The 144179-nt window shown below is 38.3% G+C and overlaps 1 protein-coding gene across 1 annotated transcript; it reads right to left on the reverse strand.

The window, feature by feature from the left end:
• Positions 1–12054: 12054 nt before the first annotated feature.
• On the reverse strand, positions 12055–90466 carry LOC125470949 (the record flags this gene model as incomplete). Its single annotated transcript, XM_048570794.1, has 2 exons — positions 90064–90466; positions 12055–12396 (listed from the first exon to the last, which is right to left on the reverse strand). Coding segments are annotated over exons 1-2 (564 nt in total), but the record flags the coding sequence as incomplete, so codon positions are not given.
• Between the last annotated feature and the right edge of the window lie 53713 nt (positions 90467–144179).

Genomic DNA, 144179 nt, shown 5'->3' on the forward strand with positions numbered 1-144179 from the left:
TGTGTTCGAACGAGGAGACGATGGAACTCTAGCTCCACAACCAGATTTGCGTTCCTAAACCCTACTCTTTATTGCTTTTACCTTGCCATGCTTGTCATGTGTTACTTGCGTTATTTGTTTATTTGCTTGTGAATCTATGCTTAAAACATTGAGCACAATGTTTGGTTTAAGTGTTGGGGGGGGGGGGGTAAACAAATTGCTTTTGCAGGAAAATTCGTTGGATTTTATCACCTATACTTCTAAAATTGTTTTTCACTGTTTTTAAGTGTTTTTAGTGTGTTTTGAAGTATTTTTATGTGTCTTAATAAGAAAATCCGAAAAATTTGAAAAAAAAAATCAAAAAAAGTGTTTGAAAAACCCAAAAAGAGTTGTTTTTGTTTTTATGTTTGTTTGTGTCTTAGGGTACCTTCCAACACAATGATGAGGATTTGGTTTTTAATTGCATGACTATTAAAGAAAGTTACAAACTGATAGGAGCATATTTATGCTACTTAGTTATGTTGTTTCCTTGCATTTAGTGAGTTAATTACAATTTATTTCAGTCTTTTAAGTTATTTTCGTATGTATTTAGGTCCTAATGGCAAAAGGAGCAAGAAAGTGCATTTTGAGGCTATTTGGAGCATTTTTGGGCATGGATTGGATAGCTTAACCATGGAGCAAAGAAGATGGATGAAATTGAAGTCAAGAAGGGCTAGGAAAGGCTACAAATCTGGTGGAAGAAGTCCAAATGCAAAGAAGATAAGGAAGAAGCAAGAAACAAGGAACCTTATCCAACCTTATCTTATCCTATCCTAGAAACCTTATCCTTTCCTAACTCTAACATTATCCTATCTTATCCTATCCAAATTAGGTTAGGACTTAAACCTAGCTAATTAGAGGGAATTAATTACATATTTGAACACCTATTTCAATTTCTAGAAGCATTATCCATGTGTATGCCGCATGAACACCATCCCTTGTAGGTTTAGGAATTGCAATCCTTCTCCTACACTTATATCATATGTTCTTGTCCCTTTAGGTTTAGGAATCTGCCCTAAACCATGCCTTCTAGAAACCTTATCTCATCCCTATAAACATGCCGCACCAAGCCTTCTAGAACTCCCTAAATCCTAGCCGTGCATTACCTAGTCCATTTCCATTTGGTTTCTGCCTTGAATTAACCCTTTTTGAATGGGATTGTGCAATCCTTTTCCTTCACTAAGTGTGCCTAATTAGCCTATATAAACAGCCCTATGCTGCACCATTCATTCATCCACTCACTCATTCATTCATTCATACTTTCATCCATCAAACACCACAATCCATTCTACACCACCCTAGTGCCGCAAGCAAGGAAGTAAGGAGAGGAGGACTTGTGCAATCTACCATCCAAGGGAGTACCGTGCATGCCATTGGAGTGTGGAGCGTTTTTCTTGGTTCTTTCTATCCTTAGTCTTAGTTCAATGTTTAAATTTAATTATCTTTGTTTTGCGAACATGAGCAACTAACTTCTTTTTAGTTAAAGAAGAATTTGAAGCCATGATTATATGTTTTATATGAATTGATTACGTCCGGTTATTATTTCTTAAGGCATGAATGTGATTTGCTTATCTAAGTTATCAAAACTGGTTTATGTATGTGGGTTGGGGGTTAACACTTAATTTGCATGCATAAACTTGATGCTAGAGTATAGGGGGGTTTCACGTAATTGTTATTCACTTATATTCACAAGTAGTGGAGGTTGCTAGTCACAATCGCGTTAAGTAAATCCTTGGTATGAGTCTCATGCGTTTCATAGTGATGAATGCCTTGTCAATGCTTATAGTTTTCACAAAACTTAATGACTTTTGATATGTATCTTTGTTATGCATCTCATATAAAGAACTTGAGAAAGATAATTTGGTTGTAATGCGTTTTCATTCAATCCAATGAAATAAGGAAAACTTGAGGGTTAGTTGGAGAATGACCCTCTAACTAGCCTTCCACCCATTTATTTTACTTAAATTCGTTGTTCAAAAGTGTTTTCTACAAAGTTTTTGTTTTGAGTCTAAAATTCGTCAAAAACAATCCCCATGTTATTTAGTCTTCATATTTGAGTCAAAACTTGTTTTCCTTGAGTCTTTTGAGTCAAGTCAAGTCCTATTTTCGTCCAAAACCCTTATTGAGTCTAAAATTGAGTCTTTTTGAGTATTGGTTGCCGTTTTAAGTGTCTAAAGTTAGTTTTGAGTCCATAGAGTCTAGTTTAGTGTTTTTGAGTCTTTTTTACATAGATTAGCATCCCTAGTTAATCCCCGGTCTAGAACGATCCCTACTTACATATCTACTACAATTGTCACAAATAGGGTTTAATTTGTGTGTCAAGTTAATTTTCACATCACAAACACAGATGGAAGTTTGATATGCTCTTTGGTTTATGCTTAGTTGTAGTTGACATTTACGAATTCACATGTAATCACAAAGAAAAAAATCAGTTTTTGTAACATGCTTGAAGGAAGAAACTCAAACTAACGCTACAACCCTGAGAGACTTGAGCCTAAATGTTCTTTGGAGAGTTATTAATCTTGATTTCTTGTTTTCTAAAGTCGTTGCATGATCTCATTATTCTTTGCTTGGTTTGCTACTTAGAATGCATTTTATCACTATAGTTCCAAATACTAGAACTCATACCCATTTCATTCAAAGCATGAAATTGATTAGCATAGCAAATAACAAGATGAAGTTGTTTAGTAGTCACCACCATAGCCAAATAGCCGAATCCACCCTTGTCATTTGTATTGTAGGATTATGATGTGATATATAATAGCCCTCAAATTAAACCCTCTTTTTGACAATTGTAGTATAGATATAAGTAGGGATCGTTCTAGGCCGGGGATTAGGAGGGATTGCTAATCTAATGAAAACTGACTCAAAGATACAAAAATATGCTTAAAAACACTTAAACAAACTCAAAGACTCTTAACTAAACCTATATGACTCAAAATAAACTCAAAAGACTCAAAACAACACAAAACAATCAAAAAGACTCAAACTAGACTCTAAGACTTACTTTGGACGAAAATTGAATTAGTTTTGACTCAAAAGACTTAAAAACACACAATAGCTCAGATTCTAACCTAATTGACACTTAAAACAAAGGGGGGTTTTGGTTTTGACGAATTTGAATTAAAACAAAATAGAAACTAAACTAGACAAAGTTTTGAACGAATTTGGGGAATATGGATGGGTGATTAGCTAGCTAGAGGGTCCTTCTCCACGCATGACACACTTGCATACAAATTGATTTCCAGTTGCTTTTCGATAAACCATGAACCTCAACACCCCAGATTAACCGTGACATCACTAATTAACCCTTAGATTTTCCTTAAGTTATTGGATTGGATGACATCATACGACAACCCAAAGCATTCTTCAAAAGTTCCCTACATGACATCATAATAGAGATACAATCAAAGATCATTACGTTCAATGAAAATCATAAGAATTGACAAAGCACTTGTAACTATGACATCATGATACTCATGCTAGGAATTTACTTAACATGATTGTGAAAACAACCTTAACTACTTGTGAATATAAGTTTGTAACGATTATGTGAAACTCCCTTATATTCTAGCACCAAATTCAAGCATGCAAATTAAGTGTGCACCCTTAATCAACAAACAAGAATAAGTTATCCATCAAACGGTTAAGTAAATTGCATTCACAATTTATGAAATCACAACTGGAATTAATCAATTCATATTGCAAATATAATCATGGTTTCAAAGTCTCCTCTAGCCAAAACAAAATTATTTCCTCATGTTTACAACACAACAAAGAGAATATAAATTAAACATTGAAAACAAAGATTGAATACACCTAGAAACGCTCCAACAATGAATGTAGAGAATGAGAGAAAATTCGTATGGATGTGTATGGCTGTCTAGAATCCCCCATAAGTGCGGCAGATTATGTATATATAGAGGAAGAAAGGTTAAGGCAATAAGTAATTAATTTGGGAAGGTTTTTAGCTCCAAATCCTCAAGGAAAAAGGGTAACAAATCAGAATTCTAATGGAAAAGGGAAGGAAAGTTGCGGCATTGACTAGAATAAAAGGGAAAGAAGATATATGGCAGATTTTGGAGGAAAAGGGTAAGGATATATGCGGCAAGGACTAGGATAGTGCAAGGGATCTTTGGTTTGTGTCCTAAAATACATAAGTGATGCGAAAATAGTTAAGCACACAAATTAACCCTCTTGTTGTCAAATTGTAGTAAGGATGCAAGTAGGGATTGTTCTGGACCGGGGATTAGGAGGGCTTGCTAAAACCTCTAAACTGACTCAAAAACATAAAAACAAAGTTGAAAACGTTCACAAAGACTCAAAGGTCTCGAAACAAGTTCAAAAGACTCAAAATTGCCTAAAAACACTAACTAGGCAGTTTCTGACTCTAAGCACAATTTTGGACGAATTTAAGATTATGGTTTGATTCAAAACACTTTAAAACACAAACTAAACAGATTCTAAACACTATAAAACAAGAAAGTAAAGGGGGGGTTTTGATTTGACGAAAATTGAAATAACAAAACAAGTTATAAAACTAGGCAGATTGTAAAACGAATTTTTTGGAAACAAGATGATGGATGGATTAGTTAGAGGTCCATTCTCCACACATGACACATTTGTATATGAATCGATTTTCCAATTGCTTTTCACTAACTATGATGCTCAACACCCCAAGTTAACCGTGATGCACTAATTAACCCTCAGATTTCCTTATGTCATTGAATTGGATGATGCATGCAACAATTCAAATTATTCTCCAACGGTCCTCAATATGAATGCATAGAAGAGATACAGTGAGAGATCATTATGCTCTATGAAAATCATAAGTGTTGACGAGGCAATTGTAACTATGAATGCATGATACTCTAGCCAAGAATTCAATTAACGCGGTTGTGACTAGCAACCTTCACTACTCATGTTTATAAACTTGTGACGATTAGGTGAAACTCATTTATAAACTAGCATCAAGTTCATGCATGAAAACTAAGTATGCATCCTTAATCAACATACAAGAACAAGTTTTGAATAAAACAGATAATTGAATTGCAATCACAACTTAACAAATCATAATTGGAAGAAATCAATTCATATCTCAAACATGTTCATGGCTTCAAACTTTCCCCTAACTAATTAGGGGTTTAGCCACTCATGATTACAGCAAACTCAGAAAGTAATAACAAAGTAAACATTGAAAACAAGAACGAAGTACACCTAAGAACGCCCCAATCTGCAAGCATGAAACGTTCAAGGCCTCCTTCCTCTTCTAATTGCTGCGGCACAAGGGTCTAAGGATGTGTATAGATGAGTGGTGGTGCGGCAAGGGGTTGTGAAAGGTCAGAAATTGTCAAGGGTTTAGAAGGAAGCTGCGGCAAGGTATACAATTGTGTCCAAGGGATGTCGAATGGTGAATCTCCCCTAATCTGACCCTCAAACCCTTTATTAAGGCACGGCAAGGCTTGCATAGGAAATAAGTAAGTGTTTAATTCCCCCAAATCAATTCTAAGAATCAGGAATTAAGTTAAATCCCTTTAGAATAGGTAATTGAAATAAGGAATTAAGGAAAAAGGCTAAGTCTTGCGGCAAAGGGAGGAAAAGAAGGGGAAAGTGCAATTAAACTTGCAGATTTTTGAGTGAAAGGGAATGTATAGGTGCGGCTAAAACTTTTAAGAAAGGGATCGTGACATAATCTTGCAGATTTTGGGAGAGAAAAGGAATTAAACTCACGGCAAGAAAGGGAAAAAGAAATCAGGAATATGCCTTTGACCAAGAATTAAAGGAAACAAGATTTGTGACTGATTTTGGGAAGAATGAGAAAGAATCTCACGGCAAGGAAAAGGGAAAGGATTTTAAAGCCAGAAATTTGGAGAGAAAAGGAAGGTAAGGTGCGGCACAATTTAGGACATGTCTAGGGCTTTTAGAACATGTGATTTAAGCAACCAACATTATTTGGAAACTTCAAAAATGGACACCTTCACAAATGGAAACTCCCAATAATGGAAACTGGTTTCCAATTCTTGATTCCTCCTTCTTCCTTCGATTCTAGGCTCACTTGGTCTTCAATTTCGTCCAACACTTTGGCTCCAAGCAGAAGCTATCCATCTTTAGCCCAAAAGTGCTCCAAAAGACTCCAAAATGCACTTCTTTGCTCCTTTAGCCCTTAGAACCTGAAAACATACGAAAATGGCTTAAAAGACTTAAAGAACTAAGAAATAACAACGTAAATGCACAAGAACAAGCCAACTAAGTCACCTAAATATGCTCCTATCAAATTCCCCCACACTTAGCTTTTGCTAGTCCTCGAGCAAAACAAAACAAACAAAGGAACACGAAACGAGACAAAACGAACAAAACACAACCTAAACCTTCCAACATTTGCCTCAGGGATTTCCAATGCACATGACATGTTAAAAATCATCATTCCCACAGATTTTGGTCATCTTTACACTTGAGCACATACTTAATCACAGTCACTACTTACTAGTTCACAATTGATCGATTAAAACAACATTTTGAATGTAGCAACATGCCTTAGAGAATTCCCTCAAGTCCTTACTAGATATGCACTCAATTTTTCACTCAGATTTTCTAACTACACTCCCTATACTAGTTATATGTGAGAAGATTAATGTAGATATGAAAGCTAATAATCACATATGTTTTAACAAAGAAAGCACTTTTCTGGAGTTATAAGTGAATGTATGAATATGATCTCATGAAAGGAATGCTACTACTTAGATGCAAGAACCATTGACACCATATGCTCATATCAATTCCAAACTCCACATTATTGAACACATAACGATCAAGATTGAAGCATAAGGGTTGAAACGGGGCTAAAGGTGTTTGGCTAACAAAGAAGGGATATGGAAAATAAAAGTTCTTAAAGAAATAGTGAGCAAAGCATTTGAATCAACTTAGAATTCACTTTTGAATGAAAACTCAACTTTTGAACAAAAAGGGAAAATTTAGACAATTTAGGGCCAGATTTGGTGTTTTGGACCCTTTTCTTCAACATTCAACACTTAATCACTCATTCTTACATCTTTTCAAGCTCTTTTTCCTTTCTTTCTTTCTTTTCTTTTTCTGTTTTTCTTTTTCATACGTTTTTCACAACTTCTTCTTTTCTTTTGAATCTCAAAACATACATATAAACTTAAGAACAAACATTCCCTCCCCCACATTCATTTTCTTGCATAATGTAACTCAAAAGGAATTCATTTAAGTCATGCTCACTCTCTTTTAAGAACAAGGGTGTGGACTGTCCTAAACTAGGCTAGGTGAGGATAATGTGGGTTAACAAAGAATAAAGGCTAAACAAGGCTCAACGGGGTTAAAACTTACAAAATATACGAAATATGGGAAGTAAGGCTATTTGGCTATGGTGGCAACTACACAACTTCATCTTGATATGTGTTATGCAATTCAATGTCATGCTTTGAATGAAACGGGTATAAGTTCTAGCATTTAGTTCTATCATGATACAATTGCATTCTATGTAGCAACCAAGCAAGGAATAATGAGATCATGCAACAACTTTAGAAAACAAAGAATCACATATTATAACTCTCCAAAGAAGGTAATGGCTCGAGTCTCACAGGGATGTAGCGTTATTATGAGTTCCTTCCTTCAAGCATGTTACAAAAACTGATTCTTCCTTTATGATTGCATGTGAATTCATAAATTATAACCACAATCAAGCATAACCCAAAGAGTAAATCAAACTTTCATCCATGTTTATAACTCTCTTTAACAGCAATGTAATTACAAACCGAATCCTCATCATTGTGTTGGAAGGTACCCTAAGACACAAACAAACACACAAAAACAACTCTTTTTGGGTTTTTCAAAACAATTTTTCAAATTTTTATCACATTTTCGGAGTTTTACTTCAAGACATCATAAAACACACTAAAACACTCTAAAAACACTTAAAACAGCAAGAAACAACATTATAAGTGATAGGTGAATAACTCCCACGAATTTCAAACAAAAACAGATTGTTCACCCCCCCACACTTAAATCAAACATTGTCCTCAATGTTTCAAGCATAAACTAACATGCAAACACATAAACAAACAAATCAACAAACTGAGCACAAATAACAGAATATAAATAACAAAGAGAAGAGTTGAGGAACACAAATCTGGATGTGAAGCGATGTTTAAGCTCTTCCTTTGTCGAACGCATGGGTTGCCTCCCAAGAAGCGCTTGCTTTAACGTCGTGCAGCCGGACGAACACCTCCATCAAGCTTCAGGGGAGGCCACGGCATGGAGGGGTGTTTCCTCCATGACATGCTCCTCAAACAGAGTGTAATAAGGCTTCAATCGATGCCCATTTACCTTGAACTCGTGGCCACTTTTTAAGCTTTGGACTTAGACTGCACCATGAGGAAAAACATTAGTAACAACAAGAGGTCCAATCCATTTGGAACGTAACTTACCAGGGAATAACCGAAGTCTTGAATCAAAAAGCAACACTTTCTGCCCTTTGGAGAACGTTTTGGTACGAAGCATCTTATCATGATAAGCCTTCGTCTTGTCTTTATAGATGCGAGCATTCTCGTAAGCCTCGTTCCTAATCTCCTCAAGTTCATCTAACTGGAGCTTCCTATGAACTCCAGCAGCATCTATGTCCATATTGAAGGTTTTCACAACCCAATGTGCCTTGTGCTCTAACTCAACGGGCAAATGACATGGCTTACCATAGATAAGCCGAAAATGTGACATGCCAAGGGGAGTTTTGTAAGCCGTACGATAGGCCCACAATGCATCGTCCAAGCGCAAACTCCAATCTCTTCTTGAGGGTCCCACGGTTTTCTCGAGGACTTGTTTGATCTCCCTATTTGAAACCTTAGCTTGCCCATTAGTTTGAGGGTGATAAGGTGTTGAAACCTTATGCGTAACGTTGTACTTCTTGAGCAAAGCTTCAATGGTGCGGTTACAAAAGTGAGAACCCCCATAACTGATTAAAAGTCGTGGCATCCCAAACCTTGCAAAAATATTAGATTTCACAAAATCTGCAACAACCTTAGAATCGTTAGTACGGGTGGCTTTGGCTTCCACCCATTTGGAAACATAATCGACAGCTAGCAAGATGTAAGTGAAACCAAAAGATGGAGGAAATGGGCCCATGAAATCGATACCCCAAACATCAAAAATTTCCACAAAGGAGAGAGATTGCTGCGGCATTTGGTCCTTAGGCCCTATGTTACCTGTTATTTGACACTTATCACATGTTAAACAAAACATTTTAGCATCTTTAAAGAGATTAGGCCAATAAAATCCAGATTGTAACACCTTTAGGGCTGTCCTTTGGGTGCCAAAATGTCCCCCACATGCATAAGTATGGCAGAATGTAAGAATGGAATTAAACTCAGATTCATGCACACATCTACGCACAATCTGATCTGGGCAGAATTTCCACAAATATGGATCATCCCAAACATAAAAACGTGCATCATGAACAAGTTTATCACGTTGGAACTTGCTTAGGGTACTAGGAACTTGCTTAGACACCAAGAAATTGACCAAATCGGCATACCAAGGGGTTCTTACCTCAATGGACAGAAGTTGCTCATCCGGAAATGTTTCTGAGATGGGAATGGACTCTTCTTTACCCACCATTCGGCTGAGGTGGTCAGCCACCACGTTTTCACATCCTTTCTTGTCCCGAATTTCAAGATCCAACTCTTGAAGTAGGAGCATCCAACGAATGAGCCTTGGCTTGGCCTCCTTTTTGGTGAGAAGATACTTCAAGGCTGCATGGTCAGTGAAAACAATTACTTTAGTACCAAGAAGATATGATCTAAACTTATCTAATGCAAATACAACAGCCAAGAGTTCTTTTTCGGTTGTGGAATAATTCAGTTGGGCATCATTCAATGTCTGTGAGGCATAGTAGATGACATGCGGCCTCTTGTCTTTCCTTTGCCCTAAAACAGCCCCTAGAGCATAATCAGATGCGTCACACATTAACTTAAAAGGGAGGCTCCAATCAGGTGGAACAATGATTGATGCGGTGGTCAACAACTCCTTGAGTTGATTGAATGAAGCCGTGCATTCCTTGGTGAATTCAAATGCCACTTCTTTTTGTAGGAGACGGCAAAGAGGTTGTGCAACTTTTGAGAAATCTTTGATAAACCTACGATAGAATCCTGCATGGCCAAGAAAAGAACGAACCTCTCTAACCGAAGTCGGAGAGGGTAAGTGACGTACAAGATCTATTTTGGATTTATCAACTTCAATGCCGTTTTCAGAGATGATATGACCTAAAACTATACCTTGTTTAACCATGAAATGACACTTTTCCCAATTAAGAACAAGGTTAGTTTCAACACAACGTTTTAGAATCAAACTAAGATTATGCAAGCAACCATCAAAAGAATCACCAAAGACGCTGAAATCATCCATAAAAACTTCAATGATTTTCTCAACATAATCAGAAAATATACTCATCATGCATCTTTGAAATGTGGCAGGTGCATTACATAAACCAAAAGGCATGCGACGATATGCAAATGTACCAAAAGGGCATGTGAAAGTTGTTTTTTCTTGGTCCTCGGGTGCTATGACAATTTGATTATAACCAGAGTAACCATCAAGAAAACAATAGAAAGTATAACCCGCTAACCTTTCAAGCATTTGGTCAATGAACGGCAATGGGAAGTGGTCCTTCCTTGTGGTGGCATTTAGCTTCCTATAGTTGATGCACACCCTCCAACCAGTTTGAATGCGCGTAGGAACAAGCTCATTCTTGACATTTGCAACCACGGTCACTCCGGATTTCTTTGGAACGCATTGCACGGGCGAAACCCACCTGCTATCAGAAATAGGATAAATCACTCCACAATCAAGTAATTTGATTACCTCTTTCTTCACTACTTCCATCATCGGAGGGTTGAGACGGCGTTGAGCCTCTCGAGATGTTTTGGACCTCTCCTCTAGAAGTATGCGATGCATGCACATAGTAGGGCTGATTCCCTTTATGTCGGCCAAAGTCCATCCAATTGCCGTTTTGTATTCTTTAAGCACTCGCACCAATTTGTTCTCCTCTTGTGCCGTGAGTGAGGATGAGATGATGACGGGCAATGTCTCATCCTCGCCCAAGAACACGTACTTCAAGTGACTAGGCAACGGCTTAAGTTCAAGTGTAGGTGGCTGGACAACTGAGGGAGGCATTTTATTAGCTGAAACAGAACTTAAAATAGGGTCCAAAAACTTACCTGATTGTGATGGCAATGACTCGAGGGCAGCCACCATCTCAATCATATCCTCACTAGGGGCCACGACCAAGGATTCCTCATGCATGCCGTGGGGTTCCTTGGTGGTTGTTTCGATGTTTTGCATGTCCCTTCCTTGTGCAATGACCAATTCAAGTGCATCGTCTTTCAAATTGTCCAAATGGTCCTGCGCCAAAGAGTCAATTATATCAATAGCAAAACACGAATGATTCTCACTAGGGTACTTCATAGAATCAGAAAGATTGAAATTAATAACTTCCCCATCAAATTCCATTGTCAAAGTGCCATTATATACGTCAATCCGCGTACGAGCAGTTTTCATGAATGGGCATCCAAGGAGGATGGGCAATGAAAGGGCATGGTTTGATTCATCCATTTCAAGCACATAGAAATCCGTCAGAAAGATTAAATGATTGACCTACACTAAAACATCTTCCAAAACTCCCTTTGGATAGGCATTAGATCTATCGGCCAATTGTATAATAACACCATCGTTTTTCAATGCTCCTAGATTCATAGATGCATAAATTGAATATGGCATGACGTTTATTGATGCACCTAAATCTAACATGGCAGATTCAAAACGAGTGTTACCAATGACACATGGAATTGTAAAACTACCCGAATCCTTGCATTTAGGGGGCAGTTTCCTTTGCAAGATGGCTGAGACGTTTTCACCCACTTTTACAACCTCCTTGGTCGAAATCTTCCTCTTATTAGTGCAAAGTTCCTTCAAGAACTTGGCGTACCTCGGGACTTGCTTGATTGCATCCAAGAGAGGGATATTGACTTGAACTTTCCGAAACGTCTCGAGAATGTCCTTTTCTGCTTCCTCTTTCTTGGTTTGCATGAACCTGCTAGGAAAAGGCACATTCGAAGGAAAAACATTAGTGGGAACTGAACTTGACACGTTTTTACCTTTAATGGACCGATTTGAGGTCTTAGAATCATTCAAGGCCTGCGGCAAAGGTGTTTCCACCTTTGCCGTGGGTAGGCTTTGTTCCTCTTCTTCGATTCTCAACTCTTCCTCCTCATTGGAACGTGGTTTGGATGGTCCATGGTCAGATCCAACTTGCTTCCCACTTCGCAAACTTATGGCTTTTGCAGATTCGAATCCACCTTTCGGATTCACCTGCGTTGAACTTGGTAACTTACCTTGTTCTCTACTAAATTGCCCCATGAATTCAGCCATTTGTCCCACTTGTCTCTTCAACTCAGTCACCTCTCGAGCTTGATTTTGCACCTCATTGGCGTAATTGTGCATGTCTTTTGTTTGTTTTTCTTGCCCCTGCGCCAATGTAGTTAGCAATTGAATAACTTGAGAATTATCAAAAGACGAACTTGAGTTGTTTTGGGACGATGGTGGCTGGTTGGATTGGTATGGCTGTGGAAACCCAGGGGGATTTTGTTGAAATCCCCTTTGTTGTGCAGATTGTTGGGGCTCTCTCCACTTGAAATTAGGGTGATCTCTCCACCCGGGGTTGTAGGTGTTGGAGTACGGATCATATTTGGGTTGGTTTTGGCCTTGGAAACCAATGGCATTGCCAGATTCCCATCCTCCATTCTCTATCAACTGAGGGCATGTCTCGGATGGATGCCCCTGCATTGAACACACGCCACACACTTGGTTTTCTTATGGTTTTGACCCCTTGACAACCTGAGACACAAGAGAAGTAAGATTAGCCAATTGTGATTGAATGTCAGAAATTGCACTTACCTCATTTACACTTTGTTGCCGTGGCCCCTCTCTTTGGCCAACACCTTCATATTGTTGAGCATTGTGTGCTCGGTTTGCAATTAGAGTTTTGGCATCCACCGGAGTCTTGTCCACTAATGCACCACCCGTCGAGGCATCTAGCATTTGACGTTCCATGGGAAGGAGTCCCTCGTAGAAATATTGAATGAGCAGCTCCTCCTTCATTTGATGTTGTGGACATGAAGCAACAAGTGATTTAAAACGTTCATAATAAGATGGAAACGACTCACCTTGATTTTGTTGGATGCCACTAATCCGTTTCCTTAAGAGAATGATCTTTGCAGTGGGAAAGAATTTCTCTAAGAATGCACGTTTCATACTTTCCCAAGAATTGACAGTTCCGGGGGCCAATTCATACAACCAATCTTTGGCCTTGTCCACGAGGGAGAATGGAAAGGCCTTCATCTTCAAAATACTCTCATCCACGTTGATGGGTGTCATACTTGAGCAAACTACTTCAAATTCCTTAAGATGTTTGTTAGGATCTTCCATGGACAGCCCATGGAATTTATGAATATGATGTAATAAACTAGACTTAAGTTTAAATTCATCCGTCTTACCTTGAGCTGCCGCGGGGTATTGTATGCATAAAGGAACGGCATTGTCCATACCTAAGGCAGAGAGCTCTTTGATGGTTCGATTGTCCACGACCATGGTTTGTACTTCCTCCACAAACTGTGTCGTGGCCTCTCCTTCCTCACCTCCTTCGTCAAACTCGGATGTAGAGCTAAAAGACGGTGGGTTAGGGTTTTGTTGATTCTTTTGCTTCCTCAAGGTCCGCTCAAAATCGTCGTCAAAGTCAAGGATGTGCTTACGAACAGGTTTTGAACTCCTAGTCATAAACTAGGACCTAGAAACAAGAACAAAAATAAGGTTAGTAACTAAAACGAAAATATATGAAAAAGAAATAAAAGAATTAACGAGGGATTAGCAAAGTTGCTAATCCCCGGCAACGGCGCAAAAATTTGATGCGAAAATAGTTAAGCACACAAATTAACCCTCTTGTTGTCAAATTGTAGTAAGGATGCAAGTAGGGATCGTTCTGGACCGGGGATTAGGAGGGCTTGCTAAAACCTCTAAACTGACTCAAAAACATAAAAACAAAGTTGAAAACGTTCACAAAGACTCAAGGGTCTCGAAACAAGTTCAAAAGACTCAAAACTGCCTAAAAACACTAACTAGGCAGTTTCTGACTCTAAGCACAATTTTGGACGAATTTAAGATTATGGTTTGATTCAAAACACTTTAAAACACAAACTAAACAGATTCTAAAGACTATAAAACAAGAAAGTAAAGGGGGGGGGGGGTTTTGATTTAACGAAAATTGAAATAACAAAACAAGTTATAAAACTAGGCAGATTGTAAAACGAATTTTTTGGAAACAAGATGATGGATGGATTAGTTAGAGGTCCATTCTCCACACATGACACATTTGTATATGAATCGATTTTCCAATTGCTTTTCACTAACTATGATGCTCAACACCCCAAGTTAACCGTGATGCACTAATTAACCCTCAGATTTCCTTATGTCATTGAATTGGATGATGCATGCAACAATTCAAATTATTCTCCAACGGTCCTCAACATGAATGCATAGAAGAGATACAGTGAGAGATCATTATGCTCTATGAAAATCATAAGTGTTGACGAGGCAATTGTAACTATGAATGCATGATACTCTTGCCAAGAATTCAATTAACGCGGTTGTGACTAGCAACCTTCACTACTCATGTTTATAAACTTGTGACGATTAGGTGAAACTCATTTATAAACTAGCATCAAGTTCATGCATGAAAACTAAGTATGCATCCTTAATCAACATACAAGAACAAGTTTTGAATAAAATAGATAATTGAATTGCAATCACAACTTAACAAATCACAATTGGAAGAAATCAATTCATATCTCAAACATGTTCATGGCTTCAAACTTTCCCCTAACTAATTAGGGGTTTAGCCACTCATGATTACAGCAAACTCAGAAAGTAATAACAAAGTAAACATTGAAAACAAGAACGAAGTACACCTAAGAACACCCCAATCTGCAAGCATGAAACGTTCAAGGCCTCCTTCCTCTTCTAATTGCTGCGGCACAAGGGTCTAAGGATGTGTATAGATGAGTGGTGGTGCGGCAAGGGGTTGTGAAAGGTCAGAAATTGTCAAGGGTTTAGAAGGAAGCTGCGGCAAGGTATAGAATTGTGTCCACGGGATGTCGAATGGTGAATCTCCCCTAATCTGACCCTCAAACCCTTTATTAAGGCACGACAAGGCTTGCATAGGAAATAAGTAAGTGTTTAATTCCCCCAAATCAATTCTAAGAATCAGGAATTAAGTTAAATCCCTTTAGAATAGGTAATTGAAATAAGGAATTAAGGAAAAAGGCTAAGTCTTGCGGCAAAGGGAGGAAAAGAAGGGGAAAGTGCAATTAAACTTGCAGATTTTTGAGTGAAAGGGAATGTATAGGTGCGGCTAAGACTTTTAAGAAAGGGATCGTGACATAATCTTGCAGATTTTGGGAGAGAAAAGGAATTAAACTCACGGCAAGAAAGGGAAAAAGAAATCAGGAATGTGCCTTTGACCAAGAATTAAAGGAAACAAGATTTGTGACTGATTTTGGGAAGAATGAGAAAGAATCTCACGGCAAGGAAAAGGGAAAGGATTTTAAAGCCAGAAATTTGGAGAGAAAATGAAGGTAAGGTGCGGCACAATTTAGGACATGTCTAGGGCTTCTAGAACATGTGATTTAAGCAACCAACATTATTTGGAAACTTCAAAAATGGACACCTTCACAAATGGAAACTCCCAATAATGGAAACTGGTTTCCAATTCTTGATTCATCCTTCTTCCTTCGATTCTAGGCTCACTTGGTCTTCAATTTCGTCCAACACTTTGGCTCCAAGCAGAAGCTATCCATCTTTAGCCCAAAAGTGCTCCAAAAGACTCCAAAATGCACTTCTTTGCTCCTTTAGCCCTTAGAACCCGAAAACATACGAAAATGGCTTAAAAGACTTAAAGAACTAAGAAATAACAACGTAAATGCACAAGAACAGGCCAACTAAGTCGCCTAAATATGCTCCTATCAATAAGGTACCTTCAAAGTTGCTGGAACTTAGGGATAGTTAGGATTAGGAAAGGTTAAATGATAGGAGCATATTCATGCGACTTAAATGGCTTGTTCTCGTGCATTTACGTTATGTTTCTCTCGTTATTTTAGTCCTTTATGCTTCTTTTGTGTGTTTTCAGGTTCTAAGGGCCTAGGGAGCAAGAAAGTGCATTTTGAGGCCATTTGGAGCATTTTTGGGCATGGATTGGATAGCTTATCCATGGAGCCAAGAGGATGGACGAATTTGAAGGCCTTGTATGCACTTGAAGACACAAAACAATGGCTCTAGCCCAATCAAACACATTATGCCATACAAACCAACCTATTTTAGGCCCATTCTATGTACTTAAACCCTAGCCCTTTAAACTAATTCATTTATCACTTATCAAACCATTCACTTATCACTCACCACATATCATTCACTTATCACTTAACATATCATTCATTTATTTCACTTCCATACTCCTGTTAATTCCACATGCATTCTCACACATGCACATCATTCACTCACATTTCCACCATTCATTCTTTATTCCTTTCCAAACATCTCACATGCATTTCCACCTTCCTACTTCATCATTTCACCACATTCTCCCTCTTTAACTCACATGCATTCATCATAATTCACAACACAAAACAACTTCATTGCCGTGGGTTCCCATTTCCTTTCCAAACATCTCACATGCATTTCTTCATTATTTCCTAACCCTACATGCATTATTTATTGCATCTTCACATGCATTCACACACACTTTACACATTCAAACCGTGAGCTCCCATTCCTATATGCCATTTTCAGATTTCCACCCACTAACCTAGTCATCAACACATGCACTTCCACCTTTCATCCACAATGATTCATGATTCATTCACTTTGCATCCTTTAAATCACATACTTTTCCATCATTAATTAGCCACTTGCATCTTAAACAAACAACCATATGTTCCCTCCACTACTCCTATAAATACCCTTGCATTCATTCATTCAAGATCATCTCATTTCATACACAACACACCACAAACACTTCCATTCCTTCTCTTTGCCGTGAGTCCCCTTAGAATCCAAAACCATCTTTCCATTTCCATCACTCCTCACTCCATTCCACATTTCCATAATCCCCCAAACCTCACCTTAGACCTTGTGCTACAACAACGAGGAAGAGAAGAGGACCTAAACGTTCATACAATTCAAGTTTGAGTTGTTGGAATGTTTAGGTGATTCTTTGATTTCAATGTTTCATTTTAATTCTCTTTGTTTTGTACGTATAAGGAATGGAAGAGAAGAGTGCCTAAACGTTCATACAATTCAAGTTTGAGTTGTTGGAATGTTTAGGTGTTTCTTTGATTTCAACGTAATGAGGAACTAAAACCCCCTTTAGCTAGGGGGTGATTCGAAATAAATGTTTATGCTTGCATTTTGATTTGATTACTTCTAATTGCGTTTCATAAGTTGTGGTTCAATTTGTTTAACCGTTTGATTGATAACTTATTTATGTATGTTTATTGAGAGTGTACACTTAATTTTCATGCATGAATATGACGCTAGAATATAAGTGAGTTTCACCTAATAGTTACGAACTTATATTCACAAGTAGTGGAGGTTGCTTATAAACAATCGCGTTAAATGAATTCTTGGCATAAGTTTCATGCGTATTCCATAGTAACGAATGCCTCGTCAACACTTAAAGTTTTCATGATGCTTAATGATTTTTGATTGTATCTTTATTGTGCTTTTCACGTAAAGGACTTTTGGAGAATGTTGTGAATTGCGTTGCGCTAACCCATCCAATTCATTAACTTAAGGAAAACTTGACGGTTAATTTAAGCGGACCTAATTGACCCGGGGCGTTGAGAATTAATGATTTGTTGAAATGCAATTGGAAATCTTTTTATTATGCAAGTGTAACATGTATGGAGATGAACCCCTTAGCTATTCTATCATCCATTCATTCCATTTCATCAATTCCATATTTACATTCTGTTTTAATTTGTTCATTTAATTTAATTTCGTATAAACTTAAATCCCCCTTTACTTTAATGTCAATTTAGTTAGAAATCATTTTAGTTTGTGTTTTTTAAAGCATTTTGAGTTTTTGGTTTGTCTTAGTGTTTTAAACTTTAATTTTGCATTCTTTGAGTCTAGTTTAGTGTTTTAAACTTTATTTTACGTTTTTGAGTCAGTTTCCAAGAGATTTGCATTCCCTCCTAATCCCCGGTCTAGAACGATCCCTCACTTATCCATTCTACTACAATTGTCAAAAAGAGGGTTTAATTTGTGTGCGTATAAATCTCGCATCATTAAACCAAAATAGGAAACCTTGGCTTAACCAATTTCGTCCATTCCTTTTGCTCCAAGCATAAGCTATCCATTCCAAGCCCAATTTTGCTCCAAAATGCTCCAAAATGCACCTTTTTGCTTCCTTAGCCATATGAACCTAAAAACACACGAAAATGGCTTAAACTACTAAAATAACTATGAACTAACAACATAAATGTACGAAAACAAGCTAACTAAGTCTCCTAAATGGCAAAAGGAGCATATTTATGCTACTTAGTTATGTTGTTTCCTTGCATTTATGAAGTTAATTCCTATTTATTTATTTTCGTATGGTTTTAGGTCCTAATGGCAAAAGGAGCAAGAAAGTGCATTTTGAGGCTATTTGGAGCATTTTTGGGCATGGATTGGATAGCTTAACCATGGAGCAAAGAGGATGGACGAAATTGAAGTCAAGAAGGGCTAGGAAAGGCTACAAATCTGGTGGAAGAAGTCCTAATGCAATGAAGATAAGGAAGAAGCAAGAAACAAGGAACCTTATCCATCCTTATCCAACCTTATCTTATCCTATCCTAGAAACCTTATCCTATCCTAACTCTAACATTATCCTATTCTATCCTATCCAAATCAGGTTAGGACTTGAACTTAGCTACTTAGAGGGAATTAATTACACATTTGAACACCTATTTCAGTTTCTAGAAGCCTTACCCATTTGAATGCCGCATAAACACCATTCCTTGTAGGTTTAGGAATTGCAATCCTCCTTCTACACAAATATCATGTGTCCTAGGCCCTTTAGGTTTAGGAATCTGCCCTAAACCATCCCTTCTAGAAACCTTATCTCATCCCTATAAACATGTCGCACCAAAACCTTCTAGAACTCCCTAAATCCTAGCCGCACTACCTATTCCAATTCCCATTTGATTTCTGCCTTGAATTAACCCTTTTTCAATGGGATTGTGCAATCCTTTTCCTTCACTAAGTGTGCCTAATTAACCTATATAAACAGCCCTATGCCGCACCATTCAATCATCCACTCACACATTCATTCATTCATACTTTCATCCATCAAACACCACAATCCATTCTACAACACCCTAGTGCCGCAAGCAAGGAAGCAAGGAGAGAAGGACTTGTGCAATCTGCCATCCAAGGGAGTGTTGTGCATGCCATTGGAGTGTGGAGCGTTTTTCTTGGTTCTTTCTATCCTTAGTCTTAGTTCAATGTTTAAATTAAATTATCTTTGTTTTGCGAACATGAGGAACTAACTTCTTTTTAGTTAGAGGAGAATTTGAAGCCATGATTATATGTTTTATATGAATTGATTACGTCCGGTTATTATTTCTTAAAGGCATGAATGTGATTTGCTTATATAAGTTATTAAAACTGGTTTATGTATGTGGGTTGGGGGTTAACACTTAATTTGCATGCATAAACTTGATGCTAGAGTATAGGGGGGTTTCACGTAATTGTTATTCACTTATATTCACAAGTAGTGAAGGTTGCTAGTCACAATCGCGTTAAGTAAATCCTTGGTACGAATCTCATGCATTTCATAGTGATGAGTGCCTTGTCAACGCTTATAGTTTTCACAAAGCTTAATGACTTTTGATATGTATCTTTGTTATGCATCTCATATAAAGAACTTGAAAAAGATAATTTGGTTGTAATGAGTTTTCATTCAATTCAATGAAATAAGGAAAACTTGAGGGTTAGTTGTGCGATGCAACTAATTTGGGGCGTTGTCATTCATAGTCTAAAGGAGTAATAACTGGACATTGGTTCGTATGCATATATCATGTGTGGAGAAGGACCCTCTAACTAGCCTTTTACCCATTTATTTTACCTAAATTCGTTTTTCAAAAGTGTTTTCTACTAAGTTTTTGTTTTGAGTCTAAAATTCGTCAAAAACAATCCCCATGTTATTTAGTCTTCATATTTGAGTCAAAACTTGTTTTCCTTGAGTCTTTTGAGTCAAGTCAAGTCCTATTTTCGTCCAAAACCTTTATTGAGTCTAAAATTGAGTCTTTTTGAGTATTGGTTGCTGTTTTAAGTGTCTAAAGTTCGTTTTGAGTCCATAGAGTCTAATTTAGTGTTTTTGAGTCTTATTTACATAGATTAGCATCCCTAGTTAATCCCCGGTCTAGAACGATCCCTACTTACATATCTACTACAATTGTCACAAATAGGGTTTAATTTGAGTGTCAAGTTAATTTTCACATCAACTATGAGCGTTTTAAAGCCCTTGTTGCATCATGTCCTCAACATCAAATGAAGGAGGAGCTTTTACTTCAATACTTCTATGAAGGTCTTCTTCCCATTGAAAGGCAAATGCTTGATGCCTCGGCGGGAGGTGCATTGGTGGATAAAACTCCCATGGCAGCCAAGAACCTAATTGCGAACCGGGCTCTCAATGCACAACAATACGAAGGAATTGGGCAAAGGGACCCCCCACGGCAACAAGTGCATAAGGTAAGTTCTCAATCCGACATTCAAACTCAATTAGCTAATCTTACTTCTATTGTGTCTCAAGGTCCAATTGTATGTGGCGTATGTTCTATCCAAGGACACCCTTCGGAAAAGTGCCCTCAATTGATTGAGAACGGGGGATGGGAGAGTGCAAACGCCATTGGATTTCCAAGCCAAAATCAGCCAAGGAATGATCCATATTCCAATACATACAATCCGGGTTGGAGAGATCATCCAAACTTCAAGTGGAGGGAGCCTCAACAACCTTAACAACAAGGAGGCTTTAGGCAGCAATGGTGCGGTTGCAAAAATGAGATCCACCATCCTTATGAGCACTCGAGGCATCCCAAATCTAGAGAAAATGTTAGATTTTACAAAATCTGCAACAACTCTAGAATCATTAGTTCGGGTGGCTTTAGCTTCCACCCACTTTGACACATAATCAACGGCAAGTAAAATGTAAGTATAACCAAATGACATAGGGAAAGGACCCATAAAATCAATACCCCAAACATCAAAGATTTCAACAACAAGGATTGGGGTTTGCGGCATTTGGTCTCTTTGGCCTAAACTTCCGGTCTTTTGACATCGATCACATGTTAAGCAAAAAGCCCTAGCATCTCTAAACAATGTAGGCCAATAAAAACCACTTTCAAGAACCTTAAACGCTGTGCGTTGTGTGCCAAAGTGTCCACCACATTGATGTGAAATATAATAGCACACAAATTAAACCCTCTTTTTGACAATTGTAGTATAGATATAAGTAGGGATCGTTCTAGGCCGGGGATTAGGAGGGATTGCTAATCTACTCTAAACTGACTCAAAAACATAAAACTAAACTTAAAAACACTTAAATAAACTCAAAAGACTCTTAACTAAACTTATATGACTCAAAACAAACTTAAAAGACTCAAAACAACACAAAACAATAAAAAAGACTCAAACTAGACTCTAGGACTCAATTTGGACGAAAATAGAATTGGTTTTGACTCAAAATACTCAAAAACACACAATAGCTCGTATTCTAACCTAATTGACACTTAAAACAAAGGGGGGGTTTTGGTTTTGACGAATTTGAATTAAAACAAAACAGAAACTAAACTTAGACAAAGTTATGAACGAATTTGGGTATATGGATGGGTGATTAGCTAGCTAGAGGGTTCTTCTCCACACATGACACACTTGCATACAAATTGATTTCCAGTTGCTTTTCGATAAACCATGAACCTCAACACCCCAGATTAACCGTGACATCACTAATTAACCCTCAGATTTTCCTTAAGTTATTGGATTGGATGACATCATACGACAACCCAAAGCATTCTTCAAAAGTCCCCTACATGACATCATAATAGAGATACAATCAAAGATCATTACGTTCTATGAAAATCATAAGTATTGACAAAGCACTTGTAACTATGACATCATGATACTCATGCTAGGAATTTACTTAACATGATTGTGAAAACAACCTTAACTACTTGTGAATATAAGTTTGTAACGATTATGTGAAACTCCCTTATATTCTAGCCCCAAATTCATGCATGCAAACTAAGTGTGCACCCTTAATCAACAAACATGAATAAGTTATCCATCAAACGGTTAAGTAAATTGCATTCACAATTTATGAAATAACAACTGGAATTAATCAATTCATATTGCAAATATAATCATGGTTTCAAAGTCTTCCCTAGCTAAAACAAGTTTAGCTCCTCATGTTTACAACAAAACAAAGAGAATATAAATTAAACATTGAAAACAAAGATTGAATACACCTAGAAACTCTCCAGGTGGCTCCTTCTTCCTTCCTTTCTGCCAACAATGGGGATTTGTGTGAATTTAGGCCCTTGAGGTATGGTGGATGGTGTGGTGTGAATTTGTGGTAGAGGGTGGTGGTTTTTGAGTGTTGTGGCATCAAGTATTTATAGGGTGAAGGGGAGGCACGAATTTGGGCTGAAAAGGAGAGGAATTAGGACTCCAAATCACCAAAGAACAAGGATACTTTCAATTAGATTCCAAGGAGGACAAGGAATGGTCCTTGTGGCACGAAAATAGGGCTTCTAGAACTTGATATCTAGGTGATTTAATGTGAAAATGAGTCCTCTTTGAAGTTGGAATTAAGGTAGGAAAAGATTAGGATAGGATAAGATAAGATAAGGTTGGATAAGGTTTGGATAAGACAAGGAAATTTGGATAAGGTTCCTTATATCTTGCTCTTTCCTTATCTTCTTTGCATTTGGACTTCTTTCTCCAGATTTTTAGCCTTTCCTAGCATCTCTTGACTTCAATTTCGTCCATCCACATTGCTCCATAGTTAAGCTATCCAATCCATGCCCAAAACTGCTCCAAATAGCCTCAAAATGCATTTTCTTGCTCTTTTTGCCATTAAGACCTAAAAACATACGAAAATAGCTTAAAAGACTAAAATAGATAGTAATTAGGTAACTAAATGCAAGGAAACAACATAACTAAGTAGCATAAATATGCTCCTATCACACATGCATATGTATGGCAAAAACTCAAAATAGAATTAAACTTAGATTCATGAACACAACGACGCACAATCTGATCCGGGCATATTTTCCACAAATAAGGGTCGTCCCAAACATAAAAACGTGCATCCTTTTTTAGTTTATCACGTTAGGCCTTGCTTAAGGTGTTAGGAACTTGCTTAGACACCAAAAAATTGACCAAATCGGCATACCAAGGGGTACTTACCTCAACGGACAGAAGTTGCTCATCCGGAAACGTTTATGAAATGGGGAGGGCCTCTTCTTCACGCACCATTCGACTTAGGTGGTCAGCCACCACGTTTTCACATCCCTTCTTGTCCCTAATTTCAATGTCGAATTCTTGAAGTAGGAGCATCCAACGAATGAGCCTTGGTTTGGCCTCCTTTTTGGTGAGAAGATACTTCAAGGCTGCATGGTCAGTGAAAACAATTACTTTAGTACCGATGAGATATGATCTAAACTTATCTAATGCAAATACAACCGCCAAAAGTTCTTTTTCGGTTGTAGAATAATTCAACTAAGCATCATTTAAAGTGCGTGAAGCATAATAAATAACATGTGGCTGTTAGTTTTTCCTTTGGCCCAAAACAGCTCCAAGGGCATAATCCGATGCATCACACATCAACTCAAAAGGAATGGACCAATCTGGTGGAGTGATGATTGGTGTCGTGGTGAGAGCCTCCTTTAAGTGCTTGAATGTCGTGGAGCATGCATCATCAAACTCGAAAACCACCTCTTTTTGAAGCAATCGGCATAGTGGCTGCGCAATCTTGGAGAAATCCTTTATGAAACGCCTATAAAAACCTGCATGACCAAGAAACGAACGAACCTCTCTAACCGAAGTTGGAGAGGGTAAGTGACGAACAAGGTCTACCTTAGATTTATCCACTTCAATGCCTTTTTCAAAAATAATATGTCCTAGAACAATACCTTGCTTAACCATGAAGTGACATTTTTCCCAATTAAGCACAAGATTTGTTTCAACACAACGTTTCAAAATTAAGGTCAGATTATTTAAACAATGATCAAAGGAATCACCAAACACACTAAAGTCATCCATGAATATCTCAATAATTCTTTCAACATAATCAGAAAATATGCTAACCATACACCTTTGAAACGTGGCAGGAGCATTGCACAAACCGAATGGCATGCGTCGATATGCAAACGTTCCAAAGGGACTAGTAAAAGTGGTCTTTTCTTGATCATCCGGGGCAATAACAATTTGATTATAACCAGAATATCCATCAAGAAAACAATAAAATGAATGACCCGCTAACCTCTCGAGCATTTGGTCTAGGAATGGCAATGGGAAGTGGTCCTTCCTTGTTGTGGCATTTATGTTCCTATAATCAATGCATACACGCCAACCGGTTATGATTCGGGTGGGCACAAGCTCATTCTCTGCATTCTCCACAACCGTCACTCCAGATTTCTTGGGAACACATTGGATAGGTGAAACCCATCGGCTATCGGAGATGGGGTAGATCACTCCACAATCAAGGAGTTTGATTATCTCCTTTTTCACTACTTCCATCATCGGAGGGTTGAGACGGCGTTGAGCCTCTCTAGTTGGTTTGGCCCCCTCCTCAAGAAATATGTGATGCATACATGTGGCGGGACTAATACCTTTGATATCGGCCAAGGTCCAACCTAGGGCAGATTTTTACTCCTTCAAAACACGCACTAGTTTCTCTTCTTCTTATGCCGTGAGTGATGAAGAAATAATGGCAGGTAAGGTCTCATCTTCCCCCAAGAAAATGTACTTCAAATGGCTAGGTAGTGGTTTGAGATCAAGGGTAGGTGCCTGAACTATGGATGGAAGCAACTTGTTAGTCGAAATGGGAATTGACTCAAAGTTAGAAGACTTACCATCGTGCTTAGGCAACGACTCAAGGGCAGCAACCAACTCAATGCATTCCTCACTAGGGGGCACGGCATGCAATAGATCATGTGTGCCGTGGGCTAGCACTTGTCCCTCTCCCTTGGTTTTGAGTTCCATGCTTCGTGTAATGACATTTTCGAGTGCATCGGTGTTCAATTCTTCAAGGTATCCCTGTGCCAACGAGTCAATTATGTCAATGGAGAAACATGAATGATCCTCACTAGGATACTTAATAGAATCAGAAAGACTAAAATTAACAACTTCCCCATCAAATTCCATGGACAAAATTCCATTAAACACATCAATCTTCGTCCGAGCCGTCTTCATGAATGGTCGTCCAAGGAGGATTGGCAAGGAAGGGGCATGGTCAGATTCATCCATCTCGAGCACATAGAAGTCCGTCGGAAAGATTAAATGATTTACCTGCACTAACACATCTTCCAAAACTCCCTTTGGATAGGCATTAGATCTATCGGCCAATTGTATGATTACACCATCATTTTTCAATACTCCTAGGTTCATAGATGCATAAATTGAATATGGCATGACATTTATAGAAGCACCTAAGTCTAGCATGGCAGATTCAAAACGAGTGTTACCTATGACATAAGGAATAGTAAAACTACCCGGATCTTTGCATTTGGGGGGTAGTTTGCGTTGCAAGATGGCGGAGACATTTTCACCCACCTTTACCACCTCTTTGGTCGACATCCTCTTCCTAGTGGTGCAAAGCTCCTTTAAGAACTTGGCGTACCTCGGGACTTGCTTGATTGCGTCCAAAAGGGGTATGTTTACTTGAACTTTCCGAAATGTCTCAAGGATGTCCTTCTCGGCTTCTTCTTTCTTTGTTTGCATGAACCTACTAGGAAAAGGCACATTCGAAGGAAAACATTAGTAGGAACCGAATTTGACACATTCTTACCCTTTTTGGACAAATTGGACAATTTGGGGTCACTTAAGGCTTGCGGCAAAGGTGTTTCCACCTTTGTCGTGGGTTGGCTTGATTCCTTCTCTTCAATTCTTATTTTTTCGTCCTCGTTAGGACCTGATGGTGATGGTGTAGGACCTGCCCCAACTTCTTTTCCACTTCTCAAGAGTATGGCCTTTGCACTTTCGAAGCCTCCCTCTGGGTTTGGAATGGTAGAACTAGGAAGTTGGCCTTGCTCACGAAACTTCCCTACAAAATCTGCAATCTGCCCAATTTGTTTCTCCAATTGCTCCACCCTCTTGTCTTGGTTTTGCATGGCTTTGGCTTGATTTTCTTGCCCCTGAGACAAATTAGTTAGTAACTTAAGAAGTGTATCATTGTCTAAAGTGTTACCTGAACTTGTTTGGGCAGATTGTGGAGGTGCTTGTGTGGGTGCGTATGGCTTGTTGTAGAAGCACGGGGGTTGTTTCCTAAAGCCTCCTTGTGATTGGGGTTGTTGTGGCTCCCTTCACTTGAAGTTTGGGTGGTCTCTCCAACCTGGATTATAGGTGTTAGAATACGGATCGTTCCTCGGTTGGTTTTAGCCTTGAAATCCAATTGCATTTGCGCTTTCCCATCCACCATTTTCAATGAGTTGTGGGCACTTCTCAGAAGCATGTCCTTGGATAGAACACACTCCGTATACAATTGGTCCTTGCATCCTCATTCCTTCGGCCATCTGAGACACAATGGACGTAAGATTAGCTAATTGTGAATGAATGTCGGGTGTGGAACTTACCTCATGAACTTGCTGCAGTGGGGGTCCTCTTTGGCCTACTCCTTCGTATTGTTGAGCGTTCAATGCTCGGTTAGCGATCAAGACCTTGGCAGCCATGGGTGTCTTGTCCACCAATGCTCCACCCGCCGAGGCATTTGACGTTCAATTGGTAGGAGCCCCTCGTAGAAGTATTGTAAAAGTAACTCCTCCTTCATCTGATGCTGTGGACAAGAAGCAACAAGGGATTTAAAACGTTCATAATACGTAGGAAAAGACTCACCTTTTTCTTGTTGAATTCCACTTATCCTTTTACGTAAAAGGATGATTCGAGAAGTTGGGAAAAACTTCTCCAGAAATGCCCTCTTCATACTCTCCCATGATGTGACGGTTCCGGGAGCTAATTCATACAACCAATCCTTGGCTTTGTCCATTAAAGAAAATGGAAAAGCCTTCATCTTCAATATACTTCCATCAACGTTGACGGGAGTCATGCTTGAACACACCACCTCGAATTCCTTCAGATGCTTGTTCGGATCCTCCATGGACAACCCATGGTACTTTGGAATGTGGTGGAGCAAACTTGACTTCAACTCGAACTCCTCGGTCTTACCTTGGGCAGGTGGGGGATATTGGAGGTGCGGCATTATCCAATCCCAAAGCCGAAAGCTCCTTGAGTGTCCGGTTGTCCATGGCCATGCCTTGTGGTTCTTCAAAAATCCTTGCCGTGGCCTCCTCTTCCTCTTCTAGGACTGGTTCTTCGAGGTCAGGTTCCGGGCTTTGTGGATTTGATTCGTGTTGCTTTCTCTTTCGTCTCAAAGTCCTCTCAAAATCGCTGTCAAAGTCCAAGATATGCTCACGAATCGATTGACAACTCCGAGTCATACACTAGTACCTAAAACAAGAAAAACAAAACAAGGTCAGAAACTTTAACAAACTAAAATAAACAGAAAATAACAATCCAAGGGATTAGCAAAGTTGCTAATCCCCGGCAACGGCGCCAAAATTTTGATGCGAAATATATAAGCACACAAATTAAAACCCTCTTTTGACAATTGTAGTATATGAATAAGTAGGGATTGTTCTACACCGGGGATTAGGAGGGATTGCTAAATCACTTGAAAACTGACTCAAAAACGTAAAACAAAGGTTAAAACACTAAACTAGACTCAAAGAATGCAAAACTAAACACTTAAAACACTAAAACAAACCAAAAGACTCAAAACATCACCAAAACACTCAAAACTGCCTTAAAACACAATCTGGGCAGTTTTGAGCACTTACACTAATTTGGACGAAATTGGGTGATAAATTGAATCAAAACACTTAGAAACACAAACTAAGACACTTTCTAACTAAATTGGACACTAAAGTAAAGGGGGATTTAGTTTTTGACAAAATTAAATAAAATGCACAGATTGTAATTAAAACAGATTGTAAAGATGAATTGGATGAAAATATGGATGGAATGCTAGCTAGAAGGTTCTTCTCCACACATGTCACACTAGCATACAAGATGATTTTCAGTTGTTCTTTCGATGAATCATGAAACTCGACACCCCGGGTTAATTAGGTTCGCTTAAATTAACCTTCAAGTTCTCCTTAAGTTAATGAATTGGATGGGACAGCGCATACGCAATTCAAAACATTCTCCAAAAGTCCTTTACGTGAAAAGCACAATAAAGATACAATCAAAGATCATTAAGCAACATGAAAACTATAAGTGTTGACGAGGCATTCGTTACTATGATGAGCATGAAACTAGTGCCAAGAATTCATTTAACGCGATCGTTTATAAGCGACCTCCACTACTTGTGAATATAAGTTTGTAACTATTAGGTGAAACTCACTTATATTCTAGCATCATATTCATGCATGAAAACTAAGCGTGCACTCTCAATAAACATACACAAATAAGTTATCAATCAAGCAGTTAAACAAATTGAATCCACAACTGATGAAATTCCAACCAAAGGTAATCAATTCATATTGCAAGCATAAACATGGTTTTGAATCCCCCTAGCTAACTAGGGATTTAGCCTCTCATGTTCACAGAAAGAGAAACAAAATTGAAATTAAACATAGAGAACAAAAGATTGATTACACCTAGAACGCCCAACGAATCCACTTGAATTTCTGCGCGTTTAAGCTCCTCTTTCTTCTTCTCCTTGCTGCGGCAAAAATGTTTTTGGATGATTTGGGATGATTTTCTAGGTTGTAGATGGGTTTATGGGGATATGGTGGTGCGGCAAGAGGTGTGAGTGGTGGAGGAAGGTTGGGAATAGTGGCTGGACTAGTGGAGAGGCTACGGATTGAAGGGGTTTTTTGGGTGATGGTGGCTGCGGCTTAGGGGGAATTAGGTTTATGGTGGCTGAATAATGAGAGAAAAGGGATGGGAGTTGCGGCTTAGAGGCCTTAGGGTGTATGATCAAGAGAATCAATGAATGAATAGGCTCTAGGGTGAAATAAAGGGTGCGGCTGAGATGGGAGGAGAAGAATGAATGAAGAATCTCCCTAGGGTGCGGCTAAGTGGTGGAATACCTAGGGTTTTCAGAAAATCCAACCCTAGCTTATTTTTATTCACTAAAATTAATTCAAAGGCTGCTAGAATTAGGAAATAAAATCAGAAATAAAAAAGGAATTGATTAATAGGTGCGGCTAGGGTTTATTTGAAAGGGAAATAGGTTTAAGTTCATAAATTAAATGGAGAGTGGCTGCAAGGTGCGGCTAGGGAAAAGGGTTAGGGTTTAGGTGCATAAAATGGGACAAAAATGCCCCCCTTTGCACGGCAAGGGAAGGGGAGAAGGGGAAAGGCCACGGCAAAGGTTGGAAAGTGGGCTAGGGCCTTTGTTTTGTGTCCTAAAGTGCCTACAAGGCCTTCAAAGTGGCTAGAAAATACGGACGTTTAAGATTAGGAAAGGTTACCAAAACGGGAAACCTAGGGTTAACTTTCCTACTTCAAGTAGGAATCCTTGTTGAAGTAGGAATCCTCGTTGAAGTAGGAATTCATCGTTGGAGTAGGAATTCATCGTTTCTTCAAGTCTTCAACTCATTCATTCCTCTTTTGCTCCAAAAAACTCCAATTTGCATCTTCTTGCACACTTTGGCTTTATAATCTGAAAATGCACAAAAGTGACTTTAAACACTAAAATAGCTAAGGAAACACAACATAAATGCACGAGAACAAGCTAATTAAGTCGCAATAATATGCTCCTATCACACAACAACCCCAACAACAAAGCACATTTAGGCAGCAACCTCCGGGATTCTACCAAAGGCCGTATGCGCCCACACCACCCCAAGCACAACCTACACAACCCAAATCAGGTTCGTCCATAGATAATGATCAAAATTTTCAATTACTAACTTCTATGGCGTAGGGAATGCAAAATAGGGACAAAAAGGTTAATGAATTAAAAAAGCAAGTAGGGCAGATTGCGGAGTTCATGGGCCAATTCAGAGAGCAAGGCAAGTTGCCTAGCTCGACCATCGTCAATCTAGAAGGAGGTTTTGAAACTGTTAAGGCTATCACCTTGAGAAGTGGCAAGGAAGTTGGAACTTTCCTCGAACCAACCAAATCAAGTCAAAAAGAGGATGAAAAGCTGCTGCTCGAAGAGGAGAAATTGGACAAAGCCATGGCAAGGGTGGAACAAACCTTGCCGCAGGCCCCTAGTGCACAAAAACCATCCCAAACCACCAAGGTAAGTCCAAATTCGTACATGTCTAGTTCTATTCCACTAAATGCGCCTTTTCCTAGCAGGTTTATGCAATCTAAGACAGAGGAGGATGAAAAAGACATCCTAGAGACGTTTAGGAAGGTGCATGTCAATATCCCGCTCCTTGATGCAATAAAGCAAATTCCGAAGTATGCTAAGTTTTTGAAGAAGATTTGTACAACAAGGAAACGGATTCGGGAGAAAGAGGTGGCACATTTAAGTGAGAATGTCTCTGCAATGTTGCAAAGAAAGCTGCCACCTAAATGCAAAGATCCAGGTAGTTTCACTATCCCTTGTGTAATTGGTAATACAAGGTTTGAACATGCTATGCAAGATTTAGGTGCATCAATTAATGTCATGCCATATTCTGTTTATGCATCTATGAATCTAGGAGAGCTTAAAAATGATGGTGTTATTATTCAATTAGCCGATCGATCTAATGCATACCCGAGAGGAGTTTTGGAAGATGTTTTGGTGCAGGTAGACCACTTGATTTTTCCTACAGATTTCTATGTGCTTGACATGGAGGATTCAACCCACTCTCCACCATCGCCACTCTTACTTGGACGACCTTGCATGAAAACAGCCCACTCCAAGATTGACGTGGCCAAGGGAGCCTTAACTATGGAATTTGGTGGTGATATGATTAACTTTAAAGTTTCTGAGTCCATTGAGAATCCTAATGATGTTCGTTCTTGTTTTGCCATTGGTATAATTGAAAATATAGGGCAGGAACATTCAGCACCAATCAAGAAGGATGCATCTAGAACCACCATCGAGGAAGGAATTGGAAGGGAGCACAAGGAGAACGCCACTACCCTAAAAACACCCAATTTGGCCGTGCCAAGTGATAAAATTGGCAAGATGGTGGCTGCCTTAGGGGCATTGCCACAACATCCTAGTAAGTCTTCAATCCCAATTCCGATTCCCATTTCAACTAATAGGTTGTTACTTTCTTTGGTGCAGGTACCCAGTCGATTTCAAGGTGGTGGGAGCATTTACATGGACTTTAGGAACCAAAACACCACAATCAGGGAGGATCACTATCCCCTTCCATTCATAGAGCCATACAATGAGAATTTTAGGGAGCATGTTGTGGATGATGTACCCCTCCATGCCGTGGGTACTAGTGAAGGTTAGCATGGCATATTCGTCCGGCTGGAAGACGTTAAAGCAAGCGCTTCTTGGGAGGCAACCCATGCATTCGACAAGGAGAAGATGGAACTTCCACTCCAAACCCAGATTTGCGTTTCTAAACCCTTCTCCTTGCTGCTTTATTTTATCATGCTTAGTTGTTTATTATTTGTTTGCTTTTATGTGAGTCTTTGTGTGAAACATTGAGGACAATGTTTGATTTAAGTGTGGGGGGGGGTGGTAAATAAGTGTTTCTATGCAAAATTCATGGGATTCTATCACCTATCACTTCTAATGTTGTTTCTCACTGTTTTTAAGTGTTTTTAATGCATTTTGAGCTGTTTTGGTGTGTGTCGAAATAAAAATCCGAAAATTTGAAAAAAAAATCGAAAAAAGTGTTTTGAAAAAGCAAAAAAAAGAGTTGTTTTTGTGTGTTTGTTTGTGTCTTAGGGTACCTTCCAACACAATGATGAGGATTTGGTTTTTAATGCATGGCTGTTAAAGAGACTTACAAACAATGATGGAAGTTTGATTTGCTCCTTGGTTTATGCTTGGTTGTAATTATAGTTTACGAATTCACATGTAATCACAAAGGATAAAATCAGTTTTTGTAACATGCTTGAAGGAAGGAACTCAAACAAACGCTACATCCCTGAGATACTTGAGCCTAAATGTTTATTTGGAGAGTTATTAATCTGTGCATTCTTGTTTTCTAAAGTCGTTGCATGATCTCATTATTCTTTGCTTGGTTGCTACTTAGAATGCGTCTCATCATTATAGTTCCAAATACTAGAACTCATACCCGTTTCATTCAAAGCATGAAATTGATTAGCATAACAAATAACAAGATGAAGTTGTGTAGTAGTCACCACCATAGCCAAATAGCCGAATCCACCCTTGTCATTTGTATTGTAGGTTTAAACCCCTTTGAGCCTTATTTAGCCTATTTTCTTGTTAACCACATCATCCTTACCTAGCCTAGAATAGGACTTTCCATACCCTTGTTCTTGAAGTATAGTGGAGCATAACTTAGAAGGAATTCCTTTTGAGTGACATTTGTGCAGAAAACAAGTGTGGGGGAGGGGATTTTGTGAGTGTGTGTGTGCCAAAGTCTTAAAAGAGGCACGGGAAAAAGAAAAAAAAAAAAAAAACGAAAAAAAAAAACGAAAGAAAAAATTGTGAAAAAGAAGAAAAAGAAGAAGAAAAGAAAGAAAAGGAGTGAAAATAAGTGAGAATGAACTCACAAGTGTTGATTGTTGAAGAAAGGGTCCAAAAAGTTTGAATATGGCCCTAAGTTTTGTGTGATTCCCCCTTGGGTGATCAAAGTTGACTTCTGCATTCTAAAGGGAATTCTAAGTGCCTAATTCAATACTTTGCTCACTATTGCTTTAAGAATGTTTGTTTCCTCTTACCTTTCTTTGTTAGCCAATACCCTAGCCCTGTTACAACCCTTTGACTTCTATCTTGATTGTTATGTGTTTCAATATGTGGAGTTTGAAATTGGTTTGAGCATATGGTATCCCTGGTTCTCGCATCTAAGTAGTAGCATTCCATTCATGAGATCATATACATGTCATTGTCCTAATGCTTTCCTTGTTATAACATATGTGAGTGTTTGTCTACATGTTTACATCAATCTTCTCACATATACCTAGTGTAGGGAGTGTAGTCAGAAAATCTGAGTGAAAACAGAGAGTATATCCGGTGAGGAATTGAGGGAATTCTCTAAGGCATGTTACTACATTCAAAATGTTGTTTTAATTGATGAAATGTGAGCTAGTGAATGGTGACTATGATTAAGTATGCTCGAGGGTAAGGATTGCTCAAATCTATGTGAGTGGTGATTTTTGACATGTTATGTTTCATTGGAAATCCCTGAGGCAAACGTTGGAAGGTTTAGATTATATGTTTTGTTTCTTTTGTTTGTTTTGCTCGAGGACTAGCAAAAGCTAAGTGTGGGGGAATTTGATAGGAGCATATTTAGGCGACTTAGCTAGCTTATTCTTGTGCATTTGTGTTATTATTTCTTAGTTAATGTAGTATTTGTGTTTGTAGGCCCAAAGGGTTAAAGTACCAAGAAAGTGCATTTTGGAGCAGTTTTGGGCACTAAGTGGATAGCTTGTATATGGGCCAACGTGGATGGACGAATTTGGAGTTCAAAAGGCTAGGAATCTGATAAGAAGATGAAGAAATTAAATTAAAGACAAAGAGGATAAGGAATCAGCTCAAAAGTGGAAACATTATCCAAAACCTTATCCAACCTTATCTTATCCAAACCTTATCCTATCTTATCCTAACCTAATCTTGTTCCACCTTATTCCTAGCTGCAAGTGGACCTAAAAACATGATTTCTAGAAGCCTTATCTAACCCTAAAAGGGTGCCACACCCTTCCCCCTTTTATCTCTTCTAGAAATCCCAAAATCAGCCACAAAACACCTAGTTTCTAGAAAGCCCAATTTTGGACGAATTTCCTAAACCTTTTTCCTTTTGGATTCTAATTTGTTAGGCCTTAATCCTTGTCGATTTGGGTATACAAATCCTTTTATGAAACTAATTGGGCCAAACCCTCTCCTAAGTGGATTTAACTTGCTTGTGCCGAACCCTAGGGCCCTAATCAATCAAATCTGCTAAGTGTAACCCTAATCTAGTTAACCCTAGGACTATATAAACATAAAATCAGCCAAAAATTCGTACCACCCCTTATGCTATACAGAAAACACCTTGCCGCAACACCCTAGCCTCCATTCTTCATCCTCCATCCACTCCATACTCCTCCATACACATCTGCCGCAACCCTACCACCATAATCAACCATCCTCCATCCCTCTAAATAAGGAAACACCATCCAAAACCCCCAATTCCACCACACACACCTTGTGCCGCAGCAAGGAGGAGGAAGATGAGCCAAGCTGTGCATCAAATCCATCTTGGAATTGCTGAAACGTTTAGGTGTAATTTTTCTTATGATTTCAATGTTTAAATTCAATAATCTTTGTTTTGCAAGCATGAGGAACTAATCCCCTTTTGGCTAGGGGGTAGAATGGTGGCTGGAATGGATGGAAGTGTATGGAGGGGTAGAATGGTGGCTGGAATGGATGGAGGGGTAGAATGGTGGCTGGAATGGATGGAAGGTTGCAGCAGAGATGTAGAAGGATGATGGTGGCTGCGGCAAAGAGGTGGAATGATGAATGAATGATCTAGGGTTCGGCTAAAGTCCAAATATATAAAGGGTTTTCAGAAATTAAAACCCTAGCTTATTTTGGTTAACTAAAATTAAGTCAAAGGCTTATAGAAGAAATTAAAAGGAAATTGGCTAAAATATGCGGCTAGGGTTTTTATTTGAAAGGGGAATGTGTTTAAGTCCAGAAAAATAGGAAGTGAGGACCCCCCTTGCACGGCAAGGGATGGGGAGAAAGGGAAAGGTGCGGCAAAGGTCCCTAAGGGGTCTAGGGCCTTTGTTTTGTGTCCTAAAGTGCATACAAGGCCTTCAAAGTGGCTGGAAAATAAGGATTTTTAAGATTAGGAAAGGTTACCAAAATGGGAAACCTTGGCTTAACTTTCCTACTTTAAGTAGGAATCCTTGTTGGGGTAGGAATCCTTGTTCTTCTAGGAATCCTCATGTGAGTAGGAATCCTTGTTCTTCTAGGAATCCTCATGTGAGTAGGAATCCATCTTCAATTAGGAATTCATATTTCTTCAAGTCTTCAACTCATTCATTCCTCTTTTGCTCCAAAAGACTCCAATTTGCATCTTCTTGCACACTTTAGCTTTATAGTCTGAAAACACACAAAAGTGACTTTAAACACTAAAATAACTAAGGAAACACAACATAAATGCACGAGAACAAGCCAATTAAGTCGCATAAATATGCTCCTATCAATAATCTCACTTTAATCTTGAAAAGATGCATGGAAACTAAACTTGTTTTGAATTGGGAAAAATGTCATTTTATGGTAAAACAAGGCATAGTTTTGGGTCATATCATCTCGGAAAAAGGAATTGAAGTTGATAAGTCTAAAATAGATCTTGTACGTTACTTACCCTCTCCTACTTCGGTTAGAGAGGTTCGTTCTTTTCTTGGCCATGCAGGATTTTATAGGCGATTCATCAAGGATTTTTCCAAGATTGCACAACCCCTATGCCGTCTCCTACAAAAAGAAGTGGCTTTTGAGTTGAACGAGGAGTGTGAGAAGGCATTCAAGCACCTCAAACACATGCCTACCACGGCACCCATTATCATTCCACCAGATTGGACGTTGCCTTTTGAGCTAATGTGTGATGCATCCGATTATGCAATAGGGGCTGTTTTGGGCCAAAGGAAGAATAAGCAACCACACGTCATATATTATGCTTCCCGGACCTTAAATGATGCTTAATTAAACTACTCTACCACTGAAAAAAAACTTATTGCCGTTGTGTTTGCTTTAGATAAGTTTCGTTCATATTTACTTGGCACTAAAGTGATTGTATATTCTGACCATTTAGCTTTAAGGTACTTATTCACCAAAAAGGAGGCCAAACCAAGGCTCATTCGATGGATGCTTCTTCTCCAAGAGTTTGACATTGAAATTCGAGACAAGAAAGGGAGTGAGAACGTGGTTGCTGACCATCTAAGTCGTTTGGTGTGCAATGAGGACTCTTTACCCATCCAAGAGACACTCCCTGATGAGCAATTGCTGTCCATTAAGGTATGTGAACCTTGGTATGCCGATTTGGTGAACTTTTTGGCGTCAAAACGTGTTCCAAGTACCATAGCTAGGCACCAACGTGATAAACTAAATTAAGAGGCACGGTTTTATGTATGAGATGGCCCATATTTGTGGAAGTTTTGTGCAGATCAGATTGTTCGTCGTTGTGTGCATGATTGTGAGTTTAATTCGATTCTAACCTTTTGTCACACTTATGCATGTGGTGGACATTTTGGCACACAACGCATGATGTGAAATAAGATAGCACTCAAATTAAACCCTCTTTTTGACAATTGTAGTATAGATATAAGTAGGGATCATTCTAGGCCGGGGATTAGGAGGGATTGCTAATCTAATGAAAATTGACTCAAAGATGTGAAAATATGCTTTAAAACACTTTAAATAAACTCACAAGACTCTTTCTGACTTGTATGACTAAAGACTCAAAACAACTCAAAACAACCAAAAAGACTTACTTTAGACTTTAGGACTTAATTTGGACGAAAATACACTTAGTTTTGACTCTAAAGACTCAAAAAGACTCCTTTGGACAGATTTGGACAAAGTAAGAAAATGGGTTTTGATTTTGGACGAGTTTAAAAGAAAACAAGTAACTTAAAACTTTAAAACAGATTTTGGACGAATGTGAGAAAAACCAATGGATGATGGGATAGCCAAGGGATACTTCTCCACACATGATACATTCAAACATAAATTGATTTCCAGTTGCTTTTCCGATAAACCATGAATCTCAACACCCCAGATTAACCGTGACATCACTAATTAACACTCAGATTTCCCTTAAGTTAGTGGATTGGATGACATCATACGACAACCCAAAGCATTCTTCAAAAGTCCCCTTCATGACATCATAATAGAGATACGGTCAAAGATCATTACGTTCAATAGAAATCATAAGTATTGACAAAGCACTTGTAACTATGACATCACGATACTCATGCTAGGAATTTACTTAACATGATTGTGAAAACAACCTTAACTACTTGTGAACATAAGTTTGTGACGATTATGTGAAACACCCTTATATTCTAGCACCAAATTCAAGCATGCAAATTAAGTAGGCCTCCCTAATAAACATACAAGAATAAGTTATCCATCAAACGGTTAAGTAAATTGCATTCACAATTTATGAAATCACAACTGGAATTTATCAACTCATATTATAAACGTAATCATGGTTTCAAAGCATCCCTAGGCTAAAACGAGTTTAGCCTCTCATGTTCATGACAAAACAAAGCAACATAGAATTAAACATTAAAAATAAAAGATAGATTACACCTAAAAACGTCCAACACTCTAACTCGAATGCACAAACGCCCAAGGCTTGGTCTTCCTTTTCCTCTTCCTTGCTAAGTCACGGCTGATAGGAGCATATTCATGCGACTTAATTAGCTTGTTCTCGTGCATTTATGTTGTGTTTCCTTAGTTATTTTAGTGTTTAAAGTCACTTTTGTGCATTTTCAGATTATAAAGCCAAAGTGTGCAAGAAGATACAAATTGGAGTCTTTTGGAGCAAAAGAGGAATGAATGAGTTGAAGATTTGAAGAAACGAGAATTCCTACTCCAACGATGAATTCCTACTCCAACGAGGATTCCTACTCCAACAAGGATTCCTACTTGAAGTAGGAAAGTTAACCCTAGGTTTCCCATTTTGGTAACCTTTCCTAATCTTAAACATCCATATTTTCTAGCCACTTTGAAGGCCTTGTATGCACTTTAGGGCACAAAACAAAGGCCCTAGCCCACTTTCACACCTTGCCGTGGGTTTCCCTTTCTCACCTTCCCTTGTCGTGCAAGGGGGGGCAATTTTGTCCTAGGTTATGCAATTAAACACATGCTCCTCTCCTAAACTAAACCCTAGCCGCACCTTGCAGCCACTTCCCTTTTTATTTTTGATTTAATTTCCCAATTCTAGCAGCCTTTGACTTAATTTTAGTTAATAAAAATAAGCTAAGGTTTTATTTTCTGAAACCCTATATATTACACCACTTAGCCGCACCCTAGGGATACTCTCTTTCATTCATTCTTTCATCATTCAGCCACCATCACCCTAATTCCCTCTCTGCCGCAGCCACCCTTCCATCTTCCTCCTTCAATCCGCAGCCACCATCAACCCAGAAACCTTGTTGGCGCAGCCACTCCACCCTTCCAGCCACCATTCAAACCTCCATACACCTTCCACAACCCTTGCTGCAACCCTTCACCTCCCTAAAACCATCTACAACCCAGAAAATCATCCAAACTCACCCTAAAACCCTCTCTGCCGCAGCAAGAAGAAGAAGAAAGAGGAGCTTGAAACGTGCAGAAATTCAAAGTGGATTCGTTGGGCGTTCTAGGTGTAATCAATCTTTTGTTCTCTATGTTTAATTTCAATTTTGTTTCTCTTTCTGTGAACATGAGAGGCTAAACCCCTAGTTAGCTAGGGGGTGATTCAAAACCATGTTTATGCTTGCAATATAAATTGATTACCTTTGGTTGGAATTTCATGAGTTGTGGATTCAATTTGTTTAATTGCTTGATTGATAACTTATTTGTGTATGTTTATTAAGAGTGCACGCTTAGTTTTCATGCATGAATATGATGCTAGAATATAAATGAGTTTCACCTAATAGTTACAATCTTATATTCACAAGTAGTGGAGGTCGCTTATAAACGATCGCGTTAAATGAATTCTTGGCACTAGTTTCATGCTCATCATAGTAACGAATGCCTCGTCAACACTTATAGTTTTCATGTTGCTTAATGATCTTTGATTGTATCTTTATTGTGCTTTTCACGTAAAGGACTTTTGGAGAATGCTTTGAATTGTGTATGCGCTGTCCCATCCAATTCATTAACTTAAGGAGAACTTGAAGGTTAATTTAAGCGAACCTAATTAACCCGGGGTGTTGAGTTTCATGATTCATCGAAAGACCAACTGAAAATCATCTTGTATGCAAGTGTGACATGTGTGGAGAAGAACCTTCTAGCTAGCATTCCATCCATATTTTCATCAAATTCGTATTTACATTCTGTCTTTATTACAATCTGTGCACTTTGTTTAATTTCGTCAAAAACTAAATCCCCCTTTACTTTAGTGTTCAATTTAGTTAGAAAGTGTCTTAGTTTGTGTTTCTAAGTGTTTTGATTCAATTTATCACCCAAATTCGTCCAAATTAGTGTAAGTGCTCAAAACTGCCCAAATTGTGTTTTTAAGGCAGTTTTGAGTGTTTTGGTGCTGTTTTGAGTCTTTTGGTTTGTTTTAGTGTTTTAGTGTTTAGTTTTGCATTCTTTGAGTCTAGTTTAGTGTTTTAACCTTTGTTTTACGTTTTTGAGTCAGTTTTCAAGTGATTTAGCAATCCCTCCTAATCCCCGGTTTAGAACGATCCCTACTTATACATATACTACAATTGTCAAAAGAGGGTTTTAATTTGTGTGCTTAATTATTTCGCCTCAACGGCACAAGGTCTAGGGTGGTTTTGTGGATGATTTTCTGGGTTTTGGATGGATTTAGGTAGGTGTGGTGGTGCGGCAAGGGTTGGTGGTGGTGTATGGAGGTTGGGATGGAGGTTTGGAAGTAGGGGAATGAGGGAAGGTTAGTTGCAAGGTTGCGGCAAAGGGTGGATTGCTGAATGAATGAATGAATGTTGTGTGAAGGGTGGTGATTAAATGGTGCGGCAAGGGCTGTTTATGTAGGCTAATTTGGCACACTTAGTGAAGGAGAAGGATTGCACAATCCCATTGAAAAAGGGTTAATTCAAGGCAGAATCCTGATGCGTTACGAATGTGACACACAAATTAAACCCTATTTGTGACAATTGTAGTAATGATGTAAGTAGGGATCGTTCTAACCGGGGATTAACAAGGGGTGCTAAACACTTTAAACTGACTCAAATAAATAAGACTAACCTTTAAAACACTTAACTCACTTAAAAAAAAAACTCAAAACAAGTTCACAAGACTCAAAATAAGCTAAAAACACTCAAAATTGCCTAAAAACACAAACTGGGCAGTTTTGAGCCTAAACACAAACTTGGACGAAAATTGGTTCTAACTTGACTCAAAACTCTTAAAAACACAATCTAAAACATAATTGAACCAATTAGACACTCTAAGACAATTGGGGATTTGGTTTTGGACGAAAATCAAACAAACAAAACAATAATGTAAACTAGGCAGATTTGGACGAATTTGAAGGTGTTTATGACTCCAAATACTTAAAAACACAAAATAAGACAGATTGTAATGACTAAGACTTAACAAAATATGGGGCGATTGTGTTTGGACGAAATTAAATTAAATGGACAGATTGTAAAGAAAACAGATTGTAAAACAAATTGTGATGAATCAATGGATGATGGAATAGCTAAGGGCTTCTTCTCCACACATGAAATATATGCAATGTAAATCAATTTCCAGTTATCAATTCAATAAGTTATGAACCTCGACACTCAAAGTTAATTAGGTCCGCTTAAATTAACCTTCAGATTTCCCTAGAATCATTGAATTGGATGAATATGCATCGCAAACAAATTCTTCCTAACAAGTTCTCTATATGAACAACATGATAAAGACACAAGTTAGAATCATTACGTTCTTTGGAAATCATAAGCATCGACAAGGCATTTGTAACTATGAAAAGCATGATACTCTTGCCAGGAATCTACTTAACATGATCGTGACTAGCGACCTTCACTACTTGTGAATATAAATTCATAACGATTAGGTGAAACAAACTTATACCCTAGCACCAGATTCAAGCATGGAAATTAAGCGTGCACTCTCAATCAACATACAAGAATAAGTTCTAAATCAAACGGTTAAGCAAATTGTATTCACGACTTATGTAACGATAACTGGAAGTAATCAACTTATTTCACATATATAATCATGGTTTCGAATACACCCTTAGCCAAAACGAATTTAGCCAATCATTCTCAAAGCAAAACAAAGATTACATGAATTAGACATTGAAATATAAGAGAAAATACACCTAAAATTGTTCAACAACTCAGAATGAAGAGCCAAACAATTGAGTGAATCTGTCTCATTTCCCTTGCTTGCGGCAGATTGGATGGTGGTGGTTTCTGGGCTGTTTCGATGATGTAGAATGGATTTTGGGGTGGTTAAAGGCACGGCAAGGGGTGTAGGTTGGGTGTGGATGAGTGTTTGATGGTTGGAAGGTGGTGGAGAACTCGGCAAAGAGGGTGGAAGAAGGCGGTGCGGCTGGTTGTGTTTCTGGGCTGTTTGATGATGTAGAATGGATTTTGGGATGAATGGATGTGTGTGGGAGTGAATGGACGAATTTCTGTGGTGAATGATACTCTAGGGTTCGGCCAAGGACTGATTAAATGTGTTTTGGGAAGTTAAAAACATACCTAATTAAGTTATGATTCAGATTTCCTAGTCTAAATAGAAAAGGTAAGTGAATAAAGTCCAAATAAACTCAGAAAAAGAGGATGCACGAATTTAAGCAAATAAGGAATGTCCTTGCCTTGCAAGGAATCTGAAATTAAACCCCTTGCACAGCAATGAAAGGGGATTTAAGGTAAGAAACGAAATTGGTGCAAAAGAAGGAAGGAAAAGTCAATTCCTTGCAAGAAATCAGAAATTAGGACTTTGGGGAAAGTTTTAGAACTAGGAAAGTGAATTAAACTAGGAAATAAGAGTTTGAAATCAGGAAACATAAGGGGAGGTGCGGCATAAGGTTTAGGGAAAGGTAAGGCATTAAACAAGAGGTGTTAGAATAAGGGAAAGGTCCTAACACATATGAAAAATAGGGAAGTTTGCACAAAGAAAGGGAAACCACCTTCTTTGCACGGCAAGGAAGGGAAAATTTGCAAAGAACCTTTGTTTGTTGTCCAAGGGTGCTCGGGAGCCATCTTAAGTGCTAAAACTTAGAGCGTTCTTGATTTAGGAAGGGTCAACCAAAATAGGAAACTTTGGCTTGACTTTCCTACTTCAAGTAGGAATCCTTGTGTGATTAGGAATCCTCATGTGAGTGGGAAACCTCCTTCCATTTGGAAACCTTCTCGTAATTGGAATCCTCATCGTAGTAGGAATCCTTGCGACATCAACTCTTCAATTTCGTCCATTCCTTTTGCTCCAAGCATAAGCTATCCAATTTGTGCCCAAAACTGCTCCAAAAGGCTCCAAAATGCATCATTTCGCCAAATACGTCTCATAAACCTGAAAACACACAAAAGAAGCTTAAAGAACTAAAATAACTAAGAATTAATAACATAAATGCACGAAAACAAGCAAACTAAGTCGCATAAATATGGTCCTATCAAATCCAAAGGGGATTGGGATAGGTAGTGCACGGCATGAATTTATGGATTTCTAGAAGGTTAGGTGCGGCACACATGTAGGGATAGGATAAGGTGTTCTAGAAGAAGTGTTTAAGGCAGATTCCTAAACCTAAAGGGACATGAACATGTGATATAAGAGTAGGAGAAGGATTGCAATTCCTAAACCTACAAGGAATGGTGTTCATGCGGCATACACTTGGATAAGGCTTCTAGAAACTGAAATAGGTATTCAAATATGTAATTAATCCCCTCTAATTAGCTAGGTTTAAGTCCTAACCTGATTTGGATAGGATAGGATAGGATAAGGTTAGGAAAGGATAAGGTTGGATAGGATAGGATAAGATAAGGTTGGATAAGGTTCCTTGTTTCTTGCTATTTCCTTATCTTCTTTGCTTTAGGACTTCCTCCACCAGATTTGTAGCCTTTCCTAGTCCTTCTTGACTTCAATTTCGTCCATCCTCTTTACTCCATGGTTAAGCTATTCAATCCATGCCCAAAAATGCTCCAAATAGCCTTAAAATGCACTTTCTTGCTCCTTTTGCCATTAGGACCTAAAAACATACGAAAATAACTTAAAAGACTGAAATACATAGTAATTAACTCACTAAATGCAAGAAAACAACATAACTAAGTAGCATAAATATGCTCCTATCAACGCACTGCCCTTAAGGTGTTAGAATGTGGTTTTTATTGGCCTACAATCTTTAAAGATGCTAGGACCTTTTGTTTAACTTGTGATCGTTGTCAACGAATGGGAAATATAGGTGCAAGGGACCAAATGTCGCAAACACCCATCTTTAATGTTGAAATTTTTGATGTTTGGGGCATTGATTTCATGGGCCCTTTCCCATCTTCGTTTGGTTTTACTTATATTTTGCTTGCAGTGGATTATGTCTCAAAATGGGTGAAAAGTTCATGGGCCCTTTCCCATCTTCGTTTGGTTTTACTCGAGTTGTTGCAAAGTTTATAAAAACTAACATCTTTGCTAGATTTGGGATGCCTAGAGTGCTTATTAGTGATGGAGGGTCTCACTTTTGCAACCGTACCATTGAGGCATTGCTTAAGAAGTATCAAGTCACACATAAGGTTTCAACACCATACCATCCTCAAACCAATGGCCAAGCCGAGGTGTCTAATAGAGAAATCAAGCAAATCTTGGAGAAGACCGTTGGGCCAACAAGAAAAGATTGGAGCATGCGTTTGGAGGATGCATTATGGGCTTATAGAACGGCTTACAAAACACCCATAGGGATGTCCCCTTTGCGGCTAGTCTATGGCAAGCCATGTCATCTCCCCGTGGAGTTAGAACACAAGGCTCATTGGGCGATCAAGACATTCAACATGGACACAGATGCGGCTGGAATGCATAGGAAGTTGCAATTGAATGAACTTGAGGAGATTAGGCGTGAAGCATATGAGAATGCTTGCATTTACAAGGAAAAGACCAAGGCTTTCCATGACAAGATGATCTGAAGCAAAACATTCTCCATAGGGCAAAAAGTTTTACATTTTAATTCTCGCCTTCGTTTATTTCCTAGTAAGTTACGTTCTAAGTGGATTGGGCCTTTTGTTGTTACTAATGTTTTTCCATATGGCGCAGTTCAAATCCAAAGCTTGAGGAATGGCCAAGAATTCAAGGTGAATGGGCATCGTTTGAAGCCCTATTATGCAAATGTTGAAGGGCAGGTTGTGGGGGACATCACCCTCCATGCCGTGGGCTCTACTTGAGGCTAAGAAGAATTTTTGTCCGGCTGCACGACGTTAAAGCAAGCGCTTCTTGGGAGGCAACCCATGCATTCAACTAGAGAGGATTTGGGCAATTCAACAATTCATGCCACAAAATCAGATTTGCGTTCCTAAATCTCTATCTCTTTACTGTTTTTATCTCGTCATGTTAGTTAGTTTATATTGTTTGTTTGAATGTGAATCTTTGTTTGAAACATTGTGGACAATGTTTGATTTAAGTGTGGGGGGGTAAACAAGTTGTTTTTGCATGATTTTCGTGGGATTTTATCACCTATCACTTATAATGTTGTTTCTCACTGTTTTTAAGTGTTTTTAGAGTGTTTTGAAGTGTTTTCATGTCTTTTGTTCAGAAAATCCGAAAATTTACAAAAAAAATTACAAAACAGTTTTGAAAAACCCAAAAAGAGTTGTTTTAAAGTTGTTTTTGCGTGTTTGTTTGTGTCTTAGGTTACCTTTGATGTGATAAATAATAGCACACAAATTAAACCCTCTTTCTGACAATTGTAGTATAGATATAAGTAGGGATCGTTCTAGGCCGGGGATTAGGAGGGATTGCTAATCTAATCGAAATTGACTCAAAGATGTAAAAATATGCTTCAAAACACGTAAACAAACTGAAAAGACCCTTAACTAAACTTATATGACTCAAAACAAACTCAAAACACTCAAAACAACCAAATAGACTCAAACTAGACTCTAAGACTCAATTTGGACGAAAATAGAATTGGTTTTGACTCAAAATACTCAAAAACACATTTTAGGACAGATTTGACACAACTAAATAAAGGGGATTGGGTTTTTGACGAATTTAAGATAAAAACAAGTAACTAAAAGACTTGAATAGGATTTGGACGAATTTGGGAAAAATGATGGATGATTAGACAGCTAGAGGATTCTTCTCCACACATGACACATTTGCATACAAATTGATTTCCAGTTGCTTTTCCGATAAACCATGAATCTCAACACCCCAGATTAACCGTGACATCACTAATTAACCCTCAGATTTTCCTTAAGTTATTGGATTGGATGACATTATACGACAACCCAAAGCATTCTTCAAAAGTCCCCTACATGACATCATAATAGAGATACAATCAAAGATCATTACGTTCTATGAAAATCATAAGTATTGACAAAGCACTTGTAACTATGACATCATGATACTCATGCTAGGAATTTACTTAACATGATTGTGAAAACAACCTTAACTACTTGTGAATATAAGTTTGTAACGATTATGTGAAACTCCCTTATATTCTAGCCCCAAATTCATGCATGCAAATTAAGTGTGCACCCTTAATCAACAAACAAGAATAAGTTATCCATCAATCGGTTAAGTAAATTGCATTCACAATTTAGGAAATCACAACTGGAATTAAACAATTCATATTGCAAATATAATCATGGTTTCAAAATCTCCCCTAGCTAAAACAAGTTTAGCTCCTCATGTTTACAACAAAACAAAGAGAATATAAATTAAACATTGAAAACAAAGATTGAATACACCTAGAAACGCTCCAACAATCCAAGTTTGAATGGCCAAAACGTCCAAGGCTTCTCCTCTCTTCTTTTTCCTTCTTTGTTGCGGCACAAGGGTGTTTGGGTATGAATTATGGTGATGGATGGATAGGTTGGATGGTGGTAGGGGGTGGATGATGGCTAAATGAATGGGGAGAATGAGGAATAATTCGTATGGATCTGTATGGATGTCTAGAGTCTCCCAATATGTGCAGCAGATTATGTATATATAGAGGGAGAAAGGTTAAGGCAATAAGTAATTAATTTGGGAAGGTTTTTAGCTCCAAATCCTCAAGGAAAAAGGGTAACAAATCAGAATCCCAATGGAAAAGGGAAGGAAAGTTGCGGCATTGACTAGAATAAAAGGGGAAAGAAGATATATGGCAGATTTTGGAAGAAAAGGGTAAGGATATATACGGCCAGGACTAGGATAGTGCAAGGGATCTTTGGTTTGTGACCTAAAATACATAAGGTACCTTCAAAGTTGCTGGAACTTAGGGATATTTAGGATTAGGAAAGGTTAAACCAAAATAGGAAACCTTGGCTTAACTTTCCTACTTCAAGTAGGAATCCTTCTTTGACTAGGAATCCTTCTTTGACTAGGAATCCCTCTTTGACTAGGAATCCTCTTGTAATTAGGAATCCTCTTTTGATTAGGAATCCTCACACCTTTAGGTCTTCAATTTCGTCCATTCGTCCATTCCTTTTGCTCCAAGCATATGCTATCCATTCCAAGCCCAATTTTGCTCCAAAATGCTCCAAAATGCACATTTTTGCTTCCTTAGCCATATGAACCTAAAAACACACGAAAATAGCTTAAACTACTAAAATAACTATGAACTAACAACATAAATGCACGAAAACAAGCTAGCTAAGTCGCCTAAATATGCTCCTATCGACCTTCCAACACAATGATGAGGATTTGGTTTTTAATTGCATGACTATTAAAGAATGTTGTAAACATGGCTGGAAGTTAATTTATGCTTTGGTTTATGCTTGGTTATGGTTATAGCTAATGAATTCACATGTAATTACAAAGAGAAAATCAGTTTTGTACCATGCTTGAAGGAAGAAACTCAAACTAAAGATACATCCTTGAGAGACTTGAGCCTATAACGTTCTTTGGAGAGTAGAATCTGTGATTTCTTGTTTTCTAAAGTCGTTGCATGATCTCATCGTTCTTTGCTTGGTTGCTACTTGGAATGCATTTCATTATAGTTCCAAATACTAGAACTCATGCCCATTTCATTCAAAGCATGATATTGATTGCATAACATACAATGAGATGAAGTTGTTAGTTAAGCCAAAGCCAAAAAAGCCTTGTCCCTTTTCATATGTATTGTAGGATTACCCCTTTTGAGCCTTTTCAAGCCTATTTTCTTTGTTAGCCACACCATCCTTACCTAGCCTAGATTAGGACTTTCCATACCTTTGTTCTTAAAGGATAGTGAAGCACGACTTAGAATGAACTCCTTTTGATCAATATATTTGATAGGAGCATATTTAGGCGACTTAGTTGGCTTGTTTTCGTGCGTTTATGTTATTAGTTCATAGTTGTTTTAGTAGTTTAAGCCATTTTCGTGTGTTTTTAGGTTCCCATGGCTAAGGAAGCAAAAAGGTGCATTTTGGAGCATTTTGGAGCAAAATTGGACTTGGAATGGATAGCTTATGCTTGGAGCAAAAGGAATGGAGGAAATTGAAGACCTAAAAGATTTAGGATTCCTAATCACAAGAGGATTCCTAATCAAATGAGGAATCCTAGTCAAAGAAGGTTTCCTACTTGAAATAGGAAAGTTAAGCCAAGGTTTCCCATTTTGGGTTTAACCTTTCCTAATCCTTAAAGACTCCATGTTTCACCAATATCAAGGACTTCTACCTACTCTAGGTCACAAAACAAAGTTCCCTTGCAACCTAAATTCCTTGCCGTGTATCCCCTTGGTGTTTCCCTTCCTTGCCGTGTAAGGGAGGGCCTTGTTCCCTATTCTAAGCATTAAAACACATTCCTTTTTCATATCAAACTCAGCCATAACTCACATTCCCTTTCTCACAATTGAAGGCCGCAAGTTACTTCCCTTTCCCTTCAATTTCTGACTTTGTGTTTCCTTTTCTTTAAGGATTTGGAGTTAATTCCTTTCCTAAACTAAGTAATAAAGCCTTAGGATTCTTTCTTCCTTATAAAAACCCCTATGCCGCACCCTTATTGACCCTAATCACCCCTTCATAGAACCTGCCTTCATTCACTCAGAAAACTCATCTTTGCCGCAGCCTTCCATCCAACTTTCCACCATTCCCCTACTTCCAAACCTTCATCCAAGCCTTCATACACCTCCCTCAACCCTTGCCGCACCACCCTACCCTCCTAAATCCATTCAAAACCCAGAAAATCATCCACAAAACCACCCTAGACTCTTGTGCCGTGACTTAGCAAGGAAGAAGAGAAGGAAGACGAAGCCTTGGACGTTTGTGCATTCGAGTTGGAGTGTTGGAACGTTTTTAGGTGTAATCTATCTTTTGTTTTCAATGTTTAATTCTATTTTCCTTTGTTTTGTTATGAACATGAGAGGCTAAACTCGTTTTAGCCTAGGGATGCTTTGAAACCAATATTACATTTATAATATGAGTTAATAAATTCCAGTTGTGATTTCATAAATTGTGAATGCAATTTACTTAACCGTTTGATGGATAACTTATTCTTGTATGTCGATTAGGGAGGCCTACTTAATTTGCATTCTTGAATTTGGTGCTAGAATATAAGGGAGTTTCACATAATCGTCACAAACTTATATTCACAAGTAGTTAAGGTTGTTTTCACAATCATGTTAAGTAAATTCCTAGCATGAGTATCATGATGTCATAGTTACAAGTGCTTTGTCAATACTTATGATTTCCATTGAACGTAATGATCTTTGATTGTATCTCTATTATGATGTCATGTAGGGGACTTTTGAAGAATGCTTTGGGTTGTCGTATGATAGGAGCATATTTAGGCGACTTACTTAGCTTGTTTTCGTGCATTTATGTTGTTAGTTCATAGTTGTTTTAGTAGTTTAAGCCATTTTCGTGTGTTTTTAGGTTCCCATGGCTAAGGAAGCAAAAAGATGCATTTTGGAGCATTTTGGAGCAAAATTGGACTTGGAATGGATAGCTTATGCTTGGAGCAAAAGGAATGGACGAAATTGAAGACCTAAAAGAGTTAGGATTCCTAATCACAAGAGGATTCCTAATCAAATGAGGAATCCTAGTCAAAGAAGGTTTCCTATTTTGGTTTAATCTTTCCTAATTCTTAAAGACTCCATGTTTCAGTAATACCAAGGACTTCTACCTATTCTAGGACACAAGACAATGTTCCCTTGCAAACCAAAATCCTTGCCGTGTATCCCTTTAGTATTTCCCTTCCTTGCACGGTAAGGAAGGGTCCTCTTTCTTATTTTAAAGCATTCAAACACAGTCTTTTTTTATACCAACCTCAGCCATAACTCACATACTCTTTTCTATTCCAAAGTTCTTGCCTAAATTCAGAAATAAATGACATTCTCTTTCTCCTAATTGAATGCCGCAAGTCACTTCCCTTTTCCTTCAATTTCTGATTTTGTGTTTCCTATTCTTGAAGGATTTGGAGTTATTTCTTTCCCTAAACTAAGTAATAAAGCCTTAGGATTCTTTCTTCCATATAAATACCCTATGCCGCACCCTTAGAGACCCTAATCACCCTTCCACACAACCTGCCTTCATGCATTCAGAAATCCAACCCTTGCCGCAACCTTCCCTCCAACTTTCCACCATTCTCATACTTCCAAACCTTCATCCAAGCCTCCATACATCACCCATAACCCTTGCCGCACCACCCTACCTTCCTAAATCCATTCAAAACCCAGAAAATCATCCACAAAACCACCCTAGACTCTTGTGCCATGACTTAGCAAGGAAGAGCAGAAGGAAGACGAAGCCTTGGACGTTTATGCATTCAAGTTGAAGTGTTGAAACGTTTTTAGGTGTAATCTATCTTTTATTTTCAATGTTTAATTCTATTCTTCTTTGTTTTGTTATGAATATGAGAGGCTAAACTCGTTTTAGCCTAGGGATGCTTTGAAACCATGATTACTTTTATAATATGAGTTGATAAATTCCAGTTGTGATTTCATAAATTGTGAATGCAATTTACTTAACCGTTTGATGGATAACTTATTCTTGTATATTGATTAGGGAGGCATACTTAATTTACATGCTTGAATTTGGTGCTAGAATATAAGAGTGTTTCACATAATCGTTACAAACTTATATTCACAAGTAGTTACGGTTGTTTTCACAATCATGTTAAGTAAATTCCTAGCATGAGTATCATGATGTCATAGTTACAAGTGCTTTGTCAATACTTATGATTTCCATTGAACGTAATGATCTTTGATTGTATCTCTATTATGATGTCATGTAGGGGACTTTTGAAGAATGCTTTGGGTTGTCGTATGATGTCATCCAATCCAATAACTTAAGGGAAATCTGAGGGTTAATTAGTGATGTCACAGTTAATCTGGGGTGTTGAGGTTCATGGTTTATCGGAAAAGCAACTGGAAATCAACTTATGTTTGAATGTATCATGTGTGGAGAAGTATCCCTTGGCTAGTTCATCATCCATTGGTTTTTCTTAAATTCGTCCAAAATCTGTTTTCAAGTTTTAAGTTATTTGTTTTCTTTTCAATTCGTCCAAAATCAAACCCCCCCCCCTTTCTTACTTGTTCGAAATCTGTCCAAAAGTGTCTTTTTAAGTCTTTTGAGTCAAAACTAATTGTATTTTTGTCCAAATTGAGTCTTAGAGTCTAAAATGAGTCTTTTTGATTGTTTTGAGTTGTTTTGAGTCTTTAAAGGTTGTTTTGAGTCATACAAGTTTAGTTAGAGTCTTTTGAGTGTGTTTAAGTGTTTTAAAGCATATTTTTACATCTTTGAGTCGATTTTCATTATATTAGCAATCCCTCCTATTCCCTGGCCTAGAACGATCCCTACTTATATCTATACTACAATTGTCAAAAAGATGGTTTAATTTGAGTGCTATCTTTTATCACATCAAATTTTTGGCGCCGTTGCCGGGGATTAGCAACTTTGCTAATCCCCCGTTGTTTCTTTTTGTTTCTTTTTCATATCTTTTTGTTTTAGCTATTGACCTTATTTCTTTTCTTGTTTGTAGGTACTAGTTTATGACTCGTAGTTCTCAACCTATTAGTGCAAACATCTTGGATTTTGACGACGATTTTGAGCGCACTTTGAGAAAGAAGAAGCAGAACCCAGAACTTCACCCATTGATGCGAAAATTAACTTAACACACAAATTAACCCTCTTTTGACAATTGTAGCATATAAATAAGTAGGGATCGTTCTTACACCGGGGATTAGGAGGGATTGCTAAACACTCTAAACTGACTCAAATAAATAAAATTGACCTTTAAGACACTTAACTCACTTAAAAAGACTCAAACAAGTTCACAAGACTCAAAATAACCTAAAAACACTCAAAACTGCCTAAAAACACAAGCTGGGCAGTTTTGAGCCTAAACACAAACTTGGACAAAAATTGGTTCTAACTTGACTCAAAACTCTTAAAAACACAATCTAAAACATATTTGAACCAATTAGACACTCTAAGGCAATTGGGGATTTGGTTTTGGACGAAAATCAAACAAACAAAGCAATAATGAAAACTAGGCAGATTTGGACGAAATTGATGGAATTAGGTGGATGGTGAGATGGCTAGGAGGTTTTTCTCCACACATGGCATACTTGCATACAACACAATCTTCAGTTGCTTATTCAATGAATTATGAACCTCAACACCCCAAGTTAATTAGGTACGCTTAAATTAACTCTCAGATTTCCCTTAGATCATTGAATTGAATGGAATTAGCGCATTACAATCAAATTATTCCCTAAAAGTTTTCTATATGAAAGCGCATAAGAGAAAGACAATCAAAGATCATTAGGTTCTATGGAGATCATAGGTGTTGACGGGGCATTCGTAACTATGAAAGCGCATGATACTTATGCCAAAAATTTACTTAACATAATTGTGACCAACAATCTTAACTACTCATGAATATAAGTTCCCAATGATTAGGTGAAGTTTCCTTATACCCTAGCATCATATTTATGCATGCAAATTAAGTGTGCACTCTCAATTCATATACATAAACAAGTTTTAATTAAAACAGATAAGTAAATTGAATTCATCATTCATGAAATCACAACTGAAAGTAATCAAATCATCATGCAAATATAACCATGGTTTCGAAGTTCCCCCCTAGCCAAAAGGGGATTAGTTCCTCATGCTTGCACAACAAAGATTATTGAATTTAAACATTGAAATCATAAGAAAGATTACACCTAAACGCTTCAGCAATTCCAAGATAGATTTGATGCACGGCTTGGCTCCTCTTCCTCCTCCTTGCTGCGGCACAAGGTGTGTGGGGTGGAATTGGGAGTTTTGGATGGTGTTTTCTTGTTTAGAGGGATAGAGGATGGTTGATTATGGTGGTAAGGGTGCGGCAGATGTGTATGGAGGTTGAGAATGGAGGCTAGGGTGTTGCGGCAATAGGTTTCTGAATAGCATAAGGGGGTGTACGAAATTTTGGCTGATTTTATGTTTATATAGTCCTAGGGTTAAGTTGATTAGGGTTAGGCTTAACAGATTTTATGGACTAGGGCTCTAGAATTTGGCCATAGGTGATCAAATCCACCTAGGAGGGGGTTTGGCCCAATTAGTTTCATAAAAGGATTTGTGTAACCCAAATCCACAAGGATTAAGGCCTAACAAATCAGAATCCAAAAGGAAAAAGGTTTAGGAAATTCGTCCAAAATTGGTCCTTCTAGAAACCAAGTGTTTTGTGGCTGTTTTTGGGTTTTCTAGAAGAGATAAAAGGGGGAAGGGTGTGGCACCCTTTTAGGGTTAGATAAGGCTTCTAGAAATCATGTTTTTAGGTCCACTTGCAGCTAGGATTAAGGTGGAACAAGATTAGGTTAGGATAAGATAGGATAAGGTTGGATAAGGTTAGATAAGGTTAGATAAGGTTTTGGATAATGTTTCCTCTTTTGAGCTGATTCCTTATCCACTTTGTCTTGAGTTTAATTTCTTCATCTTCTTATCATATTTCTAGCCTCTTGAACTCCAAATTCGTCCATCCATGTTAGCCCATATACAAGCTATCCACATAGTGCCCAAAACTGCTCCAAAATGCACCAAAATGCACTTTCTTGGTACTTTAACCCTTTGGACCTACAAACACACGAAAATGAGTTGTAATACGACATTAACTAAGAAATAATAGCACAAATTCACAAGAATAAGCTAGCTAAGTCGCCTAAATATGCTCCTATCACCCATCAAGTTCTAGTTCGGCTTCCAATCTTGAGGAAGAAGAAGAACCCACGGCAAGGGAGGAAGAAGAGGTCCAAACCATGGCAGCGGACAGCCGTACAATCAAGGAGCTTTCCGCTTCAGGAATAGACAATGCCGCACCCTTGTGCATCCAATACCCAAGGGCAGCTCAAGACAAAACTGACGAATTTGAATTGAAGTCAAGTTTGTTGCACCACATTCCAAAGTTCCATGGACTGTCCATGGAGGATCCCAACAAGCATTTGAAGGACTTCGAGGTGGTGTGTTCGAGCATGACTCCAATCAACGTTGATAGTAGTATTTTGTAAATGAAGGCTTTCCGGTTCTCACTATTGGAGAAGGCCAAGGATTGGTTATACGAGTTAGCACCCGGAACGGTCACTTCTTGGGAGAGCATGAAGAGGGCGTTTCTTGAAAAGTTCTTTCCTACTTCAAGAGTCATTCTCTTGAGAAAGAAGATTAGCGGAATCCAACAAAGTCAAGGGGAGTCTTTTCCAACATACTATGAGCGTTTTAAAGCCCTTGTTGCATCGTGTCCTCGACATCAAATGAAGGAGGAGCTTTTACTTCAATACTTCTATGAAGGTCTTCTTCCTATTGAAAGGCAAATGCTTGATGCTTCGGCGGGAGGTGCGTTGGTGGATAAAACGCCCATGGCAGCCAAGAACCTCATTGCGAACCGGGCTCTCAATGCACAACAATACGAAAGAATTGGGCAAAGGGACCCCCCACAGCAACAAATGCATGAGGTAAGTTTTCAATCCGACATTCAAACTCAATTAGCTAATCTTATTTCTCTTGTGTCTCGGATGGTCGAAGGAATGAAGATAAAAGGTCCAATTGTATGTGGCGTATGTTCTATTCAAGGGCATCCTTCGCAAAAGTGCCCTCAATTGATTGAGAATGAGGGATGGGAGAGTGCAAACGCCATTGGATTTCCAAGCCAAAATCAGCCAAGGAATGATCCATACTCCAATACATACAATCCGGGTTGGACAGACCATCCAAACTTCAAGTGGAGGGAGCCTCAACAACCTTACCAACAAGAAGGCTTTAGGCAGCAACCCCCGGGGTTTTACACCAAAACCCACAACCAAGATTCAAACCCACCCCAATCTGCCCAAAACCATCAAGGTACGTCTTTAGATAATGCTACAATTCTTAAGTTACTTACCAATTTGTCTCAGGGGCAAGAAAATCAAAACAAGGCGATGCAAAACCAAGACAACAGGGTGGACCAATTAGAGAAGCAAATAGGGCAGATTGCGGAGTTTGTAGGGCAATTCCGAGACCAAGGCAAGCTCCCAAGCTCAACCATTGTCAATCCAAAGGGGGGTTCGAATCTGCCAAAGCAATTACTTTGAGGAGTGGAAAAGAAGTTGGCACTACATCCACACCACCCAAAACAAGTCCTAATGAAGAAGAGACGTTGCAACATGAAGAGGAGGCTGCAAGCATGCCCACGGCAAGGATACAACCACCTTTGCCGCAAGCACCTAAGGACCAAAACTCATCCATTCCACCCCATTCGACTACCAAAGGTAAGTTGGGTTCAAATTCGATTAATTCTAACCCTGTTCCACCCAATGTTCCTTTTCCTCACAGATTTTTGCAAACAAAGAAGGAGGAGCATGAGAAAGACATTCTTGAGACGTTTAGGAAAGTTCCAGTTAATATCCCGCTCCTAAATGCCATAAAGCAAGTGCCCAAATACGCCAAGTTCTTGAAGGAATTATGCACTACAAGGAAGAGGGCTTCACATAAAGAGGTAGTGAGGGTAAGTGAAAACATTTGCACTGTTTTACAAAGAAAGTTACCACCAAAGTGCAAAGATCCAGGTAGCTTTACAATTCCTTGTATTATTGGCCAAACTAAGTTCGAACATGCTATGTTAGACTTAGGAGCTTCAATTAACGTCATGCCATACTCTTTTTATGCTTCAATGAACCTTGGTGAATTGAAAAATGATGGTGTGATTATTCAGTTGGCCGATAGATCTAATGCCTATCCAAATGGCGTATTGGAAGATGTCTTAGTGCAGGTGAATAATTTGATCTTTCCGGCGGATTTCTACGTTCTTGAAATGGAAGAAACCACCCATGCTCCATCTTTGCCGCTTCTTCTTGGGAGGCCATTCATGAAGACGGCCCGAACTAAGATAGACGTGTTTAAAGGCACTTTAACAATGGAATTCGATGGGGAAGTGATTGATTTTAATATTTCTGAAACTATGAGATTTCCTAATGATGATCACTCATGTTTCTCTATTGATATTCTTGATTCTTTGGTGCAGGCACACCTTGATCAAATACATGGAGATGCACTTGAAACGGTCATCACAAGTGGCATAGAAGTGAAGGATCACATGGCTGCCACCATAGCAAACCACGGCACACAAGTGCAATCCTATGCCGTGGCCTTTGATGAGGAAGTAATTGAGACTGTGGCAGCCCTAGAGTCATTGCCACGGCTCCAAGGTAAGCCTCCTAGTCCAATTTCAATTCCAATTTCAACTAATAAGTTGCTTCCTTCTATAGAACAACCACCTACCCTTGAGCTTGAACCGTTGCCAAATTGATGTGAAATATATTCTAACACTCAAATTAAAACCCTATGATTGTAGTATACGAAAGTAGGGATCGTTCTAGGCCGGGGATTAGGAGGGATTGCTAATCTAATGAAAACTGACTCAAAGATACAAAAATATGCTTCAAAACACTTAAACAAACTCAAAAGACACTTAACTAAACTTATATGACTCAAAACAAACTTAAAAGACTCTAAACAACACAAAACAATCAAAAAGACTCAAACTAGACTCTAAGACTCAACTTGGACGAAAATAGGTTTGGTTTTGACTCAAAACACTCAAAAACACTAATTAGGACAGATTTGACACAACTAAATAAAGGGGATTGGGTTTTTGACGAATTTAAGATAAAAACAAGTAACAAAAAGACTTGAATAGGATTTGGACGAATTTGGGAAAAACGATGGATGATTAGATAGCTAGAGGATTCTTCTCCACACATGACACACTTGCATACAAATTGATTTCCAGTTGCTTTTCCGATAAACCATGAACCTCTGATGCGTTACGAATGTGACACACAAATTAAACCCTATTTGTGACAATTGTAGTAATGATGTAAGTAGGGATCGTTCTAACCGGGGATTAACTAGGGGTGCTAAACACTTTAAACTGACTCAAATAAATAAACAAAACAATTGGGGATTTGGTTTTGGACGAAAATCAAACAAACAAAACAATAATGTAAACTAGGCAGATTTGGACGAATTTGAAGGTGTTTGTGACTCCAAATACTTAAGAACACAAAATAAGACAGATTATAAAGACTAAGACTTAACAAAATATGGGGGGATTGTGTTTGGACGAAATTAAATTAAATGGACAGATTTTAAAGAAAACAGATTGTAAGATAAATTGTGATGAATCAATGGATGATGGAATAGCTGAGGGATTCTTCTCCACACATGAAATATATGCAACGTAAATCAATTTCTAGTTATCAATTCAATAAGTTATGAACCTCGACACTCCAAGTTAATTAGGTCCGCTTAAATTAACATTCAGATTTCCCTAGAATCATTGAATTGGATGAATATGCATCGCAAACAAATTATTCCTAACAAGTTCTCTATATGAATGATGTGATATATAATAGCACACAAATTAAACCCTTTTTTGACAATTGTAGTATAGTTATAAGTAGGGATCGTTCTAGGCCGGGGATTAGGAAGGATTGCTAATCTAATAAAAATTGACTCAAAGATATAAAAATATGCTTCAAAACACTTAAACAAACTCAAAAGACTCTTAACTAAACTTATATGACTCAAAACAAACTTAAAAGACTCAAAACAACACAAAACAATCAAAAAGACTCAAACTAGACTCTAGGACTCAATTTGGACGAAAATAGAATTGGTTTTGACTCAAAAGACTCAAAAACACACTTTAGGACAGATTTGACACAACTAAATAAAGGGGATTGGGTTTTTGACGAATTTAAGATAAAAACAAGTAACTAAAAGACTTAAACAAGGTTTTGACGAATTTGGGAATATGGATGGGTGATTAGCTAGCTAGAGGGTCCTTCTCCACACATGACACACTTGCATACAAATTGATTTCCAGTTGCTTTTCGATAAACCATGAAGCTCAACACCCCAGATTAACCGTGACATCACTAATTAACCCTCAGATTTTCCTTAAGTTATTGGATTGGATGACATCATACGACAACCCAAAGCATTCTTCAAAAGTCCCCTACATGACATCATAATAGAGATACAATCAAAGATCATTACGTTCTATGAAAATCATAAGTATTGACAAAGCACTTGTAACTATGACATCATGATACTCATGCTAGGAATTTACTTAACATGATTGTGAAAACAACCTTAACTACTTGTGAATATAAGTTTGTAACGATTATGTGAAACTCCTTTATATTCTAGCACCAAATTCAAGTATGCAAATTTAGTGTGCACCCTTAATCAACAAACAAGAATAAGTTATCCATCAAACGGTTAAGTAAATTGCATTCACAATTTATGAAATAACAACTGGAATTAATCAATTCATATTGCAAATATAATCATGGTTTCAAAGTCTCCCCTAGCTAAAACAAGTTTAGCTCCTCATGTTTACAACAAAACAAAGAGAATATAAATTAAACATTGAAAACAAAGATAGAATACACCTAGAAACACTCCAGGTGGCTCCTCCTTCCTTCCTTGCTGCCAACAATGAGGATTTGTGTGAATTTAGGCTCTTGAGGTGTGGTGGATGGTGTGGTGTGAATTTGTGGTAGAGGGTGGTGGTTTTTGAGTGTTGTGGCATCAAGTATTTATAGGGTGAAGGGGAGGCACGAATTTGGGCTGAAAAAGAGAGGAATTAGGACTCCAAATCACCAAAGAACAAGGATACTTTCAATCAGATTCCAAGGAGGACAAGGAATGGTCCTTGTGGCAGATTCTAGAACTTCTAGAAGGGTTACATGTGGCATAAACTTAATGCACGAAAATAGGGCTTCTAGAACTTGATATTTAGGTGATTTAATGTGAAAAGGAGTCCTCTTTGAAGTTGGAATTAAGGTAGGAAAAGATTAGGATAGGATAAGATAAGATAATGTTAGAGTTAGGAAAGGATAAGGTTGGTTAGGATAGGATAAGATAAGGTTGGATAAGGTTCCTTATTTCTTGCTATTTCCTTATCTTCTTTGCATTTGGACTTCTTTCTCCAGATTTGTAGCCTTTCCTAGCCCTTCTTGACTTCAATTTCGTCCATCCTCTTTGCTCCATAGTTAAGCTATCCAATCCATGCCCAAAACTGCTCCAAATAGCCTCAAAATGCACTTTCTTGCTCCTTTTGCCATTAGGACCTAAAAACATACGAAAATAGCTTAAAAGACTAAAATAGATAGTAGTTAAGTAACTAAATGCAAGGAAACAACATAACTAAGTAGCATAAATATGCTCCTATCAATGAACAACATGATAAAGACACAAGTTAAAATCATTACGTTCTTTGGAAATCATAAGCATCGACAAGGCATTTGTAACTATGAAAAGCATGATACTCTTGCCAGGAATCTACTTAACATGATCGTGACTAGCGACCTTCACTACTTGTGAATATGAATTCATAACGATTAGGTGAAACAAACTTATATCCTAGCACCATTTTCAAGCATGCAAATTAAGCGTGCACTCTCAATCAACATACAAGAATAAGTTCTAAATCAAACGGTTAAGCAAATTGTATTCACGACTTATACAACGATAACTGGAAGTAATCAACTTATTTCACATATATAACCATGGTTTCGAATACACCCTTAGCCAAAACGAATTTAGCCAATCATTCTCAAAGCAAAACAAAGATTACATGAATTAGACATTGAAATATAAGATAGAATACACCTAAAATTGTTCAACAACTCAGAATGAAGAGCCAAACAATTGAGTGAATCTGTCTCCTTTCCCTTGCTTGCTGCAGATTGGATGGTAATGGTTTCTGGGATATTTTGATGATGTAGAATGGATTTTGGGGTGTTTAGAGGCACGGCAAGGGGTGTAGGATGGGTGTGGATGAGTGTTTGATGGTTGGAAGGTGGTGGAGAACTCGGCAAAGAGGGTGGAAGAAGGTGGTGCGGCTGGTTGTGTTTTTGGGTTGTTTTATGATGTTTTGGGATGAATGAATGTGTGTGGGAGTGAATGCACGAATTTCTGCGGTGAATCCTCCTTTAGGGTTCGGCCAAAGGCTGATTATATGTGTTTTAGGAAGTTAAAAACATACCTAATTAAGTTATGATTCAGATTTCCTAGTCTAAATAGAAAAGGTAAGTGAATAAAGTCCAAATAAAATCAGAAAAAGGGGATGCACGAATTTAAACAAATAAGGAATGTCCTTGCCTTGCAAGGAATTAGAAATTAAACCCCTTGCACAACAATGAAAGGGGATTTAAGGTAAGAAATGAAATTGGTGCAAAAGAAGGAAGGAAAAGTCAATTCCTTGCAAGAAATCAGAAATTAGGACTTCAGGGAAAGTTTTAGAACTAGGAAAGTGAATTAAACTAGGAAACAAGAGTTTGAAATCAGGAAACATAAGGGGAGGTGCGGCATAAGGTTTAGGGAAAGGTAAGGCATTAAACAAGAGGTGTTAGAATAAGGGAAAGGTCCTAACACATATGAAAAATAGGGAAGTTTGCACAAAGAAAGGGAAACCACCTTCTTTGCACGGCAAGGAAGGGAAAATTTGCAAAGAACCTTTGTTTGTTGTCCAAGGGTGCTCGGGAGCCATCTTAACTGCTAAAACTTAGAGCGTTCTTGATTTAGGAAAGGTCAACCAAAATAGGAAACTTTGGCTTAACTTTCCTACTTCAAGTAGGAATCCTTGTGTGATTAGGAATTCTCGTCCAACTAGGAATCCTCTTGTGAGTGGGAAACCTCCTTCAATTTGGAAACCTTCTCGTAATTGGAATCCTCGTCGTAGTAGGAATCCTTATCGTAGTAGGAATCCTTGTCGTAGTAGGAATCCTCGTCGTAGTAGGAATCCTTGCGACATCAACTCTTCAATTTCGTCCATTCCTTTTGCTCCAAGCTTAAGCTATCCAATTTGTGCCCAAAAGTGCTCCAAAAGGCTCCAAAATGCATCCTTTCGCCAAATACGTCTTATGAACCTAAAAACACACAAAAGAAGCTTAAAGAACTAAAATAACTAAGAACTAATAACACAAATGCATGAAAACAAGCAAACTAAGTCGCATAAATATGCTCCTATCAAATTCCCCCACACTTAACTTTTGCTAGTCCTTGAGCAAAACGGAAAAACAAAACAAAACCTAAACCTTCCTACAATGGTCTCAGGGATTCTTAATGCACATGACATGTTCAAGATCATTACTCACATAGATTTTAGTCATCCTTACGCTTAGGCACATACGTAATCATAATCACTACTTACTAGTTCTCATTTAATCAATTTAAAACAACATTTGAATGTAGTAACATGCCTTAGAGAATTCACTTAATTCCTTACAAGATACTCTCTTATTTTCACACAGAATTTCTGATTACACACCCTACACTAAGTATATGTGAGAAGATTGATGTAAATATGAAACTAAACACTCACATATGTTTATAACAAGGAAAGCACTTTTCTGGAATGTATATGAATATGATCTCATGAAAGGAATGCTACTAATTAGATGCGAGAACCAGGGACACCATATGCTTACATTAATTCCAAACTCCACATTATTGAAAACATAATGATCAAGATTGAAGCATAAGGGTTGTAACGGGTTAAGGGTGATTGGCTAACAATGAAAGGTAAGGATAACAAACGTTCTTTAGGCAATAGCAAGCAAAGTAATGAAATTTGACACTTAGAATCACTTATGATTGCAGAAACTCACTTAGACACACAAGGGGAAAATTCACACAACTCTTAGGGCCATATTCAATGTTAAGTGCTAAAACTTAGAGCGTTCTTGATTTAGGAAAGGTCAACCAAAATAGGAAACTTTGGCTTAACTTTCCTACTTCAAGTAGGAATCCTTGTGTGATTAGGAATCCTCGTCCAACTAGGAATCCTCATGTGAGTGAGAAAACTCCTTCAATTTGGAAACCTTCTCGTAATTGGAATCCTCGTCGTAGTAGGAATCCTTGCGACATCAACTCTTCAATTTCGTCCATTCCTTTTGCTCCAAGCATAAGCTATCCAATTTGTGCCCAAAAGTGCTCCAAAAGGTTCCAAAATGCATCCTTTCGCTAAAAACACACAAAAGAAGCTTAAAGAACTAAAATAACTAAGAACTAATAACACAAATGCACGAAAACAAGCAAACTAAGTCGCATAAATATGCTCCTATCAACCTCAACACCCCAGATTAACTGTGGCATCACTAATTAACCCTCAGATTTTCCTTAAGTTATTGGATTGGATGACATCATACGACAACCCAAAGCATTCTTCAAAAGTCCCCTACATGACATCATAATAGAGATACAATCAAAGATCATTACGTTCTATGAAAATCATAAGTATTGACAAAGCACTTGTAACTATGACATCATGATACTCATGCTAGGAATTTACTTAACATGATTGTGAAAACAACCTTAACTACTTGTGAATATAAGTTTGTAACGATTATGTGAAACTCCCTTATATTCTAGCCCCAAATTCATGCATGCAAACTAAATGTGCACCTTTAATCAACAAACAAGAATAAGTTATCCATCAAACGGTTAAGTAAATTGCATTCACAATTTATGAAATCACAACTGGAATTAATCAATTCATATTGCAAATATAATCATGGTTTCAAAGTCTCCCCTAGCCAAAAAAAAATTAGTTCCTCATGTTTACAACAAAACAAAGAGAATATAAATTAAACATTAAAAACAAAGATATAATACACCTAGAAACACTCCAGGTGGCTCCTCCTTCCTTCCTTGCTGCCAACAATGGGGATTTGTGATGCGAAATATATAAGCACACAAATTAAAACCCTCTTTTGACAATTGTAGTATATGTATAAGTAGGGATCGTTCTAAACCGGGGATTAGGAGGGATTGCTAAATCACTTGAAAACTAACTCAAAAACGTAAAACAAAGGTTAAAACACTAAACTCGACTCAAAGAATGCAAAAATAAACACTAAAGCACTAAAACAAACCAAAAGACTCAAAGCAGCAACAAAACATTCAAAACTGCCTTAAAAACACAATCTGGGCAGTTTTGAACACCTAACACTAATTTGGACGAATTTGGGTTATAACTTGAATCAAAACACTTAGAAACACAAACTGAGACACTTCCTAACTAAATTGAAACACTAAAGTAAAGGGGGATTTAGTTTTTGACGAAATTAAAACAAAGAAGACAGATTGTAATAAAAACAGATTGTAAAAACGAATTTGATGAAAATATGGATGGAATGCTAGCTAGAAGGTTCTTCTCCACACATGTCACACTTGCATACAAGATGATTTTCAGTTGGTCTTTCGATGAATCATGAAACTCAACACCCCAGGTTAATTAGGTTCGCTTAAATTAACCTTCAAGTTTTCCTTAAGTTAATAAATTGGATGGGACAGCGCATACAACAATTCAAAACATTCTCCAAAAGTCCTTTACGTGAAAAGCACAATAAAGATACAATCAAAGATCATTAAGCAACATGAAAACTATAAGTGTTGACGAGGCATTCGTTACTATGGTGAGCATGAAACTAGTGCCAAGAATTCATTTAACGCGATCGTTTATAAGCGACCTCCACTGATGCGAGATTTATACGCACACAAATTAAACCCTCTTTTTGACAATTGTAGTAATGATGTAAGTAGGGATCATTCTGGACCGGGGATTAGGAGGGATTGCAAATCACTTGGATTTGACTCAAAAATGTAAAAACACAATATAAAACACTATACTAGACTCAAAGAATGCAAAACTTAACAACGTAAAATACTTAAAACAAATCAAATGATTAAGACTTAACAAAATATGGGGGGGGGGGGAGTTTGATTTGACGAAAATTGAAATAACAAAACAAGTTAATAAACTAAGAAAATTGTAAAATGAATTTGGATTTAATGAATGGAATGAAGGCTAGCTAAGGGGTTCTTCTCCACACATGTTACACTTGCATACAAGATTAATTCTCAGTTGGTCTTTCGATAAATTATGAAACTCAACACTCCGGGTTAATTAGGTCCGCTTAAATTAACCGTCAAGTTTTCCTTAAGTTAATGAATTGGATGGGTTTGCGCAACGCAATTCACAACATTCTCCAAAAGTCCTTTACGTGAACAACACAATAAAGATACAATCAAAGATCATTAAGCATTATGAAAACTATAAGTGTTGACGAGGCATTCGTTACTATGATGAGCATGAAACTCGTGCCAAGAATTCATTTAACGCGATTGTTTATAAGCAACCTCCACTACTTGTGAATATAAGTTCGTAACGATTAGGTGAAACTCACTTATATTCTAGCGTCATATTCATGCATGAAAATTAAGCGCGCATTCTTAATAAACATACATAAATAAGTTATCAATCAAACGGTTAAACGAATTGAATCCACAACTTATGAAATTCCAACGAAAGTTAATCAATTCATATTGCAAATATAAACATAGTTTCGAATCACCCCCTAGCTAAAGGGGGTTTAGTTCCTCATAACTTTGAAATCAAAGAAACACCTAAACATTCCAACAACTCAAACTTGAATTGTATGAACGTTTAGGCACTCTTTTCTTCCATTCCTCATACATACAAAACAAAGAGAATTGAATTTAAACTTTGAAATTAAAGAAACACCTAAACATTCCAACAACTCAAACTTGAATTGTATGAACGTTTAGGCACTCTTATCTTCCTCATTGTTGTAGCACAAGGTCTAAGGATAGGTTGTGTGATGGTGTGAAGTGTTTTGGAGGGATGGGAAGTGGTTGGATAGTGGCTGCAATGGAGGAGAAAAAAACTGCACAAAATGGAAGGTAATGCACGACACAAGATGTGTGTTTGTGTTGTGTGTTGTGTTGTGAATGGAATGGTGTGTGTATGCACGGGTTTGGGAAGTTTTTGATGATTTTCTGGCTGCATGATGAAGAGGTAATAAATAATGCATGTAAGTGGCTGCAATGATGAAGAGTGAGAACTGGAAAGGGTATGAAATGCACGGCAAAAAGGGGTTAATGGTGCTGAAAATGCATGTGAAAGCATGTGAAAGCTGGAAATGGGATGGGTAGCCACGGCATTGAGTGTGGATGAGTTGGAAATGCATGTGAAGATGCTGGAATTGTAAGGGTTGTGCACGGCATTGGCTTTGTTTAGGAATGATTGAATGCATGTGGCTGATTTATGAAGAGTGAATGCATGTGGCTGATGGGTATTAATGATTATGGATGCATGTGCAATGTTTTAAAGGATGAAATGCATGTGAATATGATGGAAATCTGATGGGAACTCACGGCAAGGATGATTTTTGGTGGTGAATGGGTGTATGTTTGAATGATTAAAGGGACATGTGGGTTGGAAATGATGAAGGAAATGCATGTGAGTGACAACTAGATATGTTGATGAATGCATGTGGAATGTTTGTGGTGAGTGAATGTGCACGGCAATGAGTGATTTCTGGTGGTGAATGGGTGATGCAATTGCATGTGGATTAGGTTGTGAAAGCATGTGAATGCATGTGTTGATTTATGAAGATGCATGTGCAATGAAGTGGAATGACAGCTAGGTTGAATATGCATGTGGAATGGCTTCATTTCTGAAATGTTGAATGATTACTTGGTGAGGGGATGCACGGCATGGGTAGGAGAAATGATTATGGATGCATGTGTTGAAGTGGTGATGAATGTGGATTAAAGGAATGCATGTGCAATGGATATAGGAAAGGTTTAAATGTCCTAGAACTAAAGAGAACAAGGTTCCAACACTTTGGTCTTCAATTAGGTCTTCAATTTCGTCCAACACTTTGGCTCCAAGCATAAGCTATCCATCCTTAGCCCAAAAGTGCTCCAAAAGTCTCCAAAATGCATCTTTTTGCTCCTTTAGCCCTTTGGACCTACAAACACACGAAAATAGCTTAAAGTACTAAAATTACTAAGTACTAGCAACATAAATGCAAGAAAACAAGCAAACTAAGGCGCATAAATATGCTCCTATCCTTAAGTTAATGAATTGGATGGGACAGCGCATACAACAATTCAAAACATTCTCCAAAAGTCCTTTACGTGAAAAGCACAATAAAGATACAATCAAAGATCATTAAGCAACATGAAAACTATAAGTGTTGACGAGGCATTCGTTACTATGGTGAGCATGAAACTAGTGCCAAGAATTCATTTAACGCGATCGTTGATGCGGGATCGTTCTGGACCGGGGATTAGGAGGGATTGTTAATCACTTGGATTTGACTTAAAAACGTAAAAACATAATATAAAACACTAAACTAGACTCAAAGAATGTAAAACTAAACTTTAAAACACTAAAACAAATCAAAAGACTCAAAATGCTTTTAAAAACACAAACTAAAATGCTATACTAAACTCGAAGAATTCAAAACTAAAAATAAGAAAGATTAAGACTAAGACTTAAACGAAATATGGGGGGATTGATTTTGGACGAATTTAAACTAAAATGGATAGATTGTAAAGAAAGCAAATTGTAAATATGAAATTGACGGAAATGAATGGATGGTATGGCTACCTAAGGGGTTCATCTCCATACATGTTACACTTGCATAATAAAATGATTTCCAATTGCACTTCAATAAACCATGAATTCTCAACACCCCGGGTTAATTAGGTCCGCTTAAATTAACCGTCAAGTTTTCCTTAAGTTAATGAATTGGATGATTGCATACGACAACCCAAAGCATTCCTCACAAGTTCCCTACATGAATTGCATAATAGAGAAACAAGCAAGAATCATTAAGCATCATGAAAACTATAAGTGTTGACGAGGCATTCGTTACTATGATTGCATGAAACTTATGCCAAGAATTCGTTTAACGCGATTGTTTATAAGCAACCTCCACTACTTGTGAATATAAGTTCATAACGATTAGGTGAAACTCACTTATATTCTAGCGTCATATTCATGCATGAAAATTAAGCGCGCATTCTTAATAAACATACATAAATAAGTTATCAATCAAACGGTTAAACAAATTGAATCCACAACTTATGAAACGCAATTAGAAGTAATCAAATCAAAATGCAAGCATAAACATATATTTCGAATCACCCCCTAGCTAAAGGGGGTTTAGTTCCTCATAACTTTGAAATCAAAGAAACACCTAAACATTCCAACAACTCAAACTTGAATTGTATGAACGTTTAGGCACTCTTCTCTTCCATTCCTCATACGTACAAAACAAAGAGAATTAAATTTAAACTTTGAAATCAAAGAAACGCCTAAACATTCCAACAACTCACACTTGAATTGTATGAACGTTTAGGCCCTCTTATCTTCCTCGTTGTTGTAGCACAAGGTCTAAGGTGAGGTTTGGGGAATTATGGAAATGGATGAGGAATGGTGGAAGGGGGACTCACGGTTAGGGAATAATGGAAGTGTTTGAGGGGTGTTGTGTTGTGAATGAGATGTCCATGAATGAATGAATGCAAGGGTATTTATAGGAGTAGTGGAGGGAACATATGGCTATGTCATTTGTAGGTGAAGTAGGTGGATGTTGTAGGTGAAGTAGGTGGATGTTGTAGGTGAAGTGGATGTTGTAGGTGAAGTAGGTGGATGTTGTAGGTGAAGTAGGTGGATGTTGTAGGTGAAGTAGGTGGATGTTGTAGGTGAAGTGGATGTTGTAGGTGAAGTAGGTGGATGTTGTAGGTGAAGTAGGTGGATGTTGTAGGTGAAGTAGGTGGATGATATGTTAAGTGATAAGTGATAAGTGATATGATATGTGGTTATGATATGATAAGTGGTTAAGTGGTGATGATAAGTGATAAGTGATTAAGTGATATGATATGTGGTGATGATAAGTGATAAGTGCATGTGGGTTAACTAATGAAGGAAATGCATGTGCAATGACAATGTGTTAGAATGGATGTGTGTTATGCATGGCATGATTGGGATTAGGAAAGGTTTAAATGTCCTAAAACTAAAGAGAACAAGGTTCCAACACTTTGGCTCCAATTAGGTCTTCAATTTCGTCCAACACTTTGGCTTCAAGCATAAGCTATCCGTCCTTAGCCCAAAAGTGCTCCAAAAGTCTCCAAAATGCATCTTTTTGCTCCTTTAGCCCTTTGGACCTACAAACACACGAAAATAGCTTAAAGTACTAAAATAACTAAAGAAACATAACGTAAATGCACGAGAACAAGCCATTTAAGTCGCATGAATATGCTCCTATCAATCGTTTATAAGCGACCTCCACTACTTGTGAATAAAAGTTTGTAACTATTAGGTGAAACTCCCTTATATTCTAGCATCATATTCATGCGTGAAAACTAAGCGTGCACTCTCAATAAACATACACGAATAAGTTATCAATCAAGCAATTAAACAAATTGAATCCACAACTCATGAAATTCCAACTGAAGGTAATCAATTTATATTGCAAGCATATACATGGTTTTGAATCACCCCCTAGCTAACTAGGGGGTTAGCCTCTCATGTTCACAGAAAGAGAAACAAAATTGAAATTAAACATAGAGAACAAAAGATTGATTACACCTAAAACGCCCAACGATTCCACTCGAATTTCTGCACGTTTAAGCTCCTCTCTCTTCTTCTCCTTGCTGCGGCACAGAGTTCTTAGAATGATTTTGGATGTTATTTTGGTTTAGGAAGGGATTTAGGATGGGATGGTGGTGCGGCAAAGCTTAGTGGTGGTGTAGGGAGGTTTGGATGGAGGTTTTGAAGTAGAGGAATGGTGGGAAATTGAATGGGATGCTACGGCAAAGGATGAAAGGTGGCTGGAATGGATGGAAGTTGCGGATTGAAGGTGGGAGAGTGATGGTGGCTGCGGCAGAGAGGTGGAATGATAAATGAATGATTAAGGAATGATCTAGGGTGCGGCTTAAGTCCAAGAATATATAGGGTTTTCAGAAATTAAAACCCTAACTTATTTTGGTTAACTAAACTTAAGTCAAAAGCTTCTAGAATTAGGAAATCAAATCAGAAACTAAAAGGAAATTGGCTAAAATATGTGGCTAGGTGATAGGAGCATATTTAGGCGACTTAACTAGCTTATTCTTGTGCATTTGTGCTATTATTTCTTAGTTAATGTCGTATTACAACTTGTAGGTCCTATGGGGTAAAGTATCAAGAAAGGGCATTTTGGTGCATTTTGGAACAATTTTGGACACTATGTGGATAGCTTGCATATGGGCCAACATGGATGGACGAATTTGGACTTCAAGAGGCTAGAAATGTGATAAGAAGAGGAAGGAACTAAGCTAAGGACAAAGTGGATAAGGAAATAGCTCAAAAGAGGAAACCCTATCCAAAACCTTATCTAAACCTTATCCAACATTATCCAAAACCTTATCCAACCTTATCTTATCCAAACCTTATCCTATCTTATCCTAACCTAATCTTGTTCCACCTTAATCCTAGCTGCAAGTGGACCTAAAAACATGATTTCTAGAAGCCTTATCTGACCCTAAAAGGGTGCAACACCCTTCCACCTTTTATTTCTTCTAGAAAACCCAAAATCAGCCACAAAACACCTAGTTTCTAGAAGGCCCAATTTTGGACGAATTTCCTCAACCTTTTTCCCTTTGATTCTGATTTATTAGGCCTCATTCCTTGTGGATTTGGGTTACACAAATCCTTTTATGAAACTAATTGGGCCAAACCCTCTCCTAAGTGGATTTAACTTACCTATAGCTGAATTCTAGGGCCCTTACCCACCAAATCTATTTAGTCTAACCCTAATCTACTTAACCCTAGGACTATATAAACATAAATTCAGCCAAAAATTCGTACCACCCCTTTATGCTATTCAGAAACCCTTGTGCCGCACCTCCATTCTCCATTCTTGACCTCCATACACCTCCCTACACATCCATACACATCTGCCGCACCTTCCCCACCATAATCAACCATCCTCCATCCCTCTAAACAAGGAATTCACCATCCAAAACCCCCACTTCCATCACCCACACTTTGTGCCGCAGCAAGGAGGAGGAAGAGGAGCCAAATCGTGCATCAAAACCATCTTGGAATTGCTGAACGTTTAGGTGTAATCTTTCTTATGATTTCAATGTTTAAATTCAATACTTTTTGTTGTGCAAGCATGAGGAACTAATCCCCTTTTGGCTAGGGGGGAATTTCGAAACCATGGTTATATTTGCATGATGATTTGATTACTTTCAGTTGTGATTGCATGGATGATGAATTCAATTTGCTTATCTGTTTTGATTAAAACTTGTTTATGTATATGAATTGAGAGTGCACACTTAATTTGCATGCATAAATATGATGCTAGGGTATAAGGAAACTTCACCTAATCGTTAGGAACTTATATTCATGAGTAGTTAAGATTGTTGGTCACAATTATGTTAAGTAAATTCTTGGCATAAGTATCATGTGCTTTCATAGTTACGAATGCCTCGTCAACACCTATGATTTCCATAGACCCTAATGATCTTTGATTGTCTTTCTTTTATGCGCTTTCATATAGAAAACTTTTAAGGAATAATTTGATTGCAATGCGCTAATTCCATTCAATTCAATGACCTAAGGGAAATCTGAGAGTTAATTTAAGCGTACCTAATTAACTTGGGGTGTTCAGGTTCATAAATTCATTGAATAAGCAACTAAAGATTGTGTTGTATGCAAGTATGCCATGTGTGGAGAAAAACCTCCTAGCCATCTCACCATCCACTTAATTTTATCAAATTCGCCTAAATCTGCCTATTTTACATATTTGTTTTGTTTGTTTGATTTTCGTCAAAAACCAAATCTCCAATTGTCTTAGAGTGTCTAATTGGTCCAAATATGTTTTAGATTGTGTTTTTAAGAGTTTTGAGTCAAGTTAGAACCAATTTTCGTCCAAGTTTGTGTTTAGGCTCAAAACTGCCCAGATTGTGTTTTTAAGGCAGTTTTGAGTCAAGTTAGAACCAATTTTCGTCCAAGTTTGTGTTTAGGCTCAAAACTGCCCAGATTGTGTTTTTAAGGCAGTTTTGAGTGTTTTTAGCCTATTTTGAGTCTTGTGAACGTGTTTGAGTCTTTTTAAGTGAGTTTAAGTGTTTTAAAGGTCAGTTTTATTTATTTGAGTCAGTTTAGAGTGTTTAGCAATCCCTCCTAATCCCCGGTGTAAGAACGATCCCTACTTATTTATATGCTACAATTGTCAAAAGAGGGTTAATTTGTGTGTTAAGTTAATTTTCGCATCACTAGGGTTTTATTTTGAAAGGGGAATGTGTTTAAGTGCATAAAATAGGACATAAATACCCCCCTTGCATGGCAAGGGATGGGGAGAAAGGGAAAGGTGCGGCAAAGGTCCCTAAGGGGTCTAGGGTCTTTGTTTTGTGTCCTAAAATGCCTACAAGGCCTTCAAAGTGGCTGGAAAATAAGGACTTTTAAGATTAGGAAAGGTTACCAAAATGGGAAACCTTGGCTTAACTTTCCTATTTCAAGTAGGAATCCTTGTTGGAGTAGGAATCCTCATGTGAGTAGGACTCCATCTTCAATTAGGAATTCATATTTCTTCAAGTCTTCAAGTCATTCATTCCTCTTTTGCTCCAAAAGACTCCAATTTGCATCTTCTTGCACACTTTGGCTTTATAATCTGAAAACACACAAAAGTGACTTTAAACACTAAAACAACTAAGGAAACACAACATAAGTGCACGAGAACAAGCCAATTAAGTCGCATAAATATGCTCCTATCAAATTTCCCCACACTTAGCTTTTGCTAGTCCTTGAGCAAAACAAAACAACTAAAGAAAACAAGACGAAACAAAACAAACAAAACATAACCTAAACCTTCCAACATTTGCCTCAGAGATTTCCAATGAAACATGACATGTCAAAGATCATTACTCACATAGCTTTTAGTCTTCTTTCCCCTCGAGCACATACTTCATCATAGTCACCATTCACTAGCTCGCATTTAATCAATTAAAACACATTTTGAATGTTGTAACATGCCTTAGAGAATTCCCTCAATTCCTCACTAGTTATGCACTCAATTTTCACTCAGATTTTCTAACTACACACCCTACAATAGTTATATGTGAGAAGATTGATGTAAACATGAAAGACTAGTACTCACATATGATATAACAAAGAAAGCAATTTCTGGAGTAATTAAACATGTTTAGATATGATCTCATGAATGGAATGCTACCACTTAGATGCGAGAACCAGTGACACCATATGCTCATACCAAATTCAAACTCCACAAACTGAAATGCACAACACTCAAGATAGAAGTCAAGGGTTGTAACGGGGCTTGGGGTATTGGCTAACAAGGAAAGATAGGGATAAACAAAAGTTCTTTAAGCGATAGCAAGCAAAGTAATGAAATTAAGACTTAGAATTCACTTAGAATGCAGAAATCAACTTTTAGACATATAGGGAAGATTCAAGCAACTCTTAGGGCTTAATTCATTGTTTTGGACCCTTACTTCAACAACCAATACTTTGGAACTCTTTTCACATCTTTTCAACTCTTTTTCACTTTTTTTTTTTTTTTTTTTCACAATTTTTTTTTCTAGCCGTGCCTATGGCACATAAACTCACATCAATAATCCTTCCCCCACACTTATTTTCTGCAACACATTATTCAAAAGGAATTCATTTTTCGTCATGCTTACTATGCTTCAGGAACAAGGGTATGGATGGTCCTAATCTAGGCTAGGTGAGGATAATATGGGTTAACAAAGAACATGGGCTAACACGGCTCAATGGGGTTAAACTTAAACACATAATGAATTAAGGGCACACGGCTATTTGGCTTTGATGGTGGTCACTACACAACTTCATCTTGAATATGTGTTATGCAAATCAATAACATGCTTTGAATGAAATGGGCATGAGTTCTAGCATTTGGAACTAAGTGATGAAACGCCTTCTAAGTAGTATCCAAGCCAAGAATAATGAGATCATGCAACGACTTTAGAAAACAATGATGCACAAATTATTACTCTCCAAATAAACGTTTAGGCTCAAGTCTCACAGGGATGTAGCGTTAGTTTGAGTTCATTCCTTCAAGCATGTTACAAAAACTAATTTTCCCTTGTCATTACATGTGAATTCGTAAACTATAACTACAACCAAGCATAAACCAAAGAGTATATCAACGTCCATCCATGTTTGTAACTTTCTTTAACCATCATGCAATTAAAAACCAAATCCTCATCATTGTGTTGGAAGGTAACCTACGACACAAACAAACACACAAAAACAACTCTTTTTGGGTTTTTCAAAACAATTTTTCAAATTTTTATGGGTTTTTCGGATTTTTAAGTCAACACACACTAAAACACTCTAAAATAGCTTAAAAACACTTAAAAACAGCAAGGAACAACATTGGAAGTTATGGGTGATAAAATCCCACGAATTTGCATCAACAACACTTAGTTACCCCCCCCCCCACACTTAAATCAAACATTGTCCTCAATGTTTCAAGCCTAAAATCACACCAAACAAAAGTAAACACACAAACAGCAACTAAACACACTAAGCATGGCAGAATGTAAATAACAAAGAGAAGAGGCTAGGGACGCAAATCTGGTTATGGAGTGTAAATGCCATCCTCTCCTTGGTGATTGGATGGGTTGCCTCCCACGAAGCGCTTGCTTTAACGTCTTGCAGCCGGACGATGGTATGCTCATTCCCTATTCGAGCCCACGTCATGCAATGGGATCTCCTCCACAACATGCTCAACAAAGTTCTCATAGTAGGGTTTCAACCTATGGCCATTCACCTTGAATTCTTGTCCAGTTTTCAAACTTTGTATTTGGACTGCACCATGCACAAAAACATTAGTGATAACAAATGGACCAACCCACTTAGAACGTAACTTACCGGGGAATAACCGAAGACGGGAATTAAATAACAACACTTTCTGCCCGATTGAGAAGGTTTTGCCTCTAATCATCTTGTCATGGATTGCCTTGGTCTTCTCTTTGTAAATCCGGGCATTCTCATAAGCCTCATGCCTAATCTCTTCAAGCTCGTTCAATTGTAGCTTCCTATGGCTTCCAGCCATGTCCACATCCATATTGAAGGTCTTGACCGCCCAATGTGCCTTATGTTCAAGCTCCACGGGTAGATCGCATGGCTTGCCATAGACTAGCCGAAATGGGGACATACCAATAGGCGTTTTGTAAGCCGTTCGATACGCCCACAATGCATCCTCCAAATGCAAGCTCCAATCTTTTCTATTTGGCCCAACGGTCTTTTCCAAGATTTGCTTTATTTCTCGATTTGAAACTTCGGCTTGGCCACTGGTTTGGGGGTGATAAGGTGTGGAAACCTTATGCATCACGTTGTACTTCTTGAGCAACGCCGCAATGGTGCGGTTGCAAAAATGAGACCCAGCATCGCTTATGAGCACTCTAGGCATCCCAAATCTAGAGAAAATGTTAGATTTGACAAAATCTGCAACAACTCTAGAATCTTTAGTTCGGGTGGCCTTAGCTTCCACCCACTTTGACACATAATCAACCGCAAGTAAAATGTTAGTAAAACCAAAAGAGATAGGGAAAGGACCCATAAAATCAATACCCCAAACATCAAAGATTTCAACAACAAGGATTGGGGTTTGAGGCATTTGGTCTCTTTGGCCTAAACTTCCTGTTCTTTGACATCGATCACATGTTAAGCAAAAAGCCCTAGCATCTCTAAAAAATGTAGGCCAATAAAAACCACTTTCAAGAACCTTAAACGCTGTGCGTTGTGTGCCAAAGTGTCCACCACATGCATATGTATGGCAAAAACTCAAAATGGAATTAAACTCAAATTCAAGAACACAACGACGCACAATCTGATCCGGGCAGATTGTCCACAAATAAGGGTCGTCCCAAACATAAAAACGTGCATCCTTTTTTAGTTTATCACGTTGGGCCTTGCTTAAGGTGTTAGGAACTTGCTTAGACACCAAAAAATTGACCAAATCGGCATACTGATAGGAGCATATTTATGCGACTTAATTGGCTTGTTCTCGTGCATTTATGTTGTGTTTCTTTAGTTGTTTTAGTGTTTAAAGTCACTTTTGTGTTTTTTCAGAGCATAAAGCCAAAGTGTGCAAGAAGATGCAAATTGGAGTCTTTTGGAGCAAAAGAGGAATGAATGAGTTGAAGACTTGAAGAAATATGAATTCCTAGTCGAAGATGGAGTCCTACTCATATGAGGATTCCTAGAACAACAAGGATTCCTACTCCAACAAGGATTCCTACTTGAAGTAGGAAAGTTAACCCTAGGTTTCCCATTTTGGTAACCTTTCCTAATCTTAAACGTCCGTATTTTCTAGCCACTTTGAAGGCCTTGTATGCACTTTAGGACACAAAACAAAGGCCCTAGCCCACTTTCACACCTTTGCCGTGGCTTCTCCCTTCTCCCCTTCCCTTGCCGTGCAAGGGGGGCATTTTTGTCCTAGTTTATGCATTTAAACACATGCTCCTTCCTAAATAAAACCCTAGCCGCACCTTGCAACCAATTCCCTTTTAGTTTCTGATTTAATTTCCTAATTCTAGAAGCCTTTAACTTAATTTTAATGAGCCAAAATAAGCTAGGGTTTTATTTTCTGAAACCCTATATATTCTAAGCCTAGCCGCACCCTAAGGATCCCTTTTCATTCATTCTTTCATCATTCAGCCAAAAACCCTCTCTGCCGCAGCCACCCCTCCATCTTCTCCCTTCAATCCGCAGCCACCATCAACCTTCTACATCCCTGCCGTAGCCTCCCATCCATTCCAGCCACCATTCCCAACCTCCCTACACCACTCACACCCCTTGCCGCAACCCTTCACCTCCCTAAATCCATTCCCAAACCAAAATAACATCCAAAAACCCCCTAAACCCTCTCTGCCGCAGTAAGGAGAAGAAGAAAGAGGAGCTTGACGTGCAGAAATTCAACGTGGAATTGTTGGGCGTTTTAGGTGTAATCAATCTTTTGTTCTCTATGTTTAATTTCAATTTTGTTTCTCTTTCTGTGAACATGAGAGGCTAAATCCCTAGTTAGCTAGGGGGTGATTCAAAACCATGTTTATGCTTGCAATATAAATTGATTACCTTTGGTTGGAATTTCTTGAGTTGTGGATTCAATTTGTTTAACTACTTGATTGATAACTTATTTGTGTATGTTTATTGAGAGTGCACGCTTAGTTTTCATGCATGAATATGATGCTAGAATATAAGTAAGTTTCACCTAATAGTTACAATCTTATATTCACAAGTAGTGGAGGTCGCTTATAAACGATCGCGTTAAATGAATTCTTGGCACTAGTTTCGTGCTCATCATAGTAACGAATGCCTCCTCAACACTTATAGTTTTCATGTTGCTTAATGATCTTGATTGTATCTTTATTGTGCTTTTCACGTAAAGGACTTTCGGAGAATGTTTTGAATTGTGTATGCTCTGTCCCATCCAATTCATTAACTTAAGGAGAACTTGAAGGTTAATTTAAGCGAACCTAATTAACCCGGGGTGTTGAGTTTCATGATTCATCGAAAGACCAACTGAAAATCATCTTATATGCAAGTGTGACATGTGTGGAGAATAACCTTCTAACTAGCATTCCATCCATATTTTCATCAAATTCGTATTTACAATCTGTTTTAATTACAATCTGTGCTCTTTGTTTAATTTCGTCAAAACTAAATCCCCCTTTACTTTAGTGTTCAATTTAGTTAGAAAGTGTCTTAGTTTGTGTTTCTAAGTGTTTTGATTCAATTGATCACCCAAATTCGTCCAAATTAGTGTAAGTGCTCAAAACTGCCCAGATTGTGTTTTTAAGGCAGTTTTGAGTGTTTTGGTGCTGTTTTGAGTCTTGTGGTTTGTTTGGGTGTTTTAGTGTTTAGTTTTGCATTCTTTGAGTCTAGTTTAGTGTTTTAACCTTTGTTTTACGTTTTTGAGTCAGTTTTCAAGTGATTTAGCAATCCCTCATAATCCCCGGTTTAGAACGATCCCTACTTATACATATACTACAATTGTCAAAAGAGGGTTTTAATTTGCGTGCTTATATATTTCGCATCACATACCAAGGGGTACTTACCTCAACGGACAGAAGTTGTTCATCCGGAAACGTTTCTGAAATGGGAAGGGCCTCTTCTTCACGCACCATTCGACTTAGGTGGTCAGCCACCACGTTTTCACATCCCTTCTTGTCCCTAATTTCAATGTCGAATTCTTGAAGTAGGAGCATCCAACGAATGAGCCTTGGTTTGGCCTCTTTTTTGGTGAGAAGATACTTCAAGGCTGCATGGTCAGTGAAAACAATTACTTTAGTACCAATTAGATATGATCTAAACTTATCTAATGCAAATACAACCGCCAAAAGTTCTTTTTCAGTTGTAGAATAATTCAATTGAGCATCATTTAAGGTGCGTGAAGCATAATAAATAACATGTGGCTGTTTGTTTTTCCTGTGGCCCAAAACAGCTCCAAGGGCATAATCCGATGCATCACACATCAATTCAAAGGGAATGGACCAATCTGGTGGAGTAATGATTGGTGCCGTGGTGAGGAGGTCCTTGAGATGGTTGAATGCTTTCTCACACGCCTCGTTGAACTCGAAAGATACTTCCTTTTGTAGGAGACGGCATAGGGGTTATGCAATCTAGGAAAAGTCCTTGATAAATCGTCGATAGAATCCTGCATGACCAAGAAAAGAACGAACCTCTCTCACCGAAGTAGGAGAGGGTAAGTAGCGTACAAGATCTATTTTAGACTTATCAACTTCAATTCCTTTTTCAGAGATTATATGACCCAAAACAATACCTTGTTTAACCATAAAGTGGCATTTCTCCCAATTTAACACAAGGTTTGTTTCAACACAACGTTTCAAGATTAACGTGAGATTAGCCAAACAATTATCAAAGGAATCACCAAACACACTAAAGTCATCCATGAATATTTCAATAATCCTCTCAACATAATCAGTAAATATGCTAACCATACAACTTTGAAACGTGGCAGGAGCATTGCACAAACCGAATGGCATGCGTCGATATGCAAACGTTCCAAAGGGACAAGTAAAAGTGGTCTTTTCTTGATCATCCGGGGCAATAACAATTCGATTATAACCAGAATATCCATCAAGAAAACAATAAAATGAATGACCCGCTAACCTCTCAAGCATTTGATCTAGGAACGGCAATGGGAAGTGGTCCTTCCTTGTGGTGGCGTTTATCTTCCTATAATCAATGCATACACGCCAACCGGTTTGGGTTCGGGTGGGCACAAGCTCATTCTCCACATTCTCCACAACAGTCACTCCAGATTTCTTGGGAACACATTGGATAGGTGAAACCCAACGGCTATCGGAGATGGGGTAAATCACTCCACAATCAAGGAGTTTGATTATCTCCTTTTTCACCACTTCCATCATCGGAGGGTTGAGACGGCGTTGAGCCTCTCTAGTTGGTTTGGCCCCCTCCTCAAGAAATATGTGATGCATACATGTTGTGGGACTAATACCTTTGATATCGGCCAATGTCCAACCTAGGGCAGATTTGAACTCCTTCAAAACACGCACTAGTTTCTCTTCTTCTTGTGCCGTGAGTGATGAAGAAATAATGGCAGGTAAGGTCTCCTTTTCCCCCAAGAAAATGTACTTCAAATGGCTAGGTAGTGGTTTGAGATCAAGGATATGTGCCTGAATTATGGATGGAAGCAACTTGTTAGTCGAAATGGGAATTGACTCAAAGTTAGAAGACTTACCATCGTGCTTAGGCAATGACTCAAGGGCAGCAACCAACTCAATGAATTCCTCCCTAGGAGGCACGACATGCAATAGGGCATGTGTGCCATGGGTTAGCAAAAGTTCCCCTCCCTTGGTTTTGAGTTCCATGCTTCTTGTAATGACATTTTCAAGTGCATCGGCGTTCAACTCTTCAAGGTACCCCTGTGCCAAAGAGTCAACTATATCAATGGAGAAACATGAATGATCCTCACTAGGATACTTAATAGAATCAGAGAGATTAAAATTAACAACTTCCCCATCAAATTCCATGGACAAAGTTCCATTAAACACATCAATCTTCGTCCGAGCAGTCTTCATGAATGGCCGTCCAAGGAGGATTGGCAACGAAGGGGCATGGTCAGATTCATCCATCTCGAGCACATAGAAGTCCGCCGGAAAGATTAAATGATTGACCTGCACTAACACATCTTCCAAAACTCCCTTTGGATAGGCATTAGATCTATCGGCCAATTGTATGATCACTCCATCATTTTTCAATACTCCTAGGTTCATAGATGCATAAATTGAATATGGCATGACATTTATAGAGGCACCTAGGTCTAGCATGGCAGATTCAAAACGAGTGTTACCTATGACACAAGGAATGGTAAAACTACCCGGATCTTTGCATTTGGGGGGTAGTTTGCGTTGCAAGATGGCGGAGACATTTTCACCTACCTTTACCACCTCTTTGGTCGACATCCTCTTCCTAGTGGTGCAAAGCTCCTTTAAAAACTTGGCGTATCTCGGGACTTGCTTGATTGCATCGAAGAGGGGTATGTTAACTTGAACTTTCCTAAATGTCTCAAGGATGTCTTTCTCGGCTTCTTCTTTCTTTGTTTGCATGAACCTACTAGGAAAAGGCACATTTGAAGGAAAAACATTAGTAGGAACCGAATTTGACACATTCTTACCCTTTTTGGACAAATTGGACATTTTGGGATCACTAGAAACTTGCGGCAAAGGTGTTTCCACCTTTGCCGTGGGTTGGCTTGCTTCCTCCTCTTCAATTTTCAGTTTTTCATCCTCTTTGGGACCTGATGGTGATGGTGTAGGACCTGCCCCAACTTCTTTTCCACTTCTCAAGAGTATGGCCTTTGCACTTTCGAAGCCTCCCTTTGGGTTTGGAATGGTAGAACTAGGAAGTTGGCCTTGGTCACGAAACTTCCCTACAAAATCTGCAATCTGCCCAATTTGTTTCTCCAATTGATCCACCCTCTTGTCTTGGTTTTGCATGGCTTTGGCTTGATTTTCTTGCCCCTGAGACAAATTAGTTAGTAACTTAAGAAGTGTATCATTGTCTAGGGATGTACCTGAAGCATTTGGGGTAGATTGTTGTGGAGCATGTGTGGGTGCGTATGGATTAGTGAAGAAACCCGGGGGTTGTTGTCTAAATCCTCCTTGTTGTGGTGGTTGTTGGGTCTCCCTCCACTTGAAGTTTGGGTGGTCTCTCCAACCTGGATTATATGTGTTAGAATATGGATCGTTCCTTGGTTGGTTTTGGCCTTGAAATCCAATTGCATTTGCGCTTTCCCATCCACCATTTTCAATTAGTTGTGGGCACTTCTCAGAAGCATGTCCTTGGATAGAACACACTCCGCATACAATTGGTCCTTGCATCCTCATTCATTCGGCCATCTGAGACACAATGGAAGTAAGATTAGCTAATTGTGAATGAATGTCGGGTGTGGAACTTACCTCATGAACTTGCTGCCGTGGGGGTCCTCTTTGGCCTACTCCTTCGTATTGTTGAGCGTTCAACGCTCGATTAGAAATTAAGACCTTGGCAGCCATGGGTGTCTTGTCCACCAATGCTCCACCCGCCGAGGCATCGAGCATTTGACGTTCAATTGGTAGGAGCCCCTCGTAGAAGTATTGTAGAAGTAACTCCTCCTTCATCTGATGCTGTGGACAAGAAGCAACAAGTGATTTAAAACGTTCATAATATGTAGGAAAAGACTCACCTTCTTCTTGCTGAATTCCACTTATCCTTTTACGTAGAAGGATGATTCGAGAAGTTGGGAAAAACTTCTCCAGAAATGCCCTCTTCATACTCTCCCATGATGTGACGGTTCTGGGAGCTAATTCATACAACCAATCTTTGGCTTTGTCCATTAAAGAGAATGGAAAAGCCTTCATCTTCAAAATACTTCCATCGACGTTGACAGGAGTCATGCTTGAACACACCACTTCGAATTCTTTCAGATGCTTGTTCGGATCCTCCATGGACAACCCATGGTATTTTGGAATGTGGTGGAGCAAACTTGACTTCAACTCGAACTCTTCGGTCTTACCTTGGGCAGGCGTGGGATATTGGATACACAAAGGTGTGGCATTATCCAATCCCGAAGCAGAAAGCTCCTTGAGTGTCCGGTTGTCCACGGCCATGCCTTGTGTTTCTTCAAAAATCCTTGTCGTGGCCTCTTCTTCCTCTTCTAGGACTTGTTCTTCAAGGTCAGGTTCCAGGCTTGGTGGATTTGATTCGTGTTGCTTCCTCTTTCGTCTCAAAGTCCTCTCGAAATCGCTGTCAAAGTCCAAGATATGCTCACGAATCGGTTGAGAACTCCGAGTCATACACTAGTACCTAAAACAAGAAAAACAAAACAAGGTCAGAAACTTTAACAAACTAAAATAAACAGAAAGTTGAACAATCCAAGGGATTAGCAAAGTTGCTAATCCCCGACAATGGAGCCAAAAATTTGATGCGAAATATATAAGCACACAAATTAAAACCCTCATTTGACAATTGTAGTATATGTATAAGTAGGGATCATTCTAAACCGGGGATTAGGAGGGATTGCTAAATCACTTGAAAACTGACTCAAAAACGTAAAACAAAGGTTAAAACACTAAACTCGACTCAAAGAATGCAAAAATAAACACTAAAACACTAAAACAAACCAAAAGACTCAAAACAGAAACAAAACACTCAAAACTGCCTTAAAACACAATCTGGGCAGTTTTGAACACCTAACACTAATTTGGACGAATTTGGGTTATAACTTGAATCAAAACACTTAGAAACACAAACTGAGACACTTTCTAACTAAATTGAAACACTAAAGTAAAGGGGGATTTAGTTTTTGACGAAATTAAAACAAAGAAGACAGATTGTAATAAAAACAGATTGTAAAAACGAATTTGATGAAAATATGGATGGAATGCTAGCTAGAAGGTTCTTCTCCACACATGTCACACTTGCATACAAGATGATTTTCAGTTGGTCTTTCGATGAATCATGAAACTTGATGCGAAAATAGTTAAGCACACAAATTAACCCTCTTGTTGTCAAATTGTAGTAAGGATGCAAGTAGGGATCGTTCTGGACCGGGGATTAGGAGGGCTTGCTAAAACCTCTAAACTGACTTAAAAACATAAAAACAAAGTTAAAAACGTTCACAAAGACTCAAAGGACTCGAAACAAGTTCAAAAGACTCAAAACTGCCTAAAAACACTAACTAGGCAGTTTCTGACCTTAAACACAATTTTAGACGAATTTAAGATTATAGGTTGATTCAAAACACTTTAAAACACAAACTAAACAGACTCTAAACACTATAGAACAAGAAAGTAAAGGGGGGTTTTGATTTGACGAAAATTGAAATAACAAAACAAGTTATAAACTAGGCAGATTGTAAAACGAATTTTGGAAACAAGATGATGGATGGATTAGTTAGAGGTCCATTCTCCACACATGACATATTTGTATATGAATCGACTTTCCAATTGCTTTTCACTAACTATGATGCTCAACACCCCAAGTTAACCGTGATGCACTAATTAACCCTCAGATTTCCTTATGTCATTGAATTGGATGATGCATGCGACAATTCAAATTATTCTCCAACGGTCCTCAACATGAATGCATAGAAGAGATACAGTGAGAGATCATTATGCTCTATGAGAATCATAAGTGTTGACGAGGCAATGGTAACTATGAATGCATGATACTCTTGCCAAGAATTCAATTAACGCGGTTGTGACTAGCAACCTTCACTACTCATGTTTATAAACTTGTGACGATTAGGTGAAACTTGTTTATAAACTAGCATCAAGTTCATGTATGAAAACTAAGTATGCATCCTTAATCAACATACAAGAATAAGTTTTGAATAAAACAGATAATTGAATTGCAATCACAACTTAACAAATAACAATTGGAAGAAATCAATTCATATCTCAAACATGTTCATGGCTTCAAACTTTCCCCTAACTAATTAGGAGTTTAGCCACTCATGATTACAGCAACCTCAAAAAGTAATAACAAAGTAAACATTGAAAACAAGAACGAAGTACACCTAAGAACACTCTAATCTGCGAGCATGAAACGTTCAAGGCCTCCTTCCTCTCCTAATTGCTGCGGCACAAGAGGTTTGGTGAGTTTAGGGGATTATGGATGATGTAGAATGATGGATTTAGGGTTGGGATGGATGTAAGGGACGGCAAAGAGTTGGTTTTGGGCAGAAAATCTGGAGAATGGTGAAGTATGGATGTGTTAGAGGGATGGGATGATTTTCTGGCGTGAATGGTGAATCAATGAATAATTTGTGGCTGCAACAAGGAGGTTTATTAATAGGATTGCAGGAATTAAAACCCTAGGTTATTTAGGTAATCAGAATTTAAGTCAAAAGCTTTTAGAAATAGGAAAGAACCATCTCCCTTGCACGGCAAGGAAGAGGAAAGGTCAAGGGAGGTGCACGGCAAGGCTTGCATAGGAAATAAGTAAGTGTTTAATTCCCCAAATCAATTCTAAGAATCAGGAATTAAGTTAAATCCCTTTAGAATGGGTAATTGAAATAAGGAATTAGGGGAAAAGGGCTAAGTCTTACGGCAAAGGGAGGAAAAGAAGGGGAAAGTGCAAAACTTGCAGATTTTGAGTGAAAGGGAATGTATAGGTGCGGCTAAGACTTTTAAGAAAGGGATTGTGACATAATCTTGCAGATTTTGGGAGAGAAAAGGAAGGTTAGGTGCGGCACAATTTAGGACATGTCTAGGGCTTCTAGAACATGTGATTTAGGCAACCAACATTATTTGGAAACTTGCACAATTGGAAACCTTTCAAGAATAGAAACTCCCCATAATGGAAACTGGTTTCCAATTCTTGATTCCTCCTTCTTCCTTCGATTCTAGGCTCACTTGGTCTTCAATTTCGTCCAACACTTTGGCTCCAAGCATAAGCTATCCATCCTTAGCCCAAAAGTACTCCAAAAGGCTCCAAAATGCACTTCTTTGCTCCTTTAGCCCTTAGAACCTGAAAACATACGAAAATGGCTTAAAAGACTTAAAGAACTAAGAAATAACAACGTAAATGCACAAGAACAAGCCAACGAAGTCGCCTAAATATGCTCCTATTAAATTCCCCCACACTTAGCTTTTGCTAGTCCTCGAGCAAAACAAAACAAACAAAAGAACACGAAACTAGACAAAACGAGCAAAACACAACCTAAACCTTCCAACATTTGCCTTAGGGATTTCCAATGCACATGACATGTTAAAATTCATTATCTCCATAGATTTTAGTCATCTTCCCACTTAAGTACATTCTTAATCATAGTCACCACATACTAGTTCACAATTAAGCATTTAAAACCATGTTTTGAATGTAGTAACATGCCTTAGAGAATTTGCTCAATTCCTTACAAGATATGCACTCAATTTTCACTCAGATTTTCTAACTACACACCCTAATCTAGTTATATGTGAGAAGATTGATGTAAACATGAAAACGAACACTCACATATATGTATCACAAAGAAAGCAATTTCTGGAGTTAATAAGCATGTTTAGATATGATCTCATGAATGGAATGCTACTACTTAGATGCGAGAACCAGTGACACCATATGCTCATACCAAGTTCAAACTCCACAAATTGAAACACATAACACTCAAGATTGAAGTCAAGGGTTGTAATGGGGCTTGGGGTGTTTGGCTAACAAAGAAGGGATATGGAAAACAAAGGTTCTTAAAGAAATAGTGAGCAAAGCATTTGAATCAACTTAGAATTCACTTTTGAATGAAAAGTCAACGTTTGAACAAAAAGGGAGAATTTAGACAATTTAGGGCCAGATTTGGTGTTTTGGACCCTTTCTTCAACATTCAACACTTCATCACTCATTCTTACATCCTTTCAAGCTCTTTTTCCTTTCTTTCTTTCTTTTCTTTTCTGTTTTGCTTTTTCATACGTTTTTCACAACTTTTTCTTTTCTTTTGAATCTCAAAACATACATATAAACTTAAGAACAAACATTCACTCCCCCACACTCATTTTCTTGCATAATGTAACTCAAAAGGAATTCATTTAAGTCATGCTCACTATCTTTTAAGAACAAAGGTGTGGACTGTCCTAAACTAGGCTAGGTGAGGATAATGTGGGTTAACAAAGAATAAAGGCTAAACAAGGCTCAACGGGGTTAACTTAAACATAAAATGAAGTAGGATACACGGCAATTTGGCTCTGGTGGTGGTCACTACACAACTTCTTCTTGAATATGTGTTATGCAAATCAATAACATGCTTTGAATGAAATGGGCATGAGTTCTAGCATTTGGAACTATATGATGAAACGCCATCTAAGTAGTAACCAAGCAAAGAATAATGAGATCATACAACGACTTTAGAAAACAATAATGCACAGATTTTAACTCTCCAAATAATGTTTAGGCTCAAGTCTCACAAGGTTGTAGCGTTTGTTTGAGTTCCTTCCTTCAAGCATGTTACAAAAACGAATTTTTCTTTTACGATTGCATGTGAAGTCATACATTATAACCATAACCAAGCATATACCAAGAGTAAATCAAACTTTTCTCCATGTTTATAACTCTTTTTAACAGTCATGCAATTACAAACCAAATCCTCATCATTGTGTTGGAAGGTACCCTAAGACACAAACACACAAAAACGACTCAAAACACTCTTTTTAGGCTTTTCAAAACATGTTTTTCAAATTTTTATGTGATTTTCGGAGTTATAAAACAAAACACACTAAAACACTCCAAAACAGCTTAAAAACACTTTAAAACAGCAAGGAACAACACTTGAAGTTATGGGTGATAAAATCCCACGAATTTGCATCAAATAAACTTAGTTACCCCCCCCCCCCCCCCCCCCCCCACACTTAAATCAAACATTGTCCTCAATGTTTTAAACATAAAGTCACACAAAACACAAGTAAACACACAAACAGCAACTAAACAACATAACATGGCAGATTAGAAACAACAACAAAGAGAAGGGTTTGAGGAACGCAAATCTGGAATTTGGGGGATTCCTAGGGCTTCCTTTGTTGAATGGATGGGTTGCCTCCCACATAGCGCTTGCTTTAATGTCGTGCAGCCGGACGAACACCTCCATCAAGCATCAGGGGAAGCCACGGCATGGAGGAATGTTTCCTCCACAACATGCTCCTCAAACAAAGTGTAATAAGGCTTCAATCGATGCCCATTTACCTTGAACTCGTGGCTACTTTTTAAGCTTTCGACTTGGACTGCACCATGAGGAAAAACATTAGTAACAACAAAAGGTCCAATCCATTTCGAACGTAACTTACCAGGGAATAACCGAAGTCTTGAATAAAAAAGCAACACTTTCTGCCCCTTGGAGAATGTTTTGGTACGAAGCATCTTATCATGATAAGCCTTCGTCTTGTCTTTGCAGATGCGAGCATTCTCGTAAGCCTCGTTCCTCATCTCCTCAAGTTCATCTAACTGGAGCTTCCTATGAACGCCAGCAGCGTCTATGTCCATATTGAAGGTTTTCACAGCCCAATGTGCCTTGTGCTCTAACTCAATGGGCAAATGACATGGCTTACCATAGATAAGCCGAAAAGGTGACATGCCAAGGGGAGTTTTGTAAGCCGTACGATAGACCCAGAATGCATCGTCCAAGCGCAAACTCCAATCTCGTCTTGAGGGTCCCACAGTTTTTTCTAGAACTTGTTTGATCTCCCTATTTGAAACCTCAGCTTGCCCATTAGTTTGAGGGTGATAAGGTGTTGAAACCTTATGCGTAACGTTGTACTTCTTGAGCAAAGCTTCAATGGTACGGTTACAAAAGTGAGAACCCCCATCACTGATTAAAACTCGTGGCATCCCAAACCTAGCAAAAATATTAGATTTCACAAAATCTGCAACAACCTTAGAATCGTTAGTACAGGTGGCTTTGGCTTCCACCCATTTGGAAACATAATCGACAGCTAGCAAGATGTAAGTGAAACCAAAAGATGGAGGAAAGGGGCCCATGAAATCAATACCCCAAACATCAAAAATTTCCACAAAAGAGAGAGATTGCTGCGGCATTTGGTCCTTAGGCCCTATGTTACCTGTTCTTTGACACTTATCACATGTTAAACAAAACATTTTAGCATCTTTAAAGAGATTAGGCCAATAAAATCCAGATTGTAACACCTTTAGGGCTGTCCTTTGGGTGCCAAAATGTCCCCCACATGCATAAGTATGGCAGAATGTAAGAATGGAATTAAATTCAGATTCGGGCACACATCTACGCACAATCTGATCTGGGCAGAATTTCCATAAATATGGATCATCCCAAACATAAAAACGTGCATCATGAACAAGTTTATCACGTTGGAACTTGCTTAGGGTACTAGGAACTTGCTTAGACACCAAGAAATTGACCAAATCGGCATACCAAGGGGTTCTTACCTCAATGGACAGAAGTTGCTCATCTGGGAATGTTTCTAAGATGGGAATGGACTCTTCTTTACCCACCATTTGGCTAAGGTGGTCAGCCACCACGTTTTCACATCCTTTCTTGTCTCGAATTTCAAGATCGAACTCTTGAAGTAGGAGCATCCAACGAATGAGTCTTGGCTTGGCCTCCTTTTTGGTGAGAAGATACTTCAAGGTTGCATGGTCAGTGAAAACAATTACTTTAGTACCAAGAAGATATGATCTAAACTTATCTAATGCAAACACAACAGCCAAGAGTTCTTTTTCGGTTGTGGAATAATTTAGTTGGGCATCATTCAACGTCCGTGAGGCATAGTAGATGACATGCGGTCTCTTGTCTTTCCTTTGCCCTAAAACAGCCCCTAGAGCATAATCAGATGCGCCACACATTAACTCAAAAGGGAGACTCCAATCAGGTGGAACAATGATTGGTGCCGTGGTCAACAACTCCTTGAGTTGATTGAATGAAGCCATGCATTCCTTGGTGAATTCAAATGCCACTTCTTTTTGTAGGAGACGGCAAAGAGGTTGTGCAACTTTTGAGAAGTCTTTGATAAACCTACGATAGAATCCTGTATGACCAAGAAAAGAACGAACCTCTCTAATCGAAGTCGGAGAGGGTAAGTGACGTACAAGATCTATTTTGGATTTGTCAACTTCAATGCCGTTTTCAGAGATGATATGACCTAAAACTATGCCTTGTTTAACCATGAAATGACAGTTTTCCCAATTAAGAACAAGGTTAGTTTCAACACAACGTTTTAGAATCAAACTAAGATTATGCAAGCAACCATCAAAAGAATCACCAAAGACGCTGAAATCATCCATAAAAACTTCAATGATTTTCTCAACATAATCAGAAAATATGCTCATCATGCATCTTTGAAATGTAGCAGGTGCATTACATAAACCAAAAGGCATGCGACGATATGCAAATGTACCAAAAGGGCATGTGAAAGTTGTTTTTTCTTGGTCCTCGGGTGCTATGACAATTTGATTATAACCAGAGTAACCATCAAGAAAACAATAGAAAGCATAACCCGCTAACCTTTCGAGCATTTGGTCAATGAACGGCAATGGAAAGTGGTCCTTCCTTGTGGTGGCGTTTAGCTTCCTATAGTCGATGCACACCCTCCAACCAGTTTGAATACGCGTAGGAACAAGCTCATTCTCGGCATTTTCAACCACAGTCACTCCGGATTTCTTTGGAACGCATTGCACGGGCGAAACCCACCTGCTATCAGAAATAGGATAAATCACTCCACAATCAAGTAATTTGATTACCTCTTTCTTCACTACTTCCATCATCGGAGGGTTGAGACGGCGTTGAGCCTCTCGAGATGTTTTGGACCCCTCCTCTAGAAGTATGCGATGCATGCACATAGTAGGGCTGATTCCCTTTATGTCGGCCAAAGTCCATCCAATTGCCGTTTTGTACTCTTTAAGCACTCGCACCAATTTGTTCTCCTCTTGTGCCGTGAGTGAGGATGAGATGATGACGGGCAATGTCTCATCCTCGCCCAAGAACACGTACTTCAAGTGACTAGGCAACGGCTTAAGTTCAAGTATAGGTGGCTGCACAACTGAGGGAAGCATTTTATTAGCCGAAACTGAACTTAGAATAAGGTCCAAAAACTTACCTGAATGTGATGGCAATGACTCGAGGGCAGCCACCATCTCAATCATATCCTCACTAGGGGGCACGGCCAAGGATTCCTCTTTCATGCCGTGGGGTTCCTTGGTGGTTGTTTCGATGTTTTGCATGTCCCTTCCTTGTGCAATGACCAATTCAAGTGCATCGTCCTTCCAATTGTCCAAATGCGCCAAAGAGTCAATTATATCAATAGCAAAACATGAATGATTCTCACTAGGGTACTTCATAGAATCCGAAAGACTGAAATTAATAACTTCCCCATCAAATTCCATTGTCAAAGTGCCATTATATACGTCAATCTTCGTACGAGCCGTTTTCCTCAATGGCCTTCCAAGGTGGATGGGCAATGAAGGGGTATGGTCGGATTCATCCATTTCAAGCACATAGAAATCTGCCGGAAAGACTAAATGATTGACCTGCACTAACACATCTTCCAAAACTCCCTTTGGATAGGCATTAGATCTATCGGCCAATTGTATAATAACACCATCGTTTCTCAATGCTCCTAGATTCATAGATGCATAAATTGAATATGGCATGACATTTATTGATGCACCTAAATCTAACATGGCAGATTCAAAATGAGTATTACCAATGACACATGGAATTGTAAAACTACCCGGATCCTTGCATTTAGGGGGCAGTTTCCTTTGCAAGATGGCTGAGACGTTTTCACCCACTTTTACAACCTCCTTGGTCGAAATCTTCCTCTTATTAGTGCAAAGTTCCTTCAAGAACTTGGCGTACCTCGGGACTTGCTTGATTGCATCCAAAAGAGGGATATTGACTTGAACTTTCCGAAACGTCTCGAGAATGTCCTTTTCGGCTTCCTCTTTCTTTGTTTGCATGAACCTGCTAGGAAAAGGCACATTCGAAGGAAAAACATTAGTAGGAACTGAACTTAACACGTTTTTACCTTTAATGGACCGATTTGAGGTCTTAGACTCATCCAATGCTTGCGGCAAAGGTGTTTCCACCTTTGCCGTGGGTAGGCTTTGTTCTTCTGCTTCAATTCTCAACTCTTCCTCTTCATTGGAACGTTGTTTGGATGGTCCGTGGTCAGATCCAACTTGTTTCCCACTTCGCAAACTTATGGCTTTTGCAGATTTGAATCCACCTTTCGGATTCACCTGTGTTGAACTTGGTAACTTACCTTATTCTCTACTAAATTGCCCCATGAATTCAGCCATTTGTCCCACTTGTCTCTTCAACTCAGTCACCTCTTGAGCTTGATTTTGCACCTCATTGGCGTAATTGTGCATGTCATTTGCTTGTTTTTCTTGCCCCTGCGCCAATGTAGTTAGCAATTGAATAACTTGAGAATTATCAAAAGACGAACCTGAATTGTTTTGGGACGATGGTGGTTGGTTGGATTGGTATGGCCGTGGAAACCCAGGGGGATTTGGTTGAAATCCCCTTTGTTGTGCAGATTGTTGGGGCTCTCTCCACTTGAAATTAGGGTGATCTCTCCGCCCGGGGTTGTAGGTGTTGGAGTACGGATCATATTTGGGTTGGTTTTGGCCTTGGAAACCAATGGCATTGGCAGATTCCCATCCTCCATTCTCTATCAACTGAGGGCATGTCTCGAATGGATGCCCTTGCATTGAACACACGCCACACACTTGGTTTTCTTGTGGTTTTGACCCGTTGACAACCTGAGACACAAGAGAAGTAAGATTAGCCAATTGTGATTGAATGTCAGAAATTGCACTTACCTCATTTGCACTTTGTTGCCGTGGCCCCTCTCTTTGTCCAACACCTTCATATTGTTGAGCATTGTGTGCTCAGTTTGCAATTAGAGTTTTGGCATCCACCAGAGTCTTGTCCACTAATGCACCACCCGCCGAGGCATCTAGCATTTGACATTCCATGGGAAAGAGTCCTTCGTAGAAATATTGAATGAGCAGCTCATCCTTCATTTGATGTTGTGGACATGAAGCAACAAGTGATTTAAAACGTTCATAATAAGATGGAAACGACTCACCTTGATTTTGTTGGATGCCACTAATTCGTTTCCTCAAGAGAATGATCTTTGCAGTGGGAAAGAATTTCTCTAAGAATGCACGTTTCATACTTTCCCAAGAATTGACAGTTCCGGGGGCCAATTCAAACAACCAATCTTTGGCCTTGTCCACAAGGGAGAATGGAAAGGCCTTCATCTTCAAAATACTCCCATCCACGTTGATGGGTGTCATACTTGAGCAAACTACTTCAAATTCCTTAAGATGTTTGTTAGGATCTTCCATGGACTGTGATAGGAGCATATTTAGGCGACTTACTTAGCTTGTATTCATGCATTTATGTTGTTAATTCATAGTTGTTTTAGTATTTTAAGACATTTTCGTATGTTTTTAGGTTATAATGGCAAATGGAGCAAGAAAGTGCATTTTGAGGCTATTTGGAGCATTTTTGGCCATCATCGTGCATCGTCTTGCAGTCAAGCCTGGAACACGACCAATAAAGCAAACTCAAAGATACTAGCTATCCGTGCTCATCCTACAAATTGAGGCCAAGATTGACAAGCAAATCGAAGCAGGCTTTATTCGACATGTGCAATACCCTAAGTGGATCTCCAACATCATCATTGTCCTTAAGACATCTGGACAAATGCGTGTTTGCGTAGATATCCACGACCTCAACGATGCTTGCCTGAAGGATGACTTTCCCTTGCCAATCATCAAAATCATGGTGGACGCACCCACTGGCCATAAGGCACATTCATGGATGGCTCCGGTGGATATAATCAAATCCGCATGGCTTCTAAATATGAGAAACTAATAACCTTCCATACTCCAAAAAGAATCTACTCCTACAAGGTAATGCCATTCAGCTTAAAGAACGCTAGGGCTACATATTAATAAGCAATGAAGAAAATCTTCAATGACATGCTACAAAAAACGTAGAATGTTACGTAGACGACGTAGTTGTCTAGATCAAAAAAAGATTTGATCACTTGAAGGATTTACGAGTGGTGTTCGACAAACTACGATGCTACAACCTCAAGATGAACTCGTTGAAGTGTGCATTTGGCATCACCTCTGGGAGTTCCTCACTTCATTGTCGAGCATCGTGGCATTAAAGTAGACCAATCAAAGATCAAGGCCATTCAAAGCATGCTTGAGCCAAGAAACTTACTTGAGCTGAAAAGTCTACAAAGGTGACTTGCCTTCATCAGATGCTTCATCTCCAACCTCACTAGAGGTTGTCAACCCTTTAGTCGACTTATCCATTCATATAGGATGACGCATGCCGCATTGCCTTCGAGAGCATAAAATCGCATTTGGCAAGCCCACCCATCTTAAGAGTACCCGCCCCTGGAAAGCCACTCACCCTATACATTACTGTATAAGAGGGTTCCATTGAAGCACTCTTAGCACAAGAAAATGAAGACCAAAAGGAAAAAGCACTCTACTTCCTAAGTAGAACTTTCACTGGTGCCAAGCTCAACTACTCACCAATCAAAAAGATGTACCTTACCTTAGTCTTTGTCGTCCAAAAGCTTAGACACTATATCCATGCATACACCATCCACGTAGTTGCTAAAGCCGACCCGGTCAAGTACATTATGTCCAAGCCGGTTTTGATAGGGCAACTAGCTAAATGGGCGTTGCTGCTCAACCAACACGAGATCATCTACGTCTCAGCCAAAGCCGTTAAGGGATAAGCCCTAGCGGACTTCATTGCCGATCACCTAATCTTAGCCGATTGCAAAATCTCAGACTACTTGCCTGACGAGGAGGTGTTTTACATTGACATATTCCCGATGTGGACAATGCTCTTCAACGGATCCACACGAAAGAATGGAGCGGGGGAAAGAGTAGTATTCATGTGACCACAAAAGCAAGTACTACCCTATTCTTTCCAATTAAGCGAGTTGTGCTCCAACAATGTCGCTGAGTACCAAGCGCTAATCATTAGACTCAAAATGGCGATCAACATGGAAATCACAACGCTAAAAGTTTATGGTGACTCCAAACTCATAATCATTCAACTCCTGACTGAATATGAAGTGAGGAAAGATGATCTCAACCTAGACTACCAACTAGCAACTCAACTGCTACAAAAGTTTGAGGTCACGACGCTAGAACATGTGCCAAGAAAAGAAAAACAAATGGCGGATGTTCTTGCTAACTTAGCCTTAAGTATGGCGCTAGGAGAAGGTGAAGCTATAGACATGCTAGTTTGCCAAAGATGGATGGTCACACTTGTCGCTGAAATGCTACTAAATGACACAAATGTCATCTCAGTACTTCCAGTCGACATTGATGAGTGGAGACAGCCGCTGATCGACTACTTGGAGCATGGAAAGCTTACAGTCGATCCTAGACACCACTCTAAAATACGTTAATGACTGCCTCGCTTCTTCTACTACTGATAGGAGCATATTTATGCAACTTAGTTAGCTTGTTTCTTGGCATTTATGTAGTTAGTTTCTAGTTATTATAGTGTTTTAAGCTATTTTCGTGTGTTTGTAGGACCAAAGGGCTAAAGAGCCAAGAAAATGCATTTTGGAGCATTTTAGAGCAGTTTCGGGCTTGGAATGAATAGCACATGCATGGAGCAAGGTGGATGGATGAAATTGAAGACCAAAAGAGGCTGGGAATGTGCTAAAGAGATGAAGTAAATAAATTGAAGAAAAGGAAAACAAGAAGGCTCGACAAGAAAGAAGGAATGTTGATAGGAGCATATTTATGCGACTTAGTTTGCTTGTTTTCATGCATTTATGTTATTAGTTCTTAGTTATTTTAGTTCTTTAAGCTTCTTTTGTGTGTTTTCAGGTTCATGAGACGTATTTGGCGAAAGGATGCATTTTGAAGCCTTTTGGAGCACTTTTGGGCACAAATTGGATAGCTTATGCTTGGAGCAAAAGGAATGGACGAAATTGAAGAGTTGATGTCGCAAGGATTCCTACTACGACGAGGATTCCAATTACGAGAAGGTTTCCAAATTGAAGGAGGTTTCCCACTCACATGAGGATTCCTAGTTGGACGAGGATTCCTAATCACACAAGGTTTCCTATTGGAAGTAGGAAAGTTAAGCCAAAGTTTCCTATTTTGGTTGACCTTTCCTAAATCAAGAACGCTCTAAGTTTTAGCACTTAAGATGGCTCTCGAGCACCCTTGGACAACAAACAAAGGTTCTTTGCAACTTTCCCTTCCTTGCCGTGCAAGGAAGGTTGTTTCCCTTTCTTTGTGTAAACTTCCCTATTTTCCAGATGTGTTAGGACCTTTCCCTTATTCTAACACCTCTTGTTTTGTGCCTTACCTTTCCCTAAACTTTATGCCGCACCTCCCCTTGTGTTTCCAGATTTCAATTTCTTATTTCCTAGTTTAATTCACTTTCCTAGTTCTAAAACTTTCCCTAAAGTCCTAATTTCTGATTTCTTGCAAGGAATTGACCTTTTCCTTCCTTTTTTTGCACCAATTTCGTTTCTTACCTTAAATTCCCTTTCCTTGCTGTGCAAGGGGTTTAATTTCTGATTCCTTGCAAGGCAAGGACATTCCTTATTTGTTTAAATTCGTGCATCCCCTTTTTCTGATTTTTTTGGGACTTTATTCAATTACCTTTTCTATTTAGACTAGGAAATCTGAATCATAACTTAATTAGGTATGTTATTAACTTCCCAAAACACATATAATCAGCCCTTGGCCGAACCCTAGAGTATCATTCACCACAGAAAATCGTCCATTCACTCCCACACACATCCATTCTTCCCAAAACACCATTCTGCAACCCAGAAACACAACCAGCCATTCCACCTTCTTCCACCATCATTGCCGAGTCCTCCACCACCTTCCAACCATCAAACACTCATCCACACTCAACCTACATCCCTTGCCGTGCCTTTAAACACCCCAAAATCCATTCTACATCATCAAAACAACCCAGAAACCATCACCACCCAATCTGCCGCAAGCAAGGGAAAGGAGACAGATTCACTCAATTGTTTGGCTCTTCATTCTGAGTTGTTGAACAATTTTAGGTGTATTCTATCTTATATTTCAATGTCTAATTCATGTAATCTTTGTTTTGCTTTGAGTATGATTGGCTAAATTCGTTTTGGCTAAGGGTGTATTCGAAACCATGATTATATATGTGAAATAAGTTGATTACTTCCAGTTATCGTTGCATAAGTCGTGAATACAATTTGCTTAACCGTTTGATTTAGAACTTATTCTTGTATGTTGATTGAGAGTGCACGCTTAATTTGCATGCTTGAATCTGTTGCTAGGGTATAAGTTTGTTTCACCTAATCGTTATGAATTTATATTCGCAAGTAGTGAAGGTCGCTAGTCACCCATGGATGCCAAAACTCTCATTGCTAATCGAGCACTCAACGCACAACAATATGAAGGTGTTGGGCAGAGAGACACCCCACGGCCACATCATGTAAATGAGGTAAGTTCTATTTCTGAGTTACAATCCCAAATGGCTAACCTTACATCTATGTTATCGCAGTTTGTTGAAGGCCCCAAAATGCAAGGAACTACAATCTGTGGTGTATGCTCCATTCAAGGACACCAATTTGATCAATGCCCTCAATTAATTGAAAATGGAGGGTGGGAATCTGCCAATGCCGTGGGTTATGGGAATCAAAACCAACCAAGGGGTGATCCTTTCTCTAATACATACAATCAGGGATGGCGTGACCACCCCAATTTCAGATGGAGGGATGCACCACAACATGCCCAACAAAGTGGATTCCGACAACCCCCGGGTTTCTTTCCAAGGCCAATGGCACCACAACCACCTCCTCAAGCACAATCATCCCAAACCAACTCAGGTACGTCTATGAATGATGATAAAACATATCAGTTATTAACCATAATGGCACAAGGAATGCAGAACCAAGCAAATGAGGTTAATGAGCTAAAGAAGCAAATGGGCCAAATGGCAGAATTTTTGGGACAATTTCGTGAAAATGGTAAGTTACCAAGCACTACGGTGGTCAATCCCAAGGGTGGTTTCGAATCTGTAAAAGCTATCACACTAAGAAGTGGAAAAGAAGTGGGAAGCAACGCACATGAACCTGCCCTAAACAAGGAAGATGAGAAGATACAAATTGAAGAAGAGGAGCAATCCTACCCCATGGCAAGGGTAGCACCACCCATGCTGCAGCCATCTAAGCACTCCCATCCGTCCACCTCAAGTAAGGTTGTCCCAAATGTTGTGATTTCAAACACTAATCTGCCCAATTTTCCTTTCCCTCACAGATTTGCACAATCGAAGAAGGAAGAAAGCGAAAAGGACATTTTGGATACCTTTCGAAAAGTCCAAGTAAACATTCCTTTACTTGATGCTATTAAGCAAGTGCCCAGGTATGCAAAGTTTTTAAAAGAGTTATGCACAACTGGGAAAAGAATTTCAAACAAAGAAGTTGTGAAAGTAAGTGAAAATGTATCCGCTATTTTACAACGAAAGTTACCTCCAAAGTGCAAAGATCCAGGTAGCTTTACAATTCCTTGCATTATTGGCCAAACTAAGTTTGAACATGCTATGTTAGACTTAGGAGCTTCAATTAATGTCATGCCATACTCTATTTATGCATCCATGAACCTTGGTGAATTGAAAAATGATGGTGTGATTATTCAATTGGCCGATCGATCTAATGCCTATCCAAAGGGAGTTTTGGAAGATGTTTTAGTGCAGGTGAATAACTTGATATTCCCGGCGGATTTTTATGTGCTTGAAATGGAAGACTCGATTCATTCTCCACCCTTGCCACTCCTACTTGGAAGACCGTTCATGAAAACAGCCCAAACAAAGATTGATTTGGCCAAGGGAGCACTAACAATGGAGTTTGGTGGTGATATAATTAAATTCAATGTTTATGACTCTATTAAGAATCCTAATGATGGTCATTCTTGTTTTGCCATTGATGTGCATAAGGATATAGGGCCGAAAGGATCCACACCTATCCAGAAGGATGTATCAAGAACCACCATTGGAGAGGAACTTGGAGTGATTGCCCTACAACCACCCAATATGGCCGAAAGTAGCCATAGTGACATTGTTGATAGGGCTAGCGTTTTTTAGCCTTCACCACAATATGTTTGTAAGTCTTCAATCCCAATTTCAATTCCCATTTCAACTAATAGGTTGTTACCTTCTTTGGTGCAGGTGCCCAACCGATTTCAAGGTGGTGGGAGCATTTACATGGACTTTAGGAACCAAAACACCACCATCAGGGAGGATCATTATCCCCTCCCATTCATTGAGCCATATTATGCAAATGTTGAAGGGCAGGTTGTGGAGGAGACCACCCACTATGCCGTGGGTTCCCATGAAGGTTGATCAATGTGGCATCGTCCGGCTGCAAGACATAAAAGAAAGCGCTACTTGGGAGGCAACCCATGCAATCAACAAAGGAAGAACTTAGGAATCGCTCCAAACTCAGATTTGCGTCCCTAAAACTTTTCCTTTGTTGCTTACTTTATGTTATGTGTGATGTGTTTATTTGTGTGTTCTTTTGCTGTTAGTTTAGTCTAAAACATTAAGGACAATGTTTAGTTTAAGTGTGGGGGGGTAACATTCTGTTTTGAGCTATTTTTTGCATGAAATTCGTAGGGTATTACCACCTAACATGTCTAAACTTGTTTCCCACTGTTTTAAGTGTTTTTAACATGTTTTGAAGTCTTTTTATGTGTTACTTTGAAAAAATCCGAAAAACAGTTTGAAACAACTAAAAAGAGTCAGTTTGAGTCAGTTTTGTGTTTGTTTTTGTGTGTTTGTGTATTAGGATACCTTCCAACACAATGATGAGGATTTGATTTTTATGTGCATGGCTGTGAAAGAGAGTTATAAACGTGGATGGAAGTTTGATATATTCTTGGTTTATACTTGGTTATAGTTGTTGTTTATGAATTCATGTTTAATCCCAAAGAAAAAAAAAAAAGTTTTTGTAATATGCTTGAAGGAAGGAACTTAGAATAACATTACAACCCTGAGAGACTTGAGCTTTAAACATTCTTTGGAGAGTATTAATCTATGATTCTTGTTTTCAAACTCGTTGCATGATCTCATTATTCTTGATTGGTTGCTAATTAGAAGGCCTTTCATCACTTAGTTCCAAATGCTAGAACTTGCATCCATTCCATTCAAAGCATGATATTGATTGCATAATATATATCAAGGTGAAGTGTGTAGTGAAGCCATCAACCAAACAGCCAACCCATGCACTATATATTGTAGGTCATAACCCCCATTGAGCCATTGTTAGCCGTTGTTCTTTGTTTACCCATATCATCCCTACCTAGCCTAGAGTAGGACCACCCATACCCTTGTTCTTGAAGCATAGTAAGCATGACTTAGAGGGAATCCTTTCGATTATGCAAAACAACAAGTGTGGGGGAATTTGTGTGTGTGTGTTGATATGCCACGAAAAGAAATAAGGCATGAGTGAAAATAAAAATAAAAAATAAATTCGTGGAAAAAGAAAAAGAAAAGAAAAAGTTGTGAAAAGAAAAGAAAAAGAGTATGAAATAAGTGAAAATAAGCTCACATGTTTGTGGTAGTTGAAGAAAGGGTACAAAACGTTAAATATGGCCCTAAGAGTTGTGTGAATACTCCCCTTGTGTGTCTAAGTGAGTTTCTACAATCATAAGTGATTCTAAGTGTCAAATTTCATTACTTTGCTTGCTATTGCTTAAAGAACGTTTGTTATCCTTACCTTTCACTGTTAGCCAATCACCCTTAAACCGTTACAACCCTTATGCTTCAATCTTGATCATTATGTTTTCAATAATGTGGAGTTTAGAATTGATGTAAGCATATGGTGTCCCTGGTTCTCGCATCTAATTAGTAGCATTCCTTTCATGAGATCATATTCATATACATTCCAGAAAAGTGCTTTCCTTGTTATAAACATATGTGAGTGTTTAGTTTCATATTTACATCAATCTTCTCACATATACTTAGTGTAGGGTGTGTAATCAGAAATTCTGTATGAAAATAAGAGAGTATCTTGTAAGGAATTAAGTGAATTCTCTAAGGCATGTTACTACATTCAAATGTTGTTTTAAATTGATTAAATGAGAACTAGTAACTAGTGATTATGATTACGTATGTGCCTAAGCGTAAGGATGACTAAAATCTATGTGAGTAATGATCTTGAACATGTCATGTATATTAAGAATCCCTGAGACCATTGTTGGAAGGTTTAGGTTTTGTTTTGTTTTTCCGTTTTGCTCGAGGACTAGCAAAAGCTAAGTGTGGGGGAATTTGATAGGAGCATATTTATGCGAATTAGTTTGCTTGTTTTCGTGCATTTATGTTATTAGTTCTTAGTTATTTTAGTTCTTTAAGCTTCTTTTGTGTGTTTTCAGGTTCATGAGACGTATTTGGCGAAAGGATGCATTTTGAAGCCTTTTGGAGCACTTTTGGGCACAAATTGGATAGCTTATGCTTGGAGCAAAAGGAATGGATGAAATTGAAGAGTTGATGTCGCAAGGATTCCTACAACGACGAGGATTCCAATTACGAGAAGGAGGTTTCCCACTCACATGAGGATTCCTAGTTGGACGAGGATTCCTAATCACACAAGGTTTCCTATTGGAAGTAAGAAAGTTAAGCCAAAGTTTCCTATTTTGGTTGACCTTTCCTAAATCAAGAACGCTCTAAGTTTTAGCACTTAAGATGGCTCCCGAGCACCCTTGGACAACAAACAAAGGTTCTTTGCAATTTTCCCTTCCTTGCCGTGCAAGGAAGGTTGTTTCCCTTTCTTTGTGTAAACTTCCCTATTTTCCAGATGTGTTAGGACATTTCCCTTATTCTAACACCTCTTGTTTTGTGCCTTACCTTTCCCTAAACTTTATGCCGCACCTCCCCTTGTGTTTCCAGATTTCAATTTCTTATTTCCTAGTTTAATTCACTTTCCTAGTTCTAAAACTTTCCCTAAAGTCCTAATTTCTGATTTCTTGCAAGGAATTGACTTTTCCTTCCTTCTTTTGCACCAATTTCGTTTCTTACCCTAAATTCCCTTTCCTTGCTGTGCAAGGGCTTTAATTTTTTATTCCTTGCAAGGCAAGGACATTCCTTATTTGTTTAAATTCGTGCATCCCCTTTTTCTGATTTTTTTTGGACTTTATTCACTTACCTTTTCTATTTAGACTAGGAAATCTGAATCATAACTTAATTAGGTATGTTATTAACTTCCCAAAACACATATAATCAGCCCTTGGCCGAACCCTAGAGTATCATTCACCACAGAAAATCGTCCATTCACTCCCACACACATCCATTCATCCCAAAACACCATTCTGCAACCCAGAAACTCAACCAGCCATTCCACCTTCTTCCACCATCATTGCCGAGTCCTCCACCACCTTCCAACCATCAAACACTCATCCACACTCAACCTACATCCCTTGCCGTGCCTCTAAACACCCCAAAATCCATTCTACATCATCAAAACAACCCAGAAACCATCACCACCCAATCTGCTGCAAGCAAGGGAAAGGAGACAGATTCACTCAATTGTTAGGCTCTTCATTCTGAGTTGTTGAACAATTTTAGGTGTATTCTATCTTATATTTCAATGTCTAATTCATGTAATCTTTGTTTTGCTTTGAGTATGATTGGCTAAATTCGTTTTGGCTAAGGGTGTATTCGAAACCATCATTATATATGTGAAATAAGTTGAGTACTTCCAGTTATCGTTGCATAAGTCGTGAATACAATTTGCTTAACCGTTTGATTTAGAACTTATTCTTGTATGTTGATTGAAAGTGCACGCTTAATTTGCATGCTTGAATCTGGTGCTAGGGTATAAGTTTGTTTCACCTAATCGTTTTGAATTTATATTCGCAAGTAGTGAAGGTCGCTAGTCACGATCGTGTTGAGTAGATTCCTGGCAGGAGTATCATGCTTTTCATAGTTACAAATGCCTTGTCGATGCTTATGATTTCCAAAGAACGTAATGATTCTAACTTGTGTCTTTATCATGCTGTTCATATAGAGAACTTGTTAAGAATAATTTGGTTGCGATGCATATTCATCCAATTCAATGATTCTAGGGAAATCTGAAGGTTAATTTAAGCGGACCTAATTAACTTGGAGTGTCGAGGTTCATAACTTATTGAATTGATAACTGGAAATTGATTTACTTTGCATATATTTCATGTGTGGAGAAGAACCCCTTAGCTATTCCATCATCCATTGGTTCATCACAAATTGTCTTACAAGCTGTTTTCTTTACAATCTGTCCATTTAATTTAATTTCGTCCAAACACAATCCCCCCCTTATTTTGTTAAGTCTTAGTCTTTATAATCTGTCTTATTTTGTGTTTTTAAGTATTTTGAGTCACAAGCACTTCAAATTCGTCCAAATCAAGTTTTAGTTTCTATTTGAGTCAATTTGATTGTTTTAGGCAGTTTTGAGTGTTTCAAATCTGTTTTGAGTCATAGTAGTCTGGTTAGAGTCTTTACGTTTAGTTTTTGTGTTTTTAAGTCAATTTATATTAGATTAGCACCCCTAGTTAATCCCCGGTTAGAACGATCCCTACTTACATCATTACTACAATTGTCACAAATAGGGTTTAATTTGTGTGTCACATTCGTAACGCATCAAATGTTATCCAAACTTTCCTTAAACTTTCCTAATCCTTTTCCACTTAAGTTCCAGTTACAAAGAGGCTTCCTAAAGATATTAGGACACTTAATTACAAGATTCTAGAAGGTTAATCCCAGTCAAAATAGGTTGCCGCATCAAATCTGCAAGAAATCCTTCCTTGTTGTGCAAGGAAGTCACATTGCCCTTTCTTTCTAGGCTTGCCGCATATCACTTACCCGTTTTCCTCTTGGGATTCTGATTTGTTACCCTTTTCTTGGAGGATTTGGAGTCTTAAGCCTTTCCCAATTTAATTCCCAACCGTGCCCTTTCTTCCTATATAAATAAAGAGCCTTGCCGCACATCCCAGGGGGATCCCGGACCATTCTACACATCCTTCACCATAATTCACCACTTCAACCACCACTGCCAACCTATGCCGTAGCCTAGCAAGGAAGAAAGAGATGAGGAGCAGCCGTAGACATACTTGCCATTCAAGTTGGATTGGTGGACGTTCTTAGATGTAATCTATCTTAGTTCCCAATGTTTAACTTAAGATTTCTTTGTTTCATTACGAACATGAGGAGCTAAACTCGTTTTAGCTAGAGGAGAATTCAAAGCCATGAACATATTTGCAATATGAATTGATTACTTCCAGTTGTGATTTCATAAATCGTGAATACAATTTACTTAACTGTTTGATTCATAACTTATTCTTGTTTGTTGATTAATGATGCATACTTAGTTTGCTTGCATGAATTTGATGCTAGAATATAAGGGAGTTTCACCTAATTGTTATGAACTTATATTCATAAGTTGTGGAGGTTGCTAGTCACAATCGTGTTAAGTAAATTCCTGGTAGGAGTATCATGTTGTTCATAGTTATGAATGCCTTGTCAATGCTTATGATTTTCACAAAGCTTAATGATCTTTGATTGTATCTCTATTATGTTGTTCATGTACAGAACTATTGAAGAATAATTTGGTTGTTGATGCATTGTCCATCCAATTCAATGACTTAAGGAGAATTTGAGGGTTAATTAGTGCTATTCACGGTTAATCTGGGGTGTTGAGGTTCATGGTTTATTGGAAAAGCAACTGGAAATCGATTTGTATGCAATTGTGTTATGTGAGGAGAATGACCCTCTAGCTAGCCAATCACCCATAATTTCCCCCAATTTCATGCCAAACTTGTTTAAGTTTTTAATATACTTGTCTTTACTTTAAATTCGTCAAAAACCCAATCCCCTTTACTTTGTTGTGTCAAATTAGTTAGAATTTGTCCAAACTTGTGTTTTTAAGTGTTTTGAGTGAAGTTAAAATTAATTTTCATCCAAATCACCCTTTAGTGTCTAGTTTGAGTCTATTTGATTATTTTGTGCTGTTTTGAGTCTCTTTAGTTTGTTTTGAGTTCTTTGAGTCTAGTTAAGTTTAGTTTTGTGTTTTTAAGTCAGTTTTAAGTAGATTAGCAATCCCTCCTAATCCTCAGCCTAGAACGATCCCTACTTACATCTTTACTACAATTGTCAATAAAGAAACAGTTTACCGACGCTCTTTTGAATGAGTACTTTTATGATGCCTAGGTGAGGAATAAGCTAATCAAGCCATAGAAGAAGCACATTCAGGTGTATGCGAAGCGCATCAGTCTAGACCAAAGCTACACTTTCAGCTCAAAAGAATGGGCTACTACTGGCCAAGCATGGTGAAGGATTGCCTGGAATATACCAAAAGGTGCCAAGCTTGCCAATTCCACTCCAACTTCATACATCAACCGCTTGAACCATTACACCCTACGGTTATTTTATGGCCATTTGTTGCATAGGGATTGGACGTCGTAGGACCAATCACACCAAAGTCATATGTCGGAGAAGCCTACATCCTAGCCTCAACATAGTACTTCTCCAAGTAGGCTGAAGCTATACCCCTAAGGGAAGTCAAGAAGGAAACTATCGTCTGTTTCATCAAGGAGCATATCATCCACCGATATGGTGTGCCTCGCTACATCATCATCAATAACAGAAAACAGTTCTCCAATTGACTAATGGACGAGCTCAGCGAAAAATAAAAATTCAAGTAGCATAAGTCTTCTATGTATCATACTTTGGCCAACGGTCTCGCGGAAGCATTGAACAAAATGCTATGCAACCTCCTGAAGAAGGTAATCAGCCGAACAAAGAGAGACTGGCACGAAAGAATAAGCAAAGCACTTTGGTCATATAGGACGACACGTAAAACTCCTACCCAAGCTACACCTTATTCTCTCGTATATGGCGTGGAAACTGTTCTGCCACTCGAAAGTCAAATCCCCTCACTAAGGATGGCTATACAAGAATGCTTAACTGAAGAGGAAATGCAAACCTACGACTTCAAGAGTTAGAAGCACTCAGCAAATTGTGGCTCGAAGCTCAACAACACTTAGAATGCTACTAAGCACGGCTATCTAAGGCATTCAACAAGAAAGTCCACCCAAGGTGTTTCTAAACTGGAGATCTTGTCTTGGCATCACAAAGGCCTATCATCACAACTCACAAGACAAAAAGCAAGCTCACATCAAAGTGGGATGGACCTTACATAATACAAGAGGTCTAGACCAACGGCGCCTACTTAATCATGGTGGAAGACGAGTTAAAGATCGGCCCCATCAATGGCAGATTCTTGAAGCGTTACTACCCCTAAACTAAACAAGCAAATCTCCTCGCCCGCATGAGCCTAAACGGCACACTGCACAAAGTTCCTCACCTGCACGAGCTAAAACTGCAACACAGTACCAAACGCTCCTGGCCCGCAAGAGCATAAACTATGTACGATAAAACAAAACGAAAATCACCATCAAAACCGCCAAAACCATAAAAAAAAATAAAAAAAATCAATCACTCCTTTGAATACGTCATGACTTGATCCCTCCTCAACCAAGGGTACGTAGGCAACTTGAAACTTAAAAACTTCATGTATAGTCACATCATCAACAATAACACAAACACTTTGAAGATTAAAGAGCAAATTCAAGAATATGAATACTTTATTTCTTTAACGGAAGAATTTGGCTACAAAGCCTTATTACCAAATGAGCAAAAAAAAAAAAAAAAGAAGAAGAAAAAATTGCTTTGCTAAAGCAAAAGACATGCGAAACAAACCTTGTAAGCTTTTGATGCGAGAATTATACGCACACAAATTAAACCATCTTTTTATCAATTGTAGTGAAGAATGTAAGTAGGGATCGTTCTGGACCGGGGATTAGGAGGGATTATTAATCACTTGGATTTGACTCAAAAACGTAAAAACACAATATAAAACACTATACTAGACTCAAGGAATGCAAAACTAAACTTTAAATCACCAAAACAAACCAAAAGACTCAAAACAGCACCAAAACACTCAAAACTGCCTTAAAAACACAATCTGGGCAGTTTTGAACACTAGACACAACTTTGGACGAAAATTGGTTTTAACTTGACCTAAGACACTTAAAAACACAAACTAAAGTGATTTCTAACTACTATGACTTAACAAAGTGAAGGGGGATTGGTTTTGGACGAATTTAAAAACAAAACACACTTTTTAAATTAGAACAGATTGTAAAAACGAATTTGATGGAATTGAATGGATGGGAAGCTAGCTAAGGGGTTCATCTCCACACATGTTATACTTGCATATAAAACGATTTCCAATTGCTTTTCAATAACCCATGAATTCTCAACGCCCCAAGTTAATTAGGTTCGCTTAAATTAACCTTCAGATTTTCCTAACGTTATTGAATTGGATGATTGCATACGACAACCCAAAACATTCCCCACAAGTCCCCTACATGATTGCATAATAGAGATACAAGCAAGAATCATTAAGTTCTATGAAAACCATAAGCATTGACGAAGCACTTGTTACTATGATTGCATGAAACTTATGCCAAGAATTTACTTAACGCGATTGAGATCATCAACCTTTACTACTTGTGAATATAATTCCATAACGATTAGGTGAAATTTCCTTATATCCTAGCATCCAATTTATGCATGATAATTAAGCGTGCACTCTCAACCAACACACACAAATCAATGTAATTCACATAGATAAGTAAATTGAATTCACAACTTATGAAACGCAATTAGAAGTAATCAAATCATATCGCAAGCATAAACATGTATTTCGAATCCCCCCTAGCCAAGGGGGGGTTTAGTTCCTCATACGCACAAAACAAAGAGAATTGAAATTAAACATTGAATTCAAAGGAAAAGAAACACCTAGAAATTCCAGCGACGCGAACTCGAATTGCATGAACTCCCGAGCTTCCTTCTCCTCCTCCTTGGTGCGGCAAGGGTCTAGGGACAGGTTTAGGGCCTTAGGTGTATGGATCCATGGTTATGGAGGGATGTAGTAGTGTTTAGGGGAAGGGGATGGTGCGGCAAAGCTTAAAACTAAGGAGAAAGGTGTTTGGTGGCTGCGGCAAAGGTGTGGAGAGGGTTGGACGAATTTCTGGAATTAATGAAGGTGTATGAGAGGTGGTCCTCTGACCTAGGGGCTAATAAGAGTATATATAGGCACTTAAAACCCTAGGGTAATCAGATATGGACTTGAATAACCCAAATCCACAAGGAAATAGGCTTAGAAATCAGAAATAGAAAGGGATAATGCTTCCTAGGTGCGGCAGGTAAGGAGATAAGGTGATAAGGCTTCTAGAATGCCTTGCAAGGGAAGGGAAATCAGCTTTCTAGAAGGATTTGGGGCGCCACCTTTGTAGGAGATAAGATAAGGTTCCTAGAAACATGTTTTAAGGGCCAAATTTGTAGGGAAAAAGGGATAAGGGTGCGGCACCTTTGTAGGGATAATGTTAGGGCTTCTAGAAAGCCTAAAAACTAAGGGGATTTGGATAAAACCCACGGCAAAGATAGGATAGGGCATCTAAGGCTTCTAGAAACCCTCCAAGATAAGGTAAAGTGCATGGCATCCCTATAGGATTAGGATAAGGTGTCCTAAAGTGTTTAGGACTCCTCTTTGTGGCTGAAAACCTTGTGCATTAGGATTAGGAAAGCTAATCCTTCTTCATCTTGGAATTCTTCTCCTTCTTGGACTTGGAAAACTTCTTTGTTGCTGCACTTGAGACCATTTGGATTTTGACTTTCCTTTATCAAGTAGGAAACCTTATTTGAGTAGGAAACTTTGTTCTTCTAGGAATCCTAATTCAACTAGGAAACCCATTTTAACTAGGAATCCTAATTCAACTAGGAAACCATCTTCCATTAGGGACTTTCCTACTTCAACTAGGAACCCTTGCTCAAGTAGGAATCATCATCTTCAAGTCTTCAATTTCGTCCATCCTCTTGGCTCCAAGCATATGATGTCCATTCCAAGCTCTAATTTGCTCCAAAAGGCTCCAAAATGCATCCTTTTGCATACTTTGCCCTTAAAACCTGAAAACACATAGAACTAGCTTAAAAGACTACTTTACTAAGGAAAAACACTATAAATGCACAAAAACAAGCTAAACTAAGGTGCGTAAATATGCTCCTATCAAATTCCCCCACACTTAGCTTTTGCTAGTCCTCGAGCAAAACAAAATGAAACAAAGTAAATAAACGAAGTAAAACGAGTAAAACACAACCTACACCTTCCAACAATCGCCTCAGGGATTTCCAATGCACATGACATGTTAAAAATCATCATTCCCACAGATTTTAGCCATCTTTACGCTTAAGCATGTACTTAATCATGGTCACTACTCATTAGTTCACAAATAACCAATTAAAACATGATTTTAAATGTAGTAACATGCCTTAGAGAATTTCCTCAATTCCTTACAAGATATGCACTCTATTTTCACTCAGATTTTCTAACTCCACACCCTACACTTAATTATATGTGAGAAGATTGATGTAAATATAAAAACGAATGCTCACATATATGTATAACAAAGAACGCAATTTCCGAAGTTAATAACATGTTTAGATATGATCTCATGAATGGAACGTTACTACTTAGATGCGAGAACCAGTGACACCATATTCTCGTACCAATTTTAGACTCCACAAATTGAGACACATAACACTCAAGATTAAAGTCAAGGGTTGTAACGGGGCTAGGGGTATTGGCTAACAAAGAAAGGTAAAGGATAAAACAAATGTTCTTAAAACAATAGTAAGCAAAGCAATGAACTTGATACTTAGAATTCACTTTAGAGTGCAGAAAATAACTTTAAACACAAAGGGGAATACACGTGCATACTTAGGGTCAAATGCAACGTTTTGGACCCTTTCTTCAATAACCAACAACTTAGAGCTCATTTTATGCTCTTCCAACTCCTTTTCATACTATTCACAACTTTTTCTTTTTTTCCTTTCTATTTTGCACGAATTTTTCTCTTTTTTTTTTTTTCTTTTCTCCTAACCCGTGCCTCAATATGAGTTTTGGCACATACCCATATCAAGAATCCTCCCCCCACACTTAGCTTTCTGCAATGCAATGATCAAAAGGAATTCATCTTTGAGTTATGCTTTAACTATGCTTCAAGAACAAGGGTATGGATAATCCTCATCTAGGCTAGGTGAGGATAATGTGGGTTAACAAACAACATAGGCTAAACGAGGCTCAACGGGGTTAAACCTACAAAAACACATGCATGGAATGATGGCTTTCTGGCTATGGTGGTAACTACTAACTTCATCTTGAATATGTGTTATGCAATTCAATAACATGTTTTGAATGAAATTGGCATGAGTTCTAGTATTTGGAACTAAATGATGAAACGCCTTCTAAGTAGTAACCAAGCAAAGAATAATGAGATCATGCAACGACTTTAGAAAACAAGAATGCACAGATTTTAACTCTCCAAATAAACGTTTAGGCTCAAGTCTCACAAGGTTGTAGCATTTGTTTGAGTTCCTTCCTTCAAGCATGTTACAAAAACTGATTTTTTTTTTTTTTTCTTTTTGATTACATGTGAAGTCATAAGTTATAACCACAACCAAGCATAACAAAGAGTAAATCAAACTTTCATCCATGTTAATCATTCTCTTTAACAGTCATGCAATTACAAACCGAATCCTCATCATTGTGTTGGAAGGTACCCTAAGACACAAACAAACACACAAAAACAACTTAAAAACAACTCTTTTTGGGTTTTCAAAACAATTTTTTCAATTTTTTTTTCTGGGATTTTCGGATTTTTAGAACAACAAATACTAAAACACACCAAAACAGCCTAAAAACACCTAAAAACAACAAGAAACAACATTTGAAATTATGGGTGACAAAACCCTACGAATTTGCATCAAAACACTTTGGTTACCCCCCCCCCCCCACACTTAAATCAAACATTGTCCTCAATGTTTCAAGCATAGACTCACACAAATAACAAACAACAAACAAAACAACATCTAACAACCTAACATGGCAGAAACAAAATCAACAACTTAGAGAAGAGTTTAGGAACGCAAATCTGGAATTGGAGTGCTTTCTCAGTCTTTCTTTGTTGAATGCATGGGTTGCCTCCCAAGTAGCGCTTGCTTTAACGTCGTACAGCCGGACGAAGACCTCATTCACTCCTTACTAGGGCCCACGGCTTCCAAGGGTATGTCATCCACGGCATGCTCCACAAAGTTCTCATAATAGGGCTCAATGAATGGGAGGGGATAGTGATCCTCCCGGATTGTGGTGTTTTGGTTCCTAAAGTCCATGTAAATGCTCCCACCACCTTGAAATCGATTGGGTACCTGCACAAAAGAAGGTAACAACCTATTAGTTGAAAGGGGAATTGGAATTGGGGTTGGAGACTTACAAACATATTGTGATGGAGGCTCAAAAGTGGTAGCCCTATCAACAATGTCTCTATGGCTACTCTCGGCCAGATTGGGTGGTTTTAGGGCAACCACTCCAATTCCCTCTTCAATGGTGGTTCTTGATGCATCCATCTTGATAGGTGTGGATTGTTCCTGCCCTATATCCTTATGCACATCAATGGCAAAACAAGAACGAACATCATTAGGCTTCTTAAGAGAGTCATAAACATTGAATTTAATTATATCACCACCAAACTCCATTGTTAATACTCCTTTGGCCACATCAATCTTTGTTTGAGCTGTTTTCATGAATGGTCTTCCAAGTAGGAGTGGCAAGGGTGGAGAATGAACCGAGTCTTCCATTTCAAGCACATAAAAATCAGCTGGAAAGATTAAATGATTGACCTGCACTAAAACATCTTCCAAAACACCCTTTGGATAGGCATTAGATCTATCGGCCAATTGAATAATCACACCATCATTTTTTAACTCACCAAGGTTCATAGATGCATAAATTGAGTATGGCATGACATTTATAGATGCACCTAGGTCTAACATGGCAGATTCAAACCTAGAATTACCAATAACACACGGAATTGTAAAACTACCCGGATCTTTGCATTTTGGGGGCAGCTTGCGTTGTAAGATGGCTGAGACGTTTTCACCTACTTTGACCACCTCCTTGGTCGAAATCCTCCTCCTATTGGTGCAAAGTTCCTTCAAGAACTTGGCGTACCTCGGGACTTGCTTGATTGCATCCAAAAGGGGGATATTAACTTGAACTTTCCGAAACGTCTCCAAAATGTCCTTTTTCGCTTCTTCTTTCTTTGTTTGCTTAAACCTACTAGGAAAAGGAACATTCGCAGGAAAATCATTAGTAGGAACCGAACTTGACACGTTTTTACCTTTATTGGATGAATTGGACGACTTGGGATCACTTGGAACTTTCGGCACATTTGGTTCCACCTTGGCCGTGAGTGGCCTTTGCTCCTCCTCTTCAATTCTCAACTCGTCCTCCTCATTGGAACGTGATTTGGATGGTTTGAGGTCAGATCCGACTTGCTTTCCACTTCGCAAACGCATAGCTTTTGCATATTCGAATCCACCTTTCGGATTGACCACCGTTGAGCTAGGCAACCTTCCTTGCTCACGAAATTGCCCCATGAACTCGGCAATATGTCCCACTTGCTTCTCCAAGTTGTCCACCCTCTTGTCTTGGATTTGCCTCTCTTTGTTTTGAGTTTGGACTTCCTGCGTCAAAGTAGTAAGTAATTGAAAAATCTTATCATTATCACTTGAATTACCTACATTGCTTTGGGCAGGTTGTGCTTGGGCTTGTGGTGGTGCCAATGGCTTTTGATAGAAACCCGGGGGTTGTTGCCTAAATCCGCTTTGTTGTTGACCTTGTTGGGGGTCTCGCCATTTGAAATTCGGATGATCACGCCAACCGGGATTGTAAGTATTAGAGAACGGATCACCACGTGTTTGGTATTGGTTGTCATATCCCACGGCATTGAGTGTCTCCCACCCTCCATTCTCGATCAATTGTGGGCACTTGTCCGTAGGGTGTCCTTGCATGGAGCATACGCCACAAGAAGCTACGGTTTTGACTTTTGGACCTTCCACCACCTGAGAAAGCAACGTAGTAAGGTTAGCCATTTGATTTTGAAGTTCGGTTATGGCACTTACCTCATTGACTTGGTGTTGCCGTGGGGTACTCCTCTGTCCAACGCCTTCGTATTGTTGAGCATTCAATGCTCGATTAGCAATCAAGGTCTTTGCAGCCGTGGGGGTCTTGTCCACCAAGGCTTCTCCCGCTGAGGCATCTAGCATTTGACGTTCAATAGGTAGAAGTCCCTCGTAAAAGTATTGTAGAAGTAGTTCCTCCTTCATTTGATGCTGTGGACATGAAGCAACAAGAGATTTAAAACGTTCATAATAAGTAGGAAATGATTCACCTTCATCTTGTTGAATTCCACTTATCCTTTTTCGTAGGAGGATGACTCGAGAAGTTGGGAAAAACTTCTCCAAGTAAGCTCGTTTCATGCTCTCCCATGATGTGACAGTTCCGGGAGCCAATTCGTACAACCAATCTTTCGCTTTCTCTTGGAGAGAAAAGGGAAAGGCCTTCATCTTCAAGATGCTCTCATCCACGTTCACCGGTGTCATGCTTGAGCAAACGACTTCAAACTCCTTCAAATGCTTGTTCGGATCTTCCATGGATAGCCCATGGTACTTCGGAATGTGATGTAACAGGCTTGACTTCAATTCGAACTCGGCAGTCTTGTCTTGGGCCGCCCTTGGGTATTGGATGCACAAGGGTGCGGCATTGGCCAATCCCGAAGCGGAAAGCTCCTTGATTGTTCGGTTGTCCGCTGCCATGTCTTCCACTTCTTCTTCAAATTCAGAAACGGACTCGGAACTTGCACTTGATTCACTAGGTTCCGGGTTCTTCCTCTTACGTCTCAACTCACGCTCAAAATCGTCGTCAAAGTCTAAAATATGTTCGTGAACTGGATTAGAACTCCGAGTCATAAACAAGTACCTAAAACAAGAAACAAAATAACATAAGAATCTGATCTAATAAGAAAAACGAAAATAACAATCCAAGGGATTGGCAAAGTTGCTAATCCCCGGCAACGGCGCCAAAATTTGATGCGAGAATTATACGCACACAAATTAAACCCTCTTTTTATCAATTGTAGTGAAGAATGTAAGTAGGGATCGTTCTGGACAGGGGATTAGGAGGGATTATTAATCACTTGGATTTGACTCAAAAACGTAAAAACACAATATAAAACACTATACTAGACTCAAGGAATGCAAAACTAAACTTTAAATCACCAAAACAAACCAAAAGACTCAAAACAGCACCAAAACACTCAAAACTGCCTTAAAAACACAATCTGGGCAGTTTTGAACACTAGACACAACTTTGGACGAAAATTGGTTTTAACTTGACCTAAGACACTTAAAAACACAAACTAAAGTGATTTCTAACTACTATGACTCAACAAAGTGAAGGGGGATTGGTTTTGGACGAATTTAAAAACAAAACACACTTTTTAAATTAGAACAGATTGTAAAAACGAATTTGATGGAATTGAATGGATGGGAAGCTAGCTAAGGGGTTCATCTCCACACATGTTATACTTGCATATAAAACGATTTCCAATTGCTTTTCAATAACCCATGAATTCTCAACGCCCCAAGTTAATTAGGTTCGCTTAAATTAACCTTCAGATTTTCCTAACGTTATTGAATTGGATGATTGCATACGACAACCCAAAACATTCCCCACAAGTCCCCTACATGATTGCATAATAGAGATACAAGCAAGAATCATTAAGTTCTATGAAAACCATAAGCATTGACGAAGCACTTGTTACTATGATTGCATGAAACTTATGCCAAGAATTTACTTAACGCGATTGAGATCATCAACCTTTACTACTTGTGAATATAATTCCATAACGATTAGGTGAAATTTCCTTATATCCTAGCATCCAATTTATGCATGATAATTAAGCGTGCACTCTCAACCAACACACACAAATCAATGTAATTCACATAGATAAGTAAATTGAATTCACAACTTATGAAACGCAATTAGAAGTAATCAAATCATATCGCAAGCATAAACATGTATTTCGAATCCCCCCTAGCCAAGGGGGGGTTTAGTTCCTCATACGCACAAAACAAAGAGAATTGAAATTAAACATTGAATTCAAAGGAAAAGAAACACCTAGAAATTCCAGCGACGCGAACTCGAATTGCATGAACTCCCGAGCTTCCTTCTCCTCCTCCTTGGTGCGGCAAGGGTCTAGGGACAGGTTTAGGGCCTTAGGTGTATGGATGCATGGTTATGGAGGGATGTAGTAGTGTTTAGGGGAAGGGGATGGTGCGGCAAAGCTTAAAACTAAGGAGAAAGGTGTTTGGTGGCTGCGGCAAAGGTGTGGAGAGGGTTGGACGAATTTCTGGAATTAATGAAGGTGTATGAGAGGTGGTCCTCTGACCTAGGGGCTAATATGAGTATATATAGGCACTTAAAACCCTAGGGTAATCAGATATGGACTTGAATAACCCAAATCCACAAGGAAATAGGCTTAGAAATCAGAAATAGAAAGGGATAATGCTTCCTAGGTGCGGCAGGTAAGGAGATAAGGTGATAAGGCTTCTAGAATGTCTTGCAAGGCAAGGGAAATCAGCTTTCTAGAAGGATTTGGGGCGCCACCTTTGTAGGAGATAAGATAAGGTTCCTAGAAACATGTTTTAAGGGCCAAATTTGTAGGGAAAAAGGGATAAGGGTGCGGCACCTTTGTAGGGATAATGTTAGGGCGTCTAGAAAGCCTAAAAACTAAGGGGATTTGGATAAAACCCACGGCAAAGATAGGATAGGGCATCTAAGGCTTCTAGAAACCCTCCAAGATAAGGTAAAGTGCATGGCATCCCTATAGGATTAGGATAAGGTGTCCTAAAGTGTTTAGGACTCCTCTTTGTGGCTGAAAACCTTGTGCATTAGGATTAGGAAAGCTAATCCTTCTTCATCTTGGAATTCTTCTCCTTCTTGGACTTGGAAAACTTCTTTGTTGCTGCACTTGAGACCATTTGGATTTTGACTTTCCTTTATCAAGTAGGAAACCTTATTTGAGTAGGAAACTTTGTTCTTCTAGGAATCCTAATTCAACTAGGAAACCCATTTTAACTAGGAATCCTAATTCAACTAGGAAACCATCTTCCATTAGGGACTTTCCTACTTCAACTAGGAACCCTTGCTCAAGTAGGAATCATCATCTTCAAGTCTTCAATTTCGTCCATCCTCTTGGCTCCAAGCATATGATGTCCATTCCAAGCTCTAATTTGCTCCAAAAGGCTCCAAAATGCATCATTTTGCATACTTTGCCCTTAAAACCTGAAAACACATAGAACTAGCTTAAAAGACTACTTTACTAAGGAAAAACACTATAAATGCACAAAAACAAGCTAAACTAAGGTGCGTAAATATGCTCCTATCAGCTTTGAAGGATGACGATGACAAAGTGACAACAACGAAAAGAAATCAACCACAAAAGCTTGAAGAGCATGGCAAAGAGGGCAGCTACAAGACTGTCCTTCAAAGCACACTATAGTAGCAAAGAAAACCAATATGCTACGCAAATACACTACGCAAAGCCACAGCGATTACGTAAGCAGTTTCTTATACTGCACGGCAAAGAGGGTAGCTACAAGATGGTCCTTCAACACACGCTACAACAGCAAAGAAAACCAAAATGCTATGTAATTGCACTATGCAACCCCACATCGATTATGTAAGCAGTTTCTTGCACTGCACGGCAATGCCACCACCTAGGGAAAATTGTGACCAAAAGCCACTACATAACGCAAACCCGCTGTAGTCTTTTGCACAACACCAAATGATAAAAGTGATGCACTACAACAAGCTCTAAGCAAGCAACCTATGGCAAGCACAACAGCAAAATCCACGGCAAGGATGTGAATTGTGAAAAATAACACACACCTAATTATCCTATAAATAGGGTCAATTGCTTCCTAATGCTATAAGGAAAACATATACCCAAATAGGAAAAGGAAAATCAAAACAAGGAAGCACATTCCAACCAAAAGAATGAACCAAATTCCAAGCAAAAAATGGCAACTTTCAGCCAATCTACGCAAGCAGGATGTTTTTGGTGATAATTCAACTTTCTGGAAGAATTTTGATGTAAGACCAATTGGAGAATGAAGCTAAGAGGTTGATGATTGTTGTATCCAAATTTCATACTTTCCCTAAGCCAAACGTTCCAGTTTTCAAAGTTAATCCCGTATAAGTTGTTTTCCCGTCAGGACTATGCAGCTGTGGAAAAATGACGTGTTGAAGGCTTTCCGGATTTTTCCTAGTGGTGTGCATATATATGCCTAAAAAGATAAGAGATAAAGCTACGTTTCCCGTATTTTTACAGAATTTTCCAAAAGAGTAATCAACCTCAAACTTGGCGTGCAAGTTAGAAGACATGTTTCCCAAACCAAGGACAAATCTTCAAAGTTTCCCAAAACAAAAGCATGCTGTTTTTGCACCAAACATCAGCAAAGGAAGGAAGAGGAAACCAAAAAAAAAAAAAAAGGAAAGAGTCTTTCCTTGCCGTGGAAAACAAAAGGGGAAAGGGAAGAGCTCGTCCTTGCCATGGAAAACAACAAAAGGGGAAAGGAAAGAGTCCCTCCTTGCCGTGGAAAACAAAAAGGGAAAGGAAAGAGTCCCTCGTTGCCGTGGAAAACAAAAGGGGAAAGGAAAAACACCCTCATTGTCGTGGAAAAAAAAAAAAAGGGAAAGGAAAAAATGTACATCCTACTTACCCAAGGACAAGCATTAAAGCTCTTAAAAATCTTGAAGGAAATCATCAAGGATTTCCAAAACCTTGAAGGAAATCACCAAAGCTTTCTAACATTTTGAAGGAAATTGAAGGAGGTTCCTACATAAGAAAGGGAAAAACATTTTTTTTACAACCACAAGGAAAAAATTCAAAAAAATACACCAAATGTATTTTGCCAAAGATTATGGAAAATTAAATACTCACAATAAGTATGTGCCGATTTGTCCATTTTCAAATTTTCATTCAAGATCAAACCCCTATGGCCCTTGAAGAAAAATTTTGTTTCTTTCAAGATCAAGCTTCTACCCTCTTAAAGAAAAATTTTATTTCATTCAAGATCAAGCCTCAATGGCCCTTAAAGAAATGTTTCATCCAAGAAATACACCTCAATAGGCCCTTGACGAAATTCATAATCTCAATTCAAGATCAAGCCTCTACGACCCTTGAAGAAATGTTTTGTCCAAGAAATACACCTCAACAGCCATTGAAGAAATGTTTCGTTCAAGATCAAGACTCTACAACCTTTGAAGAAGCAAGCTAACTCAAGATCAAGTCTCAATGACCCTTGAGTTAAAGCATTCACATTGCAGGACTTCAAAACACATTTCTTACATGTCTACAGCGCGCCTTGAAGTGCGGGCATTTGTAGACATGTAAATTTCGTTGCATACAAATGATGCATCACAAAGCTCCATATGGCATATGACTCCTCACAAATGAACAAGTCATCAATGATATGTGTACAAATCAAACAAAGGAAGTGTAAAACATCCCCAAAATTCGGCAAAAGGGAGAAAATCCCCTTTAAAATCGACAAAGGGCCCAAAATCTATCAAAACCGGAAAGAAAGCCAAAGCATCTTCACAAAATAAGCAAGAATTGAAGATTGCACACCACTAGGCAACAACGCCTATAAATTTCGACCAATATGAGGAAGGTGGCTGAAATTAAGACACAAAACACGCCTAAATTCTCCCATGGATGAATCAAGACACAAATCAAGGCCAAATCCATCCCAAGGCATGGCTTTGGAAGTCTATAAATACAAGGTCCCAAGGCACACATAGGGGTCAAAAAATTACACATTGAGAAGAATCTCTGCATAAATCTTTGAAGACTAATAGGTTGCCAAAGCTCCTTTCAAAGAAAGCACAACCAATGTCGAAGCTTTCTTTCGATCAAAGCCGAAGCATTCCCTTGAAGAATCAACAAGCACTCATGCTGATTCCTTCAAGATTTTGTTACAACCTCAAAACTTGTAACGACGTTTTATTCAAGATCAAGTTGCCAAGACCTTTGAATAAACGAAATCCTACATCAACATCACCTTTGCCGTAGCCCTAAAACTGAGGTGAAGACCATCCACGCATTGTTTCAAGCTCAAAACTTTAAGCAATCGTTCAATCGTTCATCCGAGATCAAGTCATTGCAACCCTTGGATCAACATCCTATACATCTACATCAAATTTGAAGACTAAATCAAAGGAAAATTGTAAATAGAGATTGTAACCTACAAATTTAAATGAATACAAATTACTTTGTACACGTGTTCTCGTTTCATTCATTACAGAATTTTCGTGTTTACAGAATTGTTTTGAGAAATAATAAAAACTATCAAATAGGATACCAAACAAGTCCTTAGATAATCATCCCTCAAATGCATTGAAACATGTATGCATGCTAGTAAAACACATTGAAAACTTGAGAGAGAGTTTAATGGTGGAAATCATGAGCTTACAGTGGTCGGATGAGCGATGATTCTGTAGGCAATCGTCAAGATCCACAATGAGGTTTTCGTTTGAAATAGTGGGGAACAAGTCCCCAGAGGCTTTAGGTGATTTTTGGTTGAGTTTGGAGAGTTTTGGAGGTTGCATGGTGGCTTTTTGGGTTATACTGAGAGGAAGAAAAGAGTGCAGGGAGAGGAAGAGCTGCGGGAGAGAAAGCTGAGACATACGAGGGACGGAGTTTAATGGGAAGATAAAGAAAGGGTATGATGTAAGGGAAAGTCATGGGATGTGCTGTGTGAGAGTTAGATAATGACTTGGTGAAAGAGAATGATGGTTTCTTAAGAGCAAGTCCACCCCTAAAAATGTGATGGCATCTAGCCCATTTAATCCACTCAAATGAATACTGATTCACCCTAATAAATAGTAATTGCCCAAATGCATCTCCACCCTTAAAAAATGCGCTGGCACCCAGCCCATTTAAACTGTATTTTTAAATAATTTTTAATAATTTTTTATTATTTTTTATTAAGTTAATTAATTTGGACCGTTGGATTTGAAAAAGATTCAAATCCAACAGCCCAGATGTGGACACGTGGTGACTAATGGTTATAATTCTGACCGTTTTGGTTTTTTGTTGTTTTACGTTTTTTAGGCGAAAATTGTGAATCGTTGATCTTGGGATCAGATGGCCCAGAATGCTTCCCTCTGTTGCACCTACAATGGTGGGCCCTACTGCCTTTTTATTCTCAGGAATGTGTGCCCACGTGAGCATGTTTCCCACACGCCTGATGCAAAAAAAAAACGAAAAAATCATTAGTGGTTTGTGACGTCATGCTAATGCCAGTCACATTGCTAAACACGTTTTAGGCCGGCCTACAAGCTAGCTTTGGATGGTTGCCATCCTATTTGGATCGGCTGAGGGGTTTTTAAGAGGTGCCAGCCTATTTTTCCCACTTTGGACCAGTCTATGTGCTTGGGCTGGAGTTGCTTTAAGGAGTGGGTAGAGAGAGAGAGCCCGGTAGAGTAAGGGGAGAAGGAGAGAGTGATGGGGAGTTATGACAGAGTTATGATGAGAGAGAAGAAGATAGAAAGGATGAGAAAGTGGAGATTAAAGAAAACTAAGGAGATAGACTGATGGAGGCAATGGTTAAAATAACAAAAGACATGATTATGATGATTTAAAAAACAAGAAAAGTTTGCTAAATTTAGAGGAATGTTGGTGAGTCGACATTATACCATATATTTTGTTCTATTCATAATTATAATTTAATGTGGGACTTTCGACTTCTTCTTGACCAAAAAGTAGTCAAACGGTGAAATTTTTTAGTGATTTTAATTGGAGGATGTTCGTGAGTCTTTCAGCTTGATTCAAAGTTTCATATTTTCCTACTTGGTTTACTTATGGCAAAGAAATAAAAGAGCAACGTGCAGTAATGTCAAAGTGACATTTTGGGCTTGATTGCAAATTTTGGAGCTAGAGATGGCCTATTTTGGATTTGGCCCCTTCTAGAGATATGTTCAGATTGTTCTAATCTTCAAAACAAGCTATCACTGGGACACGCTACTTTGGAGAATTTGCTTAGAGAGCTTTTGACAATTCAAATTTATTTATAAGGTGTTTTCTATCAATATTCTTAATAATATTTTGTTTTATGATTGTTCGTAACTAATTTATTTTGCTAGGGCGAGGCCACAAACCTTGGCAAGAATATGTAGTTTCTTTTCAATTTAATTATGATATTATGTAAGCATGTTTTGAATTATTAATCACCGCGTTTGAAACTATCTAATTGTCTTGATGATTGGCTACTAGGGGTGGGCAAAAGGGTCTTGGACCCGCGGGTCAGGCTGGATCCTTGCGATTCGGGGTGGATCCAAAAATTGTAAATACAAAACAGGGCAGGGCGGGTCGAGTCCTTGTAAATAATGAGGTGGGCTGGTTCTAAAAATTAGAGAAAACTGGCCCCCGACCAAGACCGTTCATTGCCCACCTAATTAAATAACCCTCTATCAATCTATCTCTCTACCCACCCATTCACTCAACTATCAAACTCTCCCCTCACCCTCGATTTCTCCGACACCACTCCGAGCCAGCCACCATCACTATCGTCGTTTGTACTCGTTGGACCCGTAGGAACCGGTCGTGTTAGGTCTGGTTCTCAGTTTTAAAATAGTAAAATCTGCCCCGGCCCGTTGTATTTTCAAGCGGGTCCAGTCCGGTCCCTTCAATTTTGTGCCCAACCCAGCCCGTGCCCACCCCTATTGGCTACTATTAGGATCTTTAGAAAAGTAATTTAATGTAATTTTGGTCAAAAGATTCTCTAAAATTGGTGCTGACTTCTTGTGGTTAATAATTGTAAGTTCACTTAGGATGAACACGACGTTTTAAGAGTTGTATGGTTTTTCAATTGGTTTTCATAAAACTTAATGAGTATTTTATGTTCATATTTGATCCGAATGTCTAGACGGATTGCATGTTAGATATATGTTCTATGTTGGACGTTCTAAGTTGGACATATATTAGAAAAACCTAACCTTCAAAATATGCATAGGTGACTCTTAAAGTAATTGAGAGAATTACGTAAGGTTATTAAGATGACGACGGAACCCTAGTGCTTAAATTGATTTTCAAATCTATTTTCTTTTGTTTTCTTTACTTTGCCAATTTACTTAAAGGAAAACTATTAAAAAAAAGGTTTGAAAACTTTGAGTTTTAACGATAAGGATAAAATAAATGGTAAAGTGAATAACACCAAGATTGAATTTTTAATGTAAAAATATAGTTTTTAGTTAAAATAAACAGTACCAGAAGCTTTTCGTTAAAGTTCTCATTATTTAATTGTTTTAATATTAAATTTGTTTTTATTATTTCAAATTTCAAAATCAACATTTTTCAAATTTTATTTTGAAATAATTAATTAAAATTTGATTTTACATAAATTATACACTCAATTGCAATAAAAAACGACATTGTATGAGTAATTATACTACGATAATATTTTACTTTTCCAAGTATTTTGTAAGTGTTTTCATCATCGATTATACATTCACTTCAGCACAAGAAGACTTCTGCACTGCTTGGAACTAGGGCTGGAAAAAAATCCCAAAAATCCCAAACCAAACCAAAAAAATCCCGATCCCAAACCAAAAAAATCCCAAACCAAAATTCCCGAAAATTTCGGTATGTCATCCCGAACCAAACAGAAATTTTCGGTATGGGATTCGGGATTACATCTCCATTTTTTCGGTATTCCCATACCGAATAGAAATAAATATTATATATATATATATATATTATTTTTTAATTATAAGAGAATTATTTTTTAATTAATGGTATTGGTAGCCACTAGTGTGATTAATCTTTGTCTCAACTAAATAACTAATGTTTGTTTGTTCAATTTGTTTGTTTCTATATTCCAGTTGTCTCAACTAATGTGATTAATCTTTGGATATTAGTTTCCTGCATACCTAGCCACTAGTGTGATTAATATGTGGATATTAGTTTCCTGCATACCTAGGCAAATCAAGGAAACAAAGGAGCAAAGACCATTATGCATGCATGAACATATCAATATACATATATTGTATATATATACACGGACAAGGTGGGTACAGGGCATGCAATTAGTTGAGCTCAAATTTTTTTTCTTTTGTTTTTGAGTACACAATATAGTTGTTCTTTCAGACATAGGCGCCGCCAAAATTTTCATTTAATTACAACTATGTGGAGGAGGAATCAAAGTTGGAATGTGGGGTGAGATGGCATTAGCCCAAAAACTTTGTGCACAAATGGGTAGTGGGTAGATTGAAACTTAATTTTAGCCCAAAAACATAATATGTCAAATTTTAGCCCAAAAACATTTCGGGATTCCCGATTTGTCCCGAAATCCCGAAATTATTTCGGGATTCCCGAAAATTTGGTTTGAGATTGGTACTGAATTTGGGATTCCCAAAAATTTCGGTTTGAGAATCGAAACAAGGGTTTCGGTATGGGATCCCATACCGAACCACCCCTACTTGGAACCCCTTTCACTCACTCTCGCATTTAATTAAAAATATTTATTACATACAAGTTTGGGGGAGTCCAGGCCGCACAGAGGAGCACAGATTTATACCTTTGGCTCTCGGATCTGCAGACTTGAGATTCGCACGAGTGGAGCTCAAATCTCTAATTTCTGAGTTGCTCAGATGATGGTAATAATGCTGATCTAGGCTCGAATCGAAGATCGCTTTGGGTGGGCTCGGACTTGATTGCCATGGAGGCTAGGGTTTGAGAAAATTGAGAGCTCCGACGCTGGGTTTCAGAAATGAAGTTTTGGGGTGAGCGGCTGCTAGGTTTTGTTTTTTGGGGGAAAAGGGGCTGAAATGATATATGAGAGAGGATGATGACATGAAGAGAGGGCTCTAACGGGGCTGAAATGATATATGAGGAAGAAGGGCTCTAACGGCACATTTATGGTTGCATGAAATGGACTTGCTGTGCGTTGTTTAAATAGGGTGTAAATGTTAAAATGGTGTTCTACTCTAATAGCCAATTTAAATCCTGTGTTTTTAATTTGGTCAAATTAGTTTATGCGTTTACATTTGTTAGTCAATTTAAGACAATTCGTTAAAAAAAAAGTTAAAATTGACATGTCTTAAATCGCATAGTAATCAAGTGAATTAAAAAATGGAGTTTTAATAAAAAGTCTACGGTACTGTTCACTTTAACGAAAAAACTACATTTTTACACTAAAAAGTCAATCTTGGTACCATTTACTTTCCCTTTTATTTTGTCTTTATCAATAAAACTCAAAGTTTTCAAGCCCTTTTCATTAGTTTTCCTATTAAAAAAGCATCAATTTCTAAAGATAAGCATTGTATTTGTTTAGTGGGTGTACATAAAATTAAGTTTTTGTCCTCTCACGTGCCTGACACATGTCAATTTTGACGGTTCTTTAATGAATTGTCTTGAATTTGCTAACGTATGTAAATATAGTGACCAATTATGCCAAATTAAAAACATATGGACTAAATTTTTCGATAGTGAAAAACACAGGGACAATTTTGACGTTTAAACCTTTAAATAGTGAGCTGCAAGGGTTCTTGACACGTGAGACTTGTACGTGTGTTGATCCGTGTGTCTCCTACCCCAAGTCACAAGTTCGCAATCCCCACATGCACTCTTTTATTCACTTCTATTTGCTTTTCTCCTTTTTTGTTCTTTTTGTTTATTTATTTATTTTTCTATGTTTTTTTGTGTTTATTTTCTTTTGTGTCTTTTAGTTAGTATCTTTTATGTGTTATTTATTATTTTTGTTTATTTTATTTTTCACATCTTGAGGGCAATGTGTGATTTATGTTTGGGGGTGAAAAATAAGAAATTTTATTCTTCAAGTTTTGTGTCAACTAAAAATTTTAAATTTTGAGTTAGTATTCAGAGATTATTTTGAACGTTAGAACAAATTGATACGGTGAAGATTAATCTCACAATAGAGTTTTTTCTATTTATTGTTGCTTAGGCACTATCCATGAGTTATACTTTGAAAATTTGCACATTCACACCAACATGATTTGTGTGGAGTGAGATTGAAACACTTGCTTTTCGTCTTAGTTAATTTTTAATTTTTGTTCCAAGTGAAGTAAAGTTTAGTTATTGTTATAAATAAAATAATAATTGTTCCACCCAAGACTTTGCTTAGTAACCGGGCCAATCCTACCTAATCACCAATGTTTCTCACGTCAAACAGTAGAGTCTTGGTATGGGGCAAGGTGGTTAGTTGGTTTCGTAGCCAACTCGAATTAGTATGTCTTTAGGGGTGTTCTACACCTAGCGCCCTAAAACCTTAGGGTTTGGGAGACATTGACCTAAAGCTCATTACATGGGTTGGATAGAAAGCTTAACGGAACTAACAATGCACAACCACCGCTATTACTGCAAAAAATAATAATAATAATCGAAAAGGAGAAAAGGAGAAAAGAGAAAAAAAAATGTGAAGTTAGTATGTGTGAAGTATTAAATAAAGAAGGCAAGAGGTAGATATTTTAGTCGAGTTTCCTTAACTGTGTAAGGAAGTTCAAGAATTCTTTTCTAGTTGACTCTAAATGGATTCGACTCTGTGGTGGGATTGGTTACAATTTTTGGAAAGATGTTCTAACTCTTAAAGTTTTCCATAGATTGCAACTTGAAAGTGAAAATTTTATTTTAGTCAAGTTTTAGTTAAGTTTCTAGTTTGTTAGTTTTTATATTTCTTTGTTTTGTTTTGTAGAGGACAAGCAAAAAGCTAAGTTTGGGGGTATTTGATGAGTTGATATTTTACCCTATTCTTAGTTATAATTCATTGGTTATTTTTTGTAGAATGTTGATACTTTGGTTTATATTCTTAATGTAGGACTTTCGACTTCCTCTTGAGTAAAAAGTAGTCAAACGGTGGAATTTTTGAGTGATTCTAATTGGAGGATATTCGTGAGTCCCTCAGCTTGATCATTTCAAAGTTTCACATTTTTCTACTAATCGGTTTATTTATGGCAAAGAAATAAAGAAGCAGTGCACAGTACTATCAAAGTGACGTTTTGGCTTGATTGCGAATTTTGGAGCCCAAGATGGCCTATTTTGGATTTGGGTTCTTCTTAAGATGTGTTCAGGTTGTTCTAAGCTTTAAAACAAGCTATCATGGGAACACACTACTTTGGAGAATTCAGCTTAGAGAGCCTTTGACAAGTCAAGTTTATTTATAATAAAGTGGTTTCTATCCATGTTCTTAATAATATTTTGTTTTATGATTGTTCGCAACTAATTTCTTTTGCTAAGGCGAGGCCACGAGCCTTAGAAAGAATATGTTGTTTCTTTTCATTTTACTTATTATATTATGCATGCATGTTTTGAATTATTAATCACCACATTTGAAACTATCTAATTGTCTTGATGATTGGCCACCATCAGGATCTTTAGAAAAGTAATTTAATGCAATTTTGATTGAAAGGTTATTGAAATTGGCAATGGCTTTGATAGGAGCATATTTATGCGACTTAATTGGCTTGTTCTCATGCGTTTACGTTGTGTTTCTTCAGTTATTTTAATCCTTTATGCCATTTTCGTGTGTTTCTAGGTTCATATGGCTAAGGAAGCAAAAAGGTGCATTTTGGAGCATTTTGGAGCAAAATTGGGCTTGGAATGGATAGCATATGTTTGGAGCAAAAGGATTGGACGAAATTGAAGGGCCTTGTATGCACTTAGGACATACAACAAAGGGCCTAGCCCATTCTCTCTTATTCTCTCCCTTATAGCCATGCAAAGAACCATCCATTCCATCAAAAACACACCTTGCCGTGCCTCTTCAATCCCATTTCCAGCTTTTCCCTTTGCATTTCCCTTTCATTTCAGCCACATGTATTCATCATTGCAGCCACCATTCACTCTTTAATCCACATGCATTCATCATCATTCACCCTAGCTGCCACTCACATGCATTCACACACACTTCACACAAACAACAATCACTTCAAACCATGCATAACAATTCCAGCACCATCAACACTTTGCCTTGCATCACATGCATTTCTAGCTTCCCATTCCATCATTTTAGCCACACTTCCACATGCATTCATCATCCTTCACCATAATCCTTCCCTCACATGCTTTCCCAACAAATAAATCAGCCAACACATGCACCCATCACCCAAAACAACACCTTGCCGTGCACATGCATTCCCCTTTGGCAATTCCAGCTTTCCACCAACCAACCTAGCTGTTTTTCACATGCATTCCCTTCATCATTGCAGCCACATTCTCTCACATTCTCACCCATTCTCTACCTATAAATAAGCATCCATTGCAGCCACAAAACATTATTCAATTCTCATTCCCACACCTCCATTCATTTGACACAACAACAAACACAAAAACAGCAACCTTTGGTCGTGAGTTCCCCCTTCCATTTCCAGCATCCCCCTTCCATTTCCACCACTCCTCATCCCTCCAAAACACTACCCAACCATTCCCATTCATACACAATACACACCAACAACATCCCTTAGACCTTATGCCACAACAAAGAGGAGGAGAAGAGTGCCTAAACGTTCATACAATTCAAGTTTGAGTTGTTGGAATTTTTAGGTGTTGCTTTTCCTCGATTTCAATGTTTAATTTCAATTCTCTTTGTCTTGTACGTATGAGGAACTAAACCCCCCCTTGGCTAGGGGGGATTCGAAATACATGTTTATGCTTGCAATATGATTTGATTACTTCCAATTGCGTTTCATAAGTTGTGGATTCAATTTGTTTAACTATTTGATTGATAACCTATTTATGTATGTTTATTGAGAGTGCACGTTTAATTTTCATGCATGAATATGACGCTAGAATATAAGTGAGTTTCACCTAATAGTTATGAACTTATATTCACAAGTAGTGGAGGTTGCTTATAAACAATCGCGTTAAGTAAATTCTTAGCATAAGTTTCATGCAATCATAGTAACAAGTGCTTCGTCAATGCTTTTGGTTTTCATAGAACTTAACGATTCTTGCTTGTATCCCTATTATGCAATCATGTAGGGGACTTGTGGGGAATGTTTTGGGTTGTCGTATGCAATCATCCAATTCAATAACGTTAGGAAAACCTGAGGATTAATTAGTGCAATTCACGATTAATCTGGGGCGTTGAGAATTCATGGTTTATTGAAAAGCAATTAGAAATCGTTTTGTGTGCAAGTATAACATGTGTGGAGATGAACCCCTTAGCTAGCTTCCCATCCATTCATTTCCGTCAAATTCGTATTTACAATTTGTTTTCTTTACAATCTGTCCATTTTAGTTTAATTTCGTCAAAACCTCAATTCCCCCATATTTTGTTTAGTCTTAGTCTTAATCTATCTTATTTTGAGTTTTGCATTCTTTGAGTCTAGTATAGTGTTTTAAACTTGTTTTTACGTTTTTGAGTCAAATCCAAGTAATTAACAATCCCTCTTAATCCCCGATCCAGAACGATCCCTACTTACATACTTACTACAATTGACAAAAAGAGGGTTTAATTTGTGTGCGTATAATGTTCGCATCAGGCTTCTTGTGGTTAATAATTGTAAGTTCACTTTGGAAGAACACTACTTCTTAAGGGTTGCATGGATTTTCAAAGGGTTTTTCATAAAACTTAATAAGTACTTCATGATCATATTTGATCCGAACGTCTGGACGGGTTGCATGTTAGATATACGTTATATGTTGGAGGTTCCAAGTAGGACATATATTAGGAAAACCTAACCTTTAAAATATGCATGGGTAATTCATAAGCAATTGAGAGAACTACATAGGATTGTTAAGGTGACGGCGTAATTATAGTGCTTAAATTGATTTTAAAAACTATTTTCTTTTGTTTTCTTTACTTTGCCAATTTATTTAATTGTTTTAATATTAAATTCATTTTTATTATTTTAAATTCCAAAATCAACATTTTTCAAACTTTGTTTTAAATAATTAATTAAGAGTGGGTTTTAAATACAAATTACTCATTTAATCCTTATGGAGGATGACCTTACTTAAGCTGTTTATACTATAATTAACTTGTTCTCTTACAAGCATTTTTAAGTGTTTTTATCCCTACTTTTGCAGGTGGTAAAATTTCTATCAGAAGTCATTGATGGGATTTCCAATCTATATAAAAATTAAACGTGGGTCCTACCACTCAATCATAGCAATAGGTAGAAAAATGTTCGAATTTATTTCTTGTAAAAGGAAGCTCAACTACATCATAAAGTCCTATTGCATCCACGCATTCGTAAAAATGTGTACTATTCATAAATAGTAAAATAAAAGTGGAAAAGTGAAAGGAAAATTGAGGTCCATGTGGAAGGCCTACGTGCCATCTCAAGGACATTTTAGGAATTTCATTGCTACCGAGGATAAAACACAATAAATCTCGGGACGGAATGTCACATTTAGCACCATGTTAATCAATGAGAATGTTGATCTTAACCAATAAACACAAACTTAACCCTAAATCCTTAAATAGATAAGACTTTTCCGAATAGATAACTAGTTTTGACATTTTTTGGGCAAAAATTAATAAAAATGTAGGTGGCAGTATCATTTAGACCTACTCCAACCCTTGGAGTAAAACTCAAATTTTAAGTTCTAAACTTACCTCAACTTGCTCCAACCCTTAGGGCAAATATGAGTTAAAACTCAAAACTCATTTTGATGGAAATGTGCCCTAAAGCCAATCATATGATGATACTTTACGGACATTTCACATGTTAAACTAATCTGGTTTAATATAAAGGGCAAAGATTATTGTTTAAAGCCATCTCATATAAATGTTATATGCTTAAACGATAAGTCCAAGGAATATGTAATTGGATGAATGTGATCTAAACAAGTTAGATTTATGAGACCATTCTCTTTCATATACATATCCTAAACATTTTTTATCACAGGATTGCCAATTGGGTATTGACAGTCTGTTAAGATCAGTACGTGCTATGTCTTCTCTTAAGGAGAGTGACTGATCTCAAGTCCTTGGTGTGACTAACACCAAAACAAGCATGTAGGTGCTCAATAGAGAATGATTCCACTGAACGTGATCAACAAGGAGTTCTCATACTCATGTCATATGAGAACTTATGGTTGGGATAATGCAAAGTAGTCCTTTGACCTGAGGCATCAAAGTTGTCTTGTGGTTAGGTCATTAATCTTTGACTATGTCAAAGTCACTCCATCAAAGGGTGTCCACGACATAGTTGGTGTTAAGCCACTTAGCCATGGAGGCAAGTGAATGCACAACAAGGGATCTCTAACCTTCAAATTGTTTAAGGGAGAATACTCCATGATATGATTAAGAATCTATGGCCAGAGTATGAATGAGACTTAGGAAGTCATTCCAAATCACATTCAAGGTAATCATATAAGTAAAAGAATCACATTGGATAGTAGACACAAATAAACTATCAAACCAAACAATGTGGTCAAGAGTATTGTATTAGAGAAAGACCATATTGCATTGTAATCCTAAATTGAATAGGTTCTCCACTGTCACATCCCGCCCCGGGGCGGATCACTTCCCGAGCCCGCTCCACCACCGTAGCATGATATTGTCCGCTTTGGGCTTACCATTCCCTCACGGTTTTGTTTTTGGGAACTCACGAGCAACTTCCCAGTGGGTCAACCATCATGGGATTGCTCTAGCCCCTTTCTCGCTTAACTTCGGAGTTCCTACGGAACCCGAAGCTAATGAGCTCCCAAAATGCCTCGTGCTAGGTATGGATGGGAATATACATGTAAGGATCACTCCCCTGGGCAATGTGGGATGTCACAATCCACCCCCCTTAGGGGCCCGACGTCCTCGTCGGCACATACGCGACCAGGGTTAGGCTCTGATACCAAATTGTCACATCCTGGCCCCGGGCGGATCACTTCCCGGCCCCGCTCCACCACCGTAGCACGATATTGTCCGCTTTGGGCTTACCATTCCCTCACGGTTTTGTTTTTGGGAACTCACGAGCAACTTCCCAGTGGGTCACCCATCATGGGATTGCTCTAGCCCTTTTCTCGCTTAACTTCGGAGTTCCTATGAAACCCGAAGCCAGTGAGCTCCCAAAAGGCCTCGTGTTAGGTAGGGGTGGGAATATACATATAAGGATCACTCCCCTGGGCAATGTGGGATGTCACATCCACCTCTTCTGATTAGCTTGGGTAGCCATGATATACTGCTAGGTGTCACTCATGGTTTGTGGAAGCCCTAAAGGTGTATTATCACTAAAGGAAGAATTGAAAGTATGTTTCAATTCACAATCGATTTGAAGAGCTCTAATTGCCCACTGCCTTGCTAAAAGGAACCTAATGGATCGTACACCGTATAAGGTAGAGATTGAAGAAACAATGGAGATGAGTAAGGATAATTAAATAGTTTAATTATTTATGGCTATGATTAATTATTATGTTAATTAATCAAACGAATAAGTTTGTTTTAGCTTTTGAGTAATTATTCGACCTCAAGGCCCATTAGGCTTAGAACCGTCAAACTCATTAACTTAAGTTGTATGACAACTTAATGACCAAAGACTCAAAAGGTCCTAAACAGCCCAAAGCCTTTAGAGGGCTGGCCATATTGTAAATGAATGGGTTTTGGTTTTTTTTTCACTTAAGTGAAGTGACTATATAGAGGACTTTATAGCCAAAAGTTCATTAGGGATTTCTAGAGAGAAAAAGATGAGAACACAAAGCTCTCTTTTCTCTTAGGAGGCCAGCCACCCTAGAGGAAAATAGCTAGCAATCTTTCTTCCTCTAGGTCACTCATCTCTTCCTCAATGCACTCCTTGGTGTGGAGACTTAGAGGTTCCCTATTTTGGGAACTTGGAGAATCCATTCCTTCATCCATCCAAGAAGTCGCCAAGAAGCAAAATTCCTCCATCGACATCTATGGAGTCAAGGAGAAAGGAGAATAAGGAAAGAAGGCCTTCACATGGGTGAATATCCTTTGCTAAGCAAAGAGGTGCTTCAAAGTTCTAAAAGTTTATCAACTCATTTCTTTAAGATTTGAGTTGAGTCTTCGTTCACCACAATTACTAGGCCTTGAATTTCATGGGTAAAGTTTTGTTTTTGAGTGCATATAAGCATGATTCCGCCTTTTAATTGTTAATTGCATGCATAGATATTGCTCAAATGAACTAGTTTTCACAAATACTTCCTTCAATTGGTATCTGAGCCTAGGTCTAGTAGTTGGTGAATCCTTTTGGGTTTTGTAGTTCATAATCTTTGATTTGAATGTTGTAATTGTTACAAGCTTTATTCTTGCTTCTTTGAATGTAAATTTTGCTTGAAAATTTACCATCTCAAATGTTGTAGATGTAGTTCATATGAGCATGAATTTTGGAGCTAAAATTTGGTGCCATGTTTATGGGGAAATTCGGCCAAATCCAAAGGGTGGATTTTTGGGTTCATGTTTGTCTTGTTGAAAGTGATTTAAAGTGACGTTTGGAACCCCTAAGTACCCTAGGATGTTAACCCTCTTTTGAGTAGTGAAAATTTGAGTTTTATTGAGTGAAAACATTTATGGAGCTCTTATGGGTTTTCATGGATGTTCTTCAATGTTCTTGCTTTGTTCTAGTTGTTCATACCAAGAACAAAAAGTTTGTTGTTTTGATTCAAAAAAGTGTTTGGTTATTTATTTGGTTTTGTTAGTGATGGATGATATGATTTTTCAAACAACACCCATACTTCTTTTACTATTCACACCATACCAATCACTTACAACTTTCAATCACCTTTCAAACACACAAATCAACTCACACACACCATCACTACTCACCATGACCGGCCACACCTATAATGGGGGTACTTTTGGGGCTTTTATGCAAGTGCATAAAGTTTTGATACTTTAAAGTAATTTGATTTGGTCAAATGTTGTAATAGAGCATAAGCTCTTCTTTACTTTGAAGTACTCCTTTCTTGTTTTATTTGATATGCATGAAATTGGAGTAGTAGGGTCCAATGCCCAATAAGAAAAACATGCCTTAATGTGAATAAACGCATAACCAAAATCAATCACCATCCCTAGACCGAGATCCAACACTAGGCTCATGTTGGATCGAATCAAAGGTTCATAGTCATCCTAAGGCCATAAGGCAACTATATAGTCCATCAATGAATGCAAAGCTCATGTTAGTAGTACCATATACTCTTGGTTTAAAAACCGTTTGATAGGAGCATATTCATGCGACTTAATTAGCTTGTTCTCGTGCATTTATGTTGTGTTTACTTAGTTGTTTTAGTGTTTAAGGCCACTTTTGTGTATTTTCAGATTATAAGGCCAAAGTGTGCAAGAAGATGCAAATTGGAGTCTTTTGGAGCGAAAGAGGAACGAATGAGTTGAAGACTTGAAGAAACGACGAAATCCTACTCCAACGATGAATTCTTACCAAAACGAGGAATCCTACTCAAACAAGGTTTCCTATTTTAGGAAAGTTAACCCTAAGTTTCCCGTTTTGGTAACCTTTCCTAAACTTAAACGTCCGTATTTTCTAGCCACTTTGACGGCCTTATAGGCACTTTAGGACACAAAACCAAGGCCCTAGCCCTATTTCCCTTCCTAGCCGCACCTTTATATTTATGTTTTAATTTCCTATTTTCGTAAGCCTTTGATTTAATTTTAAATAAGCTAGGATTAGTTTTCTGAAATCATACATTTCCCTAATAACCCTAGCCGCAAAACCCCATCCTTTTTCTCACATCATGCAGCCACAAAACCTATTTTACAATTAAGCCGTGCCTCCCATTTTATTTGATCCTAATATTCAGCCCATATCCCATTTATTCTAATCAGCCGCATGCAACCATTAGTTTCATATATTTTTCTATTCAACCATATAACCCTAATTTTCCTAGAAGCCGCAGGGAGCCATCATTCATTCCAAAAACCGTGCAGCACTTCCATAATTCATCCAGCCGCATTTTTTCCCATTAGTCCTGTGCCATCTTTCTTCCATTCCAGCCGCAAATACCATCCCACATTCTGTCCAGCCGTGCCATCTCCACCACTCCCCTTCACAGCAGCAATTTTCCCACACCATTCCACCACCATTGCCGCCCACTTTAACACCCTAAATCCATCCCAACGTCAGAAAAATCACCCAAATAAACCTAGACTTTCACTGCCGCAGCAAGGAGAAGAAGAAGGAGGGCTTAGACGCGCAGAAATTCAAGTGGATTCATCGTGCGTTCTAGGTGTAATCAATCCTTTGTTCTTTATGTTTAAATTCAATTGTATTTCTCTTTTTGCGAATATGAGAGGCTAAACCCCCCTAGTTAGCTAGGGGGTGATTCGAAACCATGTTTATGCTTGCAATATGAATTGATTACTTTTGGTTGGAATTTCATAAGTTGTGGATTCAATTCGTTCATCTATTTGATTGATAACTTATTTGTGTATGTTGATTGAGAGTGCACGCTTAGTTTTCATGCATGAATATGATGCTAGATTATGGGGGAGTTTCACCTAATAGTTACAATCTTATAATCACAAGTAGTGAAGGTCGCTTGAAAACGATCGCGTTGAATGAATTCTTAGCATAAGTTTCATGCAATTCATAGTAACGAATGCTTCGTCAATGCTTATGTTTTTCATAGAACTTAATGATTCTTGCTTGTATCTCTATTATGCAATTCATGTAGGGAACTTGTAGGGAATGTTTTGGGTTGTCGTATGCAATCATCCAACTTAATAACTTGTGGAAAAACGGATGGTTAATTAGTGCAATTCACAGTTAACTTGGGGCGTTGAGTATTTATAATTCATCGAAAGACCAACTGAAAATCAAAGTGTATGCAAGTGTGACATGTGTGGAGAAGAACCTTCTAGCTAGCATTCATTCCATATTTCATCACATTCATATTTACATTCTGCCTTTAAATTACAATCGTTGCATTTAGTTTAATTTCGTCAAAACCTCAATCCCCCTTTACTTTAGTGTCCAATTTAGTTAGAAAGTGTCTTAGTTTGTGTTTATAAGCGTTTTGTATTCTTTGAGTCTTTTTATTTGTTTTAGTGTTTTATTGTTTAGTTTTGCATTCTTTGAGTCTAGTTTAGTGTTTTTAACGTTTGTTTTACGTTTTTGAGTCAGTGTCCAAGTGATTTTGCAATCCCTCCTAATCCCCGGTCTAGAACGATCCCTACTTGCATCTTTACTACAATTGTCACAAGAGGGTTTTAATTTGTGTGCTTACTTAGTTAGCCATCACCGTTTTACAAGCATAGTGGGATTATCATATACTACTAAATCAATCACATGGACCAATAGTTGTAATAGGACAAAATTGTTTTAATGAGATTAAAATGCATGCTTATATGTGATGAGACCTAAAATCCCTCAACCAAACCGTTATTAAGTTGACAAGCATGAGAGTGTTTTGAACACTTTTTCGTGGCCTTCCACTGTGGTAGGCTCCGATCGTTTGTGACTCATACACTGACTCTACCATATCATGGGGGAGTACAAAGTATGTGCGTACACTCAGGAGGAGTTCTATACGCATACATGATGTTGTGAAGGTAAGCAACAAGAATAATCAACATCATATCATTGTGAGGTTGTTCTTGAACCCCTACTTGAACTTGCATGGTGGGAATGACTTAATTAAGTGCAAGGGAGCCAACATCATATCATTGTGAGGCATCATTCTCTAAAGGCCAAATAAGATGGGTACTTACATGAGATGTAAATGAGTAAACGTACTTTCTCATTATTATTGATGCTAGCTAACATCATATCACTGTGAGGTGGCCTTGGTAATTGTGAGCATCCCATACCCTACTAAAAGTCTCCTCCAAAACTCTCGAATTCCGATGATAGATATGGAATTTGCCAAAAATAGTGGGTGGTGCTATTTGATTTAAAGACCCAGATCAAATAGCTTAAAATCAATCAATTTATATTCGTTATATATTTATTTACCGATATATTTGCAAACATTATCCAAAACTTGACAAAGAAAAACAGAAAGCTTTAGTTTCCTGATTTAGTACAATAATCCCATAGATTATCCTGAATGGATTGTATATGTACCTAAGTAGTCTCATCCTCACAATCTTCCTATTGATAATGTGTCAATGGAAGAAAATGTTAGATAAGTCTATCATAAAGAGGACAACACAAACAACTAGTGCTTATTCCTTTGTTGTATGAACAAGGGAACTTGCGAAGATTAGCACAAAGACATGAACTCTTTTAGTGTCATAATTCTTGCATTACAAATTGTTGTATGAAGAAATAAAAGTTGCTTTGAACAACTCTTAGTTAACGCAAACACTTGTGCTTGTTTCTTTGTTACATGAACAAGGAACTTGAGAAGTAAGCACAAGGGCATGGACACTTTATGTGCCATGATTCTTCACTTACAAATTGTTGTATGAAGAAATGAGAGTTGCCTTGAACAATTATTGAAAGTTTGTAATCATGTTTAGAACATAATGGTTGATTGACAAAAATAGTCTATCAACATGGATTTATGATGATTTTAAATCATTGAGCATTGAAGTGTTAAACCACTTTAGGCGAAGGAAACTAGGCAAGAACTTCACCTTCATGTCCCTATCCACATGGTTCACTAAGTTTATTGTAAACTATATAGTGAACAATAACCGCACGATCTCCAAATCGTTTGATGTGTATAACATAATTGAAATAAGTTTCAAGAGAGATAGTGGGAGTTTAGGGACCATGACTATTGTAGTCAAAGGAGAAGTCAAATGAAGAAGGCGAAATAACTCCATGGGAACAAACTTTCTTTATGAAAGGTTGGACATTGGAAGGGGTATTTGCAAGAAATGTCTTGTAAGTGTCAAGAACACACCTTTCGAAGGTGTTGTAAATTGTTCTTGAATAGTTCAAAATAGTTGGTTCTTCTACTTGAATGCTTGATTCCGTATTAGTAACTGGTTTTACAATCATTGTAAAAGTGTGGCTAATAAGAAGTAGAAGATTAATGAGAGAAGAGAAAGTACTTCACATTCGAAACATGAATAAAATATAGATCTCTGCAAAAGCAAATAATACTCACTTCCTCATATGAACTACCAAATAAATTGGAAAAAACAAAGATTGTCTTTACATTCCAATTTGAATAAGGAACTTAATTCCATCACTATAAGAGATGGATGAATGTTTTGTTTGACAAAACATTGTTCTTTATTAATGAATGATTAGATTATTGTAATCTGATTGATTGTCTCTATAGTAGAGATGATGTGGTAGAGTTAACCGTTTAGAATATGACGATGCTTAAAACCCAAAAGGTTGCAAGGTAGTGACTAATCCCACTGAGTTGTGACACCTCTAAAACATAAATTACAAGTTGCTCATAGATGGATGGATGGTTTGGATCATTAGATCCGGATCCAATGCCTTCTTGTTAAAATTGTATAGAGGCAAAATGTTTGAATCTTTATTCTTTTGAAAAGAAGAAAGAATCACAAATTTGTTGAGGTTAATTCAACTTAGATGTTAGTGGCACTTGTCCACAACATAATACTACTCATGTTGTATGACATTCACCGAAGATTGCTCTTGGTTGGACTATAGTTTATTTTGAATAAACACAAGTCCGAATACTTTGCAAAAGGTTTCAAAGAATTCAAGAATGTAAGTTGATGAGTAAGACATCCAAAGTTTTTACCTCATTAGATTTGATCCAAGGAAAAATAACACTTTAGAAGAGTTTCCTTGACTATATCAAGGAAAGTAGCATCGTAAGGTAATGGATTTCTCCATTGGGAGAAGAACGTGCTCGAATAAAATGTAGTTCGTTGGATGTTATCAATTACCCATATATAAGATATATACTTCTAAGACAATATGATTGTCAATTAGAAGATCTTCCAAAATTTTCATGACTCTATAGGATGCAGTTGGAAAGAAAGACAAGTCTTAAGTGTGTTAAGATTTGGGGTTGTGTGCTAATAAGCAATATTTGTTTGAGAACAATCTTGTGGGATATCCTTAAATTAACCTTTGGATATCACTTCTATAAACCAACTAACAAATGTTATTTTTTGGGTAGTTCATTGTAATCCTACAATAGGATTTGCCTAAGATAGAGCAAATGAACGAGATATAGAACTCAAAGAATGGGTTCTTTGAGAAATGATAGGAGCATATTTAGGCGACTTACTTAGCTTGTTTTCGTGCATCTATATTGTTAATTCATAGTTGTTTTAGTAGTTTAAGCCATTTTCGTGTGTTTTTAGGTTCATATGGCTAAGGAAGCAAAAAGATGCATTTTGGAGCAAAATTGGGCTTGGAATGGATAGCATATGATTGGAGCCAAAGTGTTGGAAGAATTTGAAGGCCTTGTATTCATTTTGGACATAAAACAAAGGGCCTAGCCCATTCTCTCTTAAACCAACCCCAAGGCCATGCATTTCCTTCCAATTCCAAAGCCCACAATCACTTCAAAAGCCATGCAAAGAACCATCCATTCCATCAAAAACAATCCATCAATTCACATGCAAAACCACCATTAACACACATGCACCCAAACAAAGCCAACCTAGCTAACCCTACATGCATTCTTTATGCAACTCTTCATCATTCCACCATTCATTCTTTATTCCACAAACAAGTCACATGCATTTCCACCTTCCTACTTCATCATTTCACCACATTCTCCCTCTTTAACTCATTTCATTATTCATTCACTTTGCATTCATTCAATTCCACCCCACATGCACCCTTTATTCTTCATCATTGCAACCATGGCACATTTACACCAACAAAACAACTCCCATGCCATGGCCTACTCATATTCCCATTTCCTTTCCAACATCTCACATGCATTTCCACCTTCCTACTTCATCATTTCACCACATTTTCCCTTTTATTTCCACATGCAATTCTTCATCATTGCAACCACAAACACCTTAAACAAATAGCCATATACATCTCCACTCCTCCTATAAATACCCTTGCATTCATTCATTCAAAAATCATCTCATTCACAACACAACAACACACCACAAACACATTCCTTTCTCCCTTAGAATCCAAAAACCATCTTCCATTTCCACCAATCCTCATCCATTTCCATAATTCCCCAACACTTCCATCCCCCCAACCAACCTATCCTTAAACCTTGTGCTACAACAACGAGGAAGAGAAGAGTGCCTAAACGTTCATACAATTCAAGTTTTGAGTTGTTGGAATGTTTAGGTGTTTCTTTGATTTCAAAGTTTCATTTTAATTCTCTTTGTTTTGTACGTATGAGAAATGGAAGAAAAGAGTGCTTAAACGTTCATACAATTCAAAGTTTTGAGTTGTTGGAATGTTTAGGTGTTTCTTTGATTTCAAAGTTATGAGGAACTAAACCCCCTTTAGCTAGGGGGTAATTCGAAACTATGTTTATGTTTGTAATATGATTTGATTACTTTTAATTACGTTTCATAAGTTGTGAATTCAATTTGTTTAACTGTTTGATTGATAACCTATTTATGTATGTTTATTAAGAATGAACGCTTAATTTTCATGCATGAATTTGACGCTAGAATATAAGTGAGTTTCACGTAATAGTTATGAACTTATATTCACAAGTAGTGGAGGTTGCTTATAAACAATCGTGTTAAACATATTCTTGGCATAAGTTTCATGCAATCATAGTAACGAATGCCTCGTCAACACTTATAGTTTTCATGATGCTTAATGATTCTTGCTTGTATCTCTATTATACAATTCATGTAGGGAACTTGTGAGGAATGCTTTGGATTGTCGTATGCAATCATCCAATTCATTAACTTAAGGAAAACTTGACGGTTAATTTAAGCGGACCTAATTAACCCGGGGCGTTGAGAATTCATGGTTATTGAAAAGCAATTAGAAATCTTTTTATTATGCAAGTGTAACATGTGTGGAGATGAACCCCTTGGCTAGCATCCATTCATTCCATTTCATCAATTTCATATTTACATTATGTTTTAATTGCAATTTGTTCATTTAGTTTAATTCCGTCCAAAACTCAATCCCCCTTTACTTTATTGTTCAATTTAGTTAGAAATCATTTTAGTTTGTGTTTTTAAAGCATTTTGAGTCTTTTGGTTTGTCTTAGTGTTTTAACGTTTACTTTCACATTCTTTGAGTCTAGTTTAGTGTTTTATATTGTTTTTACGTTTTTGAAGTCAAATCCAAGTGGTTAACAATCCCTCCTAATCCCCGGTCCAGAACGATCCCTACTTACGTACTTACTACAATTGATAAAAAGAGGGTTTAATTTGTGCGCGTATAATTTTCGCATCAAATTTTGGCGCCGTTGCCGGGGATTAGCAACTTTGCTAATCCCTTGGATTGTTTTATTTTCGTTTGTGTGTATATATTTTTAGTTTTATTTTGTTGATTTTAGAAGCACAACATGGCATTTGATAATGCTTATCTTTTGTCACAGCTCATGGAAAGGTCCCAAATGCAAAACGTTGATATAGTTGATCTTCAATCAAGGAATAACGTGTTTTCCAATACTTACAATTCGGATTGGAGTGATCAATCAACTTCTATGTGGTGGGAACCTCAAAATGTTCAACAAGAAAGATATTGGGAGCCACCTCATATTCAATATGCCCAACCAAACTCAAATTAGTCAATAGATTATAATCAAATTCTTAATGAATTAAACTCTTTGGTGCAGGGTTCACAAAATCAAGCTAAGGAGACTCACCAAGAAACATATTGGCAACCATATGAGGATTCATATGCACCACCACAGCCTTCCTCTCAATCTTCACATCCAAATTCAGGTATATCAAATTATTATAATGAAGTTATTCAACAACTGAATTCTGTGGAGCAGGGCAGGGAAGCTCAACCATTTCAACAAGACGCATTTTGGCGACCAATTGAGGATTTCTATCAAGCAAAAAAGTTGGCTGAGTGGAACAGTCAATTTAGGCAGAATGCAGAATGCATGGAACAAATTCAAGAAAAAATGGTTAAAGATAAGCCCATGGATGAATTGCTACTGCTCGAAGAGGAGGAGGATGCACAAGGCACGGCAAGGGAAGAACAACCCTTGCCGCAACCTCCCAATATTCCTACACCACCCCATTCAAGTAAGGTTGTTCCAAATTTAATTATTTCTAACTTTGTTCCCCCAAATGCACCCTTCCCTGGCAGGTTCATGCAATCCATGAAAGATGAGGGGAAGAAAGACATCTTGGACACCTTTCCAACAATTCACGAGGAAAAAGTGGTTGAGGAGCATCTTGAATTCATCAAGGAGGAAATTGGAGTGGATCACACAGCCACAACCTTCAAAATGTCCAATCTGAATGAAAACATCCCTTGTGCATTTGTTGAATGTGCTGCGACTTTAGAGCCAATATTGCAGCCCATAGGTAAGCCACCAACTCAAAATCCAAAGTCGTTTTTGACTAATATGTTGTTGATGTCAATGATTAGGGCACCCACTCTTGAAATTCAACCATTGCCGGAACATTTCAAGTATCATCATCCATTCAATGATCAACTCCATGCCGTGGGTTCCATTAAGGCTTGATTGTGTTCTTCGTCCGGCTACAAGACGTAAAAGCAAGCGCTACTTGGGAGGCAACCCATTACAGTAAATAAAACTTTTGCTTGTTCATTGATTTTTTTTTTTTCGATAAATTACAATTGTATCTAAACATGGCAGAAAGATGGAGCCTTTACAAAGGTTGTGTACGTGAGGCCCCACTACGTGGCAACACTCTCGGAGCAAGAGGTCTCGGAGCAGGAGGCATCGGAGCAGGAGGCATAGGAGCAGGAGGCATCGGAGCAGGAGGCATAGGAGCGGGAGGCACCGAGGATAGATCATTCAAGGCCCCAAACCTTGGTGGAACGCTGGATGACCCAGGAAAGAGGTGCCTCTGGAAGAAAGCTGCAAACCGTTGACGGTCATCAAGCTCATCAAGCTTCCTCTTCATGCCTGATGAATAATTATTTGCAAGCACGTGCAAAGTTCTATTCTCGTGCTTAAGTTGTTTTATCTCTTGCTTCAGGTTCTCCACCTCCGCCATCAATGATTCAACCTGACGGGAGCGAGCAAGGAGGCGTTGGCCCATGTTTGACACAGAACCAGCGCACTGAACGCTGAGAGCCAGGGACTCTTGAACGGCCAACTCATCGGACCGTCCTGAAAGCAGCTGACTATCTCTGGGAGTGAGGAGGTTCCGAGCTACTATCGTAGCTGTTGTGGCGTCCTGCATCACGGAATCTTCACCTGTAAGAGGACCGTTAGAAGATAAGAAAGAAGGGCGCCATACGTTACCTTGAAGCGGCACGCCCGTATCACTACGAAGACTCAATTCTAAGCTAAGGTTCGATGGGTTTGCCATTTTTTTAAAAAAATGTTCAAAGAGAAGGGGTGGACGGAGTAAATTTTCAAAGGGCCGGAAACGAGTTTCAAGAATGGGAAATCTTCAGAGTGTGTAAGTTGGCGGTGATCGATAGCTCTATAAAAAGCCAAGGCAACGCGTCCACCGATTCAAAAAGCCGGAATTTGAGGCGCAAAGTTCGGCGACGCTCCCTCAGCTTTTTAGAAAACGCGTTCAACACGTGGAGGCCATCATCGCAGCTACACGTCTTTAGCCGACAAGCGCAAAGTTCGGCGACGCTTTCTCTGCTTTTCAGAAAGCGCCTGCTCAGAAATCGAAGAGGGTCTTCAAATATCGAAGAGTCGTCACTATTTCAAAAAGCCGGATTTGCGGGATCAAAACGTTTGTCGACAAGGGTAAGAGAACAGTACCACCACTTGCTATCCCTATATTTGTCGACTTTCATCTTTTATGGCAAGGCAAACCTGAAGAAAATGCCCAACTCTTTCTCACCTCTGAGGGCGCACTCCCAGCAAAGCCTTTCGAAACACTCGCTTCTTTCTTCTTCCCCAAAGATGATACCAGATGCCTGGAGTACAGATGACCCAGGAGGAAGCAGCACAACAAATACATGTGCTGATTCATTCACCGCTTCTTCAAAAGCAAAGGTATCTCATATCATCAAGGTCAAAAGCAAAAGTATCCCATATCATGCTCTTTCCCTGTCTTTTCCTTTGTCTTTGTTATTAATCGCATAGCAAAGTGAAAGAAGCAATCAGCCGGCACTTGGAGTCTATCTAGACTCTATTCCCTGGTTGCTTACCTAGCTTTGCTGAGCTATCCTCTAACCCTCTTCAATACGAATTGGAGAGATTGAACAAAGAAACAGATAAGAGAAGGAAGCTCAGACCTTCGGGGGAGACCAAAGGAAGCCTGCTGCCCAGTTCAAGAGTAGCACAAAGGAAAATCAACGATGGGAGCAGCGCAGTTCAAGAGTAAGCCTGTGGAATCACAAAGATCCAAGCCTCACCGCAATCACCAAGGAGAAGATGGAATGAACACTCCATAACCAGATTTGCATCTCTAAACTCTTCTCTTTGTTAGATACATTCTGCCATGTTTAGTATGTTTAATTGCTGTTTATATGTTTGCTTGTGTTTAGTGTGGTTTTTAACATTGAGGACAATGTTTGATTTAAGTGTGGGGGAGTTTCTAAAGTGTTTTGATGCAAATTCGTAGGGTTTTATCCACCATAACTTCAAATGTTGTTTCTTGCTGTTTTTAAGTGTGTTTAGTGTGTTTTGACTTAAAAATTTGAAAATCACATAAAAATTTGAAAAACATGTTTTGAAAAGCCTAAAAAGAGTGTTTTGAGTCATTTTTGGTGTTGTAGGTCACCTTCCAACACAATGATAAGGATTTGGTTTCTAATTGCATGACTGTTAAAAAGAGTTATAAACATGGAGAAAAGTTTGATTTACTCTTGGTATATGCTTGGTTATGGTTATAATGTATGACTTCACATGCAATCATAAAAGAAAAAAATTAGTTATGTAACATGCTTGAAGGAAGGAACTCAAACAAACGCTACAACCTTGAGAGACTTGAGCCTATAACGTTCTTTGGAGAGTATAATCTGTGATTTCTTGTTTTCCAAAGTTGTTGCATGATCTCATTATTCTTTGCTTGGTTACTACTTAGAAGGCGTTTCATCATATAATTCCAAATGCTAGAACTCATGCCCATTTCATTCAAAGCATGTTATTGATTTGCATAACATATATCAAGATGAAGTTGTGTAGTTGCCACCATAGCCAAATAGCCTCACTTCCCATATTTCGTATATGTTGTAAGTTTTACCCCCGTTGAGCCATGTTAGCCCATGTTCTTTGTTAACCCACTTTATCCTCACCTAACCTAGAATATGACCGTCCTTACCCTTGTTCTTGAAGCATAGTAAGCAATGAATTCCTTTTGATTAAGGTATTGCAGAAAAATAAGTGTGGGGGAAAGAGTGTTTATGTGAGTTGATTTGCCATAGGCACGGCCAAAAAGAAAGAAAGAAAAAAAAAAAAAAAAAAAAGTTGAAAAGTATTGTTGGTTGAAGTAAGGGCCCAAAACAATAAATTAGGCCCTAAGAGTTGTTGAATCTCCCCCTTATGTCTAAAAGTTGATTTCTGCATGCCAAGTGAATTCTAAGCCTTAATTTTATTACTTTGCTTGCTATTGTTTAAAGAACTTTTGTTTATCCCTACCTTTCCTTGTGAGCCAATATCCCAAGCCCCGTTACAACCCTTGACTTCTATCTTGAGTGTTGTGCATTTCAATTGTGGAGTTTGAATTTGGTATGAGCATATGGTGTCACTGGTTCTCGCGTCTAAGTAGTAGCATTCCATTCATGAGATCATATCTAAACATGCTTATTAACTCCAGAAATTGCGTTCTTTGTGATACATATATGTGAGTGTTCGTTTTCATGTTTACATCAATCTTCTCACATATGACTAGATTAGGGTGTGTAGTTAGAAAATCTGAGTGAAAATCGAGTGCATATCTTGTAAGGAATTGAGCAAATTCTCTAAGGCATGTTACTACATTCAAAACATGGTTTTAAATGCTTAATTGTGAAATAGTATGTGGTGACTATGATTAAGAATGTACTTAAGTGTGAAGATGACTAAAATCTGTGGGAATGATGATTTTTAACATGTCATGTGCATTGGAAATCCCTAAGACGGTTGTTGGAAGGTTTAGGTTGTGTTTTACTTGTTTAGTGTCGTTTTGTTTGTTTGTTATTATTTTGTTTTGCTCGAGGACTAGCAAAAACTAAGTGTGGGGGAATTTGATAGGAGCATATTTAGGCGACTTACTTAGCTTGTTTTCGTGCATCTATGTTGTTAATTCATAGTTGTTTTAGTAGTTTAAGCCATTTTCGTGTGTTTTTAGGTTCATATGGCTAAGGAAGCAAAAAGATGCATTTTGGAGCATTTTGGAGCAAAATTGGGCTTGGAATGGATAGCATATTTTTGGAGCCAAAGTATTGGACGAATTTGAAAGCCTTGTATGCACTTTGGACATAAAACAAAGGGCCTAGCCCAATCAAACAATCCTTTGAGCCATGCAAAACCTCTAGCCCAATCAACAAGCCTTAGCCACATGCATTCACATACATCACAACCCCAAAACCATCAAGAAACACCCATTCACACACACATGCACTCACATGCATTCACATGCATTTCCACCTTCCTACTTCATCATTTCACCACATTCTCCCTCTTTAACTCACATGCACCCAAACAAAGCCAACCTAGCTAACCCTACATGCATTATTTATTCACTCTTCATCATTGCATTCATCACTAAAGAACTCCCCATCATTGCCATGCATTCCCCCTAATTCCATCCATCTTCCACACCTTTCCAACCTAGCCACATCCTTTAATCATCCCCCCTTTAAGTTATGATTTTATTTCCTAACCCTACATGCATTATTTATAAACTTTTCATCATGCATCCACATTCATTCCAACACAAAACACACACATGCACTTATTCTTTCATCATTGCACCACCAATTCACCCACATGCATTTCCAACCATTCACACCCCTTTAATCATTCTCCTAGCTATCATTCACATGCTCTCCCATCCATTCTCTCCCTATATGTTCCCTCCACTACTCCTATAAATACCCTTGCATTCATTCATTCATTCATCATCTCATTCACAACACAACACTCTTCAAAATCATCCATTCTTCCCCCTTTGGCCGTGAGTTTCCCTTCCATTTCTCCTCCATTTCTTCCATTTCCATAATCCCCCAATCCATTCAACACACCAACAACATCCCTTAGTCCTTGTGCCACAATAAAGAGGAAGATAAGAGGGCCTAAACGTTCATACAATTCACGTTTGAGTTGTTGGAATGTTTACGCGTTTCTTTGATTTCAATGTTTAAATTCAATTCTCTTTGTTTTGTAATATGAGTAATGGAAGAGAAGAGTGCCTAAACGTTCATACAATTCAAGTTTGAGTTGTTGGAATGTTTAGGTGTTTCTTTGATTTCAAAGTTATGAGGAACTAAACCCCCTTTAGCTAGGGGGTAATTCGAAACTATGTTTATGTTTGTAATATGATTTGATTACTTTTAATTACGTTTCATAAGTTGTGAATTCAATTTGTTTAACTGTTTGATTGATAACCTATTTATGTATGTTTATTAAGAATGAACGCTTAATTTTCATG

Source organism: the organism of the source record quoted next, unplaced genomic scaffold (genome assembly GCF_019419815.1).
Source record: "Pyrus x bretschneideri cultivar Hongxiangsu unplaced genomic scaffold, Pyrus_bretschneideri_v1 Contig103, whole genome shotgun sequence".
NCBI classification, from domain to species: domain Eukaryota; kingdom Viridiplantae; phylum Streptophyta; class Magnoliopsida; order Rosales; family Rosaceae; genus Pyrus; species Pyrus x bretschneideri.